This window comes from Saccopteryx bilineata, chromosome 1 (genome assembly GCF_036850765.1).
Source record: "Saccopteryx bilineata isolate mSacBil1 chromosome 1, mSacBil1_pri_phased_curated, whole genome shotgun sequence".
NCBI classification, from domain to species: domain Eukaryota; kingdom Metazoa; phylum Chordata; class Mammalia; order Chiroptera; family Emballonuridae; genus Saccopteryx; species Saccopteryx bilineata.
Genome location: NC_089490.1, coordinates 346695136 through 346820119, shown reverse-complemented (window position 1 = coordinate 346820119; position 124984 = coordinate 346695136). Strand labels below are relative to the sequence as shown.

The 124984-nt window shown below is 38.7% G+C and overlaps 1 protein-coding gene across 1 annotated transcript; it reads right to left on the bottom strand.

Annotated features, from left to right (window-relative positions):
• Positions 1 to 6661: 6661 nt before the first annotated feature.
• PGM2L1 (phosphoglucomutase 2 like 1) lies at positions 6662 to 66299 on the bottom strand. Its single transcript, XM_066250183.1, has 14 exons — positions 65860 to 66299; positions 43593 to 43760; positions 33649 to 33755; positions 32852 to 32936; positions 28459 to 28542; positions 25376 to 25569; positions 24166 to 24355; positions 23753 to 23850; positions 21918 to 22098; positions 19838 to 19931; positions 19388 to 19517; positions 18451 to 18640; positions 15224 to 15357; positions 6662 to 12387 (listed from the first exon to the last, which is right to left on the bottom strand). Exons 1-14 carry the CDS (start codon positions 65968 to 65970, stop codon positions 12285 to 12287), a joined length of 1869 nt encoding a protein of 622 aa, XP_066106280.1. The 5' UTR covers positions 65971 to 66299; the 3' UTR covers positions 6662 to 12284.
• Positions 66300 to 124984: the final 58685 nt, after the last annotated feature.

The window sequence follows — 124984 nt, the reverse complement described above, 5'->3', positions numbered from 1 at the left end:
AATCCTCTCTTTGGGGCCAACTTCTGCGGTTGGAACTACTGAGGATCAAAAAGGGGAAACACTGCCAACCAGTGGTGCCTCAAATTCTGGCTTTCTCCTCCAATGTCCCTGCTGTCATTTACTTTTGAGACTATTTAAATGCATTATGTTCATGTCTTATAGTTATATTCAGTGGGTGAGGTATCTTCCAACAATAAGAACTTCCTACATTATAATATTTTGTTTTAATTCTGCATCAAGAGATAAATTTTGGAAGTTACTCTCAGTAACAATAGGATTCCGGGTTTATCTAAATTTAACTGAATTATGCTACAAGCACAAAGAATTATTTGACAATGGAGTAGATATTTTCCAAGCACAGCTAAGTTTGTGAGGGCTCATCTTCTGTTCCTGTTTGGTATTTAGCAGGGTTTTTTGTTTGTTTTTTGACCTGTCTTTTTAGACAATCTCTACTTCTGAATGCCAAAACCCCCAAAAATGTGTAATAGCTTTTGAAGAAGTGTTACTATTATTACTAGGCTTTTCATGAAAAATGAAAATTAAAGTAGAAATTAAAAGGTTCAAGAAAAAGATCAAGATCTTCAAATATATATCAAGATAGGAAAAAAGGAAAGCTTTTCCAGAAATAATAAACATCCCTCCCTGGCTTCATGTAGTGGCAGTCTCTGCTGCTCACTCCACACCGGTCATGCTGGCCTTTGGCCTTTTCATTGCCTGCTCCTGCCAAGCTCTTTTCTGATTCATGTGTAATTTCTAACTCCTACTCATTCTTTGAGTCATTTCCTTGAGGACCTTTTGTCTGCAAACTAGGTTTGAATCCCCACATTATTCAAAATACCCCCCCTATAATTTTCCCTTGGTAGCATTTATTACAGTTATAATACCTTCTTTCTATAATTAATGGCTATCTGCTCCAATAGATACAACTTTCATGTAGAAAGGACTGCTTAGTGGAATGCCTGGCAATAATAGTAGGTACTCATTTTTAAAGATAAAATAATGGAGTAGAAAGAGCAACAGTGTCTTAGAGGTTGGGGGCTGGGTGAAAAGGTTAAGAGATTAAGCAAAGAAAGGTTAAAAATAAAAGCTCACAGACACAGACAACAGTGTGGTGATTACAGGAGGGAAAGGGGGGTGGAGGTAGAAGAGGGTAAAGAGGATAATGGTGATGGAAGGAGACTTGACTTGGGGTGGTGAACGCACAGTGCAGTATATAAATGATGTATTATGGAATGGCACACCTGAAACCTATGTAATTTTATTAACCAAGGTCTCCCCAATAAATTCAATAAAAAAACCCCAACCCCCCACAAACTATCCCATCAATTAATCTCTTTATCAAGGATCCTTTAGCCTGACCAGGCGGTGGTGCAATGGATAGAGCGTCAGACTAGTATGCGAAGATCCCAGGTTGCGGGGGTTCATCCCGCTTGAGCACGGGGTTGCTGGCTTGAGCATGGGATCATAGACATGACCCCATGGTTGCTGGCTTCAGCCCAAGGGTCACTGACTTGAAAGTCAAGGTCCTGGCTTGAGCAAGGGGTCACCTGCTTTGCTGTAGCCCCCCCCCCTGAAAAGACACCTATGAGAAAGCAATCATTGAACAACTAAGGTGCCGCAACAAAGAATTGATGCTTCTCATCTTTCTCCCTTCCTGTCTGTCTGTCTTTCTGACTCCCTGTCTCTGTCAAAAAAAAAAAGGATCCTTTTTGTGCTAGTCCTCTGCCAAATCTTTTATAATATCTTCTTTCCCTCAGAATAAGCCTAGGAGAGTTGTATTTTTCTTCTGCATTTTATTATTAAGAAAAGTGTTTCATTGAAGTTAAGTGATTCTGCTGCAAGGTGTAAACATTTAACACAGGGTCTCCAAATCTCATTTAGTGTTTTTCTCATTGCATCATAACTTCAGGTTGCTCATTATCAATTCCAAAGTCCCATTCAAGGAGAGTTTCTGGGGAACTCACTTCTGCTCCCTTCTCCTCAGTTTTCTCCTCTATATTATGAAAGGATTGAACCATGGATTGATGTCCCTAAAACTGTAGTTCACAGTTCATTGGTATTGTGGAGGGAAGAGTGGATGTTCTTATGAAAAACTCAGATTCCAGAGCTCTACCTAGACTCATTGAATAAAATACAGGAAAAGAGGAGTCAAGGTCCAGCAATATGCTTTTAACAGGCTCTTGAAAGTGATTCTTTTTTTTTTTTTCTTTTTCTTTTTTTGTATTTTTCTGAAGTTGGAAATGGGGAGGCAGTCAGACTCCCACATGCGCCCAACAGGGATCCACCCAGCATGCCCACCAGGGGGTGATGCTCTCTGCCCATCGGGGCATTGCTCTGTTGCTACCAAAGTCATTCTAGTGCCTGAGGCACAGGTCATAGAGCCATCCTCAGCACCCGGGCCAACTTTGCTCCAATGGAGCCTTGGCTGCGGGAGGGGAAGAGAGAGACAGATGGCGCTTCTCCTGTGTGCCCTGGCCGGGAATCGAACCCAGGACTCCTGCACGCCAGGCTGACGCTCTACCACTGAGCCATCTGGCCAGGGCCAGAAAGTGATTCTTAAGCATGTCTAAGTTAAGAACACTTCATTAAATATTTTTTTCCAAGGTTCTCGCCAGCTTTGATGGTCTTTGCTTCTAAGACATTAAATTTGAATGGTATGTCTTTGTATCTCTTATCTTTTACAGAGTCTGGAACCCAATATATATTTAGTGAATAAATATATTTGAATTTGGAAAATAAGAGTCATGTATTTGCTTTGGTATTTACCAACTGTGGTTCCTTGGGAAAATTACCTCATCTCTTTGACCCTTAGAGTTGCCATCTTGAAGATGAAAATAAAAACCTTTTCTATTCTGGCTCCCAACAGTTGATGTAGAAGATAAATTAAATCATGTTTTTGAAAGCTCTTGATTCTAATTTGAAGATGATCTCAGGTTGAAAAACCACTACAAGTATAAAGTCAACACCAACAGGGGTTACTTCAGTCCCTTCAGTTTCACAGATGGCTCATCTACAGCTCTCTCAGTGGACTAAATAGGGAGTTTATTAAAACACAAACCAAATAACCACATTTGAAAATCACATTTTCATTCAAAGTAGGTAGAGTCTTTCTAAGAAAATAACAGGAGTTTTTAGTAGAAGTCTGAGGCATTCCCATAGTACCCCCTGGTGGAACTTAGGAGCCAACTCACATCTACCATACCTGTCACGTATTTGCTGTTTGCTTAGTACAGTGGTAGTCAACCTAGTCCCTACCACCCACTAGTGGGTGGTCCAGTTTTCATGGTGGGCACTAGCGGAGCAACCAAAGTATAAATAAAAAGATAGAGTTAACTATAGTAAGTTGTTTTATAGAGATTTATTCTGCCAAACTTAGTGAAAATCCAACATAAAGTACTTGGTAAGTAATTATTATTATATGCTTTAACTTGCTGTAACTCTGCTTTATAAATTTTATAAAGTAAAGTTACTTCCCTACTTTATAAACTCAGATTACTGTGGAACCGGTGGGCGGTTAGAAAATTTTACTACTAACAGAGATACAAAAGTGGGCGGTAGGTATAAAAAGGTTGACTACCCTGGCTTAGTAGAAAGATTAATTTATCAATGTGCCTATCTGTCTCACCTAGACTAGAAGCTTTTTGTGAAGGTTCTCTTTGTCTCCAGGGCCTAGCATCTATTTGTGCATGCATTCATCAACCTTAAGTGTGCATCCATGGTGCTGGGTGCTGTGCTTGGCACCCGGGGATACAGCAGAGGAGCCAGATGGAACTGGCCCTAAGACCCCTTACAGCCAAGTAGTGGAGACAGATGATTAAATTGCCAATTAACAATAGTTATGCCATGTAGGTGGAGATGCAGGGAACTATGGAAGCCACTTTCTTTGGCAAAAATCAAATTACCAATTTTGAGAAAAAGCATGGCACATTAAGGGATAGGTGGCTGAAAATGAGGCAACCAACAGGTAGAAGCTGCTGGAGGCAAATCTCAGCTGGGCATTAGAAAAATGTCCAGCTACTGGCCTTTCTTTAAAAAAGAGCAACTTGTATTGGCAGGTTGTCATTGGAGAGGTTCAAATATCTCTCCCCATTTGGTAGTCACATCAGAGAAGATGAGCACTGGACAAGATGACCTTCAAGCCTTTTTCCAGGGCTGCATTCTCTCATATCATCTCCCCACTCTCACCATCATTTTCTAGAGGCCTTCTGCTTAAACCTTTCCGAGACCTTTGTGACCTGCTGATTAAAGTCCAAGCTCCATGGCCCTCCCTCCCCCCCACCTCCATTCACACCCCTACCCAAAACAAAGCAGTAACAAACCACGTATGGTTCTCTGCACACTCATGCCATGCCCTGCACTGTTCTCCCCTCTTCCTCTGCCTACCTTCTATTCTCAACACTCTGTTCCAGCACTGAAGTGGGTTTGTCACCTTTTGTCTGCATCATAATTTCTGATTGGTAAACTAATTCTCTGTGCCTTGATGCAAGGGTAACAGCAGTGGCCTGCTGCCCACTACCATTTAGAAGGAAGTGGAGGGGGTACCCTGGCCAGGAAGCTCAACTTCCTGTCATCCCAATACACTAAGGTTGTGGGTTTGATCCCCAGTCAGGGCACATCTTTGAACCAACCAATGAATGCATAAGTAAGTGGAACAACAAATTGATGTTTCTTTCTCTCTTAATCAATCAATTAAGAAAATTTTTAAAAAAAGAAGCTGATGGGGTCAAATGTTTCCCTATCAGTTTCTAGCTCCAACTAGAAGGCAGGCAGGTGACAACAGACCGGCCAACTAGGCCTTCTCTTCTGGTGCTTTGAATCCAAAGGCATGAGCAATAGTTAAAAGTGATTTATCTGGTGGTACAGGGCCAAGGAGAAAGGTGTCCTGAACTGACATGTGGTTGCTGTGTCTTTTTTCCTTACTTACCTTTTGGAGTGCCCTTGGTACCTATGCGTTTCTAGGCCAATTAATATTTATAAAATGAATGAATGAATGAAGAACAAGGAAAAAGGTCAAAGACTAAATTTAAAGCAAATTACATGCAAGGTTTGAATATTTAATGATCAGAACCAGAGGTAAAGAGGGAAATAAAGAAAAATGATCCCACCACTAAAAGAAATGAGGAAGTGCTAATTTACAGAGGACAGGGAGGAAGAATGGTGAATAAAAAAATTTTATTATAATCTCTCCTCCAAGACATCTTTATTTACACATACATCAACTCTTCTCCTTTGGGGATGATAACATTTCTATGTTATCATCTAAAATGGTTGAGTTGGCTCTCTGATCCATTTATTTTTTATTTTTTATTTTTTTTAAAGATTTTATTTATTCATTTTAGAGAGGAAAGAGAGAGCAAGAGAGAGAGAGAGAAGCCTCAACTCCCACATGTGCCCCGACCGGGCAAGCCCAGGGTCTCGAACTGGGGACCTCAGCATTCCAGGTTGACACTCTATCCACTGCGCCACCACAGGTCAGGCTCTCTGATCCATTTAGATGGGCCTCAGGCCCGTGGCTTTGCCCTTATCATCCGAGGCTGTTAAAGAACTTGTCTCATAGCACACATCCAGGGACAGGAGAAATCACACAGGTGACTTGGAGGTTTCAACCAGGAGAATACAGAGCCACTAAGAAAATGTAGCCCTGGCCAGTTGGCTCAGTGGTAGGGCATTGGCCTGGCGTGTGGAAGTCCTGGGTTCAATTCCCGGCCAGGGCACACAGGAAAGGCACACATTTGCCTTTCTACCCTTCCTCCTCTCTTTTCTTTCTGTCTATCTCTTCTCCTCCTGCAGCCAGGGCTCCACTGGAGCAAAGTTTGCCCGGGTGCTGAGGATGGCTCCATGGCCTCTGCCTCAGGCACTAGAATGGCACTGGTTGCAACAGAGCAACGTCCTAGATAGGCAGAGCATCGCCCCCTAGTGGGCATGCCAGGTAGAACCTGGTCGGGCGCATGTGGGAGTCTTTCTGTCTCCCTGCTTCTCACTTTGGAAAAATACAAAATACAAAAATAAATAAATAAAAGAAAGAAAATGTAGGAAAAAATGCTGAATTTAAGATTTCAGCAGGATGTGGGTGGAGATAACCCTGAGGCAGCAAGAAGCAGGTAATGCTGGGACAACAGGTTAACGGGTTTACATATCTCTAAAGCTGGTGCTATCACTACTGTATGTTACTCATCATGTGTGACTCTGTAGATGTGCAGAATCAAGAATTTAGTGTTTTTCTTCTGCAGGCAGAAACATGAATCCATTCAATATTTAGTGGGCACATTACATGCACTGTTGTAGATAATATTAAAATAGTAGAAAATCTACACTCATGAAGATCATGGAGAGAGATAATACTATTTAAATTTATTTGTTCACTTGTTTATGTGCTATGAACAACAATATTATGTTAGCAGATGCTAACATGGACAAATTAACTCAACTGAAAGAAAGAGAAAAATAAGACAGACAGCATGTTAATCTTTACTCTTTCTTCTGGGACTTCTGATGAACCAATCAAGAAATATTTATTGAATAATGAGCTAGAATATTTTTTAGGCTCAAAGTAGATTCTAGGGTATATCACACATATATTTCAAAAAGATATTCAGTTTAGATAGCAAACTTTATGAACTATACAGTATCTAAGATATAAAAATTACACAGAAACTCATGCTTATGAAGAGACCTGTTTATTACTGATAACACTTCATTTGGCTGAAACCACAAGAAATCCACACAAAAAATACTTAAAGTGCAAATTCTCACAGGCAATGTTAATGATACACTCTGGGGTTTTCTTAAAGAAAAATGGGAAGATATTGACAGAAACTATTGAAACAAGGGCACAATGTTGAACTACTGCTACACAATCAGAAAAAGAATTCATTCTTAATTGCACACATTTTATCTGGCATTTCAGTGATGTATACAGAGTTGATCTTAGCCTATAACAAGAAGGCTCACCATATATATACAGACTCTTGCTTGAGTGGCTCTTGTAAGATATATGCTGAATCATAACATTGAACAAAACTATACCAAACAGTATCAAATTAGTTGTGACTCACTTGGAAGGCAGCACTAGCAGGCTCAAACTGGCTCTTATACTAGTGATATTAAGTCTGCATAGACACTTTCTTAGCCTTCTTGGGCAATGCCTTGCTTTGCGTGTAAAATATTAGGCGTTATACACAATTTCCAAATAGGAAAATACTCTGCTTTCTCTAAAGAAACTGAGTATTTAAGGATGTGTATGCTTAATAAACATTACTTATTATAAATTTCAATAATGAGTGTTGTTTTAAAAGCTGAATTAGAAAATTAATATTTTTGATTACTTCTTAAATTATTTGCTTTTTAAAAATAAAATCCCTTAAGTACTATTATCACCAATTAAGCACTCTAAAACAGGTATGGTACTAGGGGGTGTGGCTATGAAAAATAATACAGGAAGCTGATAGTCACAAAGGACCTTCGTCAAGGAATGCCAATAAAGCAAAGAGAACAGGCTGGCCAATACCTCTGACTATATTATAAGGTTCGTGGGTAATAGAACTGTTTCAAGGTCAGTTTGACTTGGCATTAATATATACTTTCAAAGGTCGGCTACTAGAAAGCAGGAAATATCCTAGACACGGTCTATGTTTATATTTCTCACCCCAGAGCCAGCATGTGTATGTCCAGGGATATGCAGCAGCTGAAGGGGTTTGGGGAGAAAACCACGAGGCCACATGATACACATGGGCTCCTTTCGGGCAACACCTGTTTTAGTGAAGGTTGAAGGAATCATTTTTACATCAATCAACAGTTTTATCATGGAGAAAGCAAAATTCACATACATTTTTAACACAGGACATGAAATTTCAAGAGTGGTAGGCTGCTTCTGATTTTGCTCTTAACACCCCCCCCCCCCCTACACACACACACTGCTTTAGGGCCACACTGGTGGTAAAATGTGAGAAGCAAACTTCAGCCATGTCCCTCTGCCTTTATCCTGGTTGCTTTACTTATTCTTGTATGTTCTCTTTTTTAAGTACATCGTCTTTAATTAATAAAAAGAAAACATGGCTTAACGAATATAACAGTATGATGAGTATTTTAATAAAGTAACCAATGGTCAACACTAACTTTGTTTCCAACTAGAACTAAAGTCATGTCATGAACTGAGACAATGATTCTCTCTTCTTTCTATTTAGACTCCTTATGGTTTATGGTATGATACTTTGAGGCACAAATACACACATAAAAAAATATGTCCTCAAGTTTTGTGCTTTGGATGATGCCTAAAGTAAACAAAAAGTAAAATGCTAGATTAAGTGACCGTTCATTTTGGTTAGTATGACTCTTCCCTCATTTATTTCTAGAGCAATTTCAGAAAATAAGTGAATTGTAAAAGGCCATAATAACTTAACATATAGTATCCAGACAAACCACAAAAAGTTATGAAATAGATTTAAAACCATTTCTTACAATGTCTTATTCTCACAATAACAAAATACCCAAAATTCCATAAACCAACTTAGTTTATGAATAAGTTTAAAGCATTCTGAAGGTAACATAGTTAAAATTTCTTATCAGTGAGGTAATAGGGCAATAGCACTTCACAGTAACAAAATGTGGGAGGGCACCCAGGGAAAGAAGGAGGTAGAGAAAAAAAGGCATAAAACTAAATTTATCTAACCAGAATTTGGATTTTTCAAGCATCACAAGCAATAATGGCAAAGATCTGAAAGAAATACCAATAATAGCAGCTCACAGAACAATTTCTCCACTAAACTCCAGCTAATATCTTTGTAACATCAATTCCAGAAGCAATCTGCTTAAGAAACAGGAATTCTATTTTCTATATAAATATATTCCAAAGAATTCAATCTCTTAGAAACTCTCTGCTGAAGTTACTACATCCAAATAACAGTACTCTATACTTAAAATAAATCCCTTCAATATCCTATAATGCTACACATTCTTTAAGATGAACAAAACTGTGTTTGTTCAAGTCTCACTTAATTTGCCAGATTAAAGTAAAAATAACATCTAAGCAAGTCTTTATTCACTGCACTCATGCATCTACTACTCAACATAAGAAAAAAAACTCTTATGAGCTAAATTCTTACAGACACGGAGTGAAATTCAAATGTTACTTTCAGTGCTCTTTATGATATCTTTGTTCCAACCTGAGTTAAAAAAAAAAAGATTTAGAAGGAACCTGTAAAAGCCATTTAGTAAATTCCTTAATATTTAATTTTTTTATTCTCTTAAAAATAAAAAAAAATTCAAATAGAAGGCTTCATAATGATTTTATCCAAGTTTTTAAATCTTAAACTATTTATGTTGTCTTTTAAAAAAAATCCTTATTCCCTACTGTTTTATCTTTGCTGGAGATGGAGAACAGTTTGCCACATTACTTCTTAGTTTAAGATGTTCAGTAAGACTCAACTTAAGATTTATTAAACTATCTCAACAGCTTTCTCCTTTCCAGAGTTAAATGACTGTAATTTTTAAATTTTTCTCAGAGATCTTATTTTCAAGTCTGTGTTTCTTTTTATTTCTGCTACGTCCTTTCCCTGTTCCTATGTGATCCTGAGAGACATCCTCTCGGAAACTGAACCAGTAAGAGGGATATGTTTTCTCATGTCTTAAAACTTGGCCTCTTTAGTGGTCACTAAGAAAAGAAAGCAGAAGGTTCACTATTCACTCATAATCGCTACAATTAAACACAGGTAAACAACTTGCCCACTGTTGGTTTTCCCTATTTTTAGGGTGATAAATTTGCCCTTGTCAAAAAGCATTTCCTATGCCTCCTTATTGACCTTTCTATTATTTGCTTATTTATACTGTTTATTTCCAGCCTATGCTTTAATCTTGCTCCACAGATTCTTTCCTTTTCCCCAGGGCTCTAGAAAATCCAAGTTTTGATCTGCACACTCAGTGAGAATGCACTCACTTCCATGATATTGCTCACAAAGAAAAAGATCAACAATGCAGACCCCAAGGCGGAGACCTACTGGCCAGCATTCCGTCTCTTCTGGTTGGCCTGGGCTACTGAATTTATCCAGTCATGCAAGTGTACACCCACTATGTCAAAGTTCATGTGAAATATCACACTCAGACAGACTCGACACCTTGGCTAGAATCAAATAATTCCCTCAATCTACATACACTTTGGGAACACTTGCAAAATTTTTGTTAATTTTAACTTTGGATATGTAAATTTTTGAGATAAGAGCCCAAGCTTTAATAACTTTTCACCTTCATTAAGGTGAATAAATGTTGTATTATATTAAAGCATTCAAATAAAACTGTTCTCTTTATAACAGAATGATAATCATAACAAGGCTTTAGGGATTATAAATGGGCTATTGTATCATTTTAGCTCCACTTTGTTCTTCAATGAAAAATCAACACTGAAACCAAATATACATATTTTCCATATATACAGCATTTCATATACCACTTTGTAGAATATAGGCCATTTCCTAAATTACAGTCTACATTCCTAAAAGCATTAAAGCAAAAAAAAAATTCTATACATTTCTTCTTCAGTGCAAAGCCTTTGAAAACAAACTTATTTAGAAATATGATGCTCTACATTTACCTAGCTGTCTACTATCTATAGTCATACAAGATCCAGCTATAAGAAAATAAGAAAGGAACAAATTAACAATAGTGGCAATACAATAATTTAAAAATTATATTCGGATTATATGAGTTCAACCAAATGTTAGCTAATAGCTACAACAAACCAAATCATGATTTAATAAATATTCTAATCAGTTCAAATTTTATATCACCATTTTTTAAAGGAAACACATTCGTTAATACTAGTTATCTTTCGCAGGTAATTTGTTTAGATGATTATACCCAAGGCCTTGTTATTGTTACCCTCTCAGCTATGAGCTACATATGACAGGATATATTTTAAGAAGATTAAACAGAGCTTCCCCATTGTCTTTTTTAGACTACAGAATCAACCAGTGACTTTCTAATTTTATTTCTACATTAGAAAAGTTAGTTATTCTTGTGATCAGAAATTCCACAGGAGCCAGCAAGATGTTAGGCTAAACGGAACTTTAGTTTCAAAACAGATAGTTTTAGTGTTTCATAATACCTAAAATCTGAATGTTTAATTTCTTAGTAAAACTAACATTACTTCATCTGATAAAGGAATAAATCTCCTTATAAAAATGTAATTCAAAAGTTAGATTCTAAAATAAATTCAGAGCTCCTTTCTCAGTTCAGATTTTTTTTCTTTAAGTCAGAGGCTGTGATAACTGACACTTAATTCTAACATGAAGATGCTTAACTACAGTTACACTGAGCCTGCTTTCATTAAGATTTTTATATACATTCATAAGATTTTGAAGTCAGAAAACCTATTTAATATATAGAGAAAGCACCTATATAATTTGGAAGATTTTCCTTACCTGCCTGAAAAATGAACTGATTGAATTATATTCAATGCAGGAACACTGTTTCAATTCATACTATACCCTGAGAAATTTGACAAGAACAAAGCCTCTTGGAGTGTTGCCACTATTGTTTTATGTTCAGAAAACATTGGAATTTTAAATACTTAAGATAAATATTACACTGCAGCAACAGCACCTGAAACAGAAGAGCTGGAACCACATTCATAATATCTGTTCTATGCTAGAAAAGCTAAATATCCTATTTCAAATACTCTAATTTGCAAGGCAATACCTATACTGTAACAATAACACTTCCACAGTATTCTGAGACTAGTGCTGTTTTCTTGTCAATTTTATGAAATAATTTTTTTACTTTACAATTATATAACATTTATCTGCCTTAAAAAAACCAGAGGACAATCTGACTTTGGGTGATGGGTATGCAACATAAGTGAACGACAAGATAACCTGGACTTGTTATCTTTGAATATATGTATCCTGATTTATTGATGTTGCCCCATTAAAAATAAAATTATTAAAACAAAAAAACCCATGCTATACATAATTACAAGAATATGGAACTAAGTGTACTTAACCACACTTTAAGAAGAAACTCACTTTTGCACTGTTTTACTTCTGTTAAAGAATGATGTTACTACATATAATACTTTTAATGAGATGACTTTTGTTCAAGGTTATGAGAAAATTTGAATTATTTTTCCCTAGACCATTTCATTTCAAAGTTATACAGTTTGTTTAGTCAACCAACCAAAAAGAAAAAGCAAAAGCTAATTGGCCAGATGAGAACACTAACACGAGTTCAATGCGTGGAGTTCTTGGTTGTCCTGTCCCATATCCCAGCACACAGTAATGATGTACCCATATCCACTAGACAGAACGCCAAATCAGTCCATTTTTACTGGGCTCAAGAAAATTCTCAATCAAAGCTTCAATGAGTTTCTTCAACTCCTCTTCTAGTAAGGCAATGTCACTGAGGAAAAAGATTAAGAGTTTTAAAATTCTTGATTTTCATAGCCTTAAATTTTTAATTGTTATAACTTCTTAAAAAGGTATACACCTGCCTGACCAGGCAGTGGCACAGTGAATAGAGCATCGGACTGGGAGTTGGAGTACCCAGGTTTAAAACCCCGAGGTTGACAGCTTGAGCACTTTAGCAAAGTTCACTAGCTTGAGCCCAAGGTTGCTGGCTTGAGCAAGGGGTCACTTGCTCTGCTATAGCCTTCCCACCCCCTGTCAACGCACATATGAGAAAGCAATCGATGAACAACTAAGGTGCCACAATGAAGAGTTGATGCTTCTTATCTTCCTCCCTTCCTGTCTGTCCCTATTTGTCCCTCTCTCTGTTTCTCTATCTCTGTCACACACAGACACACACAGCATACACCTGATGGAATGATTGATTATACAACTGGTAAACAAAATCACACACAAAGAAATACCACAAACTGAACTTGAATTACATGAGGAGATCCTTGCGAGATGACACATGGAGGAGTTATAATAGATCTAAAGATTTCTCCTGGGTGAGGCAACTCAGTGGCTTAGAACACCAATACCAGGTATTAAGAGAAAATGGTATCCTGAAATACTTTGAAGAATATCCTATAGAAATATTATGGGATGACATGACATGTCTTTCAAGTAGCAGAAGAAAGTGTGACTAAAGGAATGAGATGTTTAAAAAATATACACTTACAAGCATGACCTTCAAAGTCATCACCTGAAGAGCTGCTGTCGCCCAAAAACATTTCCAGAAAAGCCCCCTTTTCAGCTATTTTACAAGCTACCTAACAAACCAGTTTTTATTACTTTCATCATCATCCTTCATACAGCATGACCCAATTTGGTTTACTTTAAACTCTGCTCTTTTCTTATCCTCAAAGGAAATGCAAAGATTTAGGTACAAAATAATGTACCTCAGAGGCAATTTCAGAAAAATCTTCCCCCCCCAAAGTAATGATCTATGATACCACTTAGGAGGTATATTATTTTATTTTATTTATTTATTTTTCTTAAGTTGGAAATGGGGAGGCAGTCAGACAGACTCCCGCATGCACCCGACCAGGATCCCCCTGGCATGCCCACCAGGGCATTGCTCTGTTGCAACCAGAGCCATTCTAGTGCCTGAGGCAGAGGCCACGGAGCCATCCTCAGCACCCAGGTCAACTTTGCTCCAATGGAGCCTTGGCTGTAGGAGGGGAAGAGAGAGACAGAGAGGAAGGAGAGGGGGAGGGGTGGAGAAGCAGATGGGCGCTTCTTCTGAGTGCCCTGGCCAGGAATTGAACCTGGGACTCCTGCACGCCAGGCCGATGCTCTACCACTGAGCCAACCAGCAAGGGCCAGGTATTTTATTTTTAATAAGTTTAAATAGCCTTTGGATATTTTTTTTTTGTACTTTTCCGAAGCTGGAAACTGGGAGACGGTCAGACAGACTCCCGCATGCACCTGACCGGGATCCACCCAGCACACCCACCAGGGGGCGATGCTCTGCCCATCCAGGGCATCGCTCTGTCATGACCAGAGCCATTCTAGCGCCTGAGGCAGAGGTCACGGAGCCATCCCCAGCGCCCGGGCCATCTTTGCTCCAATGGAGCCTTGGCTGCGGGAGGGTAAGAGAGACAGAGAGGAAGGAGAGGGGGAGGGGTAGAGAAGCAGATGGGCGCTTCTCCTGTGTGCCCTGGCCGGGAATCGAATCCGGGACTTCTGCACGCCAGGCTGACGCTCTACCACTGAGCCAACTGGCCAGGGCCTGGATATTTTTATTAAAGTTATTTATTCACATATTCTTAAAAGGAAATAAGTTGGGCAGATTAAGTCAAATCATATTAGATGTGGAAAATGAATATCTGGTGATAACAAATTATTTGTTGATAATTTCTTAATATTCATCATTTAAGTTTAGAGAGCCAGCCTCTCTAGGAACATAAATTCACTAAAATTTTAAAACTCAATTCCAAATGGTACAGTTGCTTTGGAAAATTGTCTGGCTGTTCCTCAAAAGGTTAAATATAGAATTATCCTATGACCCAGCAATTCTACCCCTAGATAAATACCTGAAATGAAAACATATCTCCACACAGAAACTTGTATACAAACGTTTGTAGCACCATTATTCCTAACAACCAAATGTGGAAATAACTCCAATGTCCATCATCTGATAAAATGGATAACAAATGTATTATATCCATACAATGGCATATTACTGGGTCATGAAAACAGTCAAAAATGTTTTTTCCATTGAGAGATAAGGAGAGAGGAAAGCATCAACTCATTGTTTCACTTACTTGTTCCATTTAGTTGTACACTCATTGATTGCTTAACATATGTGCCCTGACCAAGTATTGAACCCACAACCCCAGCATGCCAGGACAATGCTGTTATCTGTTTGAGCCACCCATCCAGGGCCAACAATTTTTTAAAAAAAGGAATAAAGTGCTGATTCATGCTACAACATGGATGAACCTTGAAAACATTATGCTAAGTAAAAAAATGCCAGTCACAAATGACTACATATTGTACAATTCCATGCCTATGAAATGTTCAGAATAAGCAGCAAATCTATAAAAGCAGGTAGTTGATTGGTGGTTGCTTAGGGCTGGCAGTGAGGGGAATGGGAAGTGACTGCTACTGGGTATAGGGGTTCCTTCTGATGTGATGAAAATGTTCTAAAATTGATTGTAGGGATGTTTGCACAACTCTGAATACACTAAAAACCAATGACATACAGTTTAATGGTTGAACTCTTTGGTATATGAATTATAGATCACTAAAACTTTTACATATACATTTAAAAAGTCAATTCTCACCTCTGGTCAGGTGATGCGCACATCTCTGCATAATACTTGATCTTTGGCTCTGTCCCACTTGTCCGAAGAGTGGCAACACAGCCATTTTGAAAGGTAAATGTAATCATCTGGCTGTTTTTACTCACAGGCAGCACCTGTGCACAAGTGTAACAGCTTAATTACACGTGGTACTTTTTCACTTTCAAGAACTGTAAAATATATTCCACTTACATGAGGTATCTAAAGTAGCCAAATTCACAGAAACAGAGTAGAAGGGTGGTTAACAAGGGCTGGGGAAGGGATAAATGGGGAGTTGTTTCATGGGTATAGTTTCAGTTTAGGAACGTGAAAAAGTTCTGTATAACAATGTGAACGTAGTCAACACTACTGAACTGTATGCTTAAAAATGGTTAATGTTTTGTGTTCTTTACCATCATTAAGAACAAAAATTTTTAAAAGACTCATAAAATACAAAACAAGATTGCAAACATAATTCACAAATATTCCACTTACTGAACACTTATACTAGTACAGGCATGGGGTTATGAACCTTACACACATGCTCTCTGGGCCTCAACAATAAGCCTGCAAAGTAAACATTACTGCCAATTTACAGGCAAGGCTCTAACAGAGGGAACGACCTGCTCAAGGTCATCAGCAGAGCACGAATTTGAAGCCAGGTCTATCTGTATCAAAATCTAAACTGCTTCTACATTTGCAAAGTGCTTTATAATTTTAAAGCACTTTCATATTTTCTTAATAACCACCAAGCAGAGTGCACATATCTGGGATTCACTGGGGTGAAATTTTTTTTTTTAATATTTTTAACCTAAAAACTAAAGAAAAAAAGAAACGAAGCTTTACAGAGAGTAAGTACATGGATTAACACCGGTACTCTTCCGAGACCACACATCAGTCTGTGAGGGCTTCTCCAGGGAGCTGTGGGGCTGTGTGAGGACACAGGGGTTGACAGTGGTGCCTTTCCTTGGGTGTCCTGAGCCTGGTCCTCTCCGTGAGATGGAGACCTTCCTCTCCCCCTTCTCACTCACAGAATATCAACTGGCAAGTCCTGTCTTTTCCATCCTTTATTTACTTCACCTTTGTCCAATTCTCTCCATCAGTGCTGCCACTGTATTAAGTTCAGGCTCCCACCTCCTCTCATCTCATTTACTAAGACAGCATACTAACTGATCTTCCTGCCTGGGTTTGCCCCTCTCTAAACCACTCAGCACACATGCCAGTCCTCCCTGCACCCCACACTATAGAGAACTTGTGGTTCCTTAAAGGAAAAGATGCCTTCTCATCTAGACCTAGAACTTGCTGCTCCCTTTGCCTGAAACAACTTCTGTTCCTCCTCCATTTGGAAGTCAGCTCCTATCCCTCCTCTAGAACTCGGCTCACACTAGTTCTTCAGAAAGTCTTCCATGATCTGAGTAAGGGCCCTTCCCATGCTCTTCCATGGCACCCAATGACCCCCTGGTAGCACTCATCACTTTGCAAAGTAATCACTGTTTGCTTGTTCATTTCCCCACTGGACTCTTGAGTGTAGAAACAGTGCCTCTGTCATTGCTGCCTCCCCAGTGTGCCTGTGCCTGTAGCACAGAAGGACTTTGATAAATGCCTGTTGAATACACAGATGAATGTCAGTCTGAAGTGTGCAGAAAAAAGAACTCAGGAAGTCTTCAACACTTATCATATGACCCTTAAGGGATTAACTATATCTATACTACCCGCCTTACAAAATTATCATAAGCATCAGTGAAGAACAGATAGAAAAGCCCTTTGAATAACAAATATAGTATATGCTTTAAAGGGAGTTAAGAGGGAGAAAAAAAACATAACACAAGAACTACTTTAAGCACAGCAACAACAGAAAATAAAAAGAAGCAAAAAAATCGGTTATTTTCTTCAAGTAGTTTACAAAGACACAAAAACAGATATACACATATGTGCATATGCACAGAATACCGATGACTGTGAACCAATATTTGTTGACTGGTTGAATGTACACAAAGGAATGCAGGTAGTATTTTCCACAACAGGCTACAGATTTCTCCAAATATACCATGACCCTAGAATCTTGAGTCAACATTAGAATATTATAAATGAAAATTTGGGCTAATAATAATAATAGCAACAATAACTAAATGTGATCAGCAATCCATGGCATTTAACTACTTCTTGAGGCCCTGGTCAGTAGGCTCAGTGGTAGAGCATTGGCCTGGCGTGTGGATGACTCGGGTTTGATTCCCAGCCAGAGCATATAGGAGAAGCACTCATCTGCTTCTCCACCCTTCCCCCTCTACTTTCTCTTTATCTCTCTTCCCCTCCTGCAGCCAAGGCTCCATTGGAGCAAAGTTGGCCTGGGCACTGAGGATGGCTCCATGGCCTCCACCTCAGGAACTAGAATGGCTCCAGTTGCAACAAAGCAACACCCCAGATGAGCAAAGCATTAGCCCCTGGTGGGCATGCTGGGTAGATCCCAGTCAGGCGCATGTGGGAGTCTGTCTGTCTGCCTCCCAGCTTCTCACTTCAGAAAAATTAAAAAAAAATTAAATACTTCTTGAGCACCTATCATATAGGCAGGACCTTTGAGAGGCATAAAGGTGTATCACAAATGGATCTGTCATAAGATCCATAACATAAGATAGAAAGTGATGAATGACAAGAGGAAGGCACAATATGTAATAAAAGCTCAGGAGAAAGGTGTCTGTGGGGACCTGGAGGGTATGTGGAGGGAGACATCTGCCTGAAGTCTTGAAGAACGGCTCAAGTGTGGGCCTGCAACAGCAGGAAGAAAAGGTAGACAGAGAAAATAGCTTGTGCAAAAACAGAAATTAAAAAAATGTAATATGTAAGAAACTATCAATAAGTTGTTCTGTTTGGCTGGAGGTATAGCAAATCAAGTTGGAGGAGGGAGACTACAACTAGAAAGACGTGTACCTTTGAAATTATAGGCTTTTAGACTTTATTTTCAATGTTATTTACACAGCATCATCACACATTCTCCCTCCCAACTTTTTCCTTCTGTCTGCTGTTCCCCTTTTTCTCACCTCTCTTCCCCCAGAGGGTAGCACCTAGCTGGAGAGTAACAAGACGGAGTCAGAGAACCCATTAGTAGACTTAAACAGCTCTGGAGAAAAACAATGGATCCTAGCTTCAAGAAATTAATATGCTTGAACTTCTCTATTTTGCCCTAGTATGAATTATTACAAACTATTAAAAACGTTTTTTTTAAAGGTACTCACTGATTTCTTATTAGGCTGGCTGCTGTCATATCCAGTGGTAACGTCCCGTATGTGCAATATAGCAAATGTCCCACAAAATTTTGGATATTCTTTTATAGAATCAAAATTGCGGAGCCTTTCAAATATACTTTTGATGGTAATGGGATCATAACACAAGAAATACGAAGTTTTTGAAATATGATAACCATACCTGCACAAAGATTTGAAGTGTTAAAATCAGATTTCAGATAACTCTTTAGAAAAGTAGATATTAAAGATAAGCCAATTATATTATTATCATCTAGAAAGTGATAGTCATGAATTCAGGCATTTCAGTACTTTTCAAAAAAGAATTGACTATTGCTCGAAAGCAAACTTAGCTGAAAGACAAAAAAAAAATCAGCATGTATGTTGGGCAAATGAGTTTGTAAAATTTGTATTTTTGAGTTTGCTCACATTTAGTGTTAAAAACTGGCACTGGGCAGTGCCAGGTATATGTGATCTGTGAAATTGCAAATTACCTTCCTGCTTGGGAAGGGCCATTGTCTTGCTAATGTTTGCTGGAGGAGAGATTTTAGTGCCAGAAAGTTTTGAGAGAGCAGGAGGGGAAGGAGAGAGAAGCCATGTTTGCAGAGTTTGTGCAGAGAGAAGGGAGAAGATATGCAGATGGGGAACCAGAGGTGAGGGGCTTTTGTGAGCTCTGCTGAGACTAGTGAGGCCTTTGATTCTAGTGAGGAGGAACCGGAGACGATTCTCCTGGTTGTGGAACCAGAGGGAAGTGTTTTCCCTGTGTGTGTTGCTCATCGGCTGGTGTGAGACTTTAATAAAGGAACCACCATTCTTTGGCTCCACTGTTTCTTTACCGTCTGTCTGAATCTAATGAGAACCTGCATGTGAATGGCCACGATGGCAGTGACTACTGGCCATACAGTGTGAAATTCTTAATAGCAGGGCTTACTCTTCATAAACCTTTGTCAGTTGCTGCTTCAATGTTATATTCATGGTTTCCAGGTAAGACGCCATCTCAGCAACCACAACGGCTGCACTCACTCCATCTTTATCTAAAACTGCGGTTCCACACAGAAAACCTGAGAATTAAACACATCTTTAAAAAAGAGGAAAACTTAAGCCTATAACAATTTCAATAGTTTTACATTTCTTCAGAAGAACCAATGAATTTAAGGCCTAGTCATAAATGAAACCTAATGATACTAAAGGTATTTAGGGGACCTTAAGGGTCCTTTTTTTTTCTGATGAGAAATGCATCTACACATTTCTGAATGCTCTGTGGTATTTACCACAACTCAGAATACAACACCAGAAGGCAAAAATTCCTCTTTATACAGTTACTACATTAAAAATAAATGCCCTCATTCAAATTTAAAAGATTTTAAGATTGACTACATACCAATAGACTCTTCAAATGCAAAAAGGACTTCTTTCCCATTTTCCAGGAGGTCTTTTATCCTACTTCCAATCCATTTAAAACCTGGTAATGTTTCCTGAAATACAGAGGAGGCCACTCTTGTTAAGTGACTCTCTCATAAATACATTAGAGAAAAGGCTGTCATTAAATACACAACATAATACTCTCTTTGGTGATCTCCCATTATGGTTTATGGTCCGCAAAGATATCTACAATGATAACAATATAATCATAAAGTATATGGATACATACACTCCACGACTGATGACCTACAATTTATCAAGTACAGAAATAGGTGATTTACACCAAATATAATCCAATATTTACAAATGGTAATCATATAGTCACAAAATTGCATGTTAGGACAATTTACTATTTTTCAAACAGTGTAACAAGTGCTTTGCATCATTATCTTTTTTAATGTTCACAAAACTCTGTTGCTAAAGTAGGTTCAGAGGTTCAGTAAACCTGCCCCAGATTATGCTGCATGTAAGAGAGAGAGGCACGATTCAATCACACTGCCCCTCAGAAACTGCCCTTTCAGCTGTATTACAAGCACTAATATAAGAGTATTTATGAAGGTTCTGATTTAGTTCCCTTGAGTAATCAAAGGTCATAAAGTGTTTTAATGATGCACTTTCAATATTATCACAACACATGCTTGAACCAAGTGTTCCTTACTGTAACACCAAGTCCTTCTTTGGGAATTAGATTTGAGGACTTTTCATTTGATGAGTTATTGTTTCCTTTATAGACTCGAATTGGTTTAGAGCAGTGGTGGGATTCAAATAATTTAACAACCAGTTCTCTGCCCTAATGACTGTTTTAAATATAAAAAAACAATATACTGAAAGGTAGTTTATTATTTCATGCACGTAATACTTAAATAAGAACAATAGCCTGACCAGGTGGTGGTGTAGTGGATAGAGCGTTGAACTGGGACGCAGAGGACCCAGGTTCAAGACCACAAGGTCACCAGCTTGAGTGCGAGCTCATCGGGTTTGAGCAAGGCTCACCAGCTTGGACCCAAGGTCGCTGGCTTGAGCAAGGGGTCACTCAGTCTGCTGTAGCCCCCTAGTCAAGGCACATATGAAAAATCAATCAATGAACAACTAAGAAACTGCAATGAAGAATTGATGCTTCTCATCTCTTTCCCTTCCTGTCTGTCTGTCCCTCTCTCTGGTTCTGTCTCTGCCACACACACAAAAGAAAGAATAAAAAAGGTAAACGAAACTAAATTATAAGAAAGAGTTTTAAAATACGAATGGAAAATATTAATAATACCTGACAAAAAACAATAAAACTGTTATTTAAGATATTTCTGTATTGCTTCTTTTTTTTAAAAATTTTTTTACAGGGACAGAGAGAGAGTCAGATAGAGGGATAGATAGGGACAAATAGACAGGAACGGAGAGAGATGAGAAGCATCAATCATTAGTTTTTCATTGTGACACCTTAGTTGTTCATTGATTGCTTTCTCATATGTGCCTTGACCATGGGCCTTCAGCAGACCGAGTAACCCCATTCTTAAGCCAACGAACTTGGGTCCAAGCTGGCGAGCTTTGCTCAAACCAGATGAGTCCACGCTCAAGCTGGTGACCTCGGGGTCTTGAACCTGGGTCCTCTGCATCCTAGTCCGATGCTCTATCCACTGTGCCACTGCCCACTGAATCACTGGGTCTTAATTTGCAATTTATAAAACTATCTAAAGGTTCTTGAGACTGAACTTGAAGAGCCTCCAACAGTGTTTTGGAATGGAGTTTCCGTAACTGATGAGGTCACCAGGAGACAGATTTCCCCAGTATGAAAACAAGGTATTGTTGTGTGGAATAATAAGCATTCATACAATTTTTAAATAACATCTTATCTCAGTTTCATAAATGAACACACTGGATGAAGCTGGCTCAAGGGTCTAAACTATCAAAAAGATGAAGTGTTAACAAAATTAGGAAAAGGTGGGAATTATAAATGAAATTAATAAAAGTCAGTTTTGGTGGGAAGATGGCTTTAATTTATAGAAATAGGTTTAGAAAAGTAGCACACAGATATTATCTAATCTTACTTCAAAATGAAATCCTTCTTTAAGAGCAATTGCTTTCAAAATTTTGGAAGAGACGGTGGTGGCTAACATATAAATGTTCTTCACATCAGAATTTCTTGATTTACTTTTCTTCCAGCAATCAAACATCCACCATCCAAACAGAGCTGCCAACTCATTCCCTGTGAAAACTTTCCAATGACCGCTGTAGAGAGAATAAAAATTCAAGTCAAGATCTTTAAACTTCTCATTAAAATTTCTTGACCCCCCAACACCTACAGATTATCATCCTTCATATAGGAAAACTCAAACACTATTGCACGGAATTTTAAAGAAAACATTTACTACTACTTGTCTAACTGACGAGGGGTATGCTTAGGGTAGAAATGGTAGCAATGTCTTTTGAAAAATCATTACCTTTATTCTACTTAATGAAAAAAAGTTAAAAATATGATGTCCTTTCTATGTAAAGGCAGTTGTCACAACATCATAATGGCAAAAATACACATGACTCAAAGGACCAAGATTAGGAAATGTTCATATTGATAAACAATCTGCTGTGATACTATGCCATTTTAACATTTAATAATTTAAACAATATGTAAGAACAGGAAAAAATGCTCACAGTATGATATTTAAGTGAATAATATATAATTAATATAAAATAATATGCTGGGTATGGCAAAGTAGGTTTACAGTTATTCGTATGGAAAATACATTAATAAATAACACAAGAGTAAAACTGTTTTGCATCCTCACAACTGTAAACCTAGTTTTGCCTCACCCTGTAGAGTATGATCACAGTTTTTTGTTTTTTTTTTTGTTTTTTTTTTTTTTTCATTTTTCTGAAGCTGGAAACAGGGAGAGACAGTCAGACAGACTCCCGCACGCGCCCGACCGGGATCCACCCGGTACGCCCACCAGGGGCGATGCTCTGCCCACCAGGGGGCGATGCTCTGCCCATCCTGGGCGTCGCCATGTTGCAACCAGAGCCACTCTAGCGCCTGAGGCAGAGGCCACAGAGCCATCCCCAGCGCCCGGGCCATCTTTGCTCCAATGGAGCCTTGGCTGCGGGAGGGGAAGAGAGAGACAGAGAGGAAAGCGCGGCGGAGGGGTGGAGAAGCAAATGGGCGCCTCTCCTGTGTGCCCTGGCCGGGAATTGAACCCGGGTCCTCCGCACGCTAGGCCGACGCTCTACCGCTGAGCCAACCGGCCAGGGCCTGATCACAGTTTTAAAAAAACAAATATATCTTAAATATTTGAGTAGGAAAAGCATAGAAAGGAAATGTTAAAATATCAATCTAGGTGGTTATCCCTGGATAGCGGGGGTTCAGGAGATTTATTTTCTTATTTTTAAAAAATTATTTCCAGGCCCTGGCCGGTTGGCTCAGTGGTAGAGTGTCGGCCTGGCGTGCAGAAGTCCTGGGTTAGATTCCCGGCCAGGGCACACAGGAGAAGCGCCCATCTGCTTCTCCATCCCTCCCCCTCTCCTTCCTCTCTGTCTCTCTCTTCCCCTCCCGCAGCCGAGGCTCCATTGGAGCAAAGATGGCCCAGGCGCTGGGGATGGCTCCTTGGCCTCTGCCCCAGGCGCTAGAGTGGCTCTGGTCGCGACAGAGCGACACCCCGGAGGGGCAGAGCATCGCCCCCTGGTGGGCAGAGTGTCGCCCCTGGTGGATGTGCCCGGTGGATCCCGGTTGGGCGCATGCGGGAGTCTGACTGACTGTCTCTTCCCGTTTCTAGCTTCAGAAAAATACAAAAAAAAAAAAAAAAAATTATTTCCAACAAGTCTATTAGCCTTAAAATAAAAAAAAAAATTTTTCAAAAGTTAAGCTTTGAATCAAATAACAGGTTCTACTGACTTCTCCTGAAGTTCTGCCACTGCCAGTCGGTCTGCATCAGGATCCGTGGCTACCACGATCCGGGCATCTTCTTTCTCTGCCAGTCTCAGAGAAAGTTCCTGAAACAGTGACCCAAAAAGCTGGATTGTATTTAAGATGTTAAATTCAATGTTAATATTCCTAAATGTAAGCACTATGTTAGTGATACGAATTTTAGAAGGAAGATACTTCAGCTAAATTTAAAGTAAGCTTAGAAGTAGGGATTATCTACCAGAGAGATTTCAAACAAAACAGAGTATTTGGCTTTGATATAATTTAAAAGATGTAAACGAAAGTGGTTGCTGCTTTTGTAAGTAATCGTTGAATGTCAATGAGTTCTATCTATCTGATGAAGTTTAATACACTAATAATAATTTAAATACAGAAAAAAATACCAGCACAGATTCTCCCTCTTCAGGATTTGGGCATTTAACGGTAGAAAAGTCTGGATCAGGATCTTTTTGTTCTGGTACTGGAATTGGAGGCTTAAAACCAAACACTTGAAAAGCCAACTGCACATAGTCATGTCCGACTCCATGAAAAGATGTATGTACAAATTTCAAGGTGGTCTTTGAGTTTAATTCCCTGAAAAGGAAAATCATCATCAATCACAAAAGTCGTTACTTGTGATAGAATTGAAATAAGCTAGAGAAAAAGCTAAAATCTATTTTTGTAGAGTAGAAAAAATATACTCAGTAAGCCAGGATGCTTTGTAGCAATAGTGTTAGCTATTTATGAAATAGTTATGAAAATATGGAAATAGAAAAGGAAAAATAAAATTTGAGAGAAAATTCCCTGATCTGATATAAAGGGAATACATATATTTAGCTATACTTTTTTAACAACTTTATTAAGAGTTAATTAATATACTATATAATACATCCATTTAAAGTGTACAATTCAATGGCTTTCGCTATATTCAGAGTTTTTTAACCATTATCATAATCAATTTTAGAACATTCTCATTACCCCAAAAAGAAGCATACTCTGTAGCCACCACTCCCTAACTTCTGTTTTTGACTCTATAAATTTGCCTACTCTGGACATTTCATATACATGGAATCATACAACATGTGATCCTTGGTAACTGTCTATTCTTTCACTTAGGAGAAGGTTTTCAAAACTTAATCATGCTTCAGTATGCATTAATATTTCATTTCCTTTTACTATAAAATAACATTTCATTGTATGGATATATCACATTTTATTTATTTCTTCATCAGTTGATGGATATTTAGGTTATTTCCACTTTTTGACTACTATGAACAGTACTATTTAGCTATAATTTTACATATAATAAACAGCCAACACATTCTTTTTTTTTTTTTTTTAATTTTATTTATTCATTTTTAGAGAGAAGAGAGACAGGGAGAGAGAGAAACAGAGAGAGAGAAGGGAAGAGGAGCTGGAAGCATCAACTCCCATATGTGCCTTGACCAGGCAAGCCCAGGGTTTCGAACCGGTAACCTCAGCATTTCCAGGTTGACGCTTCATCCACTGCGCCACCACAGGTCAGGCAACCAACACATTCTTATCTCTACTTCTTCCCAGTATTTGTTAATCTTATTTCTAAGGTAATACTATCCTATATTCCTATTGGGATACCTGTGAAAACAGATCTTTTTCAGATCTTCCATGTATCTTCTACAAATGTCCTGTAGAGGATCTCTCTTCAGTGGGCTGGTGTCCACTAAATTATCATTCCAGGAACCATTCCAGGGTTCTACACACTCTTCTATACATTTTAGAATTTCTTTATCATGAGGAGATGTGATCTGAGCACCTGTTTCCCAATAAACCTAGATAATAGTTAAATATAGTTATAAATACATGAAATGTTGGCAAGATATTTTCTTAGCTACAGAAGAGATACTTGACTGTAAAAAAGTACAACAAATTAATAGAGTAGAAAATGTCAACATGGAACTAGTTTAATAAATACCAAAGTATACTGATGGCAATGATTATTCAGGCAATCTTCAACAAATTGATCATGTACTATTTTCTCTTTTAGAAGTAGGCTCTAATAAAAATAGGGCATTATGACATTATAATATGCATATACCATAGTATCCAATCATACTCTTATGTAGCTATAAACCTAAGATGATCTAAGTAACCATGGAATATCCATAAAACTTGGTACTTTTTCAATTATAAAAGTGGGTATCAAGTACACAGCTGGATACAGGAGTCTGATGCTCAGAGGGGATCTGGGTTCTTAGCTCTCTTGACAGTTGGCCTTTCTCTTCTCCTTTTTTTTTTTTTTGTATTTTTCTGAAGCTGGAAACGGGGAGAGACAGTCAGACAGACTCCCGCATGCGCCCGACCGGGATCCACCTGGCACGCCCACCAGGGGCAACTCTGCCCACCAGGGGGCGATGCTCTGCCCCTCTAGGGGGTCGCTCTGCCGAGACCAGAGCCACTCTAGCGCCTGGGGCAGAGGCCAAGGAGCTATCCCCAGCGCCCGGGGCCATCTTTGCTCCAATGGAGCCTTGGCTGAGGGAGGGGAAGAGAGAGACAGAGAGGAAGGGGGGGGTGGAGAAGCAAATGGGCGCTTCTCCTATGTGCCCTGGCCGGGAATCGAACCCGGGTCCCCCGCACGCCAGGCCGACGCTCTACCGCTGAGCCAACCGGCCAGGGCCAGCCTTTCTCTTCTTGCAACTGTCTTATCCTTTTGGATTTTATGACACCAAACTTTTCTAGTGTTTCTTCTCTCTCTAGCACTTCTTCCTCCCTTGCCATAAAGTTGATATTCTGTAGGGATCTGTTAGGGTTAAATTAGCCCCTGTAGAACTCATATTCCCCTCACCCAAATATTTTGTAAAAATAAGAGTTAATTTGCTTGCTATTCTCTCTCCTAACAGCTGCCTGGCCTTCATTTTGAAATACAGTAAAAAGTTTACCTTCTCAAAAATGTCTGAAAAGAGCTTGCATTAGGGAGGAACCTGACCATTAGGGGAGCTTTAAATCACAATAGTTGTTTGTGAAAGCAGGCTCAGATTCAGGCCCCTAGCTGTTCCTGGGAGACTGACCTCTTGGCTGTCTTCAGGATTTACCAAGGACACCCAAGTCTGTGCTACATCAAAGAACTTGTGTCTCTGCAGCAGAATTCCCCTCATTAAGTCAGTAACCAAGGTTACAAGAACCCTGATATGCTAATCTAAGCTTGCCTAGGTGCATGAACCCATGCTAGCAAATTCCCTATATCTGATGCCCCCTCCCACAGCTTGGAATGACACCTCAAGGTCTCAGTCCACTTGCCCCCAAGCGATATTAAAAATAAAATTTCTATTTGGAACACATCAGCCTCTTGTTTTTGGTTCATCCTGTGGTTTCTACTTTTCAGGATCCCTTCTGGACCTGTTTTTCTACTTCTACTATATGCTGTCTCTGGACTATTTGTCCAAGTTAAGAGCTTTCAAATACTCTTAAATGCTCTAAGATATATGGTGACCCCAAAATGTATAACTTCAGCCCAGATATCAATCTATATATACCTGCATATAGGACACTGATACCTGGTTGACCAAATATCTCAAACTTAATATATCCAAAACTGAATTAATCATGCTTCTTCCCTGCCTTTGTGACTGGTAATACTGCCCACTTAGTTGGCCAAGGCCAAAATCTTTTTTTTTTTAATTTTTTTTTTTTTTTTTTTTTTTCATTTTTCTGAAGCTGGAAACAGGGAGAGACAGTCAGACAGACTCCCGCATGCGCCCGACCGGGATCCACCCGGCACGCCCACCAGGGGGCGACGCTCTGCCCATCCTGGGCGTCGCCATGTTGCGACCCTCCTGGGTGTCGCCATGTTGCGACCAGAGCCACTCTAGCGCCTGGGACAGAGGCCACAGAGCCATCCCCAGCGACCGGGCCATCTTTGCTCCAATGGAGCCTTGGCTGCGGGAGGGGAAGAGAGAGACAGAGAGGAAGGCGCGGCGGAGGGGTGGAGAAGCAAATGGGCGCTTCTCCTATGTGCCCTGGCCGGGAATCGAACCCGGGTCCTCTGCACGCTAGGCCGACGCTCTACCGCTGAGCCAACCGGCCAGGGCGGCCAAAATCTTAAGATTACTATTAAACCTTACTTTTTCCAGTAAAACAGAATTCAGTGTACCTGGAGACCTCTGGACAAAGGAAGAAAAATAAATATAAGATCATGGACTCATCACCTAGGAGTCCCAAACACTGGCTCAATACTATGCTGTCTATTTGGTTTGCCCCTACGGGGACATTCTTCACCCTTCTCCATCTTGCTCTCTGTCATGGATGTTGACACATCAAGTGGCTCCTGTGGCCAATAGGGAGTCCTGGTAGAAGGTTAGAGGGAGAAGAGAGTGGCATCAAGGTAACATTCCTCTGGCTCTCTTCCTGCAAACTCCCACTCATTCTTCAAGTTTTTGATACAATATGACTTTATTTCTGAAATTTAGAGAGGATGGATTTCGGACAGAATAGGGAAATCAAGGTCATTAAGGTATTAGAAGTAAAGAGGCCAATGAAGAGATAATAATAGTACATGTTGAAAAGTAATAGGGCCCTTAGGGATACACACTCTTTGAGGGTTGGTCTCAATGCTTTTATCTTCCTGTCTCCAATGTCTACCTCTGTTCCTCAGCATAGACACTTATTATTTAAATAAAATAAGAACAATGTAAATAAGCAAAGAATAGGAGTCCAAGGTTTACCTTGTATCCATTGTCTTCTTTGCGGTTATGAGATGCAGTAATCATCACACCTGCAACTGCTTTGAGCTCCTGGACTGCATATGGCTGAAAAAATAGTAACAGCATAATTTCATTTTGCTTTCTGGCTACTCATACACTTAACATCAGAATACCTGTGACTAAATACCAGAAAAAGACATTAAGAGATATAAAAAGCCTAAAACCTCAAAATCAACTTCAGTTCCTTGGGTGGGGCCCATTTCTAACAGATCACCAATAACCACATGTTAGGCTGAATGGCTTTTCCCCCAGTTTCATTTAACTTAGTCCTATAAACATTTTTTATTATTTTGTTCATTTAACAAATATTTAATGAAAACCTACTACTATGCCAGACACTCCACTAGACTCGAACTATGAGTGGTGAATATAATCATAAGATGTTAGGAGGTGGCCCTAGCCAGAGAGCTCAGTTGGTTAGAGCACTGTCTGAAGTACAGCAGTTGCCAGTTCAATCTCTGGTCAGGGCATAACAGGAACAGATGTTCCCATCTCTTTCCTGCTCTCTTTCTTCCCCTTTCTAAAATCAATAAAATAAATATAAAAAAAAAATGTTAAGAGCTGGAAGTAAATTTAAATATCACCTAATCTATCACATTTTACACTGAGGTGTATCTAATATTATACAATCATAAGAGAGGAGGTTCAAGGGTAGCACATAGATTTCTTACCTTCCAACTTGAAAATCTGTATATTTTCTCTGTGGCCTCTATATCACATTATGGTCAACTCACCATCTTTGTTCCCAAAGTTAATTCCTAGAGGTTAAATTTCCCTTTTTCTTTCTAGTAGTTATTATTTGTCTGCCTATGATGTTCCCTCTATTCTCTACCATTACAACCAACTTCTCTCCTCATGGCCATGGAGGTATAGGCATATGATACAGTTCTGACCAGAGTGACCTATCTTTGATTATTTAATTCAGAAACTGGTTCATAATGCAAGCCCGGTCAGAGTCCTTCTCTAAGATGGTTCTGCTATAGGTAGACCAGAAAGACTGCCTTTTAACTCAAGGTCCTGGTGATATAGGTCAGTGGTCCCCAACCCGCAGGCTGCGGACCGGTACCGGTCTGTGGGCCATTTGGTACTGGTCTGCAGAGAAAGAATAAATAACTTACATTATTTCCATTTTATTTATATTTAAGTCTGAACGATGTTTTATTTTTAAAAAATGACCAGATTCCCTCTGTTACATCCATCTAAGACTCACTCCTGACGCTTGTCTCAGTCACGTGATACATTTATCCATCCCATCCTAAAGGCCGGTCCGTGAAAATATTTTCTGATATTAAACCGGTTTGTGGCCCAAAAAAGGTTGGAGACCATTGATATAGGGTATAAATCTGGAACTTCTAGAAATACCTTCCCTACCAGCTAGAGCAAATCTACCTTCAATAAGAGAGGAAGGCCACACAGGGGTTAATGGTAGTTGGGACTGGCAACCAAGGACAGAGTCCTATGGAAATGTTCTAAAGTTCTGGACTTTCCCAGGTTCCTGTCATTCATTAATGCCATTTAACAATTCCTTCAATTTTTTGAGCCATTCGTATATTTCCAATAAATCACTAGTTACTGTTATAGAGACATTATCTCTTCCTCAAACATTTGGTAAAACTTGCCTAGAAAAACATCTAAACTTGGCATATTTAATTTGAGAAGATTAAATATATATATATATACACATATATATATATACATACATACACATATATATATCAGTTCAATTTCTTTAGTGGTTATAGGCCTATTCAGGTTTTCTTATCAGTTTTGATGTATCAATTATTCTAGGAAATTGGCCAATTCATCTAAGCTTTCACATTTATTTGTATTATGTTGTTCAGAACACTGTGGTTTTCTTAATCTCTACTACATTTATTATGCACCTTTTAAATTTTTTTGTTTTTTCTTTTTTTTCTTGAGCACCCTTGCTAAAGGTGTGTCTGTTACTCATCTCTTCAGAGAGCCAAGTTATGCTTTTGTTGATACTCCTTTTCTTTATTTCCATTTAATTGATTTTTTCCTCATATTCTTATTATTTCCTTCCTTTTACTTCATTTGGATTTACTCTGTTTTCATTCTAACATACTAAGGTAAAGGTTTAGCTTATCATTTTAAAATCTTTTTTCTAATATATTCATGGACTATAAATTTCCCTTTAAGCAGGGCTTTAATTATATTCCATAATTTTTGCTATGTTTGTTGCTCAGTTTTATATACAGATAGTCCTTGCTTTACACAGTTCCAATATACAAGAATTTCTGACACCGTATTTTAGTTAAATAACACCAGTCTCTAACAACATGTTCAAATTTCAATTACCACTCTTTATCCTGTGAGTAACTGCATCAAGTACAAACATGGCTGTTAGCTCTTCAGTCCAAAATAAGTATGTAGATAAGAGATCCATGATGATCAGTGACCAATCATGTTACTCTGTTGCGGTCTGTCAGTGATCGGTCACTGTGCATGCTATTCAGCTCTCACACTGACAGCAAAGCATGTCGTTGTGTCGCCTCTTATTTTCCAATGACAAACCCACACAACAGCTTACAAAAATGGATAACTGAAAGAAGGAACTGGCCAAGAAAGATGAAAGTGCAGCAAAAACACAGAAAGTGACAATGGCGAGGAAGTGAAATTTGATTCAAATATAAGTGGAGTTTTAAGAAAATATAACTCCAAAATATAACTCCATGGGAATGTTGACACTGCTGTCATTCAAGAGACTCTAGATCTACAACCAGACAAGCTTAGTGAAGATGAACATATGAATATAAGTGAGGGATATATATAGTTGTGATGAAAAGAATTAAGACGTCCCATATGACCTGATACTAGAAAAAAAGAAAAAGAAATCTCAGTGATATTTAACAATACTGAAAGTGTCAAGGATAAAATATAGGAAGCTGACTCAAACTTAGGAGTATGACTATTTGCTAGGGCACAGAAAAGATGCTTGCTCATATAGTTAAGGAAGGGATATGACATGAAGCAAACATTGTTCATACTCTTGATAAATTATTTACAAAGAAATAAAACACTTTAGTTCTCAATGTTTTTTTTTTTCAAGGACAGAGAGAGTCAGAGAGAGGGATAGACAGGAATAGAGAGAGATGAGAAGCATCAATTATCAGTTTTTCGTTGCGAGACCTTAGTTGTTCATTGATTGCTTTCTCATATGTGCCTTGACTGTGGGTCTTCAGCAGACCAAGTAACCCCTTGCTCGTGCCAGCGAGCTTGGATCCAAGCTGGTGAGCTTTTGCTCAAACCAGATGAGCCCGCGCTCAACCTGGTGACCTCGGGGTCTCGAACCTGGGTCCTCTGCATCCCAGTCCGAAGCTCTATCCACTGAGCCACCACCTGGTCAGGCTCAATGTTTTAAATACTAAAATAAATATTAGTTTTACTATTTTCTATTTTCCCTATACATTTTAACTAATATTAAGGGTTAAAAGTGTTTTTATGTTTTGACAAAAAAATTATAAAGGTTACAGAACAATTTTTCCCATTAATTATTGAGATCAATTCACATGCTTCTATAGTCCTGCACTACCATACAAAGCAAGGATTGTCAGTAGCTTCTAAGCTTCACTATGATATCTTCCTTAATCCATATATTACTTATACCAGGGGTCGGGAACCTTTTTGGCTGAGAGAGCCATGAATGCCACATATTTTAATATGTAATTCTGTGAGAGCCATACAACGACCCGTGTACATTACACATTATTCAATAAAAATTTGGTGTTGTCCCAAAGGACAGCTGTGATTGGCTCCAAGCCACCCGCAACCATGAACATGAGAAGTAAGAAATGAATGGATTGTAATACATGAGAATGTTTTATATTTTTAATATTATTTCTTTTATTAAAGATTTGTTTGCGAGCCAGATGCAGCCATCAAAAGAGCCACATCTGGCTTGCGAGCCATAGGTTACCGACCCTGATTTATACAGTTCTCTTTATTTTGAATCTTTTATTGCATAAATACAGAGTTTACACACACACACACACACACACACACAACACAATCAAACATGCTAATAGTGTGTTCAAATCTATTCTTAATTGTTTTTGCCTGGCTGATGAATCAGTTTCTGAAAGAATAGTAATAAAATACCCCACCATGACTGTGGATTTGTCAACTTGCTACAGATCAAATTCTCAGGTGCTTTAGCACAGGCTTATTGAATAAAAATAAGTTTGGAGCAACACTTGTTTTCCTTTGGTTCTTCCTTCGGCACTTCATATCACTTAATACAGAACTATAGGCAGGAGAAATATTTGAATCTTAATTGATTAAGGAATCTTTTCAAGAGGAGTAAACTGTAAGGTCAATAACACAACACACTTACTACAAAAGGTGTAGGAACATATCTTGAAAAAAGGTACACAGGAACATCTTTGGCCAGTAAGACTGCAGCAGTGAGTTTAGCAAGCCTTAAAAAAAAAAAAAAAGATTTCATTAAGTCTTCCCATATTTTTTAAAAACCAACCTTCCAAAACAAATGTTTCATATTACAATTGTCCTGAATATATAGTACCCTATACTTCTAATCACTGGTTATTTAAGCTTCATCTTCCAACTTTAAAATGTTAAGTGAGATTTTTTTAAAAAGGAACTTAACAATGAAGAAAATTGACATTTTAACTTCTTCCTTTTTCCTCATTCATCTTTAGATGCCTCTTTTACTAGGAAATAAAACAGAAAAAGGGCAAAAAGTGGAGAAAAGTGAAATAAGACTTTAATAAACTTTATATGCATAATAAGCTTTAATATGCATAAATACCCCTGAAAGTATCAGTATATCATGATTATCTATGTGTAAAAATACCCCAAAATTAATCAATTAGACTATAATGAGAAAATACAAGCACACTATTAATCCTACCCAGTGCCTTTGTCAAAATATAAAGTCATAAAATAAGCCATGATGTCATTCTAAGTACTAATTCTAAATATTTTAAAATATTACTCCTTTTTGTAAAAGCTAAAGCTTATCTTTGAAATGCTTTTATTTCAGCTCTAAAATAAATATCAGCACGCAATCACATTTCTATTTGGTAGTTTCCTGTTTCAGGAATCTTACAACAGAAAAAAAAAAGGTTTCTTTCCAATCCATTGTAATCTCTGAAACAATGAGCACCATACCTCTGGCTGCTGCAGCTGCTAGTTACTTGCCCCCGGGTATCATACCCAACGACAAAGCCTCTTTGCTTGAAGTCTGAGAAACACCTCTCAAGGTATTTGTACATCCCCTGAAGCAGATAAACACACAAAACATTAGTTCCTGACCAATGCCTGCATTTTTCTACGACTTAAAATTGAGTATTTTTATGTGCAGTGTGCAGCTTAAGGGCTCCTAGGGATCTGGCTTCCACCTTTATGATCATGTTTACTAATGTGGGAACAATACTGTTTAATCCTCAAAGGTGAGATGACAAACATTTATTTCCTGGAGTTTCAGACACATTTGATACCACAGAAATATCAATTAAGTAACTATTAAACCAATACAGTACATAAAACATTTAGAAAAATATATATAGACGGGACATGAGAGTTGGTATGCTAACAAAAATTGTTAGAAGAGCTCAAAGAAATTGTTTCTTGCCTTAAGACTCTAGAGATCAGAATTTTAACCATTTTCAGCCTTCCTAAAATCATAAGACTGAAGCTAACCAAAAGATTTCACCTATATATGACACAAACATTTTTAATCAGTAACATAAACCTTTATTAGAACATTTCTTGCCTTGGTAGAGTAGTTAAGTTAGTTAGAGCATCATCCCAATACACCAAGGTTGTGGGTTCAATCCTTGGTCAGGGCACATATAAGAATCAACCAATGGCCTGACCTGTGGTGGCGCAGTGGATAAAGTGTCGACCTGGAAATGCTGAGGTCGCCGGTTCGAAACCCTGGGCTTGCCTGGTCAAGGCACATATGGGAGTTGATGCTTCCAGCTCCTCCCCCCTTCTCTCTCTCTCTGTCTCTCTCTCCTGTCTCTCTCCTCTCTAAAAATGAATAAATAAAATAAAATAAAAAAAAAAAAAAATAAAAAAAAAAGCTTTAAAAAAAAAAAAAAAGAATCAACCAATGAATGTAAAAGTAAGTGGAACAAAAATTGATGTTTCTCTCTCGTCTTCCCTCTCTCTCCAAAATAAATAATTAAAAAAAAATGTTTTCATAAGATGATGTTGGGCAAACAAGTTTGTAATAAGTGTTTTTTAGATTTGGTCACTTATATTGGGGCAGCGCCATGTGTGTATAGTGTATGGAAGGCTGCTGGTGCTTGTCCTCAGGGTGGTGTGGTAAGGTACCAAAGAACTACAAAAATTAATATTAATATTTTAGAAGGAAAAGTCAGGGTTCTTGCCCCATCCTTTCTTTAGAGAATGGAGGGAGAAGAATGCAGAAGCTTTCTGGCTTGCAAGGATGACTGGGTCATTTAGTTTAACTATAGAATAAAGGTTATCTGAAGAACTTCCTTTCCCTTTCAATAAAAGACAATATTTACATACCCTACATCCTTGATGTGGAACCTTTTTATAAAAGCTGCCCACTTTTGCAGTGCTGGTTAACCTGGTCCCTCCCGCCCACTAGTGGGCGTTCCAGCTTTCATGGTGGGCCAATCACGGTGCCATTTGGTTGCTCTGCTACCACCCACCATGAAAGCTGGAACACCCACTAGTGGGCGGGAGGGATCAGGTTGACCAGCACTGCAAAAGTGGGCGGCTTTTATAAAAAGGCTCACCATCACAGCCCTACACTGATTTTAACTCTCCCTCCCTTCCTGGAATCCTGAGAGTAACATATACCTCTAGGCAAAGGAGGGGAGATAGACACTAAAAGATTTGTGAATATCTTTGATATGTAAAACGACATCACTATTGTGTTACCTTGAAAGTTTTAATGTTTTTTATAGATCCTCTAGTCTAGACAAATGTTATAAGCTTGTTAATGATTGTGCCTGTATGTGGTTAGGGTATATAACCAGCCTCAGAGCTATATTTGACACTGCACGATTTGGGTCAGCTATTACCCGTGTAAGTTATATGCAGCCGGCTTAATCAATACATCTCCTCCTAAAAATTCTTCTCTATCCTGCCTTGGTGTCTCTATGTAAACCTGCAGAACCCTACTTTGTAACAGTGGCAGATTGCAAAATGTGGATTGCCTTCCTGCTTGGGAGAGGCAATTATTTGCTATTGTTTGCTGGAGAAAGGGTTTTCCCCCTCAGCCTCTTTTGGCTGGAGTGTAGGGAGAAAGAGAGAGAGAAAGAGAGAGAGAACGAGCACGCACGCTGAGGGGCTTGGGAGATTTCAGCCGGGCCTGTTTGGCTGAGTCCTGCTGTAGCTGGTGGGGTCCTCTAAGTCTGGGAGAGTCCTGATAATGAGTCGGGGTTTTGGGAAGTCTATGTGAAAGGAAAGCAGTCTTTCCTGCCTATTTCCATGTTATGAGACTTTAATAAACTGAATTAGCCCACCATTCTCTGACTCCACAGTTCCTTTACCACCTACCCGAATCCAATGAGAACCTGCATAGCCACAGCAGTGGCTTCTGGCCTTACAAATGGCTTATCCCATTTGTAATTTCTTGGTTTTAAAATCTCACAGAAAAGAAAATCCTATAAACTAGTGTTGTCAGGTAGTGGTCCCCAACCTTTTTTGGGCTACGGACCGGTTTATGTCAGAAAATATTTTCACAGACGGGTCTTTAGGGTGGGACAGATAAATGCACAAAATACAATTATGCGACCGGCGTAAAAACTGTGGTATTTTAAAATATAATTGTCAAACTTATGAGACAAGCGTCAAGAGTGAGTCTTGGCCCTGGCCGGTTGGCTCAGTGGTAGAGCATCGGCCTGGCGTGCAGAAGTCCCGGGTTCGATTCCTGGCCAGGGCACACAGGAGAAGTGCCCATCTGCTTCTCCACCCCTCCCCCTCTCCTTCCTCTCTGTCTCTCTCTTCCCCTCCCGCAGCAAGGCTCCATTGGAGCAAAGATGGCCCGGGCGCTGGGGATGGCTCCTTGGACTCTGCCCCAGGCGCTAGAGTGGCTCTGGTCACAACAGAGCGACGCCCTGAGGGGCAGAGCATCACCCCCTGGTGGGCAGAGCGTCGCCCCCTGGTGGGCGTGCCGTGCTGGGTGGATCCCAATCGGGCGCATGCAGGAGTCTGTCTGACTGTCTCTCCCGGTTTCCAGCTTCAGAAAAATACAAAAAAAAAAAAAGAGTGAGTCTTAGACGAATGTAACAGAGGGAATCTGGTCATTTAAAAAAAATAAAACATCGTTCAGATTTAAATATAAATAAAATGGAAATAATGTAAGTTATTTATTCTTTCTCTGCAAACCAGTACCAAATGGCCCTCGGACCGGTACCGGTCTGCGGCCCGGGGATTGTGTACCACTGTTGTAAGGTACCAAAAAGCTAAAAATTGATATTGATATTTTGGGAGGAAAGGTCAGGCTTTCCTATCAGGCTTTCCTGTCCCGTCCCTCCTTAAGGAGGGGAGGGAGAAGAATGTAGAAGTTTCTAGCTTGCAAGAACAATGGGTCATTCAGTTTTAAATCTAAAATAAAGGTTAACAGAGAAACTTCTTCTCTTTCAATAGGAGGCCGAATTTACATACCACCTTGCATTGATTGTAGTTCCTCCCCCTTCCTGGAATCTTGAGGGCAAAATAGCTCTAGGCTAGTGAGGGAAGATGAACCCTGAAAGATTTGTAAACATCTTTGATTGTGTTACCTTAAAAGTCTTAATGTTTCTGTGTATCCCCTAAACAAATGTTGCCAGCTTGTACCCTGACGTCATGCTCTTTCCCCCCCAACATGTGATCAAGGATATATAAGCAGCCCTGAACTATTTTTGGGACTGCACAATTTGGGCCTGCAGATACCCCGTGTTAGGCTAATGCGGCCGGTATATTTAATAAATCTCCTCCTCTAATAAAACTCTTCAAAATTTATCTGGACTGGGTGTCTGTTGGGTAGATAAAATATATTATGCTCACTTTGTTAAAGATGGCGCTGCCCACGTGGAAGCCGTGGCCCAGGTGATATTAATGTGTGTTGGGGGTGGGCTGTGGGCAGGCAGATCCTTGTAGCCTGGGGCTTGGTTTTAGGACTAAGCCTTTCCCACCCTTTTTGATGTGGGGTGGTGCACTCCCATCATGCCCCAGATAAGTGACTTTGTATTTAGAGTTTTCCGTGTTTTGTATATTGGATTAAAGGTTTTGATTTCTGCACTATAAAGTGGGGCAGACCGGGAGCTTGCTCTCTCTTGGTTCCTGAGATTAGCATTAGAGAGGAGAGCAGAGAAAGGCCACGTGGAGGAGGCCAGGAGAAGTAGCCAAGATGATGGAGTGCTGAGTGAGAAGCCAGTTTGTGCAGAGTTTGTGCAGGGAGAAGGAAGGAGATGGGGAACAGAAGGAAGGAGATAGGGAACAGAGGTGAATAAGTCTGGTGAGCTAGAAACCTTTGATTCTAGGAAACGTGGATAAGTCAATAGCTTTGTGAACATCGAATGAGTGGGTTTTGGAGCCCAGTGTGTGTTTTTACTTGCCTGCCGGGTGCAAGCTAGGATTAAAGATGATGGCCCACCAGTTCTTGGCTCCGTAGTTTCATTACCGACTGTCTGAATCTTATGCGAACCTGCATGGACCAGGCAGCTGTGATGGTGGCCGTGGATACTGGCTTTACAGTGTCTCTACGTGAACTCAATGAAATGAGGTACAGTGCCTTTCAGAATCTGGGGTGTGGTACTTTATAACACTTAGGAATCTTAGCAGTCAAGGGTGATGGGAAAAAAAAAATGAAGTATTTAATATTAAAAACATCATGATGATAGCTAAAACCATTTAACTATCTTATAAATGATTTGCTAACTTTAACTTTCATTTCTAAAAATAACACTTATAATTGTTACACTTCTTTAAAACTATCACAAATGTTGCAATATATTTTTTTTCGTATTTTTCTTAAGTTGGAAATGGGGAGGCAGTCAGACAGACTCCCGCATGCGCCCAACCGGGATCCACCCGGCATGCCCACCAGGGGGCGATGCTCTGCCCATCTGAAGCGTTGCTCTGTTGCAACCAGAGCCATTCTAGCACCTGAGGCAGAGGCCATGGAGCCATCCTTGGTGCCCGGGCCAACTTTGCTCCAATGGAGCCTTGGCTGTGGGAGGGGAAGAGAGAGACAGAGAGGAAGGAGAGGGGGAGGGGTGGAGAAGCAGATGGGCGCTTCTCCTGTGTGCCCTGGCTGGGAATCAAACTCGGGACTCCTGCACGCCAGGCCGACGCTCTACCACTGAGCCAACTGGCCAGGGCCATGTTGCTACATTTAATCCTTACAATAACCTTGAAAAGAAAGAAATGTAGATACATTTTGTATTTCAACATCTCTTTAAAAAGGAAACAGAATAATATTGATGCTCCATTTAAAGACTTGCCCAAGGCCTAAAGTTATACTGATTAATTAAAGACCTATTATATGGTAAGCACTGCTGAGTAACTATGTGGCAGCACCAAATGAGGCCCAGTGACTTCTGGACCCTTTTTCCATGGCTTTTTCAAGAATAATTATTCTTGCCCTGATCAGGTAGCTCTGCTGGTGAAAGCATTATCCAGATACACCAAGGTTGCAGGTTTGAACCCCAGTGAGAGCACAAACAAGAATCAACCAATGAATGTATAAATAAGTAAAACAACAAATTGATGTTTCTCTTCCTTCCTCTCTCTCTCAAAAATCAATAAATAGAACTTTCAAAAAAGAATATTCTTCACAACATACTCTATATACTCTATAAGAGTTTGAGATTATGTGTATATGCACATGCCCAAATTAGCTAGTTTTATTCATTTATTTCCAATCACTACACTATCCTAAAACCTCACGGAACCTCATAATATTCTATCATTCTCTGGTATGAAAATCCATTTTATCGACAGCTGCGTGTTAGGCCGTACTATTCTGAAAATCCATTTTATCTTATCCCTCTATACCAGAGGTCGGGAACCTTTCTGGCTGAGAGAGCCATGAACACCACATATTTTAAAATGTAATTCCGTGAGAGCCATACAACGACCCGTGTACGTTAGGCATTATCCAATAAAAATTTGGTGTTGTCCTGGAGGACAGCTGTGATTGGCTCCAGCCACCCACAACCATGAACAGGAGTGGTAGGAAATGAATGGGTTGTAATACATGAGAATGTTTTATATTTTTTTAACATTATTTTTTTTATTAAAGATTTGTCTGTGAGTCAGATGCGTTAATGTAAGAATAGTCTTGACACCTTCTGTTATATATGTGGCTGTTACACATTTCAACGTCAAAGGTGCAATATTTCATCATTTGTGACACGTGCATATATTGTCTATTTTCAAGTTCCCCTTGGCGATCAAGATAAGAATTGGACTCTTCATATTGTGTGTCATAATTGTGAGGAAATGCTTCATGACTGGACAAAAGGAAAACGCAAAGGAATGCCTTTTGGTATTCCCATGGTTAGGCAGGAACCTAAGGACTACAGCAGTGACTGTTATTTCTGTCTGATCCATACAAAGGGCATCGGCAAGAAAAAATGGCATATGATCACATATCCTAATATTCCTTCAGCAATACAACCTAACCCACACTCTGAGACAATCCCGGTTCTAGTTTTCAATGGTTTTATTTCTTCTAAGGACGAAGAAAGTGAACATGGTGATCAAATGTATTTTGATAAGATGCATGAGGAAATGGTTGTAGAATCTGAAGGGTCTTCTTCTGATGCCAAGCAGTCATTAACCCCTTAGCAGTTTAGCCAACCCGAAACGAATGACTTAGTAAGAGATTTGGGCCTATCAAAGAAAGCAGCTGAGTTATTAGCCTCCAGGCTTCAAGAAAAGAATGTACTTCACCGGTCAGCTAAAGTATCCCATTTCAGGAAGCATGAACAAATTTCTGTGGACAAACACTTTGTTTACTGTCATGATATCAGTATTCTTCTCAGCCAGCTAGTGTTACCACTTACAGTCCAACAGAATGGCAGCTATTTCTTGACAGCTCTAAACGGAGTCTGAAATGTGTTCTCCTTCACAACGGTAATGTTTATGCAGTAGTTCCAATTGGTTATTCAACTCATCTGCAAGAAGATTATAATGACATAAAAATTGTCCTCGACTTTCTGAAGTATGAGGAGCATAACTCGATCATTTGTGTGGATCTTAAAATGGTAAATTTCCTGCTAGGACAACAGAAGTTTCATGAAGTATCCTTGCTTTCTGTGTTTGTGGGACAGCCAAGCTCAGGAGAAACACTGGACACAGAAGAAATGGCCAAATCATGGAGCTCTGGAAGTAGGGATGCAAAATATTGTGAATGAACCTGTAGTTAATCGAGACAGGATCATTTTTTCCCACTTCACAACAAACTTGGCTTAATGAAGCAGTTTGTTCAGGCTTTGAATAGAGAAAGTGAATGCTTTCAACTAATATATTATTTCTGCTTTTCCTGCCTTGTCTTTTGAGAAGATAAAAGCAGATGTATTCGATAGACCTCAAATTCAAACCCTCATATGTGAGAAATTTGCCAGGAAGATGAATAAGGAGGAGAAAGCAGCATGGCAGTCTTTTGTGGCAGTTACAAAGAACTTTCTTGGCAACATAAAAGCAGAAAACTATGAACTTCTGGTTCAAAGGATGCTGTTGGCTTTCTGCGACACTGGATGTAACATGAGCGTTAAGATTCACTTCCTAAACAGTCACCTTCCTAAGTTTCCCGAAAATCTTGGAGCTGTTAGTGATGAGCAGACTACTGCTGGAGCATCAGACGAGATTTTCCTCAACAAGTACACAAACACAAGAGCTACAAACGCAAATTTTTGCCTGAATAGAATTTAAATAAGTTTTGCACAAATTTTATGATTAAAACAAGTGTTTTAATATGTTCTATTTTGAAATTATAGACAAATTCTGATGCAATCATATCTTTTAGTGTATTAGTGTATTTACTGCATTATATAAATTATTATATTTTTACAAAGATGATGCCCAAGAAGACATTCTACTTCATTATGTTAAACTAAATGTTGAAAATTTTACAATAAGATGAAAACCTAAAATCTTTTTTTCTTTTTTTCCAGAGACAGAGAGAGAGTCAGAGAGAGGGATAGACAGGGACAGATAGGAATGGAGAGATGAGAAGCATCAATCATTAGTTTTTCGTTGCAACAGCTTGGTTGTTCATTGATTGCTTTCTCATATGTGCCTTGACTGTGGGCCTTAAGCAGACCAAGTAACCCCTTGCTCGAGCCAGCGACCTTGGGCTCATGCTGGTGAGCTTTTTTTTGCTCAAACCAGATGAGCCCGTGCTCAAGCTGGCGACCTCGGGGTCTCGAACCTGGGTCCTCGCCATCCCAGTTCGAGGCTCTATCCACTGTGCCACCACCTGGTCAGGCAACCTAAAATCTTTTTTTTTGTGTGTGTGTATTTTTCTGAAGTTGGAAATGGGGAGGCAGTCAGACAGACTCCCACATGCGCCCGACCGGGATCCACCCGGCATGCCCACCAGGGGGCGATGCTCTGCCCATCTGGGGCATTGCTCTGCTGCAACCAGAGCCATTCTAGCGCCTGAGGCAGAGGCCATGGAGCCATCCTCAGCACCCGGGCCAACTTTGCTCCAATGGAGCCCTGGCTGTGGGAGGGGAAGAGAGAGACAGAGAGGAAGGAGAGGGGGAGGGATGGAAAAGCAGATGGGCGCTTCTCCTGTGTGCCCTGGCCAGGAATCAAACCCGGGACTCCTGCATGCCAGTCTGACGCTCTACCACTGAGCCAACCAGCCAGGGCTGGCAACCTAAAATCTTGAATTGCAAAAAAACTGTAGCTTATAGAGAAAAACTAATGTCAGATTTGAGATCAGCACACTCAAATTAGGTAAGAACAAGTGTTTTTGTGGATGCAACAAAAATTTTGTTCCCCAGTGTAATAATTATGATGACTATTTCCCTGGCCCGATAGCTTAGTTGGTTAGAGTATTGTCCCAAAATGTGAAGGTTTGGGTTCAATGCCCAGTCAGGGTACATACAAGAACAGATCAGCCTGACCAGGTGGTGGCGCAGTGGATAGAGCATCGGACTGGGACACAGGAGGACCCAGTTTCGAGACCCTGAGGTCACCAGCTTGAGCACAGGGTCATCTGGCTTGAGCAACACTCACCAGCTTGAACCCAAGGTCGCTGGCTCGAGCAAGGGGTCACTGCTGTAGCCCCACGGTCAAGGCACATATGAGAAATCAATCAATGAACAACTAAGGAACTGCAATGAAGAATTGATGTTTCTCATCTCTCTCCCTTTCTGTCTGTCTGTCCCTATCTGTCCCTCTCTCTGACTTTATCTCTGCCACACACACACACAAAAGAACAGATCAATGTTTCTCTCTCCTTCCCTCACTCACTAAAATCAATAATATAATAATAAGAAGTCTTAAAAAAATATGAATTATGACTACTGAACATTTTTCTAAGTCCAGAACTATTTTTAGTATACACTAAATGCATTTTGGCCTTTACACAAAGTATAGTTCCTTGAAGCAGTGAGGATGATGCACTGGAAAGAGAAGTAATTTGTTTTCAAAATAAGGTGCACAAAATGGGGAAAATAAAATAAATGGTATCATATCATACACTGTCTTAAAGAACTCTCAAAGGATATGGAGAATCATGTTAAAGGGAAATATTTTCAGCTAAAATTTCTAAATACTCTGGTTAACCTTTATCAATGTCCACATGCCAAAATCTCAATCTGTTGCTTTGTATTAACTGAAAATGTCAGTATTCATTTCCTGGGTTTCAAATGAAAAGTAACACTGTCAACAAAGTTGACAACAGCAACCAAAATATCTGTTAATCAGAAAGTTAGTCTGGGACCTCCAAGGTTCAAAAATGACTTTTAAGATAAATCAAAGGTCAGAATTTAGTCTACATGTTTACCTACAAGAAAGTACCTTCCTGGATACTAAGATTTTTTTGTTTTGTTTTAGAAAGGCACACTTAATTTATAAGGCAAAATAATAGAGTGCTAAAAATTGTGCAAATAAGACTTCTTAACACTCACCTGTGTTGATTGTATAACTGTAAGGTCATTAATGTAGCAAAACCCCGCTCCCATAGCTGAACGAAGTCCTGCAGTCCCGAAAGTCATTCGGCAGCACAGCCGATCTCGCAGTTCCTTGTTCATTCCATTCCTTAACAGATTTTCAATTTGCTCTTTTGTTTTGGGATTCTATAAAAAAGGAAGTATTAAAACAATCAAAATCACAAGCAGAGTCCTAACATGAAGACATTCTGAGAAACCAGGAAATATCATACTATGCATATATCACAAGGTTCTACATTCACTATAAATTCCATAGTGCTACTTAATATTAGTATGTATAATAAAATAATACCTGCCATTTACCGAGTCCCCAAAGGAGCAGGCCCTATTAATGGTGATTTATATTATTTCTAATTGTCACAATATTTTTTATAACATTCAAGAATGTTTTTAGAAGAAATTGATAAACTTAAGAGCTACAGATCCAAAATAAACCTCTCAATCAAAATGACATCAATTAAATTGGAGTCTATATTAAGTTTTAAAAGAAATATAGAAGGTACTGGATACATGTTATCAAAACATGCCTACCAACTACCTACCTAAACCGCTGTAATTCAAAATGACCAGAGAAGCCTACTGTTCTTTAAAGTCACAGAAAACCATGCTATAGTAAGAACTGACCATAAAAAGTCTTAGGTGTTGTTGGGCAAACAAGTGTGTTAGGCTTGCTCATTTGTACTTTGATTGGTGTCTGAGTACAGGGCGGCACCACATGTGTATAGTTTATGTAAACTGCAGGTGCTTGCCTTCAGGGCAGCAGACTGTAGATTGCAGATTTCCTGCCACCATTGGGAGAGGCCATTTTTTGTTATTGTTTGCAGGAGAATGCTCATCTACCATTGCGGACAGAATGGCCTAATAAACGGAATGGCCCAATATTTTCTGGCTCTGCCCGAATTTAATGCAAAACTGTATGGCCATGGCCACTGGCCTTATAGGTGTTAAATGTGGACTTAGCTAGGAATGAGAATGAAAATTCAGTGCAAACAGGGCTTCTGAGGCAGGGCATACTAACAACTGTATTTTAGGATTCTGTATTTCATTAGCACATACCTTAACTTCTTTTCATAAATCTCAAGTAGCACATTTCAAATGAAATGCAGTTACAATAAACAAAACTTAACTGAAATTTTCTAGTATTTTCTTTCTAGGAGAAAGAGTCAAATATTAAGAAAATAAGGCCCTGGCCGGTTGGCTCAGCGGTAGAGCGTCGGCCTGGCGTACGGGGGACCCGGATTCGATTCCGGCCAGGGCACATAGGAGAAGCGCCCATTTGCTTCTCCACCCCTCCGCCGCGCCTTCCTCTCTGTCTCTCTCTTCCCCTCCCGCAGCCAAGGCTCCATTGGAGCAAAGATGGCCCGGGCGCTGAGGATGGCTCCTTGGCCTCTGCCCCAGGCGCTAGAGTGGCTCTGGTCGCAGCAGAGCGACGCCCCGGAGGGGCAGAGCATCGCCCCCTGGTGGGCAGAGTGTTGCCCCTGGTGGGCGTGCCGGGTGGATCCCGGTCGGGCGCATGCGGGAGTCTGTCTGACTGTCTCTCCCCATTTCCAGCTTCAGAAAAAAATACAAAAAAAATACAAAAAAAAAAAAAAAAAAAAAGAAAATAAGGCCTGACTTGTGGTGGTGAAGTGGATAGAGCATCACCTTGGAATGCTGAGGTTGCAGGTTTGAAATCTGCTACCCTGAGGGCAAGCACCAGCAAGCAGCCTTATATAGACTATATGCTGCCCTGTCCTCATGCACCAATCAGGCAAAGTGCAACTGAGCAAGCCTAATAACACACTTGTCTGCCCAACACTGAACAACTAAAGTGAAGCAACTAAACTTCTCACTCTCCTAGCCACTCTATTCTCTCTGTAAAATTAATAAATAAAATCTTAAAAAAAAAATAAGGTAAACCATAATATCTGCTTAGATATTCTAACTCTATAGCCTATACACTGATAATAAATATTTAGAATAATAAACTAAAGGGCCTGAAAGGTGCTAAATATTAGAACATATTTGTATTAGTAAAGAAATAAAAAACACTGGCCTGACCAGGCAGTGGTGCAGTGGATAGAGCTTCGGACTGGGATGCATAGGACCCAGGTTCAAACCACAAGATTGATGGCTTGAGTGTGGGGTTGCTGGCTTGAGTGTGGAATCATAGACATGACTCCATGGTCACTGGCTTGAGCAAGGGGTCATTCACTCTGTTGTAGCCCCCCAGTCAAGGCACATATGAGAAAGCAATCAATGAACAACTAAGGTGCCACAAAAAATTGATGCTTCTCATCTTTCTCCCTTCCTGCCTGCCTGTCCCTATCTGTCCCTCTTTCTGTCACACACACACAAATAAATAAATAAAAATAAAAACATTTATATCTAATTGAAACAAAAACAGTTTCTGATTACAGTAGAAATTAAAGTAACCAGAGTACATGCCCCACACTATAATTAGTGTGATTAACTGAAATTATAATTTGCTTAAAATGGATGGATGTTTAAATATATATTTATATACATTTATTTATCTATCACTTAGACTCAAGAAGTCTCCATTTTATAAATGATACACTAACAAATATGTAAGCTACATGAAAATATGAATAGCTATTAAGATTAAGAAAAATATAAATAATATGATTCTCTGAGCTGCTATTATATTATTCCAATGTCTAAGACACCACCAGATTTGATAGAGATCAAAGAGATTTGGAGAGGGTTAACGTTACAAATGGCCATAAGAACAGCAAAAACTGAATAGTCTAAAAACTTCAGTACTATAGAGAGTACATGGCACTGTAAAACACCATTAGGGGCACTGAAATTGGCATAGTCTTTTTAGAGTGCTCTTGTAACACCTATCAAAAGTTAAATTGCACATGCCTTTTGGTCTACAGATGTTTCTGTTAAGAACAATATCTTCAACTGAACAAAAGGATTTATTCACACAAGAATATTCTAGTAATATTGAGCTAATATTGGAGGTCTAGGCAGGATTTTAATCCAGGTTGGTCTGGCTCTAAAGCCTATATCATCTCACTACAAACAAAAAGGCTATGTAGGGAAGTTTAATAGTTTTCTAATAAAAACAACTCCAGCTATCAAGCAAAATAATATCCCTTTTTATTACACATATATAAATATAAAAATGATACAACAGACATGAATGCCATTAGGTTTCTGAGTATACATCCTACAGAGGGCATAAAAATTCCATTCTCTATTATAAACATTACAACTAGTACTAACCTAATTCCTGGTTCTAAAAAACATTGTATATTAGAAAAAAATAAATATGGATAAAAACTCACAAGGTATTAAATGTAAGTAAGTTTTTATGGTAAAAAGAATGAAGCGATTATGGTAACAGGTATTTGTAATCTACTTTAATCTCAGATTTTTCCACTACTTCATAACTAGACATAAAATTAGATGTTGATGTTACAAACATTTAAACATATAACTAAACAGTTATCATATATTTTTCATTCAGATGATAAAATTATTTATATTTTGTTGTTAAAAATCTTCAATTAACTATGATTTTTAAAAATGATAATAATTCACTATTATATATAGATGAAGAGTCTAAAGAACTACAAATTATTTTTAAAATACTATTTCCACATAGAACTCAGATATACTAAATGAAAAGGAAAGCAGAAGAGTATAAAAAGTGTTTTGATTTGTATAAAAAGAGGTATGTGTATATTTTTATACCATTCTATAAATATTCCATGCAAATATAAGAAACTAAAAATAGTGATTTAGCTCTGATAAGGAAATCAGGGGTGAGGTCTAAGGTAGTAAAGTGACTTACTTTTATTGTACAGCCTTGGAATGTATATAGATTTTAAGTGTGCATTACTACTTATTTTATGGTAAAAATTAGTTAGGTATCCGAAATAGCTGAGAAAAATCACTACTTGTGTGTCTACATGAACACTTTTTACCTCACAAACTGCTCTTTTTTCTACCCCCGAAAGCTATTAATAACTGTGAATCTATAAAATATATTGTACATTGGAGATCTCTCAAATACAAATTATTGTTTGCTTTCTAAATGTGCTTTTTTATATGCAATTCATTAATTATTTGAAGGCATGAGCCGCCTAATCAGCAAAAACCAAAACTTAAATCTGCTCCAAACTAACATGTTTTAGAATCCTAATAATTTTAGGATTCCTGCAGAAAATACAAAGAGATTTTAGCAACTACTAGCATTTTCTATACTTCACTGAGAATTAAGCTGACTGTTTAGTATAAAATCAGTAAGCTAAAGAATATAGAATTAAAACCATGCATTATTTCCAAATTTTACCTGTATACCAAACATTTTCCTTTGGGTTCTGATCCTATGGATTGCTGCAACATTATATGGCTGAGACGAAGGAAAGAAAGTGTCTGGTGACTGCACACCAAACCCAGACCATACCAACCCTGCTTGTCATCAAATGGAAGTATTAGCACTCATTCCTGAAACATCATTTTGGACTCACCCTAGCTTTTCTGAACTTATTCTTTTCATAATTAGGGGCCTCTGTATTGTTTATGTGTAATAAATATATGTATAAAGGTATATTAAAAAGTAAGTAATAATCATGATATAAAACAAATCAAGTTTGTCAATGAGGAATTCACCTGTAAATATTCTTTCCTGCCTCTTTTTTTTTTTTTTTTTTTTTTTTTTTTTTTAGTGAAGAGGGGAGAGGGGAAGGGAGAGAGACAGATAGGGACAGACAGGAAGGGAGAGAGATAAGAAGCATCAATTCTTCCTAGCAACACCTTAGTTGTTCATTGATTGCTTTCTCATATGTGCTTTGATGGGGGGGGGGGCTCCAGCAGAGTGAATGACCCCTTGTTCAAGCCAGCAACCTTGGACTCATGCCAGCAACCTCTGGGCTCAAGCCAGAGACCCAGCATTCAAATTGGTGAGCCCATGCTCAAGCCAGCAACCTTGGGGTTTTGAACCTGGGTCCTCAGCATCCCAGGCTGATGCTCTATCTACTGCACCACCGCCTGGTCAGGCTCCTTCCTATTTCTTTGATAAACCTAATATTTTTATAATTCTTATATGACATGAGTCTATTAATATTCCAATATTAAACCTAAAAGCTTAAACCTAAAGCTTAAAAACAATATAAAATACAAATCTCACTGTTTAGAAGATCAGAAATTATCTAAAAGAATATCATATATATTCAGAATCCCAAATCCTAATATTGTAATGCATATTAAAGAGGCAATATTATACAAAATTGATTTTTTAGTAACTCAAATATATCTCAAATTACAAAACTGTAAATAACATTTTAAAATGTTACTCACAGATACTGATGTCTAAACAATTACCAGTTTTCTGTAACTCAGTGAAAAAAATTTATGTTTATTTCTAAAGAGAAGTTAAAATAGGAACTGCAATGTGAACATCTGAAGGGTGAACATGACTGACATTTACTTCTGAGGGTCAGCCAGCTTGAAGAGCCAAGCCCGGAATCCTGAAACGGAATGTTTTCCAAACCAGGTGCTTCCTATTAAGTTCAAAATATACTCTTGCTAAACCAAGAATTTTTCCTCATTTACGGGATCTTTGTGTAATTCTAAATTTAATTTCTTTATCTCTAAAAAGCTGTAGAAATTGCCATAAATTTAATTGGCTCAGAAAAAAAACTTGAATGACTATACTTCAAGTAACCTTTATTTTATTGTTATAATTGTTGTTATTGGTTACTGTAGTTAATTTCTTACTGTGCCTAATTTATAAATTAAACTTTATTGTAGGTATGTATATACAGGAAAAAATACAGTATATATGTATACTGGTTCCAAAGTTTCAGGAATCCACTGGGAGGCCTTGGATAAGGTGGGACTACTGTATTAGAAAAAGTTATCAGAGGAATACCCTTAAAAACAGTAATCAATTATTATCATAATGGGGGTGCCTTCAGTTAATAGCAGATATTTTCTAAACCTCTTTGTATCCTCCACAGTACCTGACCTGTACCTTCCATGCAAAAGATGCTTAATATGTTGTGTTCACTGAATATGAGTAATAGTGACAAAGTGGCCATGTTCTTGCAGGAAAAGTAAATATTACAGAAAAAAATATTAGAATAAATTTCAGTTATAGTGCAACCAAACATAAGAACTCCCAAGTGAGCCTGACCTGAGGTGGCGCAGTGGATAAAGCATCGATATGGAAATGCTGAGGTCGCCGGTTCAAAACCCTGGGCTTGCCTGGTCAAGACACATATGGGAGTTGATGCTTCCAGCTCCTCCCCCCCTTCTCTCACTCTGTCTCTCCCTCTCCTCTCTAAAACGAATAAATAAAAAATTAAAAAAAAAAAAGAACTCCCAAGTGAAATGAATTTCCTAGGTGGATATGTACATATATATATTTTTTGACAGAGACAGAGAGAGAGTCAGAGAGGGACAGACAGACAGGAAGGGAAAGAGATGAGAAACATCAATTCTTTGTTGTGGCACCTTAGTTGTTCATTGATTGCTTTCTCATATGTGCCCTGACCAGGGGGCTACAGCAGAGTGAGTGAACCCTTGCTCAAGCCAGAGACCTTGGGCTCCAATCCAACAACCTTTGGGCTTGAGCCAGTGACCATGGGGTCATGCCTATGATCCCACACTCAAGCAAGTGACCTTGTGCTCAAGCTGATGAGCCTGCACTCAAGCCAAAGACCTCGGAGTTTGGAACCTGGGTCCTCCCTGTCCCCATCCAACACTCTGTCCATTGTGCCACCACCTGGCCAGGCAAAATATATATTTTTTAAAGTAAAGGCATTTATGGACAATTAATTTCATGTTTTTCTTTGAAGCAAAATTAAATCAGAAATATATAGCTTATTTAATCATTTAAAAATATTACTTTGTTTAATTTTTACTACATCCTCAGTACTGAGAACAGGCCCTGGCTCTCAGGCACTAAACCAATGTTTGTTTAATTAACTAAAAACATCTCTTATGCATAGGAGACACTATAGAGAACAAGAAGTAACTGTTGTTTGACCAGGTGGTGGTGCAATGGATAGAGCATTGAACTGGGACATGGAGGACCCAGGTTTGAAACCCTGAGATCGTCGGCTTCAGTGTGGGGTCGCTGGCTTGAGCATGGGACCATAGACATGACCCCATGGTTGCTGGCTTGAGCCCAAGGTCACTATCTTGAGCTCTCTGGTCAAGGCACATATGAGAAAGCAATCAATGAACAACTAAGGTGCTGCTACGGAGAACTGATGCTTCTCATCTCTCCCTTCCTATCTCTCTGTCCCTCAGACTCTGTCAAAAAAAAAAATGAAGTAATTGTCTCACAAAACTCAAGATCTCCCTGATCTATTGATGTCACCCCATTAAAATAAAAATTTATTTATAAAAAAAAAAAAAACAACTCAAGATATAACAAGGCATAAAGATAAGTAAAAGACCAATTACTACAAAGAATATGAGAAATACTAGAACAAAAGTTCTGGGTGCTGTAAGAGAACACAGGACAAGTCTCTAACCCAGAGTGGACTGAAGGGTAGAGAGCCGAGTCAGGGAAAGCTACTGATCTAAAAAGTGAGTAGGAAAGGGAGGCTGGACGGTGAAGAATAGGAAACAAGTTGGAGTTCAGTATTAAACTTAGTAAGTTTGCAATGATATTTATAACCAGCATGCCAAGTAATACTTCCTCATTTGATAGCCTCTTCCTAGTAACCAAGGAAATAAAAACAAACAACTATGCTATACTGTGGACCTTAAATTAATATAATATTAAATGTCAATTGTAATCGAAAAATGAAGTGAAATATAGTAAGAAAATTAAAACAAGATGCTACTTTTCACCACCCCTCCAATTTTAAGTTTTTAAAATGATGAAGCCCAGTGCTGGGAAAGGGAGGGTATATTAATCACTACGGCAGAGGTAACACACTACTCCATACTTAATGGCTTAAAACACAGTAATTCATTATCTCACAGATTCTATGGGTCAGAAATTTAGAAAGGGCACAGCCAGGATAGCCTGTCTTTGTCCAACATTGTCTGGGGTCACAACTGGAAGACTCAAAGATTGGGCGCTGGGATTATCTGAAGGCTTATTTCTTTAACATTAGATCCAAATGTGAATAAATCAATGCCTCAATAGAAAACAGAGCAAAAATTATGAAGACAGTTCATAAAAAAGAAAATCCAGCCCTGGCCGGTTGGCTCAGCGGTAGAGCATCGGCCTGGCGTGCAGGGGACCCGGGTTCGATTCCCGGCCAGGGCACATAGGAGAAGCGCCCATTTGCTTCTCCACACCCCCCCCCTCCTTCCTCTCTGTCTCTCTCTTCCCCTCCCGCAGCCGAGGCTCCATTGGAGCAAAGATGGCCCAGGCGCTGGGGATGGCTCCTTGGCCTCTGCCCCAGGAGCTAGAGTGGCTCTGGTTGCGGCAGAGCGACGCCCCAGAGGGGCAGAGCATCCCCCCCTGGTGGGCAGAGCGGTCGCCCCTGGTGGGCGTGCTGGGTGGATCCCAGTCGGGCGCATGCAGGAGTCTGACTGTCTCTCCCCATTTCCAGCTTCAGAAAAAAAAAAAAAAAGAAAATCCAGGTATTTTTTAAATATATAAAAATATACTCTGTCCCTTTATAAAAAAAAATTAAAACTAAATAAAATATAGTTTTCATTTTTCACATTGGGAAAGAAAATCATTTGATACTACAGTGAGGAGTTAAGAATTTGGGAAAGCAGGCACTCTTATACATTGGTAGTAGAAGAATAAATTAATGCACCTTCTCTGGCAGGTGCTTTGGCAATATCTATCAAATTTTTGAACAGACAGAACTTGACTCAGTAATTTTATTTCTCAGAATAGATCCCACAGACACTTGCACACATGCCTGAACATGTGTGTGCCAGAAGCAACATCCTGATTGTAACATACAAAATAAATAAATAAAAGCACTATAAATGCCTATCAGTAAGAGACCGGTTAATTAGTTTATCAAATCAATTCAATGAAATACTATCCAGCTGTTAAAAATATTTTAAGTGGGGGAAAACAGCAAGGGATAAAACACTGGCAAAATAGTAAACTACTATTTGTCTTCAGGGACTGGTTAAATATTTGTGGAAATATATACAAAAAATTAATATTATCTCTGGAGAGGGAAACTAGATGGTATGGGAAAACTATTTTGCTCATAAAAAATATAAAATCTGATTAGAATTATAAACTTGAAAGAAATGAATAAAATACTTTCCCACAAAGGAACTCCAGTCCCAGCTGTTGTTTATTTTTTTTAGACAGAGACAGAGTGAGCTGGAGAGAGGGACAGACAGGAAGGGAGAGAGATGAGCAGCATCAATTCTTTGTTGTGGCATCTTAGTTGTTCGCTGATTGCTTGTTCATTGATTGCTTTCTCATATGTATCTTGACGAAGGGCTACAGCAGAGCGAGTGATCCCTTGCTCAAGCCAGCGACCTTTCAGCTCAAGCCAGTGACCATGGGGTCACATCTATGATCCCACGCTCCAGCCAGTGATCCAGCACTCAAGCTGGTGAGCCCACCCTCAAACCGGATGAGCCCGCACTCAAGCCGGTGACCTTGGAGTTTCGAATCTGGGTTCTCTGCGTCCCAGTCTGACGCTCTATCCCTACCCCGCCATCTGGTCAGCTGGTCTTAATGGCAAGTTCCAAGATATATTTAAGAAAGAAATAATTCAAATCTTACAAGAACTCTTTCAGAGAATATAAAAAGAGATACATGCATCAATTGTTTTTATGTCTAGATTAACCCCAATAAAACCACCAAAGATATAATTAGAAAGAAAAATCATCATCAAAGCTCACTAATAAACACAGGAGCAAAAATCTTAAATGAAATACTCTTTTCTCATGTCTGCTGAACATCTGTATGTCTTCCCTGGAGAAATGTCCTTTCATGTTCTCTGCCCATTTTTGGATCAGATTTTTTTTTTTTGTTATTGAATTATACGAGTTTCTTATATAATTTGGATATTAATCCCTTATTGGAGATATCATTTGTGAATATATTCTCCCAGTTGGTGGGTTGCCTTTTTGTTTTGTTGAAGATTTCCTTCACTGTGAAGAAGTTTTTCAGTTGATGTGGTTCCATTTGTTTATTTCTTTCTTTTGTTTCCCTAACGAGAGGGGATGTATCCACCAAGATATTACTCAGACTGATGTCAGATAGTTTACTTCCTAAGTTTTCTTGAGTTTCATGGTTTCAGGCCTTACATTTAAGCAATTCCGCTTCTGGGTATTCAGCCAAAGAAAATGAGAAGAGATAGATGCACCCCTATGTTCACTGCAGCATAATTTACAATAGCCAAGATATGGAAGCAACCTAGGCATCTGTTGGTAGATAAATGAATAAAGATGTGGTACAGATACACAATGGAACATTACACAACAGTAAAAAAGAATGAAATCTTGCCATTTGTCACAACATGAATGGACCTAGAGGTTATTATGCTAAATGAAATAAGTCAGCAGAGAAAGACAAATACTATATGATTTCACTTATATGTGGAATATAAAATCAAAACAAAATAAAAATGGACTCATAAAAACAGAGACAAAAGGGATGGTTACCAGAAGGGTGAGGATATGGAGATAGGTGAAAATGGGAAGGGAAATTTAATCAATAATATTGTGACAAGTTTACATGCTGACAGGTGATTACTAGAATAAGTAGTGTGATCACATTGTAAGGTATAAAATTGTTGAATCACTATAGTGTACACCTGAAACCAATATAAGAATGTATACTAACTATACTTAAATAAAAAATAAGTTTATCAAACCAAATTCAACAATACATAAGATGAATAACATACCATGACAGTGTTGGATTTATACCAGAATACAAGGTTGGCATAATATTCAAAAATCAATCAAGGTTATCTACAACATCATCAGGTTAAAAAAAAAGTCATGTAACAATCTCAACAGCTACAAAGTGCCTGATAAAGTTCAACATTACAAATTAAAAAATCTAACAAGCAAGAGCAATACTTAAATTCAGGGTGTGTGTGCTAAGATCCTATCAAGATGCCCCCAGAGATCCTTCTAACTAGTTGGCTGTGTCCACTTTCAGCTGCTGTAGGTATTGCTGCTATGAGTTCACACGTGTGCAACCTTCTCTGGAGAACTGTCCTGGCATGATCAGAGCCAACTTATGCAGAATACACGAAGGTTATACACACCTTCCCCCATGGCCAACAGCCAAGGACTATTTGGTGCAGAGTTATAATTCTGTTGTGCAATTAACACTCCAGGGGGCCAACAAATCAGGTTCAGATTCAATTTCACCTGAAACTACATCATTGCTTAGTTCTTTCCTTTTCCTATCCTGATTCCCTCACTCCCTTACTGGTTTCTCTTTTATAAATAATTTGCACAAGAATCCCAATCTCTGCTTCCAGAGAACTCAACCTAATATATATATAATATTTTCATATATATATGTAAACATATGCAGCAGACCCTTGAGCAAGTAGGGGTTTGGGGGTGCCCAACCTTGTGCTGTCAAAAATCAGCATATAACTTTTGAGTTCTCAAAAACTACAGTCCCTCAGTATCTATGGGGAATAGTTTCTAGGACCCCTGCAGTTACCAAAATCTATGGATGCTCAAGTCCCTCCTATAAAATGGCATATATCAACACTTACAGTTGGCCTTCGGCATTCACGGATTTCCTACTGCAGATAAAAGTCAGGGTTACAAAGGGCCAACTGTATATTTATTGAAAAAATACTGCATATAAAGGGAACTATGTAGTTCAAACCTGCATTGTTCAAGGGTCAATTGTATATACATTTAACTTTCAGCACACAAGGAGTAGAAAAGAACTTCCTGAATCTGATAATGACTAGCAATAAAGAGAAGAAAAGAAAAATCTATAGTCCTAGCTAATGCTGTAAAGCAAGAAAAAGAGACAAAAAGGTATAAAAACTGAAAATGAAGAAACAAAACACATAATTGCAGATGAAATGGTTGAACACATAAACAAAGTCCAAAAGAGTATATAATCCTTAGAATGAATGCTAAAATATAGTAGTGTTGTTGTCTACAAGGTCAATATACAAGTGAATTGCACTTCTCTAGAAAACAAAAAGAAAAAAAAATAATTTTAAACCATCTGTTTCCTATATGGCCAAGTAAACTCCAATAATATCTGACTTTCCATGGGTAGTAACTATAAACTCTAGACAAAACACAAAAACAAAGAACCAAACCCAAACCGCAAAGACTAAAGGTACTCGAGTGTGGACCAGTGCAAATGATTCTATTAGGGAGCTGATACTTGGGAGAAGGAATCAGTAAAGGGTGAATTTCCCATTTTTATTGCTTTTAACCTTAGAGCAGGTAGAAATCAGAGCCATGCACAGTGGCTAAAACACCAATGAAAATTCCATGGTCCTGTGGCCTGCAGAACCAGAGCATGGAGTTCAGGGCAACCACAGTGGTATAAGTTCAGAGGGAGAGAGTTGGAGTGGGAGAACGCCACATTCTGCACATAAACTCTGCCCAAATCTCTGGCTGACTTCTGTACAATATATGTGTGGGACAGACTCCAGCTAAGAATAAAAGAATAAATTGAGATTTGAGCACACAATAAATCAAATACCCAATACTTAAAAGATGCTTAAATTCTCAGTGGCTTTATTAAACAGAGGCTCCCCCCACAAAAAAGATATGCAAATTATAAAAATAAATACATGTTAGTATGAGTTGTACTATAGTATAATATTTAATCTCTTAACTGTTCAGTTTTTCTTTATAATTATGTAAAACTTCTTTGGTATTTGGGGGAGGATGTGTTTAAGTCATTTATTTCATGTAAGTATGAATCTAATTTTACAGAACCACAAATGGAACTTATTATTTTTGTAAAGTATGACATTTCTACTTAGAGAACATCTTAGGCTGTATTTAATGTTATTTTATTGTTGACTTTCATTCTACTAAGGAACTATAGCTTCTGAAAATCTTATAGTGTGATATTTTAAGATAAGTAAATAGTATCCACATTTTCAAAAGTTATATACTAAGTATTTATATTTTAAAAGAAATGTAATACTTCAATTTTGTTTGAGTGTTTTCAGGCATTAAAATAGTTTTGACTATGTGATTATTTTTAAAGGAATTGTTTAACTTCCAGCATTATCTTTATTTGAGTAAGTAAAAAACAAAACAATTGTTTAAATAAATAGGAAATTTAGACAAAAACCTAGTATTCCTGGATAAACATGCCTTGGTTACTTTGGGGAAAGGAGGGAGGGGGGAGAATGAGATCGAGGAAGTAAATACAAGAAATGAAACTGAATCTGTAATTTGCTTATTTCTTTAAAAAGGAGATCTGATTCAAATTCAGCAGAATGTTATAATTTAACAAAATGGGAACTGTTTATCATTCTCTGTATTTTCAAAACAGAGAGAAATCAATTTATTAGTAAGTCATATTACTTCTTCCTTAATTTTCTTAGAAGGCTCTATATGCACCCTAATGTAAAACTTTGATATCCATATTTCTAGATGAATCTCTAAGCCACCCTTCCCAACTCCAGTCCATCACATCCTAATTATATACTGGAGCCAGATTAATCCTTCAAGAACCAACAACATAGTCCAATTCCAGTTACATCAAATGTAATGGTTAGGAAAGGTGGGACCAAATCCCAAAGGGCAGAGAAGTTCAAAACTTTTTTGGATTCAAATACTCTCTTCATTTCTCTGATCCTGACTTTGTGTATAGGTTAAAAAGTGGGAATAAATATCTCAAACAATCCATGAGAGGATTAAAAGAGATTTTTAACATGGAAGCATCTATCTAGTACCATGCCTGACATAAGTTCACTAAAACAAAACAAACAAAAAACCATTATTTTTTTACTCACCTATTCTTACCCATTACAGCAGTCCAAAAACATATGCTATACTTTAGTTTTAAAAATCTATTATTGTTCTTACATGTCTCTTATTCAGTTTCATTTCCCTGGTCACTGTCTTTTTCCATTTTTTAAATTTCTCCCACCTTCAGTTTTCTGCCTCCATATCCATCAGCTACTCCTATCCTACTTATCCATCAAGGTTCAGCTCAAATTCCGCTTTTTACCTGAGGTCTTCCTGACTTTGAACTCCTATTGCTCTTAAGAACCAGAGTCTGTTTCAAAGAGTTGACCACTTAATTGTTCTTAGTTTATATTAAATTTTATTTTAATTATTAATTACAAACTACATCAATATACTTTTCTTGTACATAAAAGTACTAATAATATAGATAAAACTACAGTCATTTTTTACTAGTATCCTCATTCCCAGACCTCTGCTTTGGGGGACCCAGTACTGCTCGTGATGTATCCTTCCAGAATTTTCCCTGCATCTACAGACTTAGGGAAATGTAGTTTTGCTTTATCTCTTTTTATTTTATATATATGATATTAAATTGTACATGATGTTCTATAACTTGCTTGTTTCACTGAATATATCGTGGAGGTCCTTTCAAATAGTGTACATGTAGACATACAACATTCTTTTCAACTACTACTGCACAGTAGTTCAGTTTATTTATCCTTTTCCCTACTGGTGGGCAATTAGGTATTCTTTAATTTTTACTTCCTCAAATAATGAAATATTTCAAAGAGAAGACTGAGAAAATTATGAAGCTAAAACCACTACTTGCATTGAGTTTACTGAAGAGATTTTCTAATAAAATTCTGGTTAGTTGAAAACAAAAATGCCTTTGTATGTAAGCAGTGTTTTTCATTTACACTATAATTTTCATATTCTTTTGGGCACCGAATATGACTGTTTTCATTGTTTTGTCTGGTAAGATACAGTACTCACTAAATTATTTGGTGTAAAGGATCCCAAGCAGGATGGGATCACTGTCTATTCTTTCCACCAGCATTAATCATTTTCTCCATTAACTGCCAACACCAGGGGGCAGCAGCCTCAGTACTAATCAGCAACAATGCAAGAGAGCAATTTAATGTAACAGAATACTGCTTTAGTAAAATCTGCACAAAATTACTAATCAAACCTTTACTAAAAAAACCAACATATACAAACAGACATACAAAGTATGTTTAAAAAAAAAACAATTAAAACAACCAAATAATGCTTGTTTCCTTACATAACCTGATCCTTGGTTAGTCACTGACATCTACAGATTTTTCTGGAAAGCTGGTATGAGTTTACTCTCATATATATTGGCATGTTTTCCGCCAGTCTCTTCTTAAGTAGAATGGCTAATTGGGAGCTCTGTGTTTGTGAACTGGGCTTACTGTTATGCAGACTTTGTTAACACTAATTGCATTATGTAAACTTTGAAAAGAGTAACAAAAACTAATAGCATAATGAAATTAAGGAGGGGTAGAGAATAGTGTGAGTGAGCTCCCATTTTTCATAGCCTGTATTTGACAGATAATCTCTAAAATAAATCAAGCAATAGTGGTACCAGCATATTATTTCGTTTTTTTAGGGTAACTATAACTAAAAACAAAGTTAAAAACGGCTTCTAAGGAGCAAATTGCTGATGAGAAGAGGCAATTAGAAACATTACTTTCCATTATAATCCCTTTTGTATGTATGTTAAATCATAAGCCTGTATTTCTTTCAAATAAATAGAAATTAAAATGGTAAAAACTGAGCGAAAATGTAAAAAAATAGGAAAATAAAAGAAAAAATTTACCTTTAAAAAGGGAAATAAATTCAAACTCATTTCTATGTACTAAATTTCTTGGATAGAAGGAGAATGTTGTTGCCAAGGAGACCAAAGCAACTGTTGAACAACAAATTTAGCTCTCTAAAAAAAAGTCATGATAATTTATTCTGCTGAATATTACATCCTAGTCCAGCTTTTAAAAAATGGCAATAGGCCATTTGGCTCAGTTGGCCGGTTGGCTCAGTGGTAGAGCGTCGTGGATTCCTGGCCAGGGCACACAGGAGAAGCGCCCATCTGCTTCTCCACCCCTCCTCCTCTCCTTCCTCTCTGTCTCTCTCTTCCCCTCCCGCAGCCAAGGTTCCACTTGAGCAAACTTTGCCTGGGCGTTGAGGATGGCTTTGTGGCCTCTGCCTCAGGCGCTAGAATGGCTCTGATTGAGGCAGAGCGACGCCCCAAGATGGGCAGAGCATCGCCCCCTGGTGGACATGCCGGGTGGATCCCGGTCGGGCGCATGCGGGAGTCTGTCTGACTGCCTCCCCGTTTCCAGCTTTGGAAAAATGCAAAGAAAAAAAAAATGGCAATAAAGTGATTTTAATGAGGTCTTTGAAACATGGTATATCACATCACTAACATTATCAGGTTATATATAGAGTCTAATACAGTGGTAAGAAAATTTGAGTAAAGGTCAAATGACCATGGTTGTAGTCCCACCCTTACTACTTAAAAGCCGTTATGTCCTTAAGTAATTTTCCTTTTCTGAAATTACGTTTCTTTACTTGTAAAAATGGGGGCACCTTCTATCTATCCTGCCTAACACACAAAGTTACTGTAACTATCAAATGAAATTTAGGTAATTTTCAAAGCTTGAAACACTACACAAATAAATTCAAGTAATAAGTACTAATATTTCCCAAGACTGATAAAGCCATATGTATTTTGTACTTTTCATTGATTAAATGCCAAATTAAGTAAAGTATTATAAAAATGCAAACAAAACAATGTAACAAACTATTATAATATGTAAAAACTGGATTGAGGCCTTGGCTGGTTGGCTCAGTGGTAGAGCGTCAGCCTGAGTGTGGAAGCCCCAGGTTCAATTCCTGGTCAGGGCACACAGGAGAAATGACCATCTGCTTCTCTACCCTACCCCCTTCTCTCTCTCTTCCCCTCCCACAGCCAACACTCAGTTGGAGCAAGTTGGCCCTGGGGTGCTGAGGATAGCTCCATGGCCTCCTCTCAAGTGCTAAAATAACTCGGTTGCCAAGCAAAAGAGTAGTGGCCCCAGATGGGCAGAGCACCACCTGATAGGGGGCTTGCTGGGTGGATCCTGCTTGGGGTGCATGCAGGAAGGAGTCTGTTTCTCTGCCTCCCCTTATCTCACTGAATAAAAATAAATAATTAAAATAAAAATAAATTGGACTGAATTAGATAGCAGATCCAAGCCAGCCTCAACCACGACTGAGTAATTTCCACAACTACTTTGGGTCTCTACACGGTGACACAGAACTAGACCACCTTTGTGCTTTGTGCTTCATGACATATTTTCCATCACACAATGATGATTTAAAAGGGAATTCATTCACCACTTTATTATCTGGGCTATATTTTGCTTGAAAAAAAATTCACTGCTATATGTCTAAAAGTCACTGGCTTGGACTGAAGCCTTTTATTTCTATTTTCAGGCATTTCATAACCTTAATCTAACTTTAACTTTATATTTTATTCTTTCTCAACATAGACCCATATTGAGACCAGAGTGCTCTACTCACTATTTTTCAAAATGCCACGGCCAAGTTCTGCCTCCACATTGCTGTCAATATATAGCTGTTGCTGCTACAGCTGGCTGAGCAGTTGTTGCATCTCACTCCCACCAAAAGTTGGCCAAAACTTAATACCCTGGATATAAGTTTGCTTTCAAAAGTTAAGATATATAGTGGACACAGGATAGTTGTACCTGGCTTCTAGGTCAGCAAGACTTGTCTGTCGTCTGATAGAATGTATGAAAGCATAGAAAGAAAGAACTAGGAAGGATGGGAAAGCCTTGGCCAGCACTAGAGCATAGAAGGGAGAGAGCACTATAGAAGAATCATCTGTGTACTGCCTAGAGGAGGAACACCTTGATCCATGGACTTGAACGGTTCTAGTGGTTGGACAGTGCTATCATAGAGATGAACGCATTCATTTATTTATTACAGGCTGATGCTGTTAAACATTTATGCCGTATATTTGACACCCTGTGATTTGATTTCAAAATTATTTAAAATCTTCTGATTCTTTCACTCCTCTTATGGTACATCCAGAAAATGCCCTGACTAGAGAAAAAATCCACTTGTATTACATTTGTACCATAAATTAATGAAATAAAAGCTGATGAACTCAGACATAGTTTCTAAGACCCTGAGTAGGCTTGTCCATCCTGAGACAAGAAAGAATGACAAATTATGATATTTCAAAGGCATAGGAACCAACAGTCAGATCCTGGACTATGGTAAATTTACCAATAGAATGCTCCTACTGAAACTACATGGGATACCCCAGACTGCTCCATAAACACCCTATGTTGCACTATTTTCTTTTTAACACACACACCTTTATTTATTCAAGGTCACTAAAGATATATAATAGTTGACTTTAGAACACATGGGTATTAGGGACACCAGCCACCCTGAACCCCCTACATTCAAAAATCTACTTTTGACTCCCCAAAAACCTAACTACTAATAGCCTACTGTTGATCAGAATCCTTATTGAGAACATAGTCAATTAACATATATTTTGTATGTTACATGTATTATATACTGTAGTCTTATAATAAAGTAATCTAGAGAAAGGAAAATGTTACTAAGAAAATCATTAAGGAAGATAAAATACATTTATAGTATTATACATATTTATTTTTAAAAATCTGCATCTAAGTGGACCCACAGTGGTGTTGTTTAAGGGTCAACTGTAAAGCCTTCCTATAACCTGGTCTCTACATGGTCTTCCAACAATTTCTCTCCATGAACCCTAAGCTATAGCAGAAACAAATGTTCTAACTACATAAAGTTTCAATCTCTACTTGTAATAGGCTTCCTCTTTATATTAACACCTCTACATTTTAATTAATTCTAAAATAACAGCAGAAATAACACTTTTTTTCATGAAGACTTTTCAAAGAACACCACCCCACCTAGACTAAAGCTAGTAACTTTGGTGATGTAGGCAAGCAGCAAATTGCCCTCTGACGAATTTATGAATTTAACTTTGGTGATGTAGGCAAGCAGCAAATTGCCCTCTGACGAATTTATAAATTATGTGCCTCACTTAGAGTCATTAGAATCAGTGGCATTTGGTAGGTTCTTTCCTTCACTAACTAGGTAATAATCAGGTATTAAACTCAGATTCTCTACGCTAAAAGATTGCAAATACTGTCAATGTGTAATGCAATAAATGCTATAAGTCTGATGCACCATTTTGTATTTTTTGAACAATAAATTTTAGTGCCCAGGGATACTGCCTCGCTTACCTACACTATCAGCTTACAGCATACACTTTTATTTACCAATTAAAAGTATTTTCTCCCATTAATAGAGGGATTAATTAATCTTTATTATTTTTATTAATTATGAAAAATTATTTAAATCTGTTCCTCTGTTATTATTTGCATCCTGTATTACATTTGTTTTTGTTTTATCTTTCCTTCTATATTCTTTAAAAATATGATCCATATCTATTTAATTTTTATATTTCCCACAGGTTTTCAGCCAGTGCCTTGTATATAGATGGCACCTTAAATATAAAGATTTTCTCGCCTGACCTGTGATGGCACAGTGGATAAAGCGTTGACCTGGAACGCCGAGGTCACCGGTTCAAAACCCTGGGCTTGCCTGGTCAAGGCCCATATGGGAGTTGATGCTTCTTGCTCCTCCCCCTTTCTCTCGTTCTCTCTCTCTCACTCATACTCTTTCTCCTCTCTAAAATGAATAAATAAATAAATACATACATAAATAAAAGATTTTCTCTTCCACTTTCAATGAAGGCTTTCCTCATTCTGTTTTTATATATTCCATCTTCTTAGAGAGTTTTCCTTGACCATGCCAGTCCACAGGTCACTCTTATATTTGAATTCCTAAAAGAACTGTCAATAAACCATTTAATTGCCACCAAAACTACTCTAGCATTATTATTTTTATGTTTATATGTATTTTATAGTCTTTTTATATTTTAGTAAGTCCCAACAATATCTAGGACTGCATAGACAATCAATCTTTAAAAAGTCAATCAAGGGATTCATTAAGAAAAGTATAATCAGAACTGGCACCTAAAGAAAACAAGATCTCATCCATGGCAATGAAAAACAAACTCCTAATTGCTGAAGGGCCAAAGGCTCTGACATACATAATAGTTACTACTAGTAAATTAAATTGTATTGAAATTCTACAAGTGTCTGTGAATTTCATAAATCTTCCTTGCACTTTAGGGAGATGTAAGTACAACCATATTCATTTATGGACAATACCAATGAAAGCAGATGACTTGAAACAAAACCAAATACCTATCTGAAACATATAAAGGTAACATCCATTTGTAATTTAGTTTTCCATGCTGAAGACATTTATATAGTCAATTTGTAGCATCTTATCATTTTACTGAATGCTAAGCCTTAGCTCTTTTATTTCTATTAAGTTTCCTCCTCCCTAAAGGACTAAAAACAGAGGAGCAATCTTTGAATTTAACTTCTTTTATATGATTCCACAGCAAGGAACTATATACATAGTAGGCATTTTATAAATACTGGCAAAATGGCTTTAAATGCACATCCTTGTGTTAATTAATGGGATGTCACAGACTTTGTATGTACACTTGATTAAATACATAAATACTTATGTAACCAAATTCTATAATAAGAGAATTGGTTCTCTAGTTTAGTATCTCAGTTAGAACACTCTAGAGATGCGATTTTCAACATTTTTCATCTCATGGCACACATAAACTAATTATTAAAATTCTGCAGCACACCAAAAATATATTTTTTTGCCAATATGACCAAAAAAAATAGGTATAATTTTGATGTATTCATGCTGGACAGCTATTGTTGCATTGGCTGTTGTAAGTTTTTAATGTGACAATTGAAAAGAAAAAAGGTCAGTGCCCCTGATTAAACAGACAGGTATTGCATCTTTTAAACATTCGGTGGCATGTCGGTTAAAAAATCGCTGGTCTAGAATCTTGCTAGTCAAAGTGTGGTTCACAGACCAGCAACACTGGTATATCATCTGGGAGCTCATTCTGAGGCAGAATCTCAGGCCCCACCCCAGGCCTAGTCCTCAATCAGAATCTGCATTTTTGAGATTCCCTGATGATCCATAAGCACTTCAAGGTTTGAGAGCACTGGTTTAGACTTTAGAGGAAGAATGAGAACATCCAAAATGCATACGGCCAAGTAATGCTAACTAGTGATTGCTAGTTGGTTTTGCTTATCTGCCTCACTGAAGGCAGGAATCCTCTCAGATCTTCCTCACCACTAGTATTGTCTGGGCTGAACATGCTCTGGAACATCACCCAGTGTTCAATAAATATTTTTTGCTGAATGTATTAAATGACTAAACAAAGTAAAAATAAAACTTTTTCACAAAGCTAATCTTTTAGGAAATGATTTGTACAACATGAGTATACACACTACCAATACTAATTCTTTAATTCGGTATTAATTCCATTTTAAATGTGGCCTTCTTGACTTTAACAAATGCATTTAATGCATTTGACAAAGCAAAAGCTTGGATCATCATCCTTTGTTGGTGCCACCAGAGGCCTCTTTTACAAATGAAATAGCTGCATTTTAATTCTAGCTCTCAGATCCATCTCATATGCCTGCACAAGATGAAATCACCACAAAACTTGGAGGGGTTGGGGGTAATAGAGGAATGGGTAAAGCGAAAACAATTCTGTATCAAGAGCATCATATAAAACCTGGAAAACATGATTTTTTGAATAGGATACTTCCAGGAAATAATTCCCAGCCAGGAAGAGAAGGAGGTAAGGAAACCCTTACCTTTCTCAAGAGCAAAAGACGATAGTAGAGTGATAAAAGACCAGCGACTACCTAGCGACGGAAGGTGGAAACACACCACACCAGAACTAAAGCAGATAGCGGTTAGAAACGTCCAAGCAGGGTGACAATCACTTTCAAGTTTGCAGAGAAGGAAGTCAAAGGAAGAGAAAGTGGAAAGGAAACGACTCTATGACGGTTACAACTTACGATGATAATGATTAATTATTAGTAGTATTATTATTATTTGAGAGAAATGACATGCACTTGAAGGGAGGGGGTGTAAGGAAGAAAGGGAGGTTGCAATTGCACGCACTGCAAAAGGAAGCTACTACAGGCGTCCCTACACAGCTCAGACGGTCCCAGGGTGGCAGCCCAGACATAGGTGGGTGGCAACGCCCGGCTCCGCTGGCTCCCTCCGGGCGGCCTGAGCCATCTCCTCTGCAGCCTGCCGAGCACCGGGTGGGAAGAGGAAAAGGCAGACGGTGTGTGGGAGGGCGTGAGGAAGGAAGGGGGGGATGCCGGGCTGACCAGGTACCCACCTTATCCCAACGGAGCCACTGCCCGATGGCCGTGTCTAGCTGAGGGTCTCCGGTACGGCAGGGGGCGTGGAGCAGGTTGGAGTTCAGGTCCCCCTCTGTGTTTTCAGCCATGGCAGGCAGGCTGGGGTGTGCGGGCCAGGGGGGCCGATGAAGACGCCAAACTAGGGGAGCCTGAGGTGAGCTCACCAGGGTCCCGACGCCCCTTCCTCACTGAAGGGCATCGGAGACCCACAGCAGGATGTTTGCACCAGCTCCTGCTGCAGCTTTGGGAAGCCGGAGAGAGGAGGATGCGACCGCCCGCTGCTCACCACGCCAGCTCCTGGTCTGTCTCCGGGCGAATGGACTGAGGCGGTCGCGCCGGTGGAGAACAACAACAGTCCCAGATGTCTGGGTCTTGGCCGCCGCCGCCGCCGCCCAGGCTACCTTAGGCCCCGCCCCTGCGTCGCTAAGCCCGCCTCCCTGCCCGCCCCTTCTGATTTAAGCCCGTGAAGGGGGGGCGTGAAGAGCGCGCTCCCGTGGTTTCAGTAGTAATGCAAGGAAGGGTCCGCCCGGGTAGTGGAGAAATGGAGCACGGCTCTTTTAATTTTTTTAAATGGCCTTTTGTCACGGGCCTTGTTCTTGTTACAGTCCTTCTCCTTTTTTCGATCTGTCACCACGAGCGCCCTGCCTCAGCGGATCGCTCTGCAGGTCTCCGGCACACGCGGCAAGCACGCAGGCCACCCTCCAGTTCGGCTTCGGACACGCGCCTGGCCGCTAGGTGCGGGCAGCTGTCTGCGCACGGCCTTATGGGAGCTGTAGTTATTTTTCCTTCCGCGAAGTCTGCGGAGACTGCTGCAAGGACTACTACTCCCAGCAGAGCCGTACCCTCCTTTTCCTCAAAGTAAAAAGAGCTACCTCGAGGCTGTTCCCTACGGACGTTACTCTACCTGTTAGATACGCTGCGCCCTGTGGCCCTGGGCTTAAATTTAAAGACTGATTCAGTAAGGGCACAGCTGGTATCCATTTAGTGCTTATAGTTTACGAGTTGTGTTGTGTCGTTTCAACCCTCCTGTGAGGTAGGGAGAGCATGATCATCCCCATTTTACACACAAAGAGGAAATTGCCTTTCTAAGAGGGAACAGACTTTCTCAGAAGCGATATTCGTAAGTGATGGAATGGGGATTCTAACCTGATTTCAGATCTCCTCAGCTGGCAGTTCTTTTTGCTTTGCTGCTACATTGGACTACGAGTTAGGGAGAGTAAGCTGAATGAAAAATAGACAAGGAACCATAAGTAACAACGCTTAAACGTCATGAGAGAGATACAAAGAACAATGCCAATAGGAATACAAAGGAAGAAGAAATGTTATTGAAATAATTTTAAATATCTTATCTTTGCCTCTTTTATGGAATGTTCATCTTTCAAGCCACACAACTTGAAGTCTGGGAGTTGCTGAGAAGTACTTACCTGCCACTCATTTGCTCCCGAGTGTCTTGGTTTGGCCTTTTTACAGTGGCTTTATGATTTTGACCAAGTATCTTACAACTCTTTTCTTAGTTTTTTTGTAAGGAGGGTGTAATAATATTTACACAATGGCTATAGTAGTAACGTAAGTGCTTTGGGGTTCATACATAAAAGACATAATAAATATTACTTTCTTTTCCTTAAAATGCCATTTACCATAGTAAAATCCAAACTATACTTGATACTAAGGTACAAAGGGATCATAGTGTCAATTCCTGAATAACATGGCATAATTTGGAATTACAGTTTTTCTTAAGCACTTGGGTGTTTCCTATAATGGAGTCGGCAGGTTCTTTTAATCACACAAGACCTGGGAAACAGCCATGTGTTCTAGAGAAAGATTAATCCATTCACCTTCATCACTATTATTCTCCATGACAAGTATAAATTGAACATTTACTTTATGCTAAGCATTATGCTAGGAGCTGAGGCTACAAGGAAGTATATAACATAATTGTTCATTAAAAAAAATAAAGTGTCTAGGGATCCATGCAAGAAAAGATAGCCCGTGATAAACAGCAAGTGCTTGCTGCAGACAACTGTTAAAGAATTTGAGCCTGGGGTGGTTAATAAAACCAACAAGCAGCAAGGGGAGACCAGCACTGGGCTTTGAGGAACAAAAATTAATAAGTAGAGGAAAAGGTAGAGGGCATTTTAAACCGATAGCCTACTGGCTCTCAAATATCTCTAGGAGAGTGTTTAAATTGTATGTTACTGAACAGTGCCCCAGAGATGGAATCAGTACATCAGGATAGTGCCTACGTACCAACATATTTGACAAAAATCTATTGATTGCAACATAGGGGACCATAATCTTACTACTCAAAGGGCGATACGACCAAGTGTGTTGGTATCCTCTGGGAGTTTATTAAGAAATGCAAAATTTCAGGAACTATTTCAATTCTACTGTTAATCAAAATCTACATTTTAACAAGATCCAATGATGATTTGTACATATAAAATTTGATAAGCAGTGATTTTTATAAAACGATTCTTAGTTAATTTAATTCAGTTTTGAGAAAAAAACTACTTAAACAACAACTTTCAAGAGATGGAATTATATAGGGCAAGAATAAAAGAAGAAATATAAATTTTAATGCAATCCCGGAGTCAATGAGCCCTCACTTTCCTTAGCAAGACCACGACAGACACAAACTGGTTACGGGGAACCTTGCCCAGTGCCTTCAGCTTATTGCTGAGGAATTGAAGAGTAACCAAAGAGCCAGAATTCATCACATTCAAGAATGATGTTTAACTGTGTCCTGAAGAGGAAGTGTAATAGTTCTCCTAGTAGTGGAAAGCTCAGAAGCTTTAACCTGTTGAAATTTGCTCAGGGTGTCCTGTGTTTTTATTTGCTAAATCTGGCACCTTCACTGTGGTTGTAAAAGGGAATCTCTCTCTTGGTCCTAATATACCCAATATTTTAGGATCATTATATATATATTTGTGTGTGTGTGTGTATCTTATCCTCAAATGGTTCAGAAAAATGCTGTGTACATATACATAAATGCATAAATATATATTATAAAAATATTCATATAAACATATATAAGTAGCAAATGAAGAAAATGGGAAATTTTAACAATAGGTGAATCTGGGTAAAGGACAGATGGATAGTTTGCATTGTTTTAATTTTTGCAACTTCATTTGAAATTATTTTCAAATTAAAACATTCAAAAGAAAAACCTCATATGTATAAGTATAATAATAGCCATTTCTTTATTGTTTTAAAAAATCTAAGAGGCTTAAAGCTCTCATTCTGTCAGGATGCCAAGAAATTAAAATGTCATCAATATTAGGGTCTCCCCTCTCCACCCAAGCTTAATATGGTACTGGGAAAACAGAAACAGGCTCTAGTTCTTCAAGTTTTCTGCTAATATCTGTATTGTCCAGGGTCATAGTGGTCTTTGGAAGTCTGCCCACTTTCTCCTTGCTTATAATCATTAGCTATGGCCAGGAAACTTAGTTGTAGCTATGAACCCCACAGCCTTTCTTTACCACATGCATCCCTCTAAAATCTTGCCAGTTCTTGAAATGCTGCCATCCAGCAGAGCTCAAGGCCTCTCTCTTCCTTACCCTCCTACTATAAGACTCATATAAGTTTTGAGGAAATCTATCACTCTGCGTAATTGTTCTGAAACAAGAAGTATTTTCTTATTGCTCACAAAGATGCTTGTTATAAACTCTAGTGAATTCTGTTTTAAAAGAACAGAGGAAAGGAAGTGAGTACTATCTTGCAAGCAACTTTATACTTTTAACCTTCTTACATAAAACTTCTGCTGAAGCAAGGGGATACTAATAAGTGGTTATCTTTGTGTAAAGGGGGAAGGATGCAGAGCCCACCTGGGATTAGGGTGAAGCAAGGCAAAGAACCTAGGGTGAAAAATCTAAAGAGGCTCTCCCTTTCAGGTTAGGGGATATGCAGAATTGGCACCTGAGAATGAGTACCTCATTGTGTGTGTGTGTGTGTGTGTGTGTGTGTGTGTACAGGGGGTCCTCAGGTTACTGTAGTCTCGACATACAACGTTTCGAGTTTACAATGCTCACTCCCATAAAAACTTTAAAAAATTGAGATGTGAGTGTTAAGGCAGATTTTGGAAGAAAAGAATTCATCAACATTCCAGACTAGCCTGGAACAATTCGTTAAGAGATAGGCCTGCAACTGATCCTGTACCTCTACATCAGCTGCTTCTCAAGATGAAATACCTGTAGTACAGGTAGAATCATCTCTGGTGTCTCCTGCATGTTTTTTAGGCAATCCTGATTCACCTGACCCAGTATCTCCAGTACTTTCTACAGATTCTCCTGCCTTTCAGCTTCCTCCTTCCAATAGGTCACTCTCTCCCACCTTGCAATGCCCCATCCAGTGTGCAAGCCAACCACAGGAATAAAAGTAAGGAGTTTTTTTCTTACACTCATTTTTGTCATTTTTTCTGTTATTACAGTACAATGTACGGTACAGTCTATTTATGTCTTTTTCCTTTTTCTGTGGCTTAATTGTGTTTTTATGTTCTAGATTATGATTTTACAACTGTATTAGGATAGGTAAGTGACTTAAACTAGGGTGTGTTTCTACTTACACTAAAATTCAGGTTATGTCACTGTCGTAGTAACGGAACTGTGTTGTAACCCGAGGACCTGCTGTGTGTGTGTGTGTGTGTGTGTGTGTGTGTGTGTGTATTTTTAGTGAGTGAGAGAAAGAGACAGAGACAGGAAAGGGGAGAGATGAGAAGCATCAACTCATAGTTGTAGTACCTTAGTTGCTCATTGATTTCTTTCTCATATGTGCCTTCACTGGGGTTGGGGGAAGGCTCCAGTTGAGCCAGTGACCCCTTGCTCAAGGGTGCGACCTTGGGCTCAAGCCAGCAACCTTTAGCTAAGCCAGTGACCATGGAGTCATGTCTATGATCCCGGGCTCAAGCCAGCGACCTTGGGGTTTTGAACCTGTGTTCTCAGTATCCCAGGTTGATGCTCTATCCTCTCTGCCACCACCTGGTCAAACCCTTATTATATTTTTTAAACAGATTTATTGAGATATAATTCACATATGAAACAATCCACACATTTAATGTATACAATTGAATTTTTTTGTTGTATTCACAGATATGTACAAACATCACCATGGTCAATTTTAGAACATTTTTATCATCTCAGAAAAAACGATGTACTCTTTAGCTGTCATTTCCTATTGCCCTATTTCCCACTCCAAGGCCTAAGCAACGACTAATTTACTTTCTAACTCTAGATTTCCCTGTTCTGAACATCTCATATAAATACAATATGTAATATGTGGTCTTTTGTGACTAGCTTCTTTCACTTAGCATGTTTTCAAAGTTCATTCATATTGTAGCATGCATCAGTATTTCATTTATTTTTATAGTTGAATAATATTGCAATGTATGGATACATTGTGTTTTGTTCATCTGTTTGTCTTTTGATGGACATTTGGGTGGTTTCTGCCTTTTGGCTGTTTTAAATAATGCTGCTATAAATATTCATATACAGTTTTGGTGAGGAATATGTTTTCATTTCTTTCTTTTAGGTATATATCTAAAAGTGGATTTGCTGGATCATGTGGTAACTCTATGTTTAATCATTTGAGGAACTGCCAGACTATTTTTCCAAAGCAGCTGCCCCATTTACATTCCCACCAGCAGTATATGAAAGTTCCAGTTTTTCCAAAGATTTTTTAATACTTGTTTCTATTTCACTTTTTGATTCTAGTCAATTTAGTGAATGTAAAGTGGATCTTATTGTGGTTTTGATTGGTATTTCCTTAAGACTAATAATGTTAAGCCTCCTTTTGTGTGCTTGTTGGCCATTTGAATATTGTCCTTGGAAAACTATTATTCACTAAAATTTTTTTATGATCAATTTGTAAGATTTTTTTCTATTCCTGAATATAAGCTCCTAATACAAGTCATATATATGATTTACAAATATTTCCCTTCATTCTATGGGTTGTCTTTTCACATTCTTTTTCTTTTTTTTTTCTTTTCATATTCTTGATGGTGTTATTTGAAGCACAAAAGTTTTTGTTTGAGGAAATTTATTTTTCTTTTGTTGCTCATACTTTTGATGTCATATCTAAGGATACTTAGCCAAATCTAAGATCATGGAGATTTACCCTTTTTTTTCCCTAAAAGTTTTATAGTTATAGCTCTTAGATTTAGGTCTTTACCCCCTTTTGAGTAAATTTTTATATAAAAAGGGAAGTAGCTAACATTCATCTGCACATGGCTATCCAGTTGTCCCAGAACCATTTGTTGAAAAGATTATTCTTTCCCTATTGGATGGTCTTGGTATTCTTGTTGGAAATTAGTTGACTGTGGACAAATGGGTTTATTTCTGGACTCTCAAATCTATTCCATTGATCTCTATCTCTATCTGCTAGTACTACAATGTCTAGATTACTGTTATTTTGTAGTAAATTTTGAAATCAGGAAATATGACTCCTACTTTGTCCTTCAAGACTGCTTTGACTATGCTGGGTCCCTTACAATTTCATGTATTTTACAGGCAGCTTGTTAATGGAATATTTTTACAATTGTAGATCCTCTTTAATATCTTTCAACGTTTTGTGGTCTTCAGGGTATAAGTTTTACCCTTCTTTTGTTAAATGATTCCTAAGTATTCTATTCTTTCTGATGCTATTATAAATGTAATTGTTTTCTTTATTTCATTTTTCAATAGTTGATTGCAAGTGCATAGACATACAATTGATTTTTTTTGTATTTTTCTGAAGTTAGAAGTGAGGAGGCAGACAGACTCCTGCAGCGCCCAACCAGGATCCACTCAGCATGCTCACCAGGGGGCAATGCTCTGCCCATACGGGGCATTGCTTTATTGCGGCCAAAGCCATCCTAGCACCCAAAGCAGAAGCTATGGAACCGTCCTCAGCGCCCAGGCCAACTTTGCTCCAATGGAGCCTTGGCTGCAGGAAGGGAAAAGAGAGACACAGAGGAAAGAGAGGGGGAAGGGTGGAGAAGCAGATGGGTGCTTCTCCTGTGTGCCCTGACTGGGAATCAAACCTGGGACTTCCACATGCTGGGCCGATGCCCTACTGCTCAGCCAACCAGCCAGGGCACAATTGATTTTTTTTTTTTTGTATTTTTCTGAAGCTAGAAACCGGGAGAGACAGTCAGACAGACTCCCGCATGCGCCTGACCGGGATCCACCCGGCATGCCCACCGGGGGCGACACTCTGCCCACCACGAGGCGATGCTCTGCCCCTCCGGGGCGTCACTCTGTTGCGACCAGAGCCACTCTAGCGCCTGGGGCAGAGGCCAAGGAGCCATCCCCAGTGGCAGGGCCATCTTTGCTCCAATGGAGCCTTGGCTGCGGGAGGGGAAGAGAGAGACAGAGAGGAAGGAGAGGGGGAGGGGTGGAGAAGCAGATGGGCACTTCTCCTGTGTGCCCTGGCCGGGAATCGAACCCGGGACTTCTGCACGCCAGGCCGACGCTCTACCACTGAGCCAACCAGCCAGGGCCACAATTGATTTTTATATTTTGATTGTATCCTGAAATTTCCCGAACTCATTTATTGGTTCTAGTAGCTTTTTAATTTCTTAGGATTTTCTATACACAAAATAATGTCATCTGCTACATATATTTCTTACTACAGTCTGGATGGCTTTTACTTCTGTTTCTTGCCTATTTGCCCTGAATAAACTCTCCAGTAAAATGTTGAATAGAAGTGACAAGAGAAGACATCTTTGTCTTGTTCCTGTCCTTAGGGGAAAAGCATCCAGTCTTCCCAATTAAGTGTTATGTTAACTATGGGATTTTTTGTCAATGATCTTTATCATATTGATAAATTCCCTTCTGCTTTTAGTCTGTTGAGTGGTTTTATCATGAAAGAGTGTTGGATTTTGTCCTATGCTTTTGTGTATCATTGAGAGGTTGGTATAATTTTAATTTTCACTTATTGATATAAAATATTAATTAATTGATTTTTGTAAAGTAGACCAAACTTTCATTCTACTTGGTCATGGTATATTATTATTTTTATATGTTGCTGCATTTAGCTTGTTAATATTTTATTAAGGATTAATTTGTCCATATTTATAATAGATATTCGTCTGTAGTTTTCTTGTGATATATTTTTCTGGTTTGGCATCAGAATAATACTGACCTCATAAAATGAGTTGAGAAGTGCTCCATCCCTTTCTAATTTTTGGAAGAGTTTGTGAAGAACTGGCGTTAGTTCTAACTCAGATTTTTTTTTATAAATAAATTTTTATTAATTTTAATGGGGTGACATCAATAAATCAGGGTACATATATTCAAAGAAAATGTGTCCAGGTTATCTTGTCACTCAATTCAGTTGCATACCCATCACCCAAAGTCAGATTGTCCTCCGTCACCTTCTATCTAGTTTTCTTTGTGCCCCTCCCCTTTCCCTCCCCCTCTCCCTCCCCCTCCTTCCCTCCCCTCCGCCCCCCCCTAACCACCACACTCTTGTCCATGTCTCTTAGTCTCGTTTTTATGTCCCACCAATGTATGGAATCCTGCAGTTCTTGTTTTTTTCTGATTTACTTATTTCACTTCGTATAATGTTATCAAGATCCTACCATTTTGTTGTAAGTGATCTGATGTCATCATTTCTTATGGCTGAATAGTATACCATGGTGTATATGTGCCACATCATCTTTATCCAGTCTTCTATTTTTTTTTTTTTACAGTGATTAAAGCCTTTAAGCAAACTCTTGGCCAATACAGCAAGAATCCATAAAAGAGTAGTGTCCTTAACATGTTCACCAAGTCCAAATTGGCCCCAACACCATGCCAAATCCCTGAAAAATGTAACCCAAACCCAGTTCAGTCTGTTCGGAGCTGTCACAAGGAGCAGGATTCCAGGAAAAGTTCACATCCAGGAAAAGTCCGCATGGCACTGGAATTGTTGTCACAATTCTATACTTTGCAGCTCACGTCCAAGTCCCAATGACCGCTGCTTCTAGCTGGTAATGATTCAGGTAGACTGGAAAAGCCATCTGCAGCATGTGTGGAGATGGAGCTTCTGTTCTCCTCTGCCTGCAGAGATGAGACCAGGTTGTTTTTCCCTGGAGCTCTGCGACTGTGGCTTGGTAAAGAGAACCTTGGGATACCCTAAGCAGTCTCGGTGTGGCTTCTTCAGTGTTCCTTGGTTGAAGAGTCCTCTTAGTTTAGTCCAAAGTTGGTTTTTCCAGATGATAGTTCTTAAAATTATTTTGTAATCCACTTTGGTTCTGGGAGGTGGATGTTGGTACATCCACCTACTCCAGCGCCATCTTGTCTTCCTCGATGATCTATCACTCAGATTTTTAATAGAACTTAGTGGTGAAGCCATCTGGGTCTGGGCTTTCTGTGTAGTTTTTTTATTATTAACTCAATTTCTTCACTTGTTATAGGTCTATTCATTTGTCTATTTCTTCTTGAGTCTATTTTAGTAGTTTGTGTCTTTGTAAGAACTTGTTCATTTCATCAAGGTTATCTAATTTTCTAGCATACAGTTATTTACAGTATTCCATTATAATCCTTTTTCTTTCTGTTAGATCTTTTTTTTTTTTTTTATCAATCTAGTTGAAGGTTTGTCAATTTTGTTGTTTTTTTCAAAGAATGAACTTTTTTGCCCTGGCCAGATAGCTCGGTTGGTTGAAGCATTGTCCTGAAGTGCAGAGATTGCCGGTGTGATTCCCAGTAGGGCACATACAGGAACGGATGTTCCTATCTCTCTCCTGCTCTCTCCCTTCCCCTCCCTAGAATCAATAAAATAAACATTAAAAAGATGAACTTTTTGTTTCATTGATTTTCTCTATTGCTTTTCTAGTCTTTATTTAATTAATTTCTACTCTAATTCCTATTATTTCTTTTCTTTCAGTGTCCTAATTCTGTTTTCATCAGAATCTAATCTAAACTGGACCTCGGGTTTGTGTGTTTGTGCATGTATTCTAATAAAACTATATTTACAAAGGTATGAGGCAGACCAGATTTGGCCTGTGAGTCACAGTTTGCTTGTCCCTGATCCCCACTGATGGTTCCCAGCCCTGTATGCACAGCACTTTAAGGAACTGACTCCTGAGATTCACCCCCTGAGATTCTAATTCAATTGATCTGGGTTGGAGCATGGTAATCAGTGTTTATTGCTTGTTTGTGTTTTTCTTTTAAGCTTTCCTAAGTGTGTGTTTCCTTCTTTCCTTCCTCCCTCCTGTCTTCTTTCCCCCCTCCTTCCCTCCTTCCCTTCCTTTTTTCCTTGTATTTTTCTGAGAGATTCTCACATGCACCTAGCCGAGATCCACCCAGCATGCCCACCAGGTGGCGATGCTCTGCCCATCTGGGGTGTTACTCCATTGCAACTGGAGCCATTCTAGTGCCTGAGGCGGAGGCCATGGAGCCATCCTCAGTGTCTGGGCCAACTTTGCTCCAGTGGAGCCTTGGCTGCAGGAGGGGAAGAGAGAGATACAGAGAAAGGAGAGAGGAGGGGGTGGACAAGCAGATGAGTGCTTCTCCTGTGTACCCTGACTGGGAATTGAACCTGAGACATCCACACACCAGGCCGATGCTCTACTACTGAGCCAACTGCCCAGGGCTCTTTCTTTTTTAAAATTTAATGAGAGGAGGGAGGCAGAGACAGACTTCTGATTGTGCCCCAACTGGGATCCACTCAGCAAGCCCACTAGGGGGACATGCTCCCTTTCAAGCTCTTCTTAGTGCCTGGGGTGGAGGCCATGGAGCCATCCTCAGTGTCTGGTACCAACTTTGCTCCAGTTGAGCCATGGCTGCAGGAGGGGAACAGAGAGAGAGAGAGAGAAGCAAGAGGGGGAGGGGTGGAGAAGCAGATGGGCTCTTCTGCTGTGTGCTCCGACCAGGGATTGAACTCAGGACATCCATACACTGGTCTGATGCTCTACCACTGAGCAAACTGGCTAGGGCCTCTTAGGTGTTTTCAATGTACAGTCAAGGATGAGAGTCATCTCTTCAGAGCAGGGATCTTACCCTTGGGGTTTGTTTTGGCTTAAAAAACAGAAATTTATTATCTCAGAGTTTGGAGGCCATAAGTCCAAATTGAAGTGTCATTAGGGCCATGTTACTGGCTCAAGGGGAGATTTCTTTCTTGCTATTTTCAGCTTCTGGTGGCTCTAAGTTTTCCTTAACTTGTGGCTGCATAACCCTAATCCCTAGCTCTCTGTTCATGTGGACTCCTCCTCCAACTCAGGAATGACCAAATGGAAGAGAAGCATAGACCAAAGTATGGGGGCAGGGGTATGGTAGGAGCTTCCATACCTGCTCAGGGTGTCACTATCCTAGTACCTGGATGTGTTCACAAACCCAGTAGCTCTACTTTTGGGGGGTTAATTTCAGTTATTCTGTTTTTTATTTCTAGAAGACTTTTAGATCCTTTTGAAAATGTTCTATTGTACTTTTATGGTTCCCTATTTTCTATAGGAATCTTTGAACTTGTCCTTTCCTTCTTTATAGTCAGCATAGTTATTCAACATCTTAAATCTTTGTGACTCTGTTTCTGTTGTCTATTGTTTTGCTAGTTCTTGCTCATAGAGTCTGGTTTTGTTGTAAGCCTTGTGTTTGTGTGTGTGTTGGATGTTATATTTGACAAATTATTTGTGAGAATAAATTTAGATTTGCAATAAAAGTTTACTTGCAATAAAAAGTTTTCTTCAACAAGGACTGGCATTTGCTTCTGCCAAGTGCCTGGGAGTTCAACTCCTTTAAAGCTTGAAATTCGTTGGTGCATTTGTGACCCTGTTTAGACTCTAATTATTTGTAAGATATTTCTCTTCTAGTTTATCTTCACTCTGGTTGTGAGGTACCAACATATTGTAGGGTCCAAATATAGTGAGAAGATTATCCCATTAGACCCTAAACTTTTTGTAGGCCTTGGGCTTTGTTTTCTGTCTTTCTGGCCTACAGGCTCTTAAAATTAAGATTTAAAAATTTTGGGATCAGCAAATATTTTTAGGGCAAAACCCATATTTTCTGTAGATACCTCTCTAGGATGACATTTTCTCTTCATTTTTTTGGACTGGTAATTTCTTGCAGGCTTCTCACCTTTCCTCTGTGATCGAAAACAAGGCAAAAAAAAAAAAAAAAGGTTACATCTGTTATTTAGTTATAGCAGGAATGTTAATACAAATAACCTAGTCAGCCAATTTGGGAAACATACCATTTTCATAATTAGCTTGTTTCTGTAAAATATTACATCAAGTTGACCTAACATGCTATTTTTTTAAAATATTTTATTCATTTTAGAGAAAAGTGGGGGGAAGGAAGGAAGAGATGGAAGCATCAACTCCCATAGGTGCCTTGACCAGGCAAGCCCAGGGTTTTGAACTGGCGACCTCAGCGTTCCAAGTTGACACTTTATCCACTACACCTCCACAGGTCAGGCATTTTATTTATTTATTTTTATTTTTATTTTTTTTTTGTATTTTTCCGAAGCTGGAAACGGGGAGAGGCAGTCAGACAGACTCCCGCATGCGCCCGACCGGGATCCACCCGGCAGGCCCATCAGGGGGCAACGCTCTGCCCACCAGGGGGCGATGCTCTGCCCCTCCAGGGCGTCGCTCTGTCGTGACCAGAGCCACTCTAGTGCCTGGGGCAGAGGCCAAGGAGCCATCCCCAGCGCCCGGGCCATCTTTGCTCCAATGGAGCCTCGGCTGCAAGAGGGGAAGAGAGAGATAGAGAGGAAGGAGAGGGGGAGGGGTGGAGAAGCAGATGGGCACTTCTCCTGTGTGCCCTGGCCGGGAATCGAACCCGGGACTTCTGCATGCCAGGCCGACGCTCTACCACTGAGCCAACCGGCCAGGGCCAGGTCAGGCATTTTTAAAATGAGTCTCATTTTGTAGGACTCTTAGCTTGTCTCCATTTTTTTCTATATAAATGACAATAACAATGAGCATCTTTGTGCACAAAGATGTTTTTCTGCATTATTCCAAACATCTGCGTTATACTTCAGATCTAACTTCTTGGGAGATTAGTGCGAAGTACACTATAAATATTTAGGACATTTGATTTCCAAAGGGTTGAAGTAATTTTTCTTTTAAATATATTTAAATTTTTTATTTATTGATTTTAAATTTAAATTTTTAAAAAATTTACTTACTGATTTTAGACAGAGAGAGAGGAAGGCAGAAAGAGGGGGAGAAACATTGACTTGTTGCTCCACTCATCCATGCATCTATTGATTTATTCTTGTATGTGCCCTTACCAGAGATCAAACCCACAACCTTGGCATATCAGGATGACACTCTAACCCCGCGGTTGGCAAACTCATTAGTCAACAGAGCCAAATATCAACAGTACAACAATTAAAATTTCTCTTGAGAGCCAAATTTTTTAAACTTAAACTATATAGGTAGGTACATTCCTTATCGAGGTAGTGCCTGCATGTGGTATTTTTTGGAAGAGCCACACTCAAGGGGCCAAAGAGCAGCATGTCGCTTGTGAGCTGTAGTTTGCCGACCACTGCTCTAACCAACTGAGCTACTTAGCCAGGGCTGAATTAATTTCTTATGAATAAAGTATATGACTCTAATCTTCTTAGTTCTGTTATCATAAATTAGTATAGTCTAAAGCTAAGTTGAATAAACTATTCCTGGCCACTGTACAAATAATTCTGGGGCAAAAGATGGACTGTTATTAATTTTCTTTTAAAATATTAACTCCTTTACATAAATTAATGCTGAAATACTTGTATTTCTAAAGTATACAGATACCCTTCTAGGTGGTATAGATTCAGTGGTAAACAATATAGATCCTGGTCTTGCCCATATGAAGGCTAAGGTGGGAAGCTGCAATATTGGGATTATCATTCTAAATGATAACCAAAATATATTTCCTAAGTGATGAGAGCAACAGAGCTGTCTCCATATGTTAATAAGGTACCTTTAGGTTGCACCTAAGAAGAGGGGCTGATTACCAGTGGAATTAACCATGTGATTAGAGTAGTGGTTCTCAAAGTGTGCGACAGGGTGCAGTGGTGCGCCTTAGAAGATTTCCAGGTGTGCCCTATGGTACTCCAGATAAATATGTGCCTGTTGGGGACCAAAAAACCAACAGGGTTTTTGGAGTTTAGATTTTGGGGGAACAGAGGTGTGGGGAATTGGCTGTAAGCTGACAGTCTGCCCAACACCCCACCTCACTTGCCTGATTAGGTTGCAAAAGGCTGTTAAGCTGTGGTGCTGGATTGTTTACACTACCCCCCATGTTCCCCAGAAAGACTGGAGGCAAGTTTCTTCTATCCTTTGTTTGGTGTAAAGTTAAGATGATATGTATGGTGGGGGTTTTCTGCACTCAACACAATTAAGAGTAAAAAGAGCCTGACCAGGTGGTGGCGCAGTGGATAGAGCGTCGGACTGGGATGCGGAAGGACCCAGGTTCGAGACCCCGAGGTCGCCAGCTTGAGCACGGGCTCATCTGGCTTGAGCAAGAGCTCACCAGCTTGGACCCAAGATCGCTGACTCCAGCAGGGGGTTACTCGGTCTGCTGAAGGCCCAAGGTCAAGGCACAGGTGAGAAAGCAATCAATGAACAACTAAGAAGTCGCAACGCGCAACGAGAAACTGATAATTGATGCTTCTCATCTCTCTCCGTTCCTGCCTGTCTGTCCCTGTTTATCTCTGCCTCTGTAAAAAAAAAAAAAAAAAAAAAAAAAAAAAAAAAAAAAAAAATCTCTGCTAAAAAAAAAGAGTAAAAAGAGAGGAATTCTTCAATGTACTGACAAGGAAATGAGGGTTTGCCTTTCAAATATATGCCCAAACATTGAAGAAATCGCTAGGACACATCAGGCTCATGTTTCTCATAAACACAAGAATGAAAAAAACTTAACACATTTGCGCCAGGACCTGCCAAATTTACTAAATCTTACTAAGAATGTATTTATATGTATAAAAAGATAACTTTTTGTCATTTTTTTATTTTTTAACCCTTTTTTATGAATTCTAAAAAGCATAACTCAAAAAATATAACAAAAATGTTTTTTAATGTCAGAATAAATTTAATTTTGTCATATTTTATTCCATTTAATTACCATAAAAGCACGCTTGGATTTTATATATTTTTCTTTAATATTAGACTTAATTATTATAACATATTTCTCAGAAATTTGTATATAGTGCACCTACAATTATTTGTAGGATTTTAAATGTGCCCCAACTTCAAAAAGTTTGAGAACCACTGGATTAGAGGGCTGGAACTTTCAGTTCCATTCCTTGATCTTTGTAGGGAACAGGGGTTAGATGTTGAATCAATCACCAATGGACAATGAGTTCATCAGCATGCCAGTGTAACGAACCCTCCAGAAAAACTTGGAAGTACTTGGTTCAGAGAGCTTCCATATTGGTGAACACATTAAGATGTGAATGCCTGACCTGTGGTGGCATGGTGGATAAAGTGTCAACTTGGAATACTGAAATCGCTATTTCAAAACCCTGGGATTACTGGATCAAGGCACATATCGGAAGCAACTACTATGAGTTGATGCTTCCTGCTTCTCCCTCTACTTTCTCTCTCTCTCTCTCTCAATAAATAAAATCTAAAAATAAAAAAGATGTAGAGAGAACCTGTAGAAGGCATGGAAGCTCCTTGCCCTTTCACACGTTTCCTTATGCATCTTTTCCATTTGGCTGTTCCTGTTACAGACTTTTATAAGAAACCAGTGATCTAATAAGTAATGTGTTTCTCTGAGTTATGTGAGCTACTGTAGCAAATTAGTCAAACTCAAGGAGGAGGTTTGGGAATCTCTTAACTTAGGCTACCTGACTTAGCCAGTTGGTAAGAAGTACACTAACAACAACCGGGACTTGTAGTTGGCATTTGAGTTGTAGGGGTTGTTGGAACCTCCAATATGGACTCAGGTAACAATCTGAGCTTGTGACTGGCATCTGAAAGGGGATGGGTGCAGTATTATAGGACTTATCCCTTAGTCTGTGGAAACTGATGTTATCGCCAGGTAGGTCATGTCAGAAATAAGTTGAATTGAATTCCTGGACACCTCCTGGTACCTCAGAGTTGTTTGGTAGTGTATTTGGAGAAGCATCCCTGCCACCTACCACCTTCACCAGCACCACCACCTCTATCAACACATACACACCAAAATTGGGTCCAGGAACCTGATTTAGAAGCACAGACGACCAATACATCACTGAAACACACTGTTATAAGTAAGTGCTTTGATGACAGTAATGCAGAACACTATGGGAGTACAGAAGAGAGGCACTGACTGGGAGGACCATGCTTAGCTTTTCCTTAAGGCAAGCAATAGCTGTGCATAGTAAGTCTTGAAGTCAGATAGCATAAGTTTTCCAACTTTGTCCTTATTTTTCAAGACTCTGGTTTGTTTACATCCTTTGCATTTTCTTACAGATATTAGAATAAGCTTGTTAATTTCTAGAAAAGAAAAAAAAATCCTGCTGAGATTATGATTGGGAACATGATAAATCTCTAGGTCAATCTGGGGATAGTTGACATTTTAATAATATTGAGTTTTCCAATTTGTAAAATTGGGATAGCTCTATTTTTAAAGAATTCCTTTAATTTCTCTTAGCAATGTTATATAATTTTCAGTGTAGAGATCTTATAAGTCTTAAACATACAGTATTTCTAAATATTTTTGCAAATTTTCATTTTATAGCAAAGCATGAAATAAAAAATAAGAGTTGGACAGAGAGAGGGGATATTGCATTTCAGGGAAAGAAACCAAGTAAGGATATTTGATGCTGATGGTTCAAAATGACAAATACATGCTACAAGTACCTTTTTAAAAAAGTTTTTATTTAGAAAATTAACTTTAACAGAGTGACATTGATAAATAAGAGTACATAGGTTTTAGGTAAACATTTCAATAGAATTTGAACTGTTAATTATATTGTATACCCATCACCCAAAGTCAAATTATTTTCTGTCCCTCTTTACACCCTTCCTCCCACCCCTTCTCTGCATCCTCCTACTGTCCCCGTCCGCCTGGTAACCACTTTTATCTATGTCCATGAGTCTCAGTTTTATATGCCACCTATGTGTGAAGTCATATAGTTCTTAGCTTTTTCTGATATACTTATTTCACTTAGTATAATGTTCTCGAGGTCCTTCTGTGTTGTCATAAACGTCACTCTGTCATTGTTTCTGATGGCTGAGTAGTATTCTATTGTATAGCTGTACTTTCTTTATCCAGTCCTCTGTTGAGGGACACTTTGGTTGTTTCCATGCCTTGGCCACTGTGAACAATGGTGAGATGAACATGTGGGTTCATGTGTCTTTACATACCAATGTTTTTGAGTTTTGGGGGTAGATACCTAGTAGAAGGATTGTTGGGTCATATGATAATTCTATTCTTTTGTGTGTGTGTGTGACAGAGACAGAGAGAGTCAGAGAGAGGGACAGATAGGGACAGACAGACAGGCAGGGAGAGAGATGAGAAGCATCAGTTCTTCACTGTGGTACCTTAGTTGTTCACTGATTGCTTTCTCATATGCGCCTTGACCTGGGGGCTACCGCAGACCGAGTAACCCCTTGCTCGAGCCAGCAACCTTGGGCTCAAGCTGGTGAGCCTTTCTCAAACCAGATAAGCCCACGCTCAACTGGTGATCTCAGGGTCTCAAACCTGGGTCCTCCATATCATAGTCCAATGCTCTATCCACTGCGCCACTGCCTGGTCAAGCTGGTAATTCTATTCTTAATTGTTTGAGGAACCACCATACTTTCTTCCATAATGGTTGTGCTAATTTGCATTTCCACCAGCAGCGAATGAGTGTTCCTTTTTCTCCACAGCCTCTCCCACACTTGTTATTACTTGTCTTATTGATAATAGCCAATCTAACAAATGTGAGGTGGTATCTCATTGTAGTTTTGATTTGCATTTCTTGAATAGCTAGTGAAGATGAGCATCTTTTCATATATCTGTTGGCCATTTGTATGTTCTCTTGGGAGAAGTGTCTGTTCAGGTCCTTTCCCCATTTTTAAATTGGATTGTTTGCTTGTTTGTTGCTGAGCTTTGTGAGTTCTTTATATATTTTGGATATTAACCCCCTATGGCTGTTGTTTATCATCTCCTATATAGTTGGCTGCCTATTTGTTCTGTTGTCAGTTTCTTTTGCTGTGCTGAAGCTTTTGTTTGATATAGTCCCATTCATTGATTTTTGCCTTTACTTCCCTTGCCTTTGGGGTCAAATTCATACATGATTTTCTATCCAAGGTCCATGGGTTTAGTAACAATATTTTCTTCTATGTAATTTATTGTTTCATATCTTATATATAGGTCTTTGATCCATTTCAAATTAATTTTTGTGCAGGGGGAAAAACCATAGTCAAGTTTCATTCTTTTGAATGTGGCTTGATTTTTTGTTCTAGTTTTTAAAAAATAACATTTGAATTTTGATGAGAATTACAGTAAATGTGTATATTGCTTTGGGTAATATGGCCATTTTAACTATATTGATTTGTCCAATCCATGACCATGGAATATTTTTCCACTTTATTGTGTCTTTTTCAATTTCTTTCAATTATATTTTGTAGTTTTCAGTATATAAGTCCTTCACATCCTTTGTTAAGTTTATTCCAAAGTATTTGTTGTTGTTGCAATTGTAAAATGAATTATTTTTTTAAAGTTTATTTTCTGAAGTTTCATTATTGGCATATAGAAAAGCAGTAGACTTTTGTATATTGACTTTGTATCCTGAGACTTTACTGTATTGGTTTATTGTTTTTAATAGTTTTTTGGTGGAGTCTTTGGGGTTTTCTGTATAAAAGATCATGTCCTCTGCAAAAAGTTATACCTTTACTTCTTTCCTGATATGGATGCCTTTTATTTCTTTCTCTTGCCTGATTGTTCTGGCTAAAACTTGCAGAACTATGTTGAATAAGAGTGGAGAGAGTTGGCAGCCTTGTCTTATTCCTGATTTTAGAGGAAAAGCCTTTGTTTTTTCACTATTTTGTATGGTATTAGCTGATGGCTTTTCATATATGACCTTTATTATGTTGATGTACTTTCCTTCTACTCGATTTTATTGAGTGTTTTAAACACAAAGGAATGTTGTATCTTATGGAATGCATTTTCTGTATCTATTGATAAGATCATATGATTTTTGTTCTTTGTTTTGTAGATGTGGTGTATTACATTGATGGATTTCCGTATATTGAAATCTTGCACCCCTGGAATGAATCCCACTTGATTGTGATGTATTTTTTTAATGTGTTATTATATTCAATTTGCTAGTATTTTTTTTATATCTGTATTCATTAGAGATATTAGTCTGTAGTTTTCTTTTTTTGTGTGTTGTTCTTGCCAGGATTTGGTATGAGGGTTATGTTGGCCTCATTAAATGTGTTGGGGAGTATTGTCTCTTCTTTTCATTTTTTGGAAGACTTTGAGAAGGATAGGTACCAAATCTTCTTTGAATGTTTGGTAGAATTGACTAGTGTAACCATCTTATCCTAGACTTCTCTTTTTTTTAGATGTTTTTGATGTTGTTTCTATTTCCTCCCTACTTATAGGTCTATTTAGGTTTTCCACTTCTTTGTGACTCCATCTAGAAAGATTGTATTGTTCTTGGAATTTATTCATTTCCTCTAGGTTGTTGAATTTGGTGGCATATAATCTTTCATAATATTCTACTATGATCATTTATATATCTGTGATGTCTGTGGTAATTTCTCCTTTTTTGTTTTAGATATGTTTTATATGAGTCCTTTCTCTTTTTTCCTTAGTGAGTCTAGCCAGGAGTTTGATGATTTTATTGATTTTTTCAAAGAACCCGCTCTTTGTTGTATTAATCTTGTCTATAGTTTTTTTATTCTCTATTTCTTTTAGTTCTGCTTTAATTTTTACTATTTCCTTTCTTCTTCTGACTTTGGGTTACCTTTGTTCTTCTTTTTCTAGTACCTTCTTTTTTCCTGTTTGTAAAATGAAATAACTTTTATTTGCGATATAACCCCTTCAAGCTCATTCTATTAATTAAATATTGTTTCTATTGATTGCGATAGTTTGGATATTTATACTTTTTCTAGTACCTTAAGATGTGATGTTAGGTTGTTAACTTGGTGTTTCTCTTGTTTCTTGATATAAGCTTGTAATGATACAAACTTCCTTCTTTATTGATTTTCTGTTTGGATGATCTATCTAAAGCCATCAATGGTGTGTTAAAATCTCCAAGTATGATTGTGTTTTTGTCTGATTCTAGATGTCATATATTTTGGTGCTCCCTGGTTCAGTACCTATATATTAAGACGTGTTATGTTCTTGATAAATGTCCTCTCTATCATTATGAAATAGTCATCTTTGTCTCTGATTACCTTTGTTTTTTTGAAGTTGATGTTGTCAGACATGAGTATGGCTACACCTGCTTTTCTTTGGATATTATTTTCTTGGAGAATCATTTTCCAACCTTTTACTTTGAGTCTACTTTTGTCCTTGCAGCTTAGATGTGTCTCTTGAAGGCAGCATATAGTTGGGTTTTGCTTTTTGATCCAATCTACTACTCTATGCCTCTTTATTGATGAGTTCAGTCCATTTACAGTTAGGGTAATTATTGACACTTGAGAATTTCCTATAGTCATTTTATGTTTTGTTTTCTTGTAACTCTATGTCTTATTTGGTTCTTCTCTCTTCTGTTTCTGTCTGTTGTTTTTGCTTGGTGGTATTTCATACTTCTGTCTGCTCTTCTTTTTTTTTAAGCTGTATATTTCAGTAGTGGCTTTTTCGTGGGTAGTTATCATTAGGTTATTAAGAGAAGAACTGTCATATGTACAAGAATTCTTTGTCTTATTAGTGCTTCTGCAGATCTTTATTCTCTCCCCTTATATGTTATTGTTTTCACTGATTATCTTTGCCTTTTATTGTGACCTTGTTGGAGTTTTTACTTGTAGTTTTGATTTGTTCTTTCTGTCTAGTCAAATAAGCCCCTTGAGTGTTTCCTACAGTAGGGATTTCCTGTTGATAAATTTCCTCAGCTTTTCTATGTCTGTAAAATTTTTAATTTTTTTCATATTTGAAGGATAACTTTGATTGATATAGTAATCTTGGGTGGTAAGTCTTCTCTTTCAGTACTTTGAATGTTTGGGTCTTCTCTTCTGGCTTTTAACATTTCTGCTGAGAAGGCTGGTGATAACCTAATGGGCTTTCCTGTATATGTTATGTTCTTTTCCCTAGCTACCTTGAGAATTCTTTCTTTGTCATTGATTTTTGACAATTTTATTATGATGTGCCTTGGAATAGGTCTGTTAGGCATTTTGTTTGCTTCTTGGATTTGAGCTCTAACTCTTTCCATAGACTTGAGTAATTTTCATCAATTATTGTTTGTGTAGGCTCTCCATTCCCTTCTTTTTCTGATATACCCATCATCCTTATATTGCTCTTTCAGATGGAATCTAACAATTCTTGTAGCACTCTCTCAGTTTTTTTAACTCATGAGTCTCTCTCCTTTTTCCTCTGTAGCATCTCTAGTTTTCTGTCTTCGATGTCACTGATTCCTCTATCTGGCTTGTTTTATTAGCTAAACTTTCTACTGCAGTCTTCACTTCATGTATTGAGTTCTTCATCTCTGTTTTTAAAGTTTCAATCTCCTTGGTGAGGTATTCATTTTATTCAGGTGAGATCATTTGTTTTCTGAGCTCATTAAGTTGCCTATTGGTGTCTTCTTGCATCTCGTTGAGTATTTTCAGAACTTCAATTTTGAATTCTCTATCATTTAACTCCAGGGTTTCCATGTGATTGGTTTTTTTTTCTGGAGATTCTTTTATTTTCCTTTGAACTATGTTTCTGTCTTGTGTAACCATGGTATTTAATTTTTTCTTCCTTGATAGCATTTGAGAGTGGTATTGTTAAGAAAACTAACAAAAAAAACTACTAAAACAATAAAAAATTAAAATAAAAAATACAATAAAATATAAAAATTTAAAAAATTATTATAAGAAGAAAACCACAGAGAAAAGATTGAAAACAAACATACATAAAATAAAAAACAGAACACCCACAAAAGAATAAAAAATATAAAAATTAAAAAAAATAAAATTCAAAAGAGAAAAAAAGAATAAGAAGAAAAAAAGGAAACAAAGGGGAAAGAAAGGAAAAATAAATTTTGGTTTTGAGAGGTTTCTTCCAGTAGACGTCGCTGTATTACAGGTTTTATCTCTGTGAATTTCCTGTGCTGTTCTCCACTAAGATGTTGCTGTCACAAAGATGTAGGCCAGTGATAGTCAACCTGCTCCCTACCGCCCACTAGTGGGCATTCCAGCTTTCATGGTAGGTGGTAACGGAGCAACCAAAGTATAAATAAAAAGATAGATTTAACTATAGTAAGTTGTTTTATAAAGATTTATTCTGCCAAACAGCGAAAATCTGACATAAAGTACTTAGTAAGTAATTATTATTATATGCTTTAACTTGCTGTAACTCTGCTTTATAAATTTTATAAAGTAAAGTTACTTCCCTACTTTATAAATCACCATTACAGTGGAACTGGTGGGCGGTTAGAAAATTTTACTACTAACAGAGATACAAAAGTGGGCAGTAGGTATAAAAAGGTTGACTACCCCTGATGTAGGCAGTGTGTCAGACATGTTGGTGCTGGGATGTATTGTGAGGTCTTTACAGGTTTGGCCTTACTGCTTCAGCTTTACAGCTTCAGCTTTCTGGCTTTCCAGCTCTAGCAATGACGATCTCAGGCCTCTGGGTGCTCCTCCCTATGTCTCAACAGACCTGGCAACCAGACATGGAGCACCTCTGTTCTTCCAGGTAGAGAGTGGCTCTGGAGAGTGAGCTGTGGGGTTTGTCTCTTCCACTCTCAGTACCGTGAGGTGAGGGAGGTGGGATCTGGGAGGCTGGGGAGCTGCACTTTAGTTTTCTCAGTCTCTGCTGAGTGTGGGCTGCAGGCAGACCGCTGAAACACTGGCTGTGACCCTGAGCTCTGGCTGCTTTGGTTTACTCCCCTCTGCTTCTCTATCTCACCACTCCTGACAGAAGGAGACCCAGTCAGTCCAGGTTTTCCTCTTCCTGCCCCTCAGACAAAACCCAAACAGCCTGAGCTTCCCTCCTCCCTGGTAGTCCAGCAAAGAAAAAAAAACAACAACAAAAAAACAGTCACTACGCTTTTCTCTCCTTCTCGGAGCCAACTGCGAGTACATTTTATCCTCCACCTCCCTCTTCATCCTGTCCCACCTTCAGTCATTTGGTGGTGGATCTTTCAGGTGCACTTGCAAGCCCAGATGTGGTTCTTTTGCTGCTTTATAGTTGTTCAATTTGTTGAAATTTCAAGGGGAGAGATCAGGAGTATCTCTCATGCTGCCATTACTCTGACATCATCCCAAATGAATAAACTACAAATGTCTTTCATTATGCTGACGTGGAAGAAATATTGCTGAGGAAAATAACAAGAGCAACAAAGAAGACTTTTCTTCTTTTTGAATTCCATGGTCTGCAGCTATACACTTAATAATAATATCTAATAATGTGTATTAGGTAGATGATATTATCTAATTCTAACCGAACAATATTATCTAATAAAGTTGATGAGTTTAAACTCTTTGGAGAAGAATACATTTGGATAACTTATACTACCTGATTTTAAGACTTTATTTTTTATTTATTTATTTATTTATTTTTTCTGAAGCTGGAAACGGGGAGAGACAGTCAGACAGACTCCCGCATGCGCCCAACTGGGATCCACCCGGCACACCCACCAGGGGCGACACTCTGCCCACCAGGGGGCGACGCTCTGCGGGGCGTTGCTCTGCCACGACCAGAGCCACTCTAGCGCTTGGGGCAGAGGCCAAGGAGCCATCCCCAGCGCTCGGGCCATCTTTGCTCCAATGGAGCCTTGGCTGCGGGAGGGGAAAAGAGAGACAGAGAGGAAGGAGGGGGGGTGGAGAAGCAAATGGGCGCTTCTCCTATGTGCCCTGGCTGGGAATCGAACTGGGGTCCCCCGCACGCCAGGCCGACTCTCTACTGCCGAGCCAACCGTCCAGGGCCTTTAAGACTTTATTATAAAGCCACAGCAACTAAAAGAATGTGTGTTACCAGCATTAATATAGACAAATAATTCAGTGGAACAGACTGAGGAGCCCAGAAATAGACTCAGAATCACTTCATCTTCAAGAAAAGCGTGAAAATAAACAAATGAGAAAGAAAAGTTTCTGCAACATATAATGTTGAAACAACTGAATATCCATCCAGAAAAGAAATCAACCTCGAGCTCTACCTCATACCAAATGTAAAAATTAATTTTAATTTGGATTGTAGACCTATACAAAAATCTAAAGCTACAAAACTCCTAAAATAAAATAGAGTATCTTTGCAATTTGGGAATAGGAAAAGGTTTCCTAGGATAGAGAAAGCATCAGTCACACAAAAAAGATAAATATGTTAAACTAATTGTCATTAAAATTAAGAGTTTTGCTCATCATAGGCCCTGGCCGGTTGGCTCAGTGGTAGAGCATCGGCCTGGTGTGCAGGAGTCCCGGGTTCGATTCCTGGCCAGGGCACACAGAAGAAGCGCCCATCTGCTTCTCCACCCCTCCCCCTCTCCTTCCTCTCTGTCTCTTCCCCTCCCACAGCCAAGGCTCCATTGGAGCAAAGTTGGCCTGGGTGCTGAGGATGGCTCCATGGCCTCTGCCTCAGGCGCTAGAATGGCTTTGGTTGCGGCAGAGCAATGCCCCAGATGGGCGGAGTGTCGCTCCCTGGTGGGCATGTCGGGTGGATCCCAGTCAGGTGCATGCAGGAGTCTGTCTGACTGCCTCCCTGTTTCCAACTTCAGAAAAATACAAAATAAAAAAAAGTTTTGCTTATCAAAAAACAGTCTTAGTAATATAATTAGCTAAGTTACAGATTGGGAGAAAATGTTCTAAAAATACATATTTTATAAAGATCTGATATTCCAAATGTATATAAATCCCCTAAAATACAATAATAAAAGAGAAAAAAATCTTTTGACAGCAATTGACAAAAACAACCTAAGTAGAAACAATTTTTTGCACAACAGTATGAATGTACTTAATGCTGCTGTAGTGTACACCTAAAAATAATTAAAATTGTAAATTTTATGTTATTTATATTTACCACAGAAAAAATGGAAATTATTGGCTTATGTTCTGAGAAAGGCAGGAGTGGGGCTAGCTTCAGGCACCCCTGGATCCTGATGTGAAGACTTTGTCTCCATCTTTTAGCTCAATTCTTTGTTCCCCTCCCCATTCTCTCCTACTTAATGTTTCAAAAGGTGACAGTTATGACTTCACACAGCTTATGGCAAATGTCATCCAAGCTAGCAACCTCTGAAAGGAAGCAGGATCCATCTCTCTGCTTCAGTAGATATAAGTTTCAGAGAATGATTGGCCTAGCGTGGGTCCTGTGCCTACCATCCTTGTGGCCAGGGAGAAAGGGTAATATGGTTGATTGAATTACATAAAATGGATAGTGAAGGAGGAGCAGCTCCTCAAAGAAAGGGCAGAGTTCTGTTACTAGAAGAAGGGAGAAACATTAAACAGACAAAAAAATATTCTAAATGCCTTCATGATTCACTAGGTTTCTCTTCTTTGACTTAAAACAAATTCTTTATTATCAATCACTTTTCTCAGTTCTCTCTAAAATATACTAATTTTCATTCTTTTTTTTTTTTTTTTTCATTTTTCTGAAGCTGGAAACAGGGAGAGACAGTCAGACAGACTCCCGCATGCGCCCGACCGGGATCCACCTGGCACGCCCACCAGGGGCGAAGCTCTGCCCACCAGGGGGCGATGCTCTGCCCCTCCGGGCGTCGCCATGTTGCGACCAGAGCCACTCTAGCGCCTGGGGCAGAGGCCACAGAGCCATCCCCAGCGCCCGGGCCATCTTTGCTCCAATGGAGCCTTGGCTGCGGGAGGGGAAGAGAGAGACAGAGAGGAAAGCGTGGCGGAGGGGTGGAGAAGCAAATGGGCGCCTCTCCTGTGTGCCCTGGCCGGGAAGCGAACCCGGGTCCCCCGCACGCTAGGCCGACGCTCTACCGCTGAGCCAACCGGCCAGGGCTTCATTCATTTTTAAACCATTTTATAATATACACCTGGTATTGTGCCAAACACTCATCAAGGCATTTTGAACAAGTCAAAATTTCTGTACTCTTGCCGCATGAATTATATTCCCTCTTATAAGCAAGTGTTTGCTAACTTCACATTGTGATATATCCAAACACCACCATAAAGAACTTTTTTCTTTTTCCAGGGTGCCACCATTTATTTTTACTATATTAATATTTTTATGTCACCTACCAGGAAAATAATTTATTTATAGTCTCTGGCTTTTCTTTGAAGAAATTAGGAAAATGATATGAGATCAGGTGCTGGCCTCTGAAATAGATGCCATGCAAATTTCTATACAAATGTATGCTGGGGAGGTGGGACAAGGACTTGGAAGCCAATGTAGAAGGCTGTAATTGTTCTTCCAGCAGCTCAGGCAGAGACTTAGAATTGATATAATTATTTTTCATTTTTATTGAATTTATTGGGGGTAACACTGGTTAACAAAATTATAAGGTTTCAAGTGCACAATTTCACAGCACATCATCTGTACACTGTATTGTGTGTTCACCACCCCAAATCAAATTTCCATCTATCACCATTTATCCCCTCTGGACCCTCCTCTACCTCTCCACATCCCTCTTCCCTCAGCAATCACTACACTGTTGTTGATGTCCATGAGTTTTTTGTTTTTGCTCAATCCTTCCACTTCCACAACCCCAAACCCCACTGACAGCTGTCAGCCTATTTCTATGAGGCTGTCTCTATTTTGCTTGTTAGTTCATTTTGTTCATTAGATTCCATATATGAATGAAATCATATAGTACTTGTCTTTTCTGACTGCCTCATTTCATTTAGTATAATGCTCTCCAAATCCAAACATGCTGTCGCAAAGGGTAAGAATTCTTTCTTTTTTATGGCCAAGGAGTATTTCATTGTGTAAATATACCATAGTTTATTTATCCACTCCTCTACTGATGGACACTTGGGCTGCTTCCACATCTTGGCTATTATAAATAATGCTGCAATAAACACATGGGTACATATAGTCTTTCAAATTAGTGTTTTGTGTTTCTTCAGATAAATTCCCTGAAGTGGAATTGCTGGGTCATAAGGTAGTTCCATTTTTAACTTTTTGAGCAAAAAACTTGAAATAAAAATGTTAAACAGGTCTGCTACATGTGTAAGGTCAAAAATAACCTTCCACTTTTAGTGGTATAGCAGTCTTCTTTACCTAGAGCCACTTAGTATGTATGTGTCATTCCAAACTTCAGAAATCATGAAGTATCTTATTTTTATTTCAGTTCTAAACCTTTATTTTCCCAGTTTGTGTTCATTTTGATTTTCTGCATACCTCATAGCTCATTTTGAAATCAGGTACTATTTTGCTTTCTATTTTAAAACAAGTCTTTGGGCTTGCGGTTGCTAGAAGGCTATAAAATGTATGGGACCTTTCTTTTTTTTTTTTTTGGTGTTCTATTTATTCAATGAAAGAACTGGTAGCCTGTAGTCAAATTTCTGTCCCTCACAGTATTCATTTCCTGATGAAATTCAAGAGCCACCTTTTATTATAATGTGCAAAACAGTATAGTATATTGTAGACAAAGGGAAATTGTCTACAATCCCTTAGAGTCAGTTTTGGGCTTTGGGAGAGAAACTTATGAATTTATGATGATATGATGTCCTCAGCCTTATGTATCCTAGAAATTTTAGACTCAAAGCAACAGAGGAAAAGAACCCACAGATCCAGAAAGCTCAAAACACCAAGCAGGATAAGTGCCAAAAAACAAAACAAAACAAAAAACTTATACCATATTCAAATTGCTGAAAATATTAGATAAGGAAAAAATACTGAAAGAACACAAAGTTAAAAGACATCTACCTATATAGGTGCAAAAATAAGAATTACAATATCTATTAAAAAACCAGACAGGCAGGAAGAGAGTGTAGTTAAATATTTCTTTATTTCTTTATTTACTTGTTTATTTTATTGATTTTAGAGATAGGAAGGGAGAAAGCAAGAGAGAGAAAGAGAGAGAAACATTGATCTATTCCTTATATGCCCTGACTGGGGTTCAAACTGGCAACCCCTATGCTTTGGGACAATGCTCTAACCAACTGAGCTTTCCAGCCAGGGCATGAAGTGAAAAATTTAAAGTATTTATTTATTTATTTATTTTTAAGTGAGGGGCAGAGAAATAGTGAAACAGACTTCCACATTTACCCAACCGGGATCCACCTGGCAACCCCATCTAGGGTAGATACTCGAATCTACTGGGTTATTTTTAGTGACTGAGGCTGACATGCTGGGACCAACCGAGCTATTCTCAGTTCTGGGGACCACACTCAAACCAATTGAGCCAACTGGTTGTGAGAAGGAAAAAGGGGGAGAAGTGGATGGGGGAGTGGGAAAGAAACAGATGGTTGCTTCTCCTGTATGCCCTGAACCAGGAATCAAACCCGGGACATCCATATGCCAGGATGATGCTCTTATCCACTAAGCCAACCAGCCAGGGTCGAAATATTTAAAGTTTTGATAGGAAAAAAACCCAGGCTATGGCCCTAGCTGGTTGGCTCAGTGGTAGAGCGTTGGACTGGTGTGTGGATGTCCCGGGTTTGATTCCCGAACAGGGCACATAGTAGAAGCGACTATCTGCTTCTCCACACTTACCTTCCTCTTTCTCCCCCCACCCCCACCCATCCCGCAGCCATGGCTCAACTGGCTGGAGCAAGTTGGCCCCTCGCACTGAGGATGGCTGAGAGGCCCTGCTTTAGGTGCTAAAAATAGCTCAGTTGCACAGTAATGGCAACATCCCAGATGGGCAGAGCACCCCCTAATAGAGAGCTTGCAGGATGGATTACAGTTGGGCACATGCAGGGAGTCTCTGCCTCTTGTGCTCTCATTTAATTAAAACAAATACCCAAGCTAGAATTCTGTTCCTTGCAAATTGATTCTTCAAAACTGAAGGTGAAATAAAGACTTTCACAGACAAATGAATATTAAAGGAATTGTTGCCAGTAGAACTGACTTGCAGAAATGTTGTAAGAAGTTATTTAGAGAGAAGAAAAATGATATAGGTCAGCGACTTGGACCTACAATAAAGAAAAAAGAGCACTGGAATAAGTGGAAGTAAAATAAAAACTTGTCATTTTCTTAATCTTAATTGATCTAACAGATAACAGTTTGTTCAAAATAATGATATCAACAGTGCATTTGATTACGTATATGTATAAGTGAAATAAATAATAGCAATAATACAATGGAAGAGAAGAAGCAATTAGGATTATTTTGTTATAAACAGAGTAAGATTATTTTTAAGTGGATTTAGATTAGTTGTAAATGTATACTGCAAACTCTAGGGCAACCACTAGACGAGATCGGGCGCGTTCAGGGTGGTATGGCCGTAGACAACCACTAGAAACAATAAAAAAAAAGTATAACTGATGCTAAGAAGGAGAGAAAATGGGATTATGTAATATGGTCAATTAAAATGACAACTAATATTAGTATAACTGATGCTAAGAAAGGAGCGAAAATGGGATTATGTAATACGGTCAATTAAAATGTAATACGGTCAATTAAAATGACAAAAGGAAGAAAAAGAGTGAAAGACAAAAATAATAAATAACAAGGGCAACAAATCGAAAACACTCACAAATATGTTAGACATTAATCTAATAGCAATAATGACTTTAAATGTCAGTGAACTAAGTGCAACAAATAAAAGACAAGCTTTTCAGAAGAGGTCGAAAAACAAGACCCAACTATATGTTGTATACAAGAAATCCACTTTGAATATACAGACGTGGATTAAAAAGAGAAAGGATTAGTGTTAACACTAATCAAAAGAAAGCATAAATAGCTATATTAATTTCAGACAAAACAGACTTCAGAGCAAGGAAAGTTATCAGAGATGAAGAGGGATATTACAAATGATAAAATGTAAGTTATCCAAAAAGGCATAATCCTTAACAGACTGTCAAAATATGTGAGGCAAAACCTGATAGAACTGCAAGGAGAAATAGATGAATCTACTACTCTAGCTGGAGATTTCAACCCCCTCTATTAGAAATGGATAGATTCAGCAGGCAGAAAATCAGTAAGGACATTGTTGAACTCAGCGATACCATCAATAAACTGGATGTGACTGACATCTAGAGACTACTTCATCTAACAGTAGCAGAATACACGTTCTTCTCAAGCTCATATGGAACATTCACCAAAACAGACCACAATCTGGATCATAAAACACACATTACACATACAAAAGAATATCTTCTTTCAGACCACAGTGGAATTAAGCTAGAATCAATAACAGAAAGATAGTTGGAAAATCCCCAAATATTTAAAAATTAACAAACAAGTAACACATAGGCCAAAGAAGAAATCTCAAGAACAAATTTAAAATATTTTGAACTAGCTCTGGCCAGATAGCTCAGTTGGCTACAGCGACCTCCTGATATGCCAAGTTTGTATTATTTATTTATTTATTTATTTATTTATTTATTTATTTTTGTGTGTGTGTGTGAGAGAAAGAGAGACAGAGAGACAGAGAGACAGACAGATGGGAAGGGAGAGAGCTGAGAAGCATCAAGTTGTTGCATCATTTTAGTTGTTCTTTGATTGCTTCTCATACATGCCTTGCTTGAGGGTGTGGGGGATTTAGCCAGGCTAGTGACCCCTTGCTCAAACCAGAGACCTTGGATTCAAGTCAGCAACCTTGGACTTCAAGCCACCATACTTTAGGCTCAAGCCAGCAAGCATGGGATCATGTCTATGATCCCACACTCAAGCTGAGGAAACTGCACTCAAGCTAGATGATCCTGTGTTCAAGCTGGTGACCTTGGGGTTTTGAACCTGGGTCCTTAGTGTACCAGGTCAACACTCTATCCACTGCGCCACCATGGGTCAGGCCCAAGGTTGTAGGTTTGATCCTCAGTCAGGGCATATACAAGAATTAACCAATGAATGCATAAATAAGTGGAACAACTAATCACTGTTTCTTTCTCTATCTCTCTTACTTCCTTTCTCTAAAATCATAAATAGCCTGACCAGGCAGTGGCACAGTGGATAGAGCATTGGACCAGGATTTAAGAAAGATTTAAGAAATCTTCCAAAACAGAAAGCACCAGGCCCAGATGGGTTTACTGAATTTTCTCAGATATTTAAGAAAAAAATTATACAAATTCTCTACCATATCTTCCAGAAGATAGAAGCAGGGATGATGTGGAGGACCCAGGTTTGAAACCCTAAAGTCACCCGCTTGAGTGCAAATTCATTCAGCTTGAGCATGGATTCATCCAACTTGAGCGCAGGGTCGCCGGCTTGAGTGTGGGGTCATAGACATAACTCCGTGGTCACTGATTTGAGCCCAAAGGTCACTGGCATGAAGCCCAAGGTCGCAGGCTTGAGCCCAAGGTCACTGGCTTAAGCAAGGGGTCACTTGCTCTGCTGTAGCCTCCCACTCCCCGTCAAGGCACATATGAGAAAGCAATGAACAAACAACTAAGATGCTGCAACAAAGAATTGATGCTTCTCATCTCTCTCCCTTCCTGTCTGTCTGTACCTATCTGTTCTTCTCTCTGACTCTCTGTCAAAAATAAATAAATAAATAAATAAATAAATAAATAAATAAATTATTTTGAACTAAAAGCAAATGAAAATACAACTTATTAAAATTTGTGGGGTGCAGTGAAAGCAATCCTTAGAAAGCAGTTCTATAGTATTGAATGGACATATAAGAAAAGAATAAAGATCTAGCACCAGTAATCTAAAATTTCATCTTAGGAAACTAGTAAAGAAGAGCAAACTAAATTCAATGTAATCAGAACCAAAATAATAAGAACAATTAGATCAGGAATCAATGTAATTGAAAACAGAAAACAATAGAAAAAAAAATCAACAAATCCAAAAGCAGTTCATTTGAAAAGATGACTGGAATTGATAAGCTACTTGCCAGCTAAGGAAAAGAAAAAAATGAGAGAAAAATTACTAATACCAGTAATGAAAGAGAGACTGTAACCACTGATTCTGTGGACATTAAAAGCATGAAAAGAATACTGTGAAGAATTCTATGCCTACACATTTGGTAATCTAGATTAAATGGACCAATTCCTTGAAAGAAAATCTGCCAAAACATGTACAGAAAGAAATAGCCAATCTAAATGGCCCTATATCTAGTCAAGAAATTGAATCAATAATTGAAATCTTCCAAAACAGAAAGCACCAGGCCCAGATGGGTTTACTGAATTTTCTCAGATATTTAAGAAAGAAATTATACCAATTCTCTACCATATCTTCTAGAAGATAGAAGCAGAGGGAATACTTCTGAACTTATCCCATGAGACCAGCATTTCCCTATTATCAAAAATAGACATAACAAGAAAAGGAAACTATAAGCAGAGGAGGTTCAGGCGCTCCCTACCAGTATTATTGTGGCTTCTTCTTTGCTCCTTGGTTTTTGAGAGCTGTTCTTGCAGTTCAGAGTTGGTTTTTCATGCTGATTTTTCCTAAATTGATTTGTATTCCAGTTTGGTGGTGAGAGCTGGGCGTCTGTGCGTCCGCCTACTCCGCTGCCATCTTCTCTCCACCCAAGAAAAGGAAACTATAGATTAATATCTTTCATGAACCTAGGTGGAAAAATCTTCAAGAAATATTAGCAAATTGAATCCAACAATATTTAAAAAAAAATTATACACCATGACCAAATGGGATTTATCCCAGGTATTCAAGGTTGGTTCAACATTAAAAATCAATTAATATGGGGGTTCTGGTCAAGATGATGCTATATGTGGAAATTGCACTCACCTCCTCTCATGACCACATCAGAATTACAACTAAATTATAGACCAACCAACCCAGATAACCGGAAGACTAGTAGAACTAAAGTCCTATAACTAAGGATATACAGAAGAAGGAACACAGAGATGGGTAGGAGGGGCAGGGAGGCGACACAGGCCAGTCCTGCACCCACATATAGAAATTGAGAATCTGAAGGGATTTCTTGGCTGCAGAGGTCCCCCCTAAGGAGTGAGGGGACCCCATACCAGACTCCCCAGCATGGAACAGCAGTGCTGGGAAGAAGAGTCCACACAATATCTGGCTGTAAAAATCAATGAGGAAACTGTCCACCTGGGTTAAATGAAAGACTGTTGGAAAGTCAGGCATCTAGTTAAAGGGACAACACACAAACTTTTGTTTGCAGGCACTTACCTGGGCTCCAGCAGAGGGACAGCAGCTGGTGGGTGAGGAGAGTAGAATCATACAGGGAGAGACTGAGTTGTGTTGCTTTGGACGGGAGCAAGAGGATCAGCCACCCAATTTTCTGAGTTGAGCCCTCCTCACTCATGGCATTAGCCTGGTAAATTATACTACTTCCACCCTAATAACTCCCAGAGATGTCATCTCACCACAAAGGTTAACAGGCCCCAGGGAGGTAGTGGCTGGCCTCAGTTTACCCTAAGACTTTTGCTGTCTGTCCTCAGACCCAGCACTGGGGCCAACTTTGAATCTGTATTAACCTGGTGAACAGCACTTTCCCTATCCTGGTGACTCCCTGAGATCATGCCTCATACAACTCATGTACTGCTTTAGTGATACGGACAGCCAGTGGGTGGCAGTGGGTCTCAGTGTGCCTTGGAACTTTTGCAAGCCTGCTACTCATGGCAGCCTGCCTTGATTAGAAGTTGGCCCCTCCTACGCATGCTCAGGTCCAGCACAGGCAGCTGCCAAACATGGATCATTTTGTAGCTTCTAACATATAGCCCTGGATTGGTCACAGGCAACATTCGACATTGACCTGCACTGGAGTTCCTCCTAAGAGGCCCCAGAACCAACACACTCTGAAGCTGGCTTCAGGCCTTACCAGAGCACCACCTAATTAGCTCCACAAGTGGCCATTATTTCCACAAAACCTATTTTATCTGGTGTAGATATTTTCATGTAATTTTTTGGGGAAACATAAATTACAAGGACAAAATACAGAGAGAGAAAACTATATATTAAAAGAGACTTAAGAAAAATATCAATCAAATGCAATCTGTGTACCTTGATCCTGATTTGAACAAAACAACCATCAAACAAAATTATGAAACATCCCAGGAAATTTGAACATTGACAAGATATATAATGAAAATAATGAGTTATTATTAATTTTTAGGTATGATAATGCTATTGTTATATTTTGGGTCCTTACCTCTTAAAAGATATTTGCTAATTTTAGAGGTATTTTTTAATGAAATAATATGAGGTCTTGGATTTACTTCAAAATGTTCTAGAGCAGGGGTCCCCAAACTTTTTACACAGGGGGCCAGTTCACTATCCCTCAGACTGTTGGAGGGCCGCCACATACAGTGCTTCTCTCACTGACCACCAATGAAAGAGGTGCCCCTTCTGGAAGTGCGGCGGGGGGCCGGATAAATGGCCTCATGGGGCCACATGCGGCCCGCGGGGCCGTAGTTTGGGACGCCTGTTAGAGGTAGGAAACATGAGTATGGGTAGAGGAAACAGAATTGACCTTGGGTTGATAATTGTTGAAGCTAAATGATGGTACATGGGACTTCATTACACTAGTTTCTGCTCTTGAGTATCTTGAACTTTTTTACAATAAAAAAATTAGATAAATCCTGGTGAAGAAGATTTGTTTATCTTAAAACAAGTTTTACTGTGCGCAATTTTAGCCATTGTCAATTTTATTCTGGTGTTAATTAATTTTATCACTAATTTTTATTACAAATTGGATAGAAAATTGATAGTGTGTGTTCATTTCTTAGCTATCCATAAGAAACTTGATAAATTTTGTTAGGATATTTCAGCTGCCGGTAAGAACAAACCATAACTCAGTTGGTTGCAACCACAGGGGAATGTACTATTTTCCATAACTAGAAGTTCTGCATTGAGCCCACACTAGTGTTGATTCATTCGGTGGCTCAGAACTCTGCTATCCTGTGTAGCACTTTGTTTTCACAGTTGTAAAGGCTACTTTATTTCCAGCTATCACATTTGGACCCAGTAATGTCCAGCACAGAAAGGGAGGATGTGTCTCTTTTTATTAGCCTGAGACTTTTCTAGGGATCCTTGGCAGCTTGCTATTTACATCTAATTGCCCAAATTAGATACATGCCGAATCAGTCCCTAGCAAAGATAATGAGACCACATGGTACCTTACATCAGTCATAGTTTCCTCCTGGAATGGGCTGGGAGCTGTAGAGTCTTGGGCAGGAAAGTGGAGTCTAGTCAAAAGTGGAGCTCTGCCAGCGTGAGTAAGGGAAGAAGTGGCACAAGGAGAAGCTCCAACAGTATCTGCTAAAGATAGGTAGAGACCAGATAAATAACAAGGAGACAGGGGTTAGGGAGAGACTGAATAAGAGAGCAAGACACAGAGGCTACACTATCCTAAACTCTTGAATGCAATGTGGCATCAAAATTTCCTGAGGAGGGCATCAAAACATAATACATCTCCCACAGGAACCTCAGGAGACAGACAAGTTAACGTAGAGATTAGTAGTTGCTCAATTCTTATTTCTGAGTGCATGAACTTTTACATTAGAGGAAGTAATAGTCGGCCTCCTGTACTTTTTCATATATCTCGGATAAAAGCTGTCCCAAGAGCAGTCTGTGCACCCTATGATACTTGCTCATGCAACACTTGGTGAAATTGTTTTTATGTTTGATCTCAGTCAAGGCAAAGTAAGCAAGAATGGAGCTCTATGGACTACCTGCTTTTACTTAAAGTATTCTTTATTATCAAGAAATGGGATATTATTTGTCTGAGTTGAATTTCAGTAAATTCCTTTGAGTCACTTTTGAAGTTTTTTTCACGAGGACTTTAAAAACCTGAGGCAAGTAGCCTTGAAGGTTGGCTGGCAGCAAGCTTCTTTAAAACAGGTTGAGCCAGTCCCCGTCCCCCCTCCCTTCTTTAACTAATCAGGTTAAACAGTTAAAAATAACCACAGAGATTGTAGTTTATTACATGCATTCAAGATGAAAAGAAATGAAGAGATCTCAGCAAGTCACCTGAGGATAGATCAAATTTTGTGATTCTTTCTTTGCTCCTGCCTGTTGTTACCATGACAACTAGAGAGCTCAGAGGGAGGAAAGACTTTTCACTGCTGGACTGAGAATAGAAGGAAGAGCTAAGACAGTTGTAGAAACGCAGATTCAGGTCAGATAACAACGGGAGCTACGAGCTATGTGAAGGTGTCCATGTTGAGCATTTGATGTTATTTTGTAGGGAAGACAGGGATGATGCTAAGTGATATTAAAATGTAGAGTACATGACTAAGACATGGAGAACCTAAAGGCCAATGAGGCAGGAAAGTTTTGTGTAGCTAAGGTGTCCTCTGAGCTCCCCCACCACAGATCTTGGGCCCTAGTCCACCCCAGACTATGAATGCCTGCTCAACCCCATCCATTAGCCAGGCAAGTAACACAATAAAAATATAAAAATCTTCCCAAGTCCCACTCCCTATTATCAGGGAGTCTAGTAGAAAAACACAACCAGCTTGATCCGATCTTGCTGAGGTGCTGTCAGGGAAGGGGCTTTGGGACAGCATAGCAACAGTTGGCCTTGGCAGGAACTCTCCAAAGTGCAGAATCTAACAAGTCCTCCACTCATGGAACAGCGAAGGGGTGTTGGGGAGCATTGTCTTTATGGAGACCCTGGGGGTAAAAACTAACAGCTGGCATGCTGTGACTAACTTTGAAGAAGACTGTTCCCAAATTGGACCTGGTCTAATTTGGTACACATTGGTAAAGCCTGGTCCTCACACAGGATGCCCGTCTTGGAAGTCAGTTCTGTTCTGTTCCAACCCAGCACAGCCACCACTTAGGCTCCAGCTGCCACAGGGACAATTTCAGAATTGATTCTGGGTTCTATCCGTCACAATGCAAAACCACTCCCTCATTTTTTTATTAAATATTAAAAAAATTTAAATACATTTTTATTTTTTGCAATATTGGTTCCAAGTAGGGGTAGAGCAATGCATTTATTCCTCAGAATGGGAATTGGAAAATTTTACTGCTGAAAACAGATGAATCATCTCTCAGGAACTACGGTATTTTCTAATGAATCATTGACTTGAATTATGCCACATCTTTATTCTGAATCTGCCTTTTGTGTTACTTCCTCTATTTCCCTGACCTCTTGCTGGTGAAAGGGAGTTTGGTGATGTATAACCTTTGAAAAGCATATTCATTCAGGCTCTTAGCACCATGTCAGTTGAGCATTATAATCCTGGCTTTTTATTATATTGTTTTCCACTTCTCAGTTTTTATTCCTGAATGTTCTTCAATCTCTCTTGTATGCTTGAATACAAGTATATGTAAGAGAAGTGGCTTTTAATACGTGCTAAGGTGGGAATTTTGTGTTCCAGCTTTATAAGTAATAGCATTGGGGAAATATTTCTTCTTTTGAAATTCTACTACAAAAGAATTTTAGTTAATTAAAGATAAGGTGGTGAAAAGCCTAAAAAGTAATTCTTTGGCCCTATTATATTTTTATTTAGCTATTAATTAAATATATTTTTATTGTGTTTATAGCCTTACTAATATATCCTTTGTTTTCAAGTAGTCAAACAAAAATGGATGTGCATATGGGACTGCCTTTGCTGTATTTCATTATGCCTTTTAGCTACGTAAGACTATTAAAAATGATTCCATATTGGCTGTTAAAGTGTTGGTGATTCATATTTATTGCACAACTACTATGAGGTGTATTTTGTTTCTTGGAGTAGCAACCTGGTCATCTGTTTTCCTGCTCTGTCCCTGCAAGCCATCTGCTTTCTCTCATAAAAGCTCTACTGCTTCCAGATCTTCGCTATTGTGAACAATGCTGCCATAAACATGGGAGTGCATTTCTTTTTTTCAGTCAGTGATATGGTGTCCTTGGGATATATTCCTATAAGTGGGATGGCTAGGTCAAAGGGCAGTTCCATTTCTAATTTTTTGAAGAATCTCCATACTGTTTTCCACAGTGGCTGCACCGGTCTGCATTCCCACCAGTAGTGCAGGAGGGTCCCCCTTTCTCCACATCCTCGCCAGCACCTATCGTGTGTTGTTTTGCCAATGAGTGCCATTCTGACTGGTGTGAGGTGGTATCTCATTGTGGTTTTAATTTGCATTTCTCTAATGATTAGTGATGTTGAATATTTTTTCATTTGTCTATTGGCCATCTTTATGTCCTCTTTGGAGAAGTGTCTATATAATGAGAACTGAAGAATGGAATTGAGACAGAGGAAGGATCAAAGGGACCAGAGGAAAAGAGGACAGAGGGAAAGGGGATGATAGGATGGGATAAACTTGAAGGGGAGGGGGAAGGGTACTGTAGGGAGGGGGACAAGGGAGATGTTCAGGGGAATAGGAGGGAGGGGGGAGGCATTCAGGGTGACCCTAGAATCCATGTAAACATAATCAATTAAATAAAAAAATAAAAATAAAGCTCTACTGCTTACATATTCCACATGCTGCCTTTGACAATGACTTATTTATTCATTTAGCAAACATCTGATATGTCTAAGGCACAATTATACATGTTGCATAAATGTAAAAAATAGCATTACATTATTTACTTTTTTAAATTAAAAAAATATATGGTTTACAATGTGAGGTGGGAGGGAAGTAGTCAAGGAGGAGGTAGGATTTGCTAGAGATGCATCCTGGAGTAGATGGGTAGAATATTGCCAGACATTTGAGATGGAGAAGATTTGTATGTCAAGATGGAAATATTCTTGTCCCTCTCATCTTATTTGTCTGTTTATATCCAAAGCTTGCTTCCAGCATGCCTCCCTCTTCCTTACCCAAATGGATGTGAGCTACAGAAGGGCAGGGGCTTTTATCTATTTTATTTATTGCTGTATATGCAGCACCAGTAATTCCTGACACAGGCAGATGCTAAGTAGGGTTAGTTTTTGAATGAATAAATGTATGAATGAACTGATAGTTATCTGTAAGATATAGTGTCTCTGACCTAACATGTCAATTAGTTCATTTTTTTTTTCTCTCTAAACCTTGGCCAATACAATTCATTGTCAAACTTTAAAAAAAATTTTATTTTAATTTATATCTTTAAAATTGTGAGGTTGTACATAATATTAGCTATTTTGCAGCGATTTTTAAAGTTTGTTATTAACTTCTTTTTGTGTCTTTTCCAATTTTTATATTGGTTGTCTCATTGATTTGTAAAAACTCTTTTATATTAAGGAAAACATTTTTTTCCCTCATATATCTTGCACATGTTTTCTCCAGTTTGTCATTTATCTTTTGACTTTCTTTACTGTATTACTTAATGTGCATTATTTGAAATTTTATGTAGTCTTCTATGTAAATATTGCATGTTTTCTGAATTTCTACTTGATTATTTAAGAAAAATTATCCCATGCTTTCTCCTAGCACTTTAATTTTTTTGACATGCATATATATATATCTTTGATCTATTTAGAAAAATTTTAATTAAATAATCCATCTTTCTTTGTCACTTATTTGAAATGCCATCTTATTACTTAATTTCCATATATATTTGGATCCATACTGGTCTTTTTTTCCATTGCACTGATCTTTTTGTTCATTTAGGTATCTTTACTAACATGCTTAGAACACTGTAACTGTATAATATGCTATATTTTGGGTGGGGGCATGTATGTATATGTTTGTGTGTGTATGTGTGTGCACAAGTGCATAGGCCTATGCAATTTTATCCCATGTGTATATTTGTGAACCACCATCACATTCAAGGTGCAGAACTGCTCCATTAACACAAAAGAACTCCCTAGTATCACTCCTTTATATGTTCACCCCATCCTGTCATGCTCCTGGCAACCACTAATTTGTTCTCTACGTCTATAGTTTCATTATTTTAAGAATATTTTTAAACGGAGTCATGCAGCAAATAGCCTTTTGAAATTAGTTTTTTTCACTAAGCATAATGCCCTTGATATCCATCTAGGTTATTGTGTTTATCACTAGTTTGTTCCTTCTTCTTTCTGGGTAGTCTTCCACTATATGGATGTGCTAGTTTTTGTTTAACCATTCAACAACTTCAGTTGATGTTATTTGGGTTGGACATTGGAGGGATTTTCAGGTTTTTTTCATTATAATAAAGCTGTTATGAACATTATTCTTGGTGAAGAATGTTCTTGTTTCTAAGCAGAGAGTATTGAGTTAAATATTGTATAATCCATAGTTTATGATATGCTATCATCGCTATAACAGAGCCCTGTTATTCAAATATTTATTTTTATTTATCTGTACTAATAAAAATAACACCTGTGGACTTACCACCTAAGCTAAGAACAAATAATTTATGTCTTCCTATGGTCTTCATTCCTATTCCAGCCCCTTGGCTCCCCTCTCAAAGACACCCCCCATCTTGAATTTTGTTTTTATTATTACTTTGGGGTTTTTTTTCTTTGTGCACTGTTTGTTTTACTTATTTTTTATTTTTATAAAAAAGATTTAAATAATCTATGTTATCTTCTGGGATTTTCTATGTTACTAAAGTTTTTCATCATTTAATTTTCATTCCTGATTAATAATATTCCATTGTGAGGGCATAACAAGAAAATTTAGGTTGTTTTCAGTTTTTGCTATTATGAGCAAAGGTCCTGCTTCTAACCATTAAGCTGTAATTTAATAGTAATACTAATGCTTTGTTTTAACAGTAGTAAAAATTATTCTATAATCTAGTAATAATAATGAGATTGACCATTATAACACTGCTACATTGATATGAGATGCTTTTTGAGGGCCCTAGCCTTGTATTTAACTTCGTACATTAAAAAGGTCAGAGGAGCCCTGGCCAGTTGGCTCAGTGGTAGAGCGTCAGCCAGACGTGTGGAAGTCCCGGGTTTGATTCCCAGTCAGGACACTCAAGAGAAGTGCCCATCTGCTTCTCCAACCCTCCCTCTCTTGTTTCTGTCTCTCTGTCTCTTCCCCTCCTGCAAACATGTCTCCATTGGAGAGATTTGGCCCCGGGTGCTGAGGATGGCTCCATGGCCTTGCCTCAAGTGCTAAGAAGAGCTTGGTTGCTAAGCAACGAAGCAACATCCCAGATAGGCAGAGCATTGCCCCCTACTGGGCTTTCTGAGTAGATCCTGGTTGAGGAGCATGTGGGAGTCTGTCTCTCTGCCACCCCTCCTCTCATTGAATGAAAAAAAAAAAAAGGTCAGTGGAAAACCTGATAAGATCTAAGTATTCTGCCCATTCCTGGTGATATTTATGTTTTATAATAAATATACTCTTCCAAGGTCAACTTTATAAAGTATTTGTTAAGAGTAAGGAATTATTTATATTTTTATACAGTTGGTTTAGGAAGTGAGCCACTGTACCTAATAGGACCAGAATCCTTTTACTGCTGTTGACATTTAGATGATATGAAAAATAAACACTCTCATTCTATAGAGGTTGCCCACTTAGTGCACTGGATGTGTTCTATACACTCCTCTAAATATACCCTCCATCCTTCTACAGTCCGCTCTGTGCCTCAGGAGGTTGACCTGTTTGAGGTACATCCACAGGCTCCTTCTCCTGCTACTAGTCTGGTTGACCAGTGAACAACACCAACAGGTAACTGAAGGAAGGAGGAGATTGAAGTTGGAATGTAATCCATTTTATCCCTGTCAGGGCACTTTGGGTCTCTGATTCCAACAGAGTAACTGCTACTTTCCCTCATGCCTTTGGACTTCAGAGAGGTAACATCTCCCCACCAGACTGTTTCTAGCCCTGGGGCCTTTATTATCTTTTGTGGTATTTTTTACCCATATCTTTATACATAACCTCTTTGACAAACTCTCTTCAGATTACTCAATCTGAAAGGCCTCTCTTTCCTGTCAGCACACTCACTAATACACTGAGGTGGCAAGTGATCACTTGCCACATAGTGGAAAAGGCATGTCTGCAGTAGAGGAGGATGAGAGAGAATGCAAATGCAACATTAGCAAGAAAGTCCTGGTGCCATGGAGATATGAATTCCAGTCCCCGAAGCTTTTGTTTCTGCATCCCTTCCTTTCATTCCTTCAGTTACCTTAGTTCTATACCCCATGACAAACAGGCAATTAACAGGAAGCCCATTCGTTGTCTAGTCTAGACCAAGTTGAATTGTGTTTTCTTTTATCTGCCATGAAGTACACTAAGGTAACTGGTGGTTTAGTTAATTGCATAGTCTAGAGCAGGGGTCCCCAAACTTTTTACACAGGGGGCCAGTTCACTGTCCCTCAGACTGTTGGAGGGCCAGACTATAAAAAAAACTATGAACAAATCCCTATGCACACTGCACATATCTTATTTTAAAGTAAAAAAACAAAACGGGAACAAATACAATATTTAAAATAAAGAACAAGTAAATTTAAATCAACAAACTGACCAGTATTTCAATGAGAACTATGCTCCTCTCACTGACCACCATTGAAAGAAGTGCTCTTTCTGGAAGTGTGGCGGGGGCCGGATAAATGGCCTCAGGGGGCCGCATACGGCCCACGGGCCTGGCCGTAGTTTGGGGACCCCTGGTCTAGAGATAGATTATGCTTCAGAATTACTTGATCTAGTAGTTTAACAATGTTATCCAAGACCCTGTTTGTCATCCACAGTTTCAGCTTAATACTGAGGCTGGTTTTCTGCATAATTGTAAAATGGCAATTTATCTATTCTTCTCACATCTGGTGGGAGACCAGTTGCTTTCAGACAGACACTTTTTCAGAAAATTTAGGAAATTCTTTCCCTGAAACTTTCAGCACACTTCTCCTTGCTTCTCATTGGTCTGTGTAGTGTCACATGCCCATCCTTGAACCAATAACTATGGGTGGAGGTAGAATTATGCTGACTACTGTAAATATGAGTGTGAGCCCTTCTCTTTGAAGCAGGATGGTCCAGCTTTCCCGAAAGTACATGTGCTCCATGGTAGGGAACAAGGGGGAGAGTCTATAATGAACAAGAAAGAGGGGAGATAACCAAGAGAAAAGGGAAGAGATATTGTGGAGATAATCACAGAATCTTCCAGACTTTCCAGCTGTCTAAGTCAAAAATTTATCTCCTGCTTAAACTATTCTATGTTAAGGTTTTTTTTTCTTGTCATGAAAAAAAAACCCTTGATTAATACAATTAGAAATATCTTGGTACTAGTCATAGCTCTGCCATTTCCTAGTTGTGTGACTTTGGGTGTGTCATACAAGCCATCTAAGCCTTAGTTTCTGCTTCTGTAAATTAATAGGAGTAACATCTGCTTGACAAGTTTGCTGGGAGCTCAAGTGAGATGAGAGACATAAAAACACTTTGTAACCCATAAAGGGCTAAGCAAATGTGAGGGTTCTTTATTAGCAGTAGCTTTGTTCTTGCCATGCCCTGGAGATCATGTTGCTCTCTTCAGTGAGCATATTAAACACTCCCAGCTGACTTAGAAATGATAAATTGCTAACAACCTCCCTAAGGTTTACCATCTTCCCTTTCCATAGGAGACTTCTCTCTGAGCTATTATACTAAGAGTCAGAATTGGATTAAATTAGAGGGTTTTCTCCACTACCCTGGAAAAGAACCAAGGTGTACAAGTCATTCTAGCCATCAAAAAGGACTCATTTAACACCTTCTGGTGTCTCCTACTGTGCTAGATATAAGTATAACCATAACAAACTATTAGTGTGAATTATCACAGAGAGCAGCCCTCTATACAGCTGGAAATTAGTCAATAATGTTAGTCAGCAAACATTTATTGTGCTGTCTTCCAGGCATTACTTGAATTCTTATTAGTGCAGGGATTTTTATGAGTTGATGGTATTAAGGAGGAAAGCATTGAAGAAAATGATGATATGGTTAAGAACTTGGCAAGATGGGTTTTGTTAAGTAGACTGTAGATGAGAACTCTACTTTGAGAAAACAGTAATCGGGTTTAGTTTAATAAAAATAGCTCTAGTAATCAGAATAATCATGGAGATATGGAGAAAGATGCTTTCTCTCTGCTGAATAATCTCAGAGTCTAATGATGTAGTGGTTCTCACCAGGAAAATGTTTTCCAAATACATCTCTATCTCACTTGTCCTCCCATACTAGAGTACCTCAATGAATAAGGGAAGGGAAGAATCAGGTCTGTATATTTTGATAAAAAGTGATTGCCCCCATGTTTGAGACCCACTAACCTAAGATAATGAGTTTTGAGTACTCAGGGGTCCCCACCCATCCAGTGTTTTCTTCCATTGTACCAGAGAAGCTTATAAGTAAGTAACTTGTTAACCCAGAACCCCAGAGCCATTACATAAATGTGGAGCCTGTACTTCTAAATCCAATTTTCTTTTCCACTGTTTCAAGATGCTTCATGCTCATTGTCACCATAAACCTCCACAAGAAGTAGTCTGGAAATAAGTATTACCCTCATATTATGCTTAGTGCATTATGGTAGAACTACAAGATAAGTTAAATATATAGGCATATATTTATACATGTATATCTATATATGTCAAGGTCCTTGGTTTTATTAGTGTTTTTCATCTACACTGCTCAGAAAAATTAGGGAATCAGGAAATGTGCAGATACTCCAGTACTTTCAGCCTTTTGTATAGTGCATTTTCACCAATGAAATAAAAGTTGGTTTTGCATCTCATTTGCATAATTGAACAACCTTCTTTGACTTGTTGCTTGCTTTTCTGATGTTCTTGTTTAATAAAAAAAAATCAAATGCTTCTTTTTTTTATCGCTTCATATTCATTTTAAAATATCCCCTAATTTTTGTGAGCAATATAGTTGGGAAAGCAGGACATATCCTTTAAAATATTTAAAAATAAAGGAGCATGTGTGTAGTGCCAATTGAATGATTTAGATTAGTGAAGCATTGCAAATAATTTGTTGCTAATAATAAAGCCAATGATTTACCTTTTTAAAATAAATTAGAGCAGATTATAAAGAGACTAAAGACATTGTTGCCTGACCAGGTGGTGGTGCAGTAGATAGAGTGTTGGACTGGGATGCGGAGAACCCAGATTCAAAACCCCGAGGTTGCCAGCTTGCATGCGGGCTCACCAGCTTGAGCACAGGGTTGTTGGCTTAAGCGTGGGATCATAGACATGACCCCATGGTCGCTGGCTTGAAGCCCAAGGTTGCTGACTTGAGCAAGGGGTCACTCACTCTGCTGTAGCCCTCTAGTCAAGGCACATATGGGAAAGCAATCAATGAACAACTAAGATGCTGCAATGAAGAATTGATGCTTCTCATCTCTCTCCCTTCCTGTCTGTCTGTCCCAATTTGTCCCTCTCTCTGATTGTCTCTCTGTCTCTGTCAAAAAAAAAAAGACATTCTTATTCATATTTCAGTATGCTTTCTTAAATTGGGGAAAGAGGGGTAGAATTATATGCAACTAGCCAGAAATTGCAAATTGTGCATAACAATAAATCATTTCAGGTAACTTTTTTTTTAAAGATTTTATTTATTGAAAAGACAGAGAACAGTTAGTTTATACACAGAAAGTTGGAATTTCTGAATATAGACAATTGGTTAGTGATTTTGGACATTCTTGTAAAGAAGATGAGACTAGAGCTGCACTTTGAAGTATGAGATTTAAGCACACTGTAGAGAGATTATGGAGAGTGGGAGGAAGGATTAATCCCAGGCCCTAGAAATGTCAAGTGACCATATGACTTAGAGCAAGGAAAACTAGCATTGGATAAACAGTTGTATGGCAGGGAGTTTGTTAGGTACTTGACATAAATTGTCTCATTTAACATTTATAAGAACCTGAGACAATTGGGATTTTTTTTACAATATACCAGATAAAGAAATTGCTCTCAAGAGAGAAAAAGTAAATTGCCCAAAGTCAACCAGCTAGGAAGTGAGTTAGATTAAGTAGGGTTGCAAATTCTTTTCAGCTCTTCTAAGTTCACCATACTCTAGAAAGCTGGTCTAGCCTTATGAAAGATAAGAGGCCACATAGATGGTGCCCCAGCAAAGCTGGACATGTAAGTGAGGTTATGGAGAACCTTCTAGCTCCTCAGACCCTCCAGCTCCGTGCAGCCCCATGAGTGAGCTCATTTGAAGTTAGCATAGGGACCTCCCAGCTGATCCACATAATCATGAGAAATAACAGATTGCTGTTGACCTAACTGCTAAGTTATGGAGTGGTTGTTTCATACACAGCAGTAGATAAATAAAACAGTCAAGCTTTGACTTTAGTTCTTTGTTCTAAATCTGGTATTCAATAAAATAATCAGTAAGAGTCCTTTGAATTTTTAATAGAATCATATTTCAGATGCATGGAGTTCAAAAAGTCCATTGTGTGTTTGGATAATAGAAGGAGGCCAATGTAAGTAAGTGGAAAGTTGTTGTAGAAGAAAAAGTAGGAATCTGAGTCTTATGGCATAGTGATTAAGAGCAAGAGCTGGGTTTGAGTCCTAGCTCTACCACTTGAATTTTGTGATTTTGGGCAAGTCATATAACCTCTGTGTCTTGGTTTTCCCATCGTTAAAAGGTAATAAAAATAGACTGTTCCTCCTAGGGTTATTGCAAGAATTAAATGAGATAATGCATGTAAAAACTTAGAACAGAGACTGACTCACAGTGAGCACTAAATCAATATATGGACACCAACTAGGCTGAGGAAGAGACCAGAGACAGAGAGTCCAGCCTGCCTTTGAGGTGAGGGTACTGTCACAAAGGCAGTGCTTGAGTCTGGTGATATTATTTGCTATGACAGGGTGCTTCTAACATTGAAGTCTTGGAAACTTTTGTGGATAGACTGCTGATTTTCTCTTCTCTCTCTCTCTCTCTCTTTTTTTTTTTTGCATCTCCATGTCAGAAACAGAGAAAGTTATTAATATAGTGATAGCTGATATAATGAGCCTTTTAAATATAATACATCCTTAATATCTACATTATATGTTCAGCTATAAAGTATTCACATCTTTTGCCATTTGATCGCTAATGTGTATATAATTAGGAATCATGAAATCAGAGTTCCAGTCATCCATTCAATAAATATTTGTGCAGTATTTGCCATAAGTTGAGCTATTTTTGGGTCCTGCAGGAAATAGTGTTTTGAGGAAACAGGAGAAAGATCTGTACTCGTAGAAGTTACAGTAGAGTAGGGAATAGAGACAAAGTGAGCAGCAATTATTATCCAGAGTGATGAATGTTTTGTTGGGGGAAATATGGGTGCTTATAGGAGGTATTCCTAACCCAGACTGGGGAGACAGACCAAATAAAATATATTTCACTTTCTGAAATAAAGTGATCCAAATGAATATCTAAGAGATAAGTAGGAGTTAGCCAAGATGATGCCTGAAATTTTGCCATGAGTCAAGACTAGTTCATGTTGAGGAGCAGTGAAAAGAATACTGCATAATTAGTGGGAGTGTATATTTGGTATCAGACTTTAATTAATGACAGCTGAGGATAAGACAACAATTAGTTGACTGGAACTCAGAGGTGACTAAACAGTAATATAGTAAAACTGACCTAAATAAGTCATCTCAATAGGTGACCCAGAGAGACAAAAGAAGGGATGAAGGTGAGATTAAGGGATAGCTAGTCTTTCAGGTCATAAATGTGCAGAAACACAAAGGCTGGTACAATGGGAAAAACAAGTGTCAGGTGACATGGAGTCTGATCTTGGTTTGTCCATTAACTTTTAGTATGTGATACTGGATAAGAAATGTTCCTTCTCTGATACTGGTTTCTCCATCTGTAAACTGTGTGGGTTAGTCTACTTGAAAGGAGACAAGAAATGAACTCCACAGATCAGAAAGTGAAAGTGGTCAGACTAGCTGACTAGAATTTCATATCCATAGCATTGCTACCTGAGCTACAACCTGGCCAATGCACAGAGGATTTTAGGATCTGATGTTCAAAGGGGAAGTCAGTAGTTACCAGTTCTAGAAAGGAAACTTATCTTTCTAGATTTGTGGTTCATTTCTGTGATTATTTATGAAAGGTGTGCAGAAGAAAGTGGATTATGGTTTTTATCTGGTTGCCTGTCCTTCTCCTTGCTCTTGTCACCCTTCTGCTCTCCTTCTGTTATGGGGCAGAGAATGTATTGGACTGGCTCAGAATATGTTGCTCATTCTTTCAACAAATATCATTGAGCCTGAGCTAGGGCCAAGTACCATTATCAGGCCCCGGGCACAGTGTTGAACAAGTCACAGTCTCTGACCTCACAAAGCTGATAATCCAGTGTGAATATAGACTAGTAAGTAGGCAATTAGAATACATTGCAGTAAATGTGATGGTAGCAGGAGGACAGGGTCCTTCTGATGCAGATAAGACAGACACCAAACCTGACCTGAGTCACAAAAGTCTTCTCAGCAGGGCCACTGCCAGCCCATATGGCACCTTTTTGTGAATCAGAAAAAAAAATAAAGGATGCCCTTTTCTCAAAACACTTAATGGCCAACTGCTGAAAAATTGTCATAAAAATATATAAATCTTTAATATCTATGCTGTGATTGGCATAGGTGTGTGCAGTGTGCAACCTGCATAATTGTGTGTGACACTCTGCTTCCCAGAAGAAATACTTAAGCTGAGATCCAAAGGATAATAGTGAATTCCAAGGCCCCAGAGCTGTCTGAGAATTGGGTCTGCTGCCCAATGTGCTGTTAATTATTTAGGCAGCACAACCCTCCTGTGGCTGCTCTTATATTATCATGGATGCCACACCCTTTTTCCTTCCACTTCAGTCTGATCTCCCAGGGAGCTCAGAGCAGTTTTTCCCTGCAGGTCATTTAATCTTCCTAGACCTGTTTGTCTAGCAAAGACTAGGATAAGAGTTTGTGTTTCTGTACTTTAGCCCTTAGTGGTGCTTTATTCAAAAAGGAGGAAACCCCAAGAGAAAACCCAATACTCTCTGGAAGAGGCTAGTTTTTGGAAAGTACAGTGTCCAAGGCCTGGTGATTGTGGAGCCTTCTATTGGCTGCTAATTATGCCATTCCTTTGACTGCAGTTTTTTAGTTTTGTTCCTGTTTTTTAACTGTGGCATTCTCTTAACTCAAATAGTAGAAATAAATAAGAAGGAAGCATAGAACCCTGCTGTTCTTAGAATCCTAAAATATTAGCCCTGAGACAATTCTATGGTATGCTTCTCACTCCCAGCATTTTTATCTAGGTGAAAATAAACAGCAAATGCAGACTTAAAGGGAGGAGACATGGCTTGTCTTTACAGGAGAAAAGTGGAGGAGGGTTCAGGAAAGGATAGGGACAGTTTCAGCTTCTTTGCTTTGGTAACATTGGGCTTCATATGTAGATGGTATGTATATGGATCTCAGATCTTTTAGAATCACATTTCGATGCCCTGGATGTTCTAATCACAAAATGAGCTTCACGTTAGAGACATACCACGTTCCTACACTCTAGTGCCTAAGCCATGTTGTGTTGTGTTACGTCATATTATTATGTGGTGTATGTTACATTATGTTAATTATTCCTGGGCTCACTGCAGCCCTTCTCTGTCATGCCTTTCTGCAGGCTTTAACAAGATTACTTTAAGGGAGCTGCTAGAATCTTAAACTGTTCAAATGGAAGAATTGTATCTGTCCCAGCTCTGCAGATTACAGCCAGGGAGCACAGGCCCCGAGGGGCACTGAGTGAGAAAGGTCTGCCAGGGAGTTAGAGGCCAAGCTAAGGTATCATGCCCAGTGTTCTTTCTACCACTGACACTGTCTTTTTGCCGGGTGATTAGGTTGGGATGAATTTTGGCATGGTTCTGAAAACCCTGCTGCCTTATCTCTCTAGCTATAAATCCTCCTTTCCCAGTTCCTTCCTCTTCCCTCCTTTCTCCCTCTCACATTTTGACTCTGATCCAGGAGACACAACAGGTGTTGCTCCTGCTTCTCAGCAAATTTTGAATTTTGGCTGGCAGGGTCCTGTGGGTGGAGCATGCCCTTGTGCCACTCAGTTGGCTAGCAGATCAGTTTCAAGGTCTCTCTGGTTACCTCCAAGGCCAATTCTTCTAAAAGGCTCCTCCTTCCTTATAACATCCATTGATTGGCATGAAGATAATCTTCAAAAGCCTCTTCTGAGCTCCAACACTAAGGAGGAATATTTTATTACAGACTCACCTTGAGCTCCCTAAGGATTGTTCTCTTGTGTACCAAGTTTGACACAGTATTAATATACAACAAAGGCTACTAAAACATGTCCATTGTTGACAATAATGGTCATAAAACTCACCTGATTATCTGAAACCTTCTCAGACTCAATCATTCCACTGAAGAGGGCAGGGCTGCTATAGTGCTAAGAGCAATACCTTTTATAGACTCCATAAGTATTTATGATAAATACACAAAATAGGCCTCAATTTGAGTTTAAATTATGTCCACTTTTAAAATTGATTAATTTTAGAGAGACAGAGAGATTAAAGGAGAAAGAGACAGAAGCATTCATTTATTGTTCCACTTAGTTGTGCATTCATTGGCTGCTTCCCTTACACGTTCTGACTGGGGATCAAACTGTCAACCTTGGTATTCTGGGGTGATGCTCTAACCAACTACACTCTAGTGCCTGTGCCATGCCCAGCTAACTGACCAGGGCCAAATTATGTCTATTTTTGAATTCACACAGAAGTAGGCATATCCAGTGAGGCAGGCATGGGGAGTGCACTGCTCAGATCTCCCGTGCAGAGAGCCTGCTGGGAGGACTGGAGTTAGCTGACTGCCTCTAGTTGAAGCATCTTCCGAATCGACTGCAGCACAGTATTTACATCACAGTCATGTCTTTCTGTCCTTCTCCCTGTGACTGAGCACTGCAGACATGCTAGGGCCATTCCTGTCCAACATGGGGCTCTTCTAATGGGCAATTCTTGCTCTGCTGCTCCCCATTAGCCCGACTGAGACTTCTCAGAGACCCCGTCTCCTTTCACAGGTGTCAGAACTGCATTGCAGTCTGAGGCTTTCCCACTTTCTCCAGTTCTCTCTCCTCTTTATTCTTCACAGGTGTGTTTCCTCCAATAACTTTCTTCCCCTTTTTACTCTAGCTTGGCATCTGTTTCCTGGAGGAGCCAAACAGATACTTCCAATATAGTAGGCCCAGCTAAACAAAATTCTATTTTTCATAAAGGCTTTAGGTCTCTCCTGGGAGGGAACTCATATCAAGGAAAGTGAGAAAAAATGGTAATGTAAGTCCAGTAAAAGATCTTCTTTTTAAAAAAAATTTTTCCTTAGAAAATTAACTTTAACAAGGTGACATTGATCAATAAGAGTACATGTATTTCAGGTGAACATTTCTATAGCATTTGAACTGTTGATTATGTTATATACCCATCACCCAAAGTCAAATCATTTTCCATCACCTTATATTTGTCCCTCTTTGCACCTTCCCCCACCCCACCATTTCCCCCGTGCCCCCTTCCCCCTCTCCCATGTTCCCTTCCCCATGGTAATCACTTTTATCTATGTCCATAAGTCTTAATTTTATATCCCACCAATGTGTGAAATCATAGAGTTCTTAGCTTTTTCTGATTTGCTTATTTCACTCAGTATGTTTTCAAGGTCCATCCATGTTGTCATAAATGTCACCATGTCATCATTTCTTATGGCTGAGTAGTATTCCATTGTATATATGTACCACAGCTTCTTTATCCAATCCTCTATTGAGAGACACTATGGTTGTTTCCATGTCTTGGCCACTGTGGATAATGCTGCGATGAACATGGGGTGCACGTGTCTTTACGTACCAATGTTTTTGAGTTTTGGGGGTAGATACTCAGTAGAGGGATTGCTGAGTCATATGGTAATTATATTCTTAATTTCTTGAGGACCCACCAGACTTTCTTCCATAATGGTTGTACTAATTTGCATTCCCACCAGCAGTGAATGAGGGTTCTTTTTTCTCAAGAGCATCTCCAGCACTTGTTATTACCTGTCTTGTTGATAAAAGCCAATCTAACAGGTGTGAGGGGGTATCTCATTGTGATTTTGATTTGCATTTCTTGAATAGCTGGTGAAGATGAGCATCTTTATTATATGCGGCTTAAGTGTCTGTTTGTCGCCGATAGCTTATTGGTTGCTTGCGTAACTGTACTAGCCAATGGGGTGAAGTTGCCACAGCATTCAAATAGTCCCTCCTTCTGGCATGCCACCTCACAAATTGAGGTTAAAGATTGGAGCAATTATTATGCTGTTAAGAAATCTTAACACCAGAAGGGGTCTTTGCAATGGTACAAGACTAGAGGTTTTCCAATTGAAAAATAATGTCATAATAGCTAAGTCTTTGACTGGCTCCTCTAAAGGTGAAATACATGTCATTCCAAGAATTGATTTGGCTCCATCTCAAACAGGGTTGCCATTTCAATTGAGACGTAAACAATTTCCTGTAAAACTTGCCTTTGCTATGACCATCAATAAGTCTCAGGGCCAAACGCTTAAGTGTGTTGGCATTTTTTTACCTGAGCCTGCATTTGGACACGGTCAACTTTATGTTGCCTGTTCAAGAGTTCGTGAAAGAACGGATGTAAAATTAAAAATAATTGATGGTCCTCTGCAAGGCAAGCTTAAAAATGATGGAAAGATTTACACAAGAAATGTTGTGTACAAAGAGATCTTTGACATGTGAATTAACATTTTATTATTTAAATCACCTTTATTTATTGAGCTAGCAGTGGCTCTTAAGAAATGTACCACCAGTGGTTTCCTTCATTGCACTCTACTTTAAGCAATTAAGCAAGTAGAAGTGGGAAACCCTGTGGGGCAGTAAGCAAAGGGGTGTCCTTGCCACCTGCGCTGGGTAATTCAGTTTGAATTAGCAGATACCTTTGCACAAATCATTTTAATTACAATTTATAATATCTAGAACAGCGGTCATTTCGTATGACCACCGGACTTTCTAGTCTTTTCATATATCTGTTGGCCATTTGTATGTCCTCTTGGGAGAAGTGTTCAGGTCCTCTCCCCATTTTAAATTGGATTATTTGCTCATTTGTTGTTGAGCTTTGTGAGTTCTTTATATATGCAACTATCATCTCCTATATAGTTGGTTGCCTATTTGTTTTGTTGTCAGTTTCTCTTGCTGTGCAGAAGCTTCTTAGTTTGATATAGTCCCATTCGTTTATTTTTGCCTTTACTTCCCTTGCTTTTGGAGTCAAATTCATAAATTGTTCTCTATGGCCAAGGTGCATGAGCTTAGTACCTATGTTTTCTTCTATGTAATTTATAGTTTCAGGTCTTATATTTAGGTCTTTGATCCATTTTGAATTAATTTTTGTACAGGAGGAAAAACCATAGTCAAATTTCATTCTTTTGCATGTGGCTTTCCAATTTTCCCAGCGCCACTTATTAAAGAGGCTTTCTTTTCTCCATTGTATGTTTTTGGCTTTTTTGTCAAAGATGATTTGTCCATATATATGTGGTTTTATTTTTGGGCTCTCAATTTTGTTCTCAATTGCTCTGTCTGTTTTTCTGCCAATACCATGCAGTTTTGGTTACTGTGGCTCTGTAGTATAATTTGAAGTCAGGTAGTGTGATACCTCCAGCTTCATTCTTTTTCCTCAGGATTTCTTTGGCTATTCGGGGTTTCTTATGGTTCTATACAAACCTGGTAATTTTTTGTTTTAGTTTTTAAAAAAAATGATATTGGAATTTTGATGGAGATTGTATTAAATGTGTATATTGCTTAGAGTAATATGGCCATTTTAACTATGTTGATTCTTTCAATCCATGACCATATAATATTTTTCCATTTCATTGTGTCTTTTCAATTTCTTTCAATAATGTTTTGTAGTTTTCAATATATAGGTCCTTCACGTCCTTTGTTAAGTTCATTTCAAGGTATTTTTTGTTTTTGTTGCAATTATAAAAGGAATTATTTTTTTTAGTTCATTTTCTGAAGTTTCAATATTGGCATATGAAAAGCAGTAGACTTTTTTGTATATTAATTTTGTATCGTGTGACTTTACTTTATTGGTTTATTGTCTCTAACAGTTTTTTGATGGAGTCTTTAGGATTTTCTATATACAGAATCATGTCCTCTGCAAAAAGTGATATCTTTACCTCTTCTTTCCTGATATGGATGCCTTTTTATTTCTTTCTTTGCCTGATTGTTCTGGATAAAACTTGCAGAGATTGTTCTGGCTAAAACATGCAGAACTATGTTGAATAAGAGTGGAGAGAGTTGGCAGCCTTGTCTTGTTCCTGACTTAAGAGGAAAAGCCTTCATTTTTTTCACTATTTTGTATGGTATTAGCTGATGGCTTTTCATATATGGCCTTTATTATGTTGATGTAGATGTACTTTCCTTCTATTCTGATTTTGTTGAGTTTTTACACATAAAGGGATCTTGTATCTTATCGAATGCCTTTTCTGCATCTATTGATAAGATCATATAATTTTTGTTCTTTGTTTTGTTGATGTGGTGTATTACATTGACGGATTTCCGTATATTGAAACTTTGTGCCCCTGGAATGAATCCTACTTGATTGTGATGTATTATTTTTTTAATGAGTTGTTATATTCAATTTTCTAGTATTTTGTTTTGGATTTTTCATCTGTATTCATTAGAGATATTGGTCTGTAGTTTTCTTTTTTTGTGTGTTGTTCTTGCCAAGTTTTGATATGAGGGTTATGTTGGCCTCATAAAATGTGTTGGGGAGTATTGCCTCTTCTTCTGTTTTATGAAAGACTTTGAGAAGGATAGGTACTGAATCTTCTTTGAATGTTTGGTAGAATTCACTAGTGTAACCATCTTATCTGGACTTTTTTGGGGGGGGATGTTTTTGATAGTTGTTTCTATTTCCTCCCTGCTTATAGGTCTATTTAGGTTTTCCATTTCTTCATGACTCAGTCTGGGAAGATTGTATAGTTCTAGGAATTTATCTATTTCCTCTAGATCGGGGTAGTCAACCTTTTTATACCTACTGCCCACTTTTGTATCTTTGTTAGTAGTAAAATTTTCTAACCTCCCACCTGTTCCACAGTAATGGTGATTTATAAAGTAGGGAACTAACTTTACTTTATAAAATTTATAAAGCAGAGTTACAGCAAGTTAAAGCATATAATAATAATTACTTACCAAGTACTTTATGTCAGATTTTCGCTGTTTGGCAGAATAAATCTTTATAAAACAACTTACTATAGTTAAATCTATCTTTTTATTTATACTTTGGTTGCTCCGCTACCACCCACCATGAAAGCTGGAACACCCACTAGTGGGCAGTAGGGATCAGGTTGACTACCACTGCTCTAGATTGTTGAATTTGGTGGCATATAATCTTTCATAATATTCTACTATGATCTTTTGTATATCTGTGATTTCTGTGGTAATTTCTCCTCTTTCATTTTAGATTTTGTTTATATGAGTCCATCCTTTTTTTTCCTTAGTGAGTCTAGCCAGTGGTTTGTTGATTTTATTGATCTTTTCAAAGAACCAGTTTTTTGTTCTCTATTTTATTTAGTTCTGCTCTAATTTTTACTATTTCCTTTTTCTGCTGACTTTAGGTTGCCTTTGTTCTTCTTTTTCTAGTTCCTTAAAGTGTGATGTTAGGTTGTTTACTTTATGATATAAACTTTCCTCCTATTGCTGCTTTCACTGCATCCCGGAAATTTTGATATGTTGTTTTATCATTTTCATTTGTCTATATGATCTCTGATTTTTTTTATTCTTTGACCCAGTCATTTTTGGAAGTATGTTCTTTAATTTCCACATTTTTGTGAGTTTCTTAACTTACTTTTTACAGTTGAATTCTAACTTCATAGCCTTATGATTAGAAAATATACTTGGTATAATTTCAATCTTCCTGAATTTGTTGATGTTTGTTTTGTGGCCCAACATACGGTCTATCCTTGAGAATGTTCCATGCACACTGGAGAAGAATGTATAATCTGATATTTTGGGATGAAATGTCCTAAAAAGTCTATTATGTCTATTTGGTCCCAAGTGTCATTTAAAGCTGATATTTCTTTATTGATATTCTGTTTGGATGATCTATCTAAAGCCATCAATGGTGTTTTGAAATCTCCAAGTATGATCATGTTTTTGTCTGCTTCTATTTTTAGATCAGTTAGTAGATGTCTTTTATATTTTGGTGCTCCCTTTTTTGGTGCATATATATTAAGAAATGTTAAGTCTTCTTGATATAATGCCCCCTTTATCATTATGAAATGTCCATTTTTGTCTCTGGTCACCTTTGTTGTCTTGAAGTCAGCATTGTCAGATATGGATATGGCTATAACAGCTTTTATTTGGATATTATTTGCTTGGAGAATCATTTTCCAACCTTTCAATTTGAATCTACTTTTGTCCTTGCAGCTTAGATGCTAAGTCTTTTGAAGGCAGAATATGGTTGGGTTTTTCTTTTTGATCCAACCTGCTACTCTGTGCCTCTTTATTGGTGAATTCAGTCAATTTACATTTAGGGTAATTATTGACATGAGAATTTTCTATAGCCATTTTATGGTTTGTTTTCTGTTAATTCTGTGTCTTGTTTGGTTCTTCTATTTTTTGTTTCTATCAGTTGTTTTTATTTGGAAGCATTCCATATTTCTTTCTCCTCTTTCTTCTTTTTTAAGCTGTGTGTTTTAGTACTGGCTTTTTCATGGATGGTTACCATTAGGTTAAAAAAATGTTCACATGTACAAGAATCCTTTGTCTTATGAGTGCTTCTGCACTCCATCCTCCTTTGCTACTGCAGATCTTTATCCTTTCCCTTTTTATGTTACTGTCACAGATTATCCTTATTTTTGTTCTATTTTGTTTTGTTTTTTGACAGAGACTGAGAGACAGTCAGAGAGAAGGACAGATAGGGACAGATGGACAGGAAGAAAGAGAGATGAGAAGCATCAATTCTTTGTTGCAGCTCCTTAGTTGTTCATTGATTGCTTTCTCATATGTGCCCTGACTTGGGGGCTACAGTAGAGAGAGTGACTCATTGCTCAAGCCAGCAACTTTGGGCTCAAGCCAGCAACCTTGGGTTTCAAGCCAGAAACCTTTGGGCTCAAGCTAGTGACCATGGTGTCATGTCTATGATCTCATGCTCAAGTCAGTGACACCGTGCTCAAGCTGGTGAGCCTGCACTCAAGTTGGCGACCTTAGGGTTTTGAGCCTGGCTCCTCCGCCTCCAGTCCAGTGCTCCATCTGCTGTGCCACTGCCTGGTCAGGCATCCTTGTTTTTATTATGACCTTGTTGGAGCTTTTACTTGTAGTTTTGGTTTGTTTTGTTCTTTGTATCTGGTCAAATAACCCCTTGAGTATTTCCTGCAGTGGGGGTTTCCAATAATAAATTCTCTCAGCTTCTGTATTTCTGTAAAAGTTTTTATTTCTCCTTCATATTTGAAGGATAACTTTGATATAGAATTCTTGGCTGGTAATTCCTCTCCTTCAATACACCGAATGTTTGGGTCCACTCTCATCTGACTTATAAAGTTTCTGCTGAGAAGTCTGATGATAACCTAATGGGCTTTCCTTTTTATATTATGTATTTCTTTTCCCTAGCTGCCTTGAGGATTCTTTCTTTGTCATTGATTTTTGACAATTTTATTATGATGTGCCTTGGAGTAGGTCTGTTAGGGTTGCAGTAACTTGGCATTCTGTTTGCTTGTTGGATTCGAGGCTCTAATTCTTTCCATAGGCTCCAGAAATTCTCATCAGTTATTTGTTTGTATAGGCTCTCCATTCCTTCTCCCTCTCTCCTTCTTCTGATATACCCATTATTCTTATATTACTCTTTCTAATAAAGTCAGACAATTCTTGTAAAGCTCTTTAGGTTTTTTTTTAAAGTCATGAGTCTCTCTCCTAGTCTCTCTGTAGTATCTCTAGTCCTGTCTTCAATATCATTGATCCTTTCCTCTATGAGGCTTGTCCTCTTAGCTAAACTTGTTACCTCAGTCTTCAATTCATGTATTAAGTTTTTCATCTCTGTTTTTAAAGTTTTAATCTCCTTAGTGAGGTATTTGTTTTGTTCATTGATTTGTTTTCTGAGCTCATTAAGTTGCCTAATGGTCTCTTCTAACATCAAGTTGAGTGTTTTCAGAACTTCAATTTTGAATTCTCTATCATTTTGTTCCAAGGTTTCCATGTGATTGAAATATTTTTCTGGAGATTTTTCACTTTCTTTCTGAACTATGTCTCTGTCTTATGTAGCCATGGTATACGATTTCTTCTTTCTTGATGTCATTTGAGAGTGGTATTGTTAAAGACCCTAGCAAAAAACAACAACTAAAAAATTGATATATGAAAAAAATACAATAATAAATATAAGAACTTAAAATATTAGGACAAGTAAAGAAGATAATCCACAGGAAAAGAGATTGAAATCAAATAAAAGAAAACAAATATAAAACACCCACACAAAAAAAGTAAAAATATAAAAATTAAAGAAAATGAAATTCACCTGACCAGGCAGCAGTGCAGTGGATAGAGCATCGGATTGGGACATGGAGGACCCAGGTTCAAAATCCAGGGTCGCTGGCTTGAGCGTGGGCTCATCCGGCTTGAGCACAGGCTTACCAGCTTGAGCAACGGATCACTGGCTTGAGTGTGGAATCATAGACATGACCTCATTCATGGTCACTGGCTTGAGCCCAAAGTCAGTGCTTGAGCAATGGGTCGCTCACTCTGCTGTAGCCTCCCCGGTCAAGGCACATATTTTCTCAGTCACTGAACAACTAAGAAGCTGCAATGAAGAATTGATCTTCTCATCTCTCTTCCTTTCTGTCTGTCCCTATGTGTCTCTCTCTCTCTGACTCTCTCTCTGTCTCTGTCAAAAAAAAAATTCAAAAATGAAAAAGAGTAAAAAATAAGAAGAAAAAAGGGGAAAAATATATTTTAGTTTTGAGAGGTTTCTTCCAGTAGGTGTTGCTTTATTACAACTTTTAGCTCCGTGAAGTACCTGGGCTGCCTGCTGAGATGTTGCTGTTGCAACGATGTAGGTGGGGCTGCAGTTGCGTTGGTGGGTGGGGCTTGTTGTGAGGGCTTTATGGCTTCAGCCTTATGGCTTTAGTTTTATGGCTTCAGCTTTCCTGCTTTACAGCTCTAGCAATGGCAACCTCAGGCTTCTAGGTGCTCCTTCCCATGTTTCAACAGAACTGGGGACTGGACATAGAGCACCTCTGTTCTTCAAGGGAGAGAATGGCTCTGGAGAGCTAGCTGTGGGGTTTGTCTCTGCCACTTTCCATACTGTGAGGTAAGGGAGGTGATGTCTGGGGGGCTGCACTTTAGTTTTCTCTGACTCTACTGGGTGCAGTCTGCAGGAAAACTGGCCATGATACCATGC

What these genes read in the sequence shown, in the direction of transcription:
- PGM2L1 (XM_066250183.1), bottom strand. Translation starts at nt 65,970, where the DNA reads ATGGCTGAAAACACAGAGGGGGACCTGAACTCCAACCTGCTCCACGCC. An exon ending in AAGAAGGATTTCATTTTGAA is followed by an intron (nt 19,932 to 21,917) that starts GTAAGATTAGAT and finishes TCTGTATTTCAG; the next exon opens with GAAACATTACCAGGTTTTAA. An exon ending in TGCGCATCACCTGACCAGAG is followed by an intron (nt 12,388 to 15,223) that starts GTGAGAATTGAC and finishes CTTTTTCCTCAG; the next exon opens with TGACATTGCCTTACTAGAAG.